The 121,896-nt window shown below is 46.1% G+C and overlaps 2 protein-coding genes across 4 annotated transcripts; both read left to right on the top strand.

Annotated features, from left to right (window-relative positions):
* The first annotated feature begins 23,943 nt into the window (after nt 1-23,943).
* Smarcal1 (SWI/SNF related, matrix associated, actin dependent regulator of chromatin, subfamily a like 1) lies at nt 23,944-86,323 on the top strand. Of its 3 annotated transcripts, XM_004662848.2 has the most exons (18): nt 23,944-24,110; nt 25,267-25,303; nt 27,245-27,741; nt 28,577-28,627; nt 34,151-34,357; nt 37,849-37,899; nt 43,066-43,252; nt 47,393-47,543; nt 49,562-49,720; nt 53,277-53,342; nt 59,491-59,631; nt 62,675-62,890; nt 71,883-71,953; nt 76,415-76,517; nt 78,940-79,122; nt 80,576-80,676; nt 81,986-82,082; nt 86,013-86,323. In XM_004662848.2, exons 3-18 carry the CDS (start codon nt 27,303-27,305, stop codon nt 86,250-86,252), a joined length of 2,463 nt encoding a protein of 820 aa, XP_004662905.2. In that variant the 5' UTR covers nt 23,944-24,110; nt 25,267-25,303; nt 27,245-27,302; the 3' UTR covers nt 86,253-86,323. The 3 variants fall into 3 exon arrangements, with proteins under 3 accessions (XP_004662905.2, XP_045004165.1, XP_045004166.1); XM_045148230.1 differs by lacking the exon at nt 81,986-82,082; XM_045148231.1 differs by lacking the exons at nt 23,944-24,110; nt 25,267-25,303 and having other exon boundaries at nt 27,500-27,629.
* Nucleotides 86,324-96,862: 10,539 nt separating this feature from the next.
* On the top strand, nt 96,863-99,218 carry Rpl37a (ribosomal protein L37a). The gene is made up of 4 exons (XM_045147493.1): nt 96,863-96,963; nt 97,282-97,410; nt 97,918-98,000; nt 99,097-99,218. Exons 1-4 carry the CDS (start codon nt 96,961-96,963, stop codon nt 99,158-99,160), a joined length of 279 nt encoding a protein of 92 aa, XP_045003428.1. The 5' UTR covers nt 96,863-96,960; the 3' UTR covers nt 99,161-99,218.
* Nucleotides 99,219-121,896: the final 22,678 nt, after the last annotated feature.

The following is a 121,896-nucleotide window of genomic DNA, read 5'->3' as shown; positions in this document are numbered from 1 at the left end:
AACCGCCGGGGCTGGAGAGATGGCTTAGCAGTTAAGCGCTTGCCTGTGAAGCCTAAGGACCCCGGTTCGAGGCTCGGTTCCCCAGGTCCCACGTTAGCTAGATGCACAAGGGGGTGCATGCGCCTGGAGTTCGTTTGCAGAGGCTGCAAGCCCTGGCGTGTCCATTCTCTCTCTCTCCCTCTATCTGTCTTTCTCTCTGTGTCTGTCTCTCTCAAATAAATTTAAAAAAAAAAAAAAAACTGCCGGGCATGGTGGAAGCAGAAGCATCTTCCATGACTTAACTGAGATGTTGTTGCAGTCCGGTTCACATTGCTGGTAGAAATCACCCAATCAAGAGCAGCTTCTGGGAAAAAGAGTTTTATTTTGGCTTACAGGCTTGAGGGGAAGCTCCACGATGGCAGGGGAAAATGATGGCATGAGCAGGGGGTGGACATCACCCCCTGGCCAACATAAGGTGGACCATAGCAGGAGAGTGTGCCAAACACTGGCATGGGAAACTGGCTTCAATACCCATAAGCTGGCCCCCAACAATACACTCCCTCCAGGAGGCGTTAATTCCCAAATCTCCATCAGCTGGGAAGCTAGCATTCAGAACACCCAAGTTTATGGGGGGCACCTGAATCAAACCACCAAAGATGTCATTCTCCACACCTAATGCTTTGCAATATTTTATTGATGACACAAATCAGTCCTATTCAGTATAAATAAGAATGTGAATACCAACTAGGGAGATGGCTCTGTGGTTAAAGGCGCTTGTTTACCAGCCTGTCAACCCAAGTTCCATACGCCCCATCACACACTGAAGGCCAGATGCAAAGTGATGCATGTATCTTGGATCCCAGTGAGTCTGTAGCAATGGGAGGCAGAGCCCGAACCCCAAAGTTCATGAACCATCTAGTCTGTCACATTCAGTGGCAAGATAGCAAGGGAGACTCTATCTCAGAGAACGTGGAAGGAGAGGACAGACACCTCTCAGCTGTCTACATACACACCCCACCCCCTGCACACACCTTTTTTTGTTTTTAAAAGTGTGAATATCAAGCAGCATACATTGTTGGGGAGCCTTCGGAGTATGGCTATCACAGTTATCCTGTTTAAATGATAAGTTTCATGTTAGACAAGATGGACAATTTGGCCAAGCTCAACTGTTTCTCCCTTTGTAGGGTTTATCTACATACAACGATTGCAGTCCTTTCATGTTGCTGGACAAATACCCAACCAGAAGCAGCCTATGGGAGGAAGAGGTTTATTTCAGGTTTATTACAGATTCTAAGGGAAGCTCCATCAATGCTGGAAGAAGCCGGCTGCCTTCCACAGGTCAAAGCAGAGAGCTGACACCAAAAAAAAAAATCAACAGCCAGAGCTCAAGCTGCACTTTTCACACCTTAGGGTGGGTCTCAAGATCTGCTCCCAAACACACCTTAAGGCCGGACTCCCAAGCCCTGCCCCAGGGACACCACCATCAGCTGGGTTGCTGGAGACTCAGGTTACAAAGCCAGTGTGAGTCTATGGGGCCCTACGTTCAAACCACCATAACAACCCAGTTCAGAAACTTAACGTTTCTCCAGTTTTTTACTTACAAGAATCCTAAGCAATGGTTTTTAGTCAGTTCACTCCCAGAAAAAGAGAATCTTATTGCAGTTATTTAGTTATAAGTAATAAACACTGATTGTAGTTGTCTTGAACTCAAAAACATGGAATTTGCCAGAAGGATTCCATGATGTGTCACAGAAATCATGAGGAAAAGCCTACAGTGGGTCCTGACTGGCCACCCAAGAAATATTTTTTAAAATGCCCAAGACAGATTATACTTACATGTTCTCTCTTGCGATTTTATTATGAGACTGATTTACTGTTCGTGTTAATGTGCACAAGTTTGACTGAAAGTTTCTAAGTAAATCGTTTCATTCAATTCTTTACAGAGCTGTTCACCATTCTGGAAAATCACATTGCTGACAGCCACCTTGCTCATGGTAATTGAGTCTCCAATATGCCTGCATTAGTTCTCATTCATAGCTGTCACATTCACGGTGATTTTACTTTTAGGAAACAGTGTCTGACTGTTTCATTATGTTGTCCTATGTGGCCCTCAGTAGGTTGTTACCTATTGAAATGCAGCCTGAAGTTGGAGTCCCTAGACCTTTCTAACTGTCACTCCTGGACTCATCCCCAGGTGGACCTCCCTTAGGGTAATGTCCTAAAATCAAGGTTTGCTGGAAGTGGGCTCAAGAGGTGGATGGTCTCTCTGAGCTTCCCTGCATTTGGGGGAAGGGAGTAAAGCAATGCCTCGGTGGGTCACAAAAGGAGGACCAGGTGTGACTCACAGGGACAAAATGTACAGAACCCTCTCTCAGGCATTATACTGCAGCCACCATCATCCATGGCTGGCTTCCCACATGTAGGCCTCAGATTCAACTTCCATTTCCTGAGCTTCTTACTAAGCCAGCTTTTGGAGAGAAATTATCGCCTCCATATTATAAGCTTTAAAAAAAAACAAAAACAGGGGGCTGGAGAGATGGCTTAGCAGTTAAGGTGCATGCCTGCAAAGCCTAAGGACTCTGGTTCGATTTTCCAGGTCCCACGTAAGCCAGATGCACAAGGTGGTGCATGTGTCTAGAGTTTGTTTGCAGTGGATGGAGGCCCTGGCGTGCTCATTCTCACTTTCTCTCTGTCCCTCTCTGTCTCTCAAATAAATAAATAAAAATAAAACTTAAAAAAATACCCCAAACAGGGCTGGAGAGATGGCTTAGCGGTTAAGCGCTTGCCTGTGAAGCCTAAGGACCCCGGTTCGAGGCTCGGTTCCCCAGGTCCCACGTTAGCCAGATGCACAAGGGGGCGCACGCGTCTGGAGTTCGTTTGCAGAGGCTGGAAGCCCTGGCGCGCCCATTCTCTCTCCCTCCCTCTACCTGTCTTTCTCTCTGTGTCTGTCGCTCTCAAATAAATAAATAAAAAATTAAAAAAAAAAATACCCCAAACAAAACAGTCTCTGCTTCTATGGCATGGAAGGCCACCAGGGAATCTTCCTCAGTGCTTCCACCCAGGGCGGGATGGTCCTTGCCAAGTCCAGGCATGGCTCACATCGCCTGTTCCCACTCTCTGTGTCATGTTTTATGCCTGGAAAGGCTTGGGAAAGAAGGGGAGGCGCAGAAAGAGCTCTGGCCAGATGGCAGGGTAATAAATGACTCTGATTTAATAATTGTGTTGCTCTCCTTTTAATTAAAAGGCTTTTCTCTAAATTACTTGTGGATCATGCAAACAACACATGCTGGTTAGGTGAAGATTGGGACCCAGGGACATCTAGACCGAGAGGAGGAGTTGGATAAAGAGGGGCCACATGGTCAGAAGATGCCCGCCCTACACGTGCCACGGTGGGCCTGGCTTCAGGGGCTCCTTCCTCTGCATGGCTGGGATGAACTCAATCCTATGACAGAGCCTTTGGGAACTGATCTTTCCATGGAGCCTTCAGCCACTGCAAACAAACTCCAGATGCATGCGCCCCCTTGTGCATCTGGGTAATGTGGATCCTGGGGAATCGAGCTTCGAACCAGGGTCCTTAGGCTTCACAGGCAAGCACTTAACTGCTAAGCCATCTCTCCAGCCCACTTTTTTCATTTCTGCGATAAAGATATCATGTTCATTTGACCTAATATGTGGCTTTGCACTCAGTTCCCCTAAAGCCCCCTCTGGACTTTGCATAGGTAATGTAACTTCTATGCTTGTTATACAAGGCAGTGATGGGAGATGAGCGTGGTGAGCCATTGTTCCAAGCCTTGTATTGTCAATGCCTGCAGGTGTCATCAGGTGACACTATTTGATAAGCTCCCTGTTTCTTCTTAACAACTGCAATTTTTCAGCGCCTGGGACTAAAATCTGCTTTGCAGAAATGATCATACTGAGGCATGTTTCAGTCTCAGATGTAATTAGGACTGTTATTGATAAAGTGCTAGGTAAAGATTTCCACTTGGAGGTGATTCCTGAGGGACTCGCTGTGTGGAGAGAGCTGCACTGAGATGCCCAATCCCATTGAAGCACAAAAACGCCCCACCAAGGGAATGACAGTTCCTCTTCACTTGTTCAGGCTTGTTGAAAGGATAGCAAAGATCATGTCATAGAGGAAAAGATCCTGCCAATGTAACAATCTCTGAAAAATAATAAGCTGTTGGGCTGGGGTGTGTAGCTCAGGAGTAGAGCGCTTGCCTAGGATATGTGAGCATCTTGAGTCAACCTCTCTGTTTTGTTTGTTTGTTTGGTACTTGTTTTCCACCTACAGGCTTCAGTTCAATTTCCAAGCCACCCCAATAAATCAAGTACAAAAAGTGATGCAAGAATCTGGTGTTTGGGACTGGAGGAATAGATTAATGGTTAAGGCATTTGCCTGCAAAACTAATGGACCCAGGTTTGATTCCCCAGGACCCACATAAGCCAGATACACAAGGTGGCATATATGTCTGGATTTCGTTTGCAGTGGCTGGAGGCTGTGATGCACCTCTCTCTCTCTCTCTCTCTCTCAAATAAATAAAGTATATTTTCTTTAAAAAAAGAATCTGGTGTTCCTTTGCAGTGACAAAAGACCATGACTCCCTGCCTTGCACACACATACACACACACACACAGAGAGAGAGAGAGAGAGAGAGAGAGAGATAAATGAATAAACACATTTTTTAAAAAGAAGGAAAATAGGGTTTTATTTAAATGTGCATAAAATACAATCTGGAAAATATTCACAAAATAGATGATATTGTTGCTTTTGTTAAGGGATGGTATCTGGAGATGTGGATAGAAAGGATAGAATCAAGTTTTAGAGTCACTAAAACTCATACAACTAGGAAACATTTTTAAAAATAAATACTGCCAGGCATGGTGGCACACGCCTTTAATCCCAGCACTTGGGAGGCAGAGGTAGAAGGATTGCTGTGAGTTCAAGACCACCCTGAGACTACATACTGAATTACAGGTCAGTTTGGGCTAGAGTGAGACCCTACCTTGAAAAAATGAAAACAAAAACAAAGCTGGGCATGGTGGTGCACACCTTTAATCGCAGCAGTCTGGAGGCAGAGCTAGGAAGAATGCTGTGAGTTCAAGACCAGTCCGAGACTACATAGTGAATTCCAGATAAGCCTGGCTAGAGCAAGACCCTCCCTCAGAAAATAAATTAAATAAATAAATAAATGCCAAAATATGAATACAAAATTAGGTATAGGACCTTAAAAAGATACACGACTGTGAGTCTCTGAAGCTACAGGTTTATAATGGCTTTATGTTGTAAAACTGCCCAGCAGGAAGGAGACCTCTCACTGATATCCTTTGGCATAGGTATGGAGTTTGACTCATGTAAACCTGTTCAAAAAGATATACATTTTAAGTTAATATGTTTGAAGGCCAAACATAGGCCTTTTGGCTATTTTCAAAAGCAAATAGCTAAGTCCTTTCACTTGTCACAAGTAGAAAACAATGAGCCTGCAACAGTCAGAGAGGGCACTGAGAAAGAACTTTAGAATTGCCCATTGAAATACAAGCCCAGCAGTGAGGAGTGAGGATTTCCCATACCCCAGAAGTAGAGGATTGTGCCGGAAGTCTAAAAAGCTTTGGATGGATACTTACCTGTCTACATATCATTTGCTATTAAGAAAAAGGCCTGCTCTCTCAGAAGCTTCCAAAAGAAAAACAAAATCAAAATTCAAATAATATTGGACTGATTGCTAAGATGGAGGTGATTTCCTGGAAGCCGGTGCAAAGGACCAAGGAGGTGAGCAGACTGGACGCTAATGCTCTTTCCCAAATGGAGCTGAGGGCTGCGGTTTTGTATTACTGCATCCAGGAGTAGGAGGTCCCTTCCTGTAAGCTACCTAGAAAGCATTCTGCTCTCAGCTGCTCTATTAGGATAATTTACATTAATGATGAATGGAACGGCTCTGCTCCCCATTTTAGTCTGAGAGTGGCTCCGTCCAGTGCAGACGGGAGAAATTCTATTTGCCACAGAAAGGCAGCGTGGCATCCTCACCACCCAATTGTCACCTGCAGGAGTCTCACAGTCAGCAGGAGCACACAGTAGTTAGCGATGGCCTCCACGCACCTTCCTCCCATGGGCAGGACAAATCTGAACTTGCAGAGTCTGAAGTGGGCGCTGGAAAGAATCTTCTGACACGAAGAAACATGAGATGTTGGAGTAAGGAGAGAAGGACTCGCCTTTCCCCCAGATCCGCAGAATCCCGCTCTTTGGAGCTGATTTGGAGATTGTCCGAGTGGCGGGAGGGATAGGATGGAGATTCCCAAGCTTGCTGAAACTGCTCCTGCTCTGGAAACTTCTCAATCACCGAAAGGCCTGTTGCTTGTTTGTAGCTTGTATTTCAGTGAGGGTTGGCTCTCTCCTTTTTCTGATGAAGACCACTCAATGAAAGGGGAAGGCGACTGGTGCTACAGAAGTGAAAATGTTCCAGAAATGCTGGTGTCGTCCCTAGGCAACGCTAAGTGTTTCACTTGTATTTCTACTAAGAATTGAACTCAAAACCAAGAACAATTCAGCACACACAGTAAACGATTAAAAAAAAAGCTATTAGGGATTGGAGAGATGGCTTAGTGGTTAAGTGCTTGCCTGTGAAGCCTAAGGACCCCAGTTCGAGGCTCGATTCCCCAGGACCCACAATAGCCAAGTGCACAAGGGGGCGCACGCGTCTGGTGTTCGTTTGCAGTGACTGGAGGCCCTGGTGCGCCCATTCTCTCTCTCTCTCTTTCTCTGCCTCTTTCTCTGTCTGTCGCTCTCAAATAAAGAAATAAAAATAAACAAAAAATTGGGCTGGAGAGATGGCTTAGCGGTTAAGCGCTTGCCTGTGAAGCCTAAGGACCCCGGTTCGAGGCTCGGTTCCCCAGGTCCCACGTTAGCCAGATGCACAAGGGGGTGCACGTGTCTGGAGTTCGTTTGCAGAGGCTGGAAGCCCTGGCGCGCCCATTCTCTCTCTCTCCCTCTATCTGTCTTTCTCTCTGTGTCTGTTGCTCTCAAATAAATAAATAAATAATTTAAAAATTAAAAATTTAAAAAAATATGCTACGTTCCCACAAGATGTAGGGAAGACAAGATAGAGAAGCATAAAAAAGCAATCAACGAGGACTGTGGTGAATCTCAGTGGCACAAGGTGCTTGTTCTGCAAGCCTCTGGACCAGATTTGGATTGTTAGCACCCAAATAAAGCCGGACACAAAATGGAACATATGTCTGGTGGAGTCAGGAGAATCCCCAAGACGGTAGGCCAGCTAGTCTGGCCTTGTCAGTAGGAGAATATCCTGTTTCAAACAAGATGGAAGAAAGTGCGCACACCTCGAGGTTGTCCTCTAACCTTCCCATGTATGCTGTGCACACATGCACCCGTACACACACACGCACACACGCACGCGCACGCACACACACACACACAAATTAGAAACATATATTAAAAGGTAAATAAATGCAATGCAAAAAGACACAGACATAAGAAGAGACACAGCATAAACAGAGGACCAAGAAGAGCCAGGCGTGGTGGCTTACACCTTTCATCCCGTCACTTGGGCGGGGGAGGTAGAAGGATTGCTGTGAGTTGAAGGCCAGTCTGGAACCATAAGTAAATAAGTGAGAGAGAGAACAAGAACCAAGAAGAAAGGGGCATACACAGAGGCACCAGAGGGATAGAGGGACACAGGCCAGCATTCATGAGATGTTATCTGCCCCCTTGTGGTCTTCAGGAATATTGCAACCGGCCAATGATCTAATGTAAAAAAAATTCACTTCTGTAGATACAAACGGAATAGCATAATTTAACCAATTTCTCATAGGAATAACAAATAAACTTTATATCAAACGATGGTGGCACACTTCTGTCATAGGATCCCCAGAGCAGCACACTGGATCAGCAATAGGAACTGGGGCATCTAAGGTCTAATTTAGGCTCCAGTATTATCTATATCCTCCAACATGCTACTTGGCTCCATTTTGCCTTCATTTCCCCAGTACTCATGAAAAAACATAATTTTCCTAATTCATATTTCTGTAAAGAAGTTTTCTATTATCAGAAAGAAATATTGCTCACAAGAAAGTACAGTCCTAAACGTTTTAAATCGACTTCACATCCACCCCAGTGGGGAGGGCTGTGTTATGTGCTAGATTCGCATGTTCGTGTGAGTTTTCTGAGATGGCCCTTTAGTACTTGAGTGTCCTCCTGATACAAATTACATATGGTCAGTCCAGTCCAAAACTGAGGCTGAAATGTTATTCCCATTATGAGGTAAGAGGTAAGGCTCTCCCCTACTGAGTGGGTTGAGACTAGAGAGATGGCTCAGCAGTTAAGATGCTTGCCTAAAAAACAACCCATGTTTGATTCCCCAGTACCACCCACATAAAGCCAGATGCACAAAGTGGTGCATGTATCTGGAGTTCAATTCTCTCTCGGCTCGCAAATAAATCAATAAAACTGTTTGTAGCCTGGGGAATATGCCAGCCAGAAAACATCAGACATAGTTCCTTGAACCTGCACTGCAACTGTAAGCCATAATAAGCCTTTTATTTTTATTTTTATTTTTTTTGAGGTAGGGTCTCGGTCCAGCCCAGGCTGACCTGGAATTCACGATGTAGTCTCAGGGTAGCCTTGAACTCATGGTGATCCTCCTACCTCTGCCTCCTGAGTGTTGAGATTAAAGGCGTGCGCCACCACACCCAGCTCTCTTTTCTTGATAACTTGTCTTTATACCAATCTGTGGTTTTGTGTTCATCCAGTCTTCCAATCTGACCATCTAGCCCTGTCTCTGCCACTTCTTCCCTGGACTCTGGCTTCTGATGGAGGTTTTCCTGTGGGCATTTGCCTCTCTGGCAGACCTTGTCCAGTCCACAGCAAGAGCAACCTTCAGCAGAAACACAATGGATCACCCCTTCCTGGTAGGAATCCTCTCGCTGGCTTCCTACTCAAGACAAAATCTAGATTTCCTTTCATGACCTAGAAATATCCATATTATGTTCCTCTGCCAACTCCCCGGTGCCTACACTCCTCCCACATCACCACCAACCGTGCCAACTCTCCTCAAAGCTCCCCAAAAGTGCCCGGCTCCCGCCCACCTGCTGTGGTGGGCCTGTGTTGTGGAATGCTGCACTCTGAGCATAGCTTTGCTATTACCATCTTCATCGGCGCTGCTGTGGTTACTCTCAAGATCAGACCTGTGGGTATTTCTTCATAGGAGCAAGGTGAGGGGGGGATGGGAAAGGCCCATTAGACGGCATCTAAGATTACAGCCATTCCTTCCCTCTTGTGCCCGCCCTCAGCTGGATGTGATCTGCCTCTGCGGCATATGGTGTCTGGCGGTGCCGGAGTACATAGGAAGTAGAAGATTGACGGAAAGCAGAATTCCATCTACGAAGCTTTGGGGAGGAGGTGTCACTTATACTGGGGGGTGGGATTCTGGTGAGGTACCTCTTTTGGGGTCACCCATGTTCCTATAAGCAAACCCCCACCCGTGCTCCTGCAGGTAAGCCGCCCAAACTCATTGGCTTACCAAGATGGACTTAGAATCATTTTTCTGGTGTGACATTGGTGCCCTGTCTGGGCAAAGAGATGCTTGTCTGCTCGGGGAAAGTGACGTGACAGCCGGCCTCTGTCTCTGGGATGGCGTGGCTGCCTGTGCTTTTCCCTCAGGCCTCGGTTCGATGCCATCTTTTCTGTCCACTCTGACCTAGCTCCCTCATCAGCCTCTGCTTGGCCCCTCACTCCATTTCCCACTTGATTTCTCTGTCTCCTCAACTCAGCTGGAAGCTCTACGCCAAAGGGGCGGCACCCTCACATTCTTACTGCACCCCATGTCTTTGCTCATTAGGTGGCCTATATCAGGTGCTTGAATTTTCCCTAAGTGAAGGCATGAATGGATGGATGAAAGAAAAAAAAAAAGTGAAATTTGCAAATATGGGAGGAACAGGAAAGAGCGATATTTTACAAGTTGAAGAGAGGGGGATGCTTTTGGCAAAGCAAATATGAAGTTGTCCTGGCAGAAAACGTGCCAGCTTTGAGAGGGAGGCTTGTGAAGTAATCGCAGCCTGGAAGCCCAAACAGCCAGAGAAACGGAGACGCTTGGCGAAGTGGCACGCGGGTCCCTGAAGGCACACTGCAGAAATTCCACCGCGGGTTCTGCTATGTCGCTCTATCCAGGGTCCGGGGAAGGGGGCTGGCGGAGGCAGCGAGGGCGGGGAGAAGAACCGAGCTACTCAGCCTCAGAGCTATTAAGCCAATCCGCGCAGAACAACTGCTAAGGAAGGTGAATTTCTTGCCACATAAACCTTCACATTGTTCCCCTGCTCTTTGGCTATACAAATGCCTTTGACTGGCAGCACCCAGGAAAGGAAGAGCTTTCTGCAGCCACCCAAAGCCTGGGGCCCGCTCCAGCTCCTATCACGGGGCTCTGGGTGTAATTAAGTGGAGTGGTGGCGTGCTCTTGACGTGGCTGTGAAAAATCCTGTCCAAAGGCTGTCAAGTCCCGTCCTAGGGCATCAGCCAACGAGGGAGAGGGAAGCCCAGCGTTTACCTTCATGGTGGCAGCTGTCCCAGGGGAGACGTGGATCTGCTCTAGGTGTCCAGACACAGGCCATTAGGCAAGGGCAGGCATGCAGTAACCATCCGTACATCTCATTAAGGCCTAGAAAGAGCCTGGCTGAGGCACTGAGGTTTCCCCTTCCCACTGCTTTGTGCTGGCCTGCCTAATCAGGCCTAGCTGACTGCTCTGGGCTTCTGCTGCTTTACCTCCTCAGGTAAAGGCCCCTCCTGCGTGTCACTTTATGGATCAAGAAAAGAAAATGAGGGCTGGAGAGATGGCTTAGCGGTTAAGCGCTTGCCTGTGAAGCCTAAGGACCCAGGTTCGAGGCTCGGTTCCCCAGGTCCCACGTTAGCCAGATGCACAAGGGGGCGCACGCGTCTGGAGTTTGTTTGCAGAGCCTGGAAGCCCTGGCGCGCCCATTCTCTCTCTCTCTCCCTCTATCTGTCTTTCTCTCTATGTCTGTCGCTCTCAAATAAATAAATAAATAAATTTTTAAAAAAGAAAATTAGAGAGACCCTAGGAATGTATTAGTAATACCCTAGTATACTTTGAGGCTCCACAGAGTACACATGGTGGAAAATTAACAGTTAATGTTTGATCATATTTGTAATCAAAGTGAGAATGATCCCCAAAGCATGACACAGATAGAGAGCAAGCAGAAAAAAGCAATCCAGATCAAGTTAAGTACTCTCCCCTTAGAAGCCAGACTGATCCCAGTCAGGCTGGTCCCAGTAGGATGGTAAGGGGAGGCCGACTTCTGTGGGTGTTCAGGCCAGGTCATAAAGAAGGAGGAGTACCCCAACGCCCTTTAAATGGATTGGCCATCCAATCAGGGTGAGCTACATCTGAGACTCGGTGTGGAAGCAAAGACCTGATTGGCTCATGGACCCAGGGAGGTGGAGCACGGGCCAAACTATGATTGGCGGAAGCTGTGCCCATCACAGCCGACTAGAAATGGTACAGCAGGGCAGAATCATAACAGAACTTTGAAAACCCTGCCGCTGGGGCTGGAGGGATGACTTAGCAGTTAAGGCACTTGCCTGCAAAGCCCAAGGACCCACGTTCAATTCCCCACGACCCACGATAGCCAGATGCACAAGGGGGCACGTGCATCTATCTGGGCTTTGCAGTGGCTCATCCATTCTCTCCCCACTCCCCCACCTTTTTCTCTGTAAATAAATAACCCTACTCCTGCTTACCTAGTTCTGCCCGCCTGGCCCCTCCTAAGGGTCCACGGCCTCCCCAAAATAGCCCCACCTGCTGAGGACAAGTGTTGAAATCATGAGCCTGTTGAGCCTGTTTCAGGTTTAAACTATAACAGTGTCAGGGCCACTTTGAAAACTGGGTGGCAGGAATTAAAGAATAGCATACCTTCAAAATGCCACTGGGCTGTACAATTTTCTCTGCCTCTACCGTCACCGTAGCACATCCCTCAAAAGGAGGTAGTCAGGCTGGAGATGTGGCTCAACGGTTAAGGCACTTGCCTACAAAGCCTAAGGACCTGAGTTCAATTCCCCTGGACCCAAGTAAAGCCAGATGCACAGGGTGGCACGTGTCTGAAGTTTGTTTGCAGTGGCTAGAGTCCCTGGCATGCCCATTCCCCCCCCCCCACACACACACACCTGCTCCCTTTTCTCTCACACACATAAATAAATAAATAAAATATTTTTTTAAATGAAGAAGGTCTGGCTGTTTGCCCTTGTATGTGGTTTTCCCTACTTATTCAGCAGGTAAGGCCCCTGGATCAACACCTCCCAAGACTGCATAAGATGGGAAGGGACGGGCTGAAGAGACAGCTTAGCGGTTAAGGCACTTGCCTGTGAAGCCTAAGGACCCAGGTTCGATTCTCCAGGTCCCACATAAGCCAGATGCACAATGGTGGCACATGTATCTGGAGTTTGTCTGCAGTGGCTAGAGGCCCTGGCATGGCCATTCTCTCTCCCTCTCTCTGTCTCTAATAAATGTAACTAAAAGCTTTTTTAAAATGGGGAGGGATGGTTACTCCCAAGAGAGATTTAAAAAGATTAAAAAAAAAAACAAAAAACAGATATCCTTCCACCTAAGAAATTAGTGGTCGAAAAATCATGTTTTCTCTCTGGAGCGGCACCTGGACTGCTAAGCTACGCTGCGCCCTCCGTAAGGTGGTGGTGCTTGAAGCGAGTCCTGCAGTGAAGCTGCTGCGGCAGAGGTCTGCACAGCTCACAGGTTGCTGCTGCCACCGGAACTGACCCTACATTTATGTCTGTATTTGGAGATACGCTCCACAGGGAGGCAATTAAAAGCTGAGGCTGTGGGCTGGAGAGATGGCTTAGCGGTTAAGCGCTTGCCTGTGAAGCCTAAGGACCCTGGTTCGAGGCTCGGTTCCCCAGGTCCCACGTTAGCCAGATGCACAAGGGGGCGCACGCGTCTGGAGTTCGTTTGCAGAGGCTGGAGGCCCTGGCGCGCCCATTCTCTCTCTCTCCCTCTATCTGTCTTTCTCTCTGTGTCTGTCGCTCTCAAATAAATAAAAAATTAAAAAAAAAAAAAAGCTGAGGCTGTAAGAGTAGGGCACGGATATGATGGTATTAGATGAGATGCCAGAATGGGTGTCTCATAGGCATGACAGGATCACACTCAATGGCAGAATGCTTGCCTAGTATGTGCAAGAGCCTGCATTCTGTTCCTAGCACTGCTAAAAACTAAATAAATAAAACTAAGATGCCTGCTAGCTTTAAAATTCAATGTATCCAGGGTCAAGGAGCTGGCTCAGTGGTTAAAGGAATGTGGTGGTTTGATTCAGGTGTTGCCCATAAACTTAGGTGTTCTGAATGCTAGGTTCCCAGCTGATGGAGATTTGGGAATTAGTGCCTCCTGCAGGCAGTGTATTGTTGGTGGCGGGCTTGTGGGTATTACAGCCAGTGTCCCCACGCCAGTGTTTGGCACACTCTCCTGTTGCTATGGTCCACTTTATATTGGCCAGAGGGTGATGTCCACCCTCTGCGCATGCCATCATTTTCCCTGCCATCATGGAGCTTCCCCCTGGAGCCTGAAAGCCAAAATAAACGTCTTTTTCTCACAAGCTGTTGTTGGTTGGGTGATTTCTGCCAGCATTGCGAACTTGACTGCAACAAGGTGCTTGCAAGGCCTGTCAGCCCAGGTTCAATTCCCCAGCATCCATGTAAAGCCTGATGCAAAATAGTGCATGTATCGGTGATTCCAATGTACCTATAATAGAAGGCAGAGCCAGGACAATCTGAAACTCGTGGGCCATGATATTCAGTGCCCCCCCCCAAACACACACACACTTTCAAAAAATCAATATGTCTAAGCCAGGCATGGTAGCACACATCTTTAATCCCACCACTCAGGAGGCAGAGATAGGAGGATCACCGTCAATTCGAGGCCACCCTGAGACTACATAGTGAGTTCCAGGTCAGCCTGAACTAGAGTGGAACCCTACCTCAAAAAAAAAAAAAAAAAAAAGAAGAAGAAGAAGAAGAAAGAAAAATCGATGTGTCCATCTATCTGAATCACCTATTTACTATTTACCCCATTTGTTAACTGCTTGGCTCAGTCTTGAGACACTGTTAATAGGAATGAACTAATTTTGTGGTTTCAGATAAGACACAGAAATCCAGTTAAATTTGAACTTTAAAATATTTGTTAATTTTTATTTTAATTATTTGAGAGAGAATGGGTGCACCAGGACCTCCAGCCACTGCAAATGAACTCCAGACGTGTGTACCACCTTGTGCATCAGGCTTACGTAGGTCCTAGGGAATCTAACCTGGGTCCTCTGACTTTGCAGGCAAGTGCCTTAACCACTAAGCCATCTCTCCAGCCCAAATTTGAACTTCAAATGAACAATGAACCTTTTTTTTTTTTTTTAGCCCAGATATGACCTATGTGATATGTGGGGCAAATAACTGGGAACATTTGGCATTTCTAGCCATTCATCATCCATTATCCAAATTTTGCAGCCCTCTGTAAGAATACAGTGCATTTGGTTTCTCTCTGGTTTCCCTCACAACAGTGCATATTACATTTTGGGACGTATAGACTGAACATTAGTGAGGGTATGTGCGTGTGCGTTTGAGTGTGCATGTGAGTGTGTGTGTGAGTGTGCATGTGTGTATATGTGGAGCTGCGTCTGAGTACATGCATGTGGAGGCCAGAGGTTGACACTGGGAACCTTCCTAAATCACTCTTCACATCATCATCATCATCATTATTATTATTATTATTATTATTATTATTGAGACAATGTCTCTCACTGAATCCAGAGTTCACTAATTCAGCCAGATAAGCTAGCTTGCAAACCTCAGGGATCCTCCAGCCTCCACCTCCTATGGGACTAAAGGCTTCTGCTACCATATCTCACTTTTGTGTGGATTTTAGGGATCTGAAACCAGGTCTTCAAGCTTGCACAGCAAGCATTTTACTGACGGAGCCACGTCCCCAGCTCTGGATTTGTTTGAGGGAGGAAAAACAACTTTTTTCTTTACCAAACAATGGTATTGGGCTGGAGAAATGGCTTAGCGGTTAAGGCGTTTGCCTGCAAAGCCAAAGGACCCAGGTTCTATTCCCCAGGACCCATGTAAATCAGATGGAGTTTGTTTGCAGGGACTGGAGGCCCTGGTGCACCCATTCTCTATCTTCCTCTCTCTATCTCTCTCAAATAAATAAATATTTAAAAAACAATGGTATTTATAGCCAGTAAAACTTTACTTATAAAAAGCCAGTGAGGGCTGGAGAGATGGCTTAGCGGTTAAGCGCTTGCCTGTGAAGCCTAAGGACCCCAGTTCGAGGCTCGGTTCCCCAGGTCCCACGTTAGCCAGATGCACAAGGGGGGCGCACGCGTCTGGAGTTCGTTTGCAGAGGCTGGAAGCCCTGGCGCGCCCATTCTCTCTCTCTCCCTCTATCTGTCTTTCTCAGACTTCTGGTTAAGATGGCAGTGTAGGTACCACGCCAAAGCAGCCTAGGGGGGAAAAAGACCAAAAAAACTCAGCAAAATACACACTTTTACTAAAAAGTGAGGTGTATAGGAAATTGAGGCGGCAGCGGAGAAGTAGAAGAGTTATAGAGCATCCAGAGCCCGCACAGGCGGGAAAAGCGGCTCCGGCAGCTCGGCCAACCGCCGCAACCGCGGCGCACCAGAAAGCCGCCAGACTTGGCTCGAGCCGCAGGAAAAGCCAGGTGCGGGATTTTCCCCTCACACCGCACTCTCCGCAACTCGGGAAACGTGAGGGAGAGCGGCAGCGAGCAGCGGAGGAGCAGACTGCGAGGTAGAAGAACATGTGGAGCAGCGAGACAACCAGAGCAGCCGCGGCTCCCTCCCCCCCCCACCGCCTGAACCCAGCTCCAGCGAACACAGCAGCGGCCGGGACCCGGCCACGCCAACTTGGGCTGACGGCGGGACCCAAGCAGGAGCAGAGTTTGGCAGCAACTTCAGCGGCTCCAGCACCGGTACCAGCGGCCCCAGCAGCAGCGGACCCAGGAGCGGCAGTGGCGGCAGATCCCGCAGCAGCGGCTTCAGGGGGAGCAGCGGCAGTGGACACGGCAGCGGCAGCTTCAGCAGCGGTGGTGGCTCCAGCAGTGGCAGCTACAGCAGCAGCAGAGGCAGCAGCAGCGGCTCAGTTTGCCCCGTAGGAAAAGCAAGTGCCCAGCTCCAGAAATCAGAACAGCAGCCCGACGACCCAGGCAGCAACTTGACTGAGACCAAAATCACCCAAAGTAACTGGGATTGCACCAGGGAAGGGTCTCACTTGGTCACAAGCTGACTTGGATCCCTCAACAGACCAGAAATCTAAACCTCTTTGTTGATAGAGGATCTGGTCATTATAATAACTACTCTTGCATACATACTCGGGGCTGTTTTTGATTGAATGTGTACAGTGTTTAGTTAAATTTTAGAATCTACCTGTATTTTATTCCACTCAGCCTGCTTGAATACTCCTATAGCAGGGAAACTCAACCCCTAAGAACATCTTTGTAGATACTCTGAGAGTCTTAAGAGCCACACCTAACACCTTAAGGTCCTACCCTGAAAATATATTACATCAAATCAATTGATACAGCTAAGAATACACAGCTAGCTAGAAAATCCAAGCATTAACTTAATCCAAGATGCAAAAATATATACATTATAACACAAGAAACACTAAAAAGCAAGACGATATAAATCCACCTAAAAGTATTAAGGCATCAGAAATGTCCTCCAGTGAGAAAGAGTTAGAGGAAATGCCTGAGAAAGAGTTCAAAAAAATAATTATAACTATGTTCAAAGAGGTCAAAGAACACATGAAAACAATCAAAGAAGAAATCAAAGAGGAAATCAAAGGAATCAAAGAAGAGGCAGGACACCAATTTAATGAAATAAAGAAGGCAATACAAGACATAAATAGGGAAATAGAAATAATAAAGAAAAACCAGTCAGAATTACTAGCAATGAAGAACACAGTTAATGAAATAAAAAACTCCGTAGAAAATCTCACCAGTAGGATGGATGAGGGAGAGGACAGAATATCTAAGCTAGAAGACCAGGTGGCAGACCTGATGCAGTCCAACAAAGTGAAAGACAAACTTATAGAAAAGTATGAGTGGGAATTTCAAGATATTTGGGACACTATGAAAAGATCCAATATAAGAATTCAGGGCATAGTAGAAGGAGAAGAACTCCACTCCAGAGGCATAGTAGGCATCTTCAACAAAATCATAGAGGAAAATTTCCCCCAAATTGGGAAAGAGGTGCCAATACAGATACAGGAAGCCTTTAGAACCCCAGCCAGACAAAACCCAGAAAGAACCTCTCCTCGCCATATTATAATCAAACTTCCAAACACACACACCAAAGAAAAAATATTGAAAGCAGTTAGAGAGAAAAATCAAGTTACCTACAAAAGCAAGCCCATCAGGATTACAGCAGATTATTCAACACAAACTTTTAAAGCCAGAAGGGCTTGGAGTGATATATTCCAAGTTCTATCTGTCTTTCTCTCTGTGTCTGTCGCTCTCAAATAAATAAATTTAAAACATCTAAAAAAAAAATTTAAAAAAAGCCAGTGAAACATCCTAAACTACAAAAACAACTCCAAAGATTTTGCGTTTATTTCCTTATCTAATTATTGTTTAGGATGTGAATGTTTGTGAATGCATGTCTGTGTGAAGTGTGTGCATATATGTGGTCATGCATACGGAGGCTAAAGGCTGATGTCATTTATTTTATTTCTTGAAGCAAGGTCTTACTCTAGTCCAGACTAACCTGGAATTCTCTCTGTAGTCTCACGCTGGCCTTGAACTCACAGTGATCCTCCTATCTCAGCATCCCGAATGCTGGTATTTAAGGCATGTGCCACCATGCCCTGCTGAGGCTGGTGTTAGATGTCTCTTCAATTACTCTCCATATTATTTTTTGAAATGGGGTCTCTTACTGAACCCATCGCTCACCAATTTGACTACACTAGATAGCCAGTAAGCCCTGGGAGCCCCTTCTCCATCTTGCCAGCACTGGATTACAGGACCATACCACAGCCTCCAGCACTTTTACATGGGTTCTGGGGCTCAGCCTTAGGTCCTCCATCCTCATGCTTGCAAGGCCAGCACTTGATTGCCTGAGCAATTTCCTCAATTCCTCTTTCATTTTAAACACAGGACTCATGTAACTCAGATTGTCTTGAACTCAGTATGTAGCCAAGGGTGTCCTTGATCCTCCTGCCTCCACCTCCCAAGTGGTAGGATTACAGATGTGTGCCCCACACTCTGCTGGATTTTATATTTAATAATAAAAATTCAGCTTTACCAATTATTCATCGTATCATCCTTTTATTTGTTCCTCAGGCAAGCAGATAAAGCTTCAAGCCAGTTTGAATCGGTCTAGCTGACTGGTGTCTGGGCTCTTTGGCAGTTTTTTTTTTTTTTTAGTCAAATGCTTGGGTAACTTCTTCACTTTGTTGCTTTAGTTGCCAAGAAGCTCAGAACCCAACTTCTACAGCCCTCCTCTCCTCTGCTTCCGTTCCTTGCTCTTATGTTTCTCTCCAGGCTGTCAAATGTTCTTTATTGAGTGAAAGAATTTTCATTATAAATTATCATGAGAATTTCTGAAATACAGAAGATATGTCTTTCTTTTTATGAGACAAAAAAGAGAGGGGGGTGGGGGATTGGTATGCCAGGGCCTTAGCCACTGCAAAAGCTCTCCACATGCGTGTGCCACCGTGTGTGAAAGTGCCACTGGGCACAAGCATCACCTGGTGCATCTGGCTTACGTGGGTTCTGGGGAGTCAAACTCGGGTCCTTGGGCTTTATAGGCAAGTGCCTTAACCATTAAGCCATCTCTCCAGCCCAGAAGATATTTTTAAACAGGTTGACTGTAGCAGTTTATGTCCGCTATGTCAGCACTCGTGAGACTGAGGCAGGAGTGCCAAGTGTTTGAAGCCAGCATGAGCAACACAGCCAGGGTTATAAAGCAAGACTGTAAAAAAAATTCCTTTAGGGCTGGAGAGATTGTTTAGTGGTTAAGGCACATGCCTGCAAAGCCTTAAGATCCAGATTCGAGTCTTTAGATCCCACATAAGCCAGATGCACATGGTGGTGCCCATTCTCTCTCTCTCTCTCTCTCTCTCTCTCTCTCTCTCTCTCTCTCTCTGTCTGTCTCAAATAAATAAATAAAAATATATCTTTAAAAAAGTGTTGGCCACCACTTAAAAAAAAATCCTTTAGGGATGGAAAGATGGTTCAGCAATTAAAGGTAGTTGCTTGCAAAGCCTGATGACCCGGATCCCATTCCCAGTACCCACATAAAGCCAGATACACAAAAATGGCACATGCAACTGGAGTTCATTGAAGGCCATAGTATGCCATTCTCTTTGTCTCAAATAAACAAAATACTTTTATAAGTCTATCTTTATTTGCATAAATAATATATAAGCAAAGCAATTTGATTTTTAAAATCAAAGTTCTTTTAGTTATAATGGACATTTTATAATAAAATTGTAGTAAAATACTGACATTTGATAGTTTAAACAAAGTATTATTCATATAAAAATCATATTATAGCATGTAAAATTTAATTAGAAAATTCATGGTTCACAAAAGCACATATGCTGTGTCAACAGCTTGAGAACATTGTCAATCAGAAGACAGAAGAGTAAAAATAATTTTTTTTAATATTTTTGTTTATTTTTATTTATTTATTTGAGAGTGACAGAGAGAGAAAGAGGCAGAGAGAGAGAGAGAGAATGGGCACGCCAGGGCCTCCAGCCACTGCAGATGAACTCCAGATGCATGCACCCCCTTGTGCATCTGGCTAATGTGGGTCCTGGGGAACTGAGCCTTGAACCAGGGTCCTTTGGCTTCACAGGCAAGTGCTTAACCACTAAGCCATCTCTCCAGGCCAAAAAAAATTTTTTTTAAAGAATCCTTGGGTTAGAGATATAGTTCAACGGTGAAGTGCTTGCCTAGCATATGGGAGGCCTTGGGTTCAATCCTTACAACCACAACCACAAACAAACAAACAAACCCTTCCATATACGGTTTCTACTGAGAAAGCAAAAGCTAAGAATAGGATCTGGTTAACTCACTCTGTGAGGATAATTTTGATACTGACTTCTTTCTTATTTCAATTCCATATTCTGGAAATTTTAGAATGTAGAGCTCAAAAGGTCATTGCATCTTTTAGAACAATTCGACTTACCAAATTTGGATTTCTGAGAGAACAATCCATTAATTAATAGGATTCCTGGGATCCAAGCTTAGGAGTGTTATCTAAGTGCTCTCTGATTGCATCAAAGGGCTCCATATTATTTTATAGGGGGACAACAGAGGCCAGGAGAGAGACGTGACTGTTAATGAATTCGTGATAGGCATGAGTGATTCTGTTGGGCACAGGAAGGGCAGGACAAGTGTTCATTAACTAGTAGCTATTCACACTATGAAGCAGGAAATGGGTGCTGGTGAAGGACTCGGGAACCAGATGGACGCCATGACAGTCTTCAGAGTCCTCAGTAGGCCTAAGTTTCTGTTTGCCGGCAAAGTCTAAGTTTTTATCTTCCGGTAAGGGTGGGGTTAACACTTACTAGAAACTGATTACACCATACATTCCTGTAGTCATAGATAAGTTCAATTCCCCTAGCCCCAGCCCGCCAACTTTGCCCGCCAATATCCTAAGCCAATCAGAAGAGTACAAGTGCAGTTACTGTTTAAATCAACCAATCATGTACCATCCCTTCTTCTTTGTTCAAATCCCTATAAAAACCCTGCCCTCCACTACTCGGGGCTCTTGTAGGGATCCACTGCGTTGGTGAAGTCAAGAGACCGAGCTTAAGCCCCAAATAAAGCTCCTTGCCCTTGCATAGTGTTTCGTTCTCCTTGGTGGTCACTGGGGGCGCCGAGAACTGGACATAGCAGCTGGGTGTAGAAAAACCAAGGATCTAAGTTTTACCTCAAATAGCAGCAACAGCCCCCTTCCATTGGTTCTGACAGTTCACTAAGCATTTCCCCCTTTATTATTTTGTTCCAATTCTAACAATGAGGAGAGATAACACAGTGGTGTTCGTTGTTTTCTGTCTTTACAGATAGCAAAATGAAGGCACCAGGGAGGGAAGACCATGTGAGGAGATACAAGAAAGAAACTTGCCCTCTCAAGTGCTGGGATTAAAGGCATGCGCCACCATGCCTGAATTTCAAGGGAAATTTTTTTTTTCCCTCCTCCACTTTCCTTTTCCTTCCCCTTCCCCCTTCTTGCTCCTCCTATCAAACCAAACATAAATCACGTACCTCCTTTTTACTTAATGTCTTTTGTTATTTTTCCAGCTTCTTATGTAAAGCTCTACTTCTTATTTTTTTTAAATTTTTTAAATTCATTTTTATTTATTTATTTGAGAGTGACAGAGAGAGAAAGAGGCAGATAGAGAGAGAGAGAGAATGTACATGCCAGGGCTTCCAGCCACTGCAAATGAACTCCAGATGCATGTGCCTCCTTGTGCATCTGGCCAACATGGGTCCTGGGGAATCGAGCCTCGAACCGGGGTCCTTAGGCTTCACAGGCAAGCGCTTAACCGCTAAGCCACCTCTCCAGCCCTCTACTTCTTTATAAAAGAAAATCAGCGATGTTCACAGGCGCACCAATGCTAAAAGAATGCTATACTTACCTCCACTGCGTCACAGGAGTTGTTGGCGAGGTCAGAGTGTCAGCGCTCAGAAATGGAGTCCACTTGAGGCAGGACAGAGACAGGGAACATTACAGAGCCATGGGAAGGGAAAGGAGGGCCTCACTCCTCTGGCCAGGTGAGAGGCAAGAATTCCATCACAGCCATTTCTTAGGAAGGTTGCAGATGTAGAGATAACATTCCTTTCGTATTATAAACATTTTCTGTTAAAGTAGCGGTGAACCGGGCTGCAAGCCTGAATGTACCTGACTTTGGGTAGGGCCTCATGCCTTTTCACAGATGTTTTCTGAGTATCTCAAACTAGACCATTAACTTTGTTTGCAGCAAAGCTCTCCTGCCTTCCAGGATCCCTGGGGTCTAGACTTTACCTTATCAATTGCCATCCTGTCAGGTGCCCCTCAGGAACCACTCAGTCATCTACCTCATTTGGGTTCCTTAGGAGCCTTTTGCTGGTAATAGCATTAGGAACCCATCCAAACAGTATATATGATTATTGTAGAGACAATTAAGTAGCACCCTTTCTATCTGAGGTGCCTCTCTTTCCCTTAACTCTCTTGCTTAAAATATATATTAAAATTTCTTAATAATGGGCTGGAAGGATGGCTTAGTGGTGAAGGCGTTTGCCTGCAAAGCCAAAGGACCCAGGTTCCATTGCCCAGGACCCATGTTAGCCAGATGCACAAGAAGGCACACGTATCTGGAGTTTGTTTGCAATAGCTGGAGGCCCTGGCGTGCCCATTCTCTCGCTCCTTCTTTCTCTATAAAATAAGTAAATAAATAAAAATAAAATGTTTACAATTTTCTTAATAAATCTGTACTCTGCTTCATATTAGCTGAATTTTTCTTTCCCGAGGTAGAGTTTTGCTCTAGCCCAGGCTGACTTGGAATTTACTATGCAGTCTCAGGGTAGCCTAGAACTCACAGTAATCCTCCTACCTCTGCATCCCAAGTGCTGGGATTAAAGATGTGCTACCACACCCAGCTCATCCTGAAATTCTTGATTGGGTCAAAGCCAAGGATCGGATTTGAGGTCCCTAAAAGATTGAGGTAACTCCTCAGGCTGCTGCTGTGTCCCTGTCCCTAGCTATAAAATGGAGAATAAGAATTGTTTTCTAGCTGGTCATAACTGTGCAGCCCTGTAAGCCCAGCACGTTGGAGGCCAAGAGGTAGGAAGATCAGGAGCTCACGGTCCTCCTACATAGGGAGCTAGCCTGGGCCAATGAGACCCTGTCTCAAATTCCGAACAAACAAAAGCACATGTTCCCTAGGTTGTAAAGATCAGATATTAGGTTTGTATTAATGCTCATCACAATGACTGGTGGCAATGATGAGGCCTGTCACAGTAATAAAGACCATCTTTTGGTTCAAGATGGGGGTTGGTGCAGTGCGTGGGTCTTCAGCTGCAGTTATTAGCAAGGGATGTTCCCGAAAAACCTATTGTTAAGAACTACCCAAGAAAAAGCCAGGCATGGTGGCCCACGACTTTAATCCCAGCACTTGGGAGGCAGAGGTAGGAGGATTGCTGTGAGTTCAAGGCCACCCTGAGACTCCATAGTGAATTCCAGGTCAGACTGGGCTAGAGTGAGTCCCTACCTCATACAAACAAACAAACAAACAAAAAAAAAAAACTACCCAAGCAGAGGCTGGAGAGACAGATCAGTGGTTAAAAGAGCTTGTTGGATTCCCTAGTACCCGTGTAAAGCACGAAGTGGCGCATGCGTGTGGAGGTTGGAAGCCCCGACCGCCCTTACTCGCTCTCCATCTGCTTTTTGTGTGTCCCTCTCTCAAATAAACAAATTATATATATATACACATATATATGTAAATTATATATTATATAATTATATATTATATGCAATATATTATATATAATAAATATAATATATATTATATATATATAACATATATTATATATATAATTTTAAAGGAACTACAAAATCATCCTAGCTGTCCGTGATTCCTGTTGGACAGAGGTCCAACACCAAAACTCTAGTTTTAGAACCCTCAGCACAAGAGAAAGTTTAATTAAGTCTGCGAGGAGAACGGAGATGCTCAGCTCCCAGGATGCACCACCACCTCCGCTCCGCTCCGACGCTGAGCCCACTTGAATTCTCTCCTGGCTCTTCGCTGAAACTACAAGTCCCAGCAGGCTTTGCAGCCGGCGGTTGTCGCTCTAAGTATAAGACGGAAATAAAAAAAAAACACCTAAACGGCCCGCGTTGGCGCATTGGCCCCTGGGAAGTGTAGTTTAGCTGAGACCGGTCTCTCCCGGCCAGGCCGCTGCCGTAAGGGGTTGAAGAGTCCCAGCGCCGGAGTTCCCGTCGCCCTTCAGGGTCCCGCCAGGTGGATTAACGTGGCTGGGGAGGGCTGAGGGTTCGCGCCCGCGCGTGGGGTCTTCAGGGAAGGCGCGTCGCCTTGCAGGCCTCATCAGGTGAGAAAGTGGATTTGGGAGGAAGGAGGCAGGCGAAACCACATGCAAGCCTGGAGAGGGACGGGGAAGAAGGGAGAGTCCAAGTGGAAGTTACGGGGACCCAGTGGGGCGTGGCCCGCGAACCGGCGTGGATCCCAGAGCCCAGCACACCAAACAGGGTGCGGTGGCTCTGCGGTTTAGGGCCGATCCGTGGGACTTCTCCCCGATGGCCTCGCCTCCCACTCGGCTCACCGAGCCTGGCCGGCAAGTTAGGTAGAGTGTCAGCCTGGAAGGCTGAGTGCGTCTGCTTGCAGTCTCCTGCTTGCAGTCTCCTGCGGCAGGCTGGTCACGCCTCCCAGGGTAGATCCCAGGTATATGGAGGTGCTCCAAAAGGACCCCTGGCAGGGAAGGAAATCTTTGACCCCACCAGTCCTCTCAAGAGTCCTGACGGTGCAGCTGGAGTGCCTCTATGTTATCATCATAAGGATTACGTGGCATACTTTAAAAAAAGAAAAACTATTTATTTATTTTAGAGAAAGAGGCAGAGAGAGACAGAGAGAGAGACACAGAGAGAGACAGAATGGGTGCACCAGCCACGGCAAACGAACTCCAGATGCATGTACCACCTTGTGCATCTGGCTTACGTGGGTCCTGGGTAATCAAACCTGGATCCTTTGGCTTCGCAGGCAAGCACCTTAACCACTAAGCCATCTCACAAGCCCAATGTGGTGTACATTTGATGAAGGCTTAGCCAGAGAAATTGGTGCCCCACCTCTTGGTTCTAGAATGTTGTAAAAATGGTCCATCAGAAAAATATCTGGGAAAGTTTAAATCAATACAAAATAAAGCTTATTGTTTTGTATTAAATACCTATATCTCCCAATGATGTGATGGAAAAGTCTTAGAACTGTACCACATTGCAAATGAACAGTAGTTATTTATGTCTGGGGAGATGACATCTGTATTTTTACCCTTTACTTCTTTATGTAGCATCTGGAATGTACAATGAGCATTACTCCTCCATCCCTTTTCCAAGAGCCACCTGGCAGTTGCATTTTGTAAGTCAGATAGGCACTAAGGTCACATGCAGACTAACAAACCTGGAATGAAATCAAAGGAAGAATTGAATGTGCAGTCTGTGTAAGGCTAATAATTATTTTTCTCACTCTTCTTCCAGGTTGGAAACAAGCTATTCCAGAAACAATCAGGCCATGGTATGTGGTTAGTTGGTCTATTTCTGTCTAATCCATTGTCTTTTCTAGTTATAATGTCACTTTCCTCTTTTTCAGATGCATTGAGGTTACACACTAAATTTTTTTTTTTTTTTTTTTTGATCTGATAACTTGTCTTGGCTGGAGGATGGGAAGGAGAGAAATATTCCAGTTGAAATGGCATTTTAGATTTTGCTTTATGCTTTAAAAAAACAAACAACCACCACCAAAAAAACAAAAAAACAAAAAAAACAGGCTCAGGGCTGGAGGGATGGCTTAGTGGTTAAGGTATTTGCCTGCAAAGTAAAGGACCCAGCTTCAATTCTCCAGGACCTATGTTAACCGGATGCACAAGGTGGTGCACTCAGGTGGCTGAAGGCCCTGGCATGTCCATTCTCTCCCTCTCTCTCCCTCTTTCTCTGTCAAATAAATAATATTTTAAAAAATCAGAATCACTGTTTTAGCATATTCCACTTGCTATCCCTGTGCCCATTTGAGGGACACAGCCCTGCAGTTATAGAAGCTAACTCTTGGATTTGATTGCCCAGGAGTGGGCTAGCTGCATCTAGGAGCCTAGCCTGAGGGAAAAGAAACTGATCCTTGGAGTCATTGAAGCCAAGGGTAAACCCACTGCTTCTTCCATCGCCACTGCCCTGATGTTTCTGTGGCTGCAGCTTCTGCTCACGACCACTCATCGTTGTTTTTATTGAGCAGCCAAAGAACAGTAACATATGAACAGGTTGAGCATTGCAAGGCAATGGGACTTTTGACTTTGAATTCCGTAAACATTTGTTAAAAGAAGAGACTTGGGGTATCACCTGCTGGACTCCGCTGATCCAGAAAACACACACGCACGCGCGCACACACACACACACACACACTGTTCACAAATGTAGTTACACTAAGTCACATGTTGTTAACAGATCTGTGGCAGTTCTGTGGGAAATTCATTACTGACTGCATCCTCTTCAATGCTGTGGCTAGCACTTTTCACACACGTGTGTTTATTTTTTATTTTTATTTTTTAATTTATTTGAGAGCGAGAGACACAGAGAGAAAGACAGATAGAGGGAGAGAGAGAGAATGGGCGCGCCAGGGCTTCCAGCCTCTGCAAACGAACTCCAGACGCGTGCGCCCCTTGTGCATCTGGCTAACGTGGGACCTGGGGAACCGAGCCTCGAACCGGGGTCCTTAGGCTTCACCGGCAAGCGCTTAACCGCTAAGCCATCTCTCCAGCCCACGCGTGTTTATTTAACCAGGCCCCTGAGGAAAGTGGGCAAAGAGCACAGCGTTAAGCTCCATTGGCATCTCTAAACACGCTTTGTCAGTATTGGTCACCTGTGCTGCCCAGGCCGAAGGTACGCCAAGGCAGAGGAAACCTAGTCACATTGCTTTAAGCAGGTGGATTAGATGGTGGAAAGATGAACTTCAGGGCAAGTTACAGGTCAGGAACTTAGCAGAAAAAGCATCTCATCAGTATTTTCAGAAAAGTTTTTTGGTAAGGTCTGTAAGAAATACTCCCACAGTTCTTTCCCACATTTCATTCCTATAGTCCATTCCACATCCCTCTATGTGCACATTTTAAATTTATTTTTATTTTTTATTTTTTTAGAAAGAGAATCGGTGAGCCAGGGCCTCAGCCATTTCAATTGAACTCCAGGTGCTTGCGCCACCTAGTGGGCATGTGTGACCTTGCACTTGCCTCACCTTTGTGTATCTGGTTTACATGGGATCTGGACATGGGTCCTTAGGCTTCACAGGAAATCACCTTAACTACTAAGCCATCTCTCCAGCCCTACATGTGGATTTTTTTAAAAAAATATAAAATAAATTTTAGTATGCCCTTAAGTTGTTGCCCTGCATTTCCTGTGACTAATGCTTGTTAAAAATCAAAGTAGGAGATGGTGAATTTGATGTTTATTTCAGTCTGTTCACCTTTCACAGCTGTTGCCAACTTCCTAACTAAAGGCTGACGTTCCTGCACAAACCTTTCCCTGGTAAAATGTCTTTGCCGCTTACAGAAGAGCAGAGGAGAAAGATTGAAGAGAATCGACAAAAGGCTCTGGCTCGTAGAGCAGAGAAGTTTCTGGCAGACGAGCCTCACAGCACCGTTGCTAACGTAACTCGTGGACCTTTGACCGAAGCAAAGAGTTCCCAGGACAAACCAGCTTCTTCCTCTGGACAACCTCCAAGGAGTCCTGAGTCAAAGGACAAGACAGAGAAACCCTCCACCTCGGGGCAGAGCATTTCTCACATCCATGGCTCAGGGGGTGTGACACCTAAGACAGAAGGAAGACTCCCACAGAAACTGGGGACCTCTCTCCCCAAAGTAAGCTGTCAGAAGGGGAAGTGCATAAGGAATGGGGATCGTTTCCAGGTAAAGATTGGCTACAATGAAGAGCTCATTGCGGTGTTTAAGAGCCTGCCCAGCCGAAGTTACGGTAATGAAGCTTTTGTTCTGCGGATGTTTTTATTTTCTACTTTTGGAGTCTTCTGATCTCAAGATTTCTCATACATATTAAAAGAAAACACTAGCCGGACGTGGTGGCGCACGCCTTTCATCCCAGCACTCGGGAGGCAGAGGTAGGAGGATCGCTGTGAGTTCAAGGCCACCCTGAGACTCCATAGTGAGTTCCAGGTCAGCCTGGGCTAGAGTGAGACCCTACCTCGAAAAATAAAAAAATAATACAAAAAAGAAAACACTAACCCATTCTGTCTATCTATGTATTAATTTTTTTCTATATAACTGATGTTTTCCTTTATAATAGTGCCTCAAACAGCTACCAAACTTAGGAGCTACCGCATGACCACAGGGAGAGCATTTGCTGAGAGTCCATGTGTTTTGTATGTGTTGTGGCATTGGAGCCTAAAAACAGTGGCTTGAAATATGTAGACGAGTTTTCAACTTTTTAAGCAATGGAATTGGCTCACCATAGTTAAGTAACATGCTTGGGTTGGTCGGGGTGGACGGGAAAGCTGGACGTGGCTAGCCCTGCCATTCCTCAGAGGCACTGCATCCCATCACCCAGAGCCTGAGGGCTGCCTCACCCTGCTTAGGTAAGGCCCATAGCTTCCCAGGGCCCGAGTTGATATCTACCGTGTGAGACCAAAGGACAGTCTGTACTTGCTGTCTGACTTCAACAGGGATTCTGTGAATCAGTGGGAGTTTTCTAGTCGACTGTTTTGAATTTGGCATCTATCCAGTCATTCAGGAAGTAAGCTTTTATTGTTGCCTTTGTACAAATTAAGACTCCTCAGCCTTCTGTTTTATTTCAGACCCTTCCACCAAGATGTGGGACTTCAGCATGACTGACTACAGTGCCTTGAGTAAGTAGACACATTCCCGTCCCCCGTGAAGAGACTGCCGTGAAACATGTCTCTGTAATAGCAGAGCTGGCGTCTGTGGCCTTATAGGTATGGAAACATTCAGGATGCCATCTCCGAGCCACCCAGTGTCATGAGGCAGCTTGTGCAGAGGCCCTCGGTTAGTTTAGCAGGAGCTAGCAGCTAATGCTTTCTCCTATGCAACTGGGCTATTCTCAGCCCCTGGGTTATATTAATACTTTTATTTCTGTTTTTAAATTTTACTCAAAGTTTTTTTTTTTTTAATTATTTTATTTATTTGAGAGCGACAGACACAGAGAGAAAGACAGATAGAGGGAGAGAGTGAGAATGGGCGCGCCAGGGCTTCCAGCCTCTGCAAACGAACTCCAGACGCGTGCGCCCCCTTGTGCATCTGGCTAACGTGGGACCTGGGGAACCGAGCCTCGAACTGGGGTCCTTAGGCTTCACAGGCAAGCGCTTAACCGCTAAGCCATCTCTCCAGCCCTCAAAGTTTTTATTAAGGAATGTATTCTAAGCCAGGCGTGGTGGCACATGCCTTTAATCCCAGCATTCAGGAGGCAGAGGTAGGAGGATATCCATGAGTTCGAGGCCACCCTGAGACTACATAGTGAATTTCAGGTCAGCCTGGGCTAGAGTGAGACCTTACCTCAAAAAAAAAAAAAGTATTCTACTTCAAATTATTTTCTCATGATGCTAATTATGATCTGATTGAAAGCGGATGCACTGCTCCAACAGTTCTTAAATATTTATACCATAATGTTGAGCTGACTATATAAGTTTTAGCATGCAAAGACTTGGGTGTCATTTGTAGCTTTCTTTCAAACAAAATTTGTTTTTGTTTCCTCCCCTTCTTATGCCCTCCCCTTACCATAGCCTCCGTTCTGCTTTCATGTCCCATGCGTCCTTTGCCCCTCATCTCTACACCTCTTGTTCCTCTCTTGTGGTCAGGGATCTAGTTTCATAGCCCGTCGTCACTTCCTCATCCCTGTATTTACATACATACAAACATTAATAACTATAACAACTATTGAGCCCTAGAGAGGATAAGTGACTGCCACAGGGCCACACAGCCCGCAAGTTAGACAGGTGGGATTCAAACCACAGTGTTGCATTTTCCTCCTCAGCTGAGCCAGCTCCAGGAGTGCCAGGCAGCTGTGCCAGGCTTTGCTCCTGGGACATCGCAATTGAGCAGATAGTACACTGTGTGGCTAGTGAACTTTAGAGCGCAGGAAAGGGTCGTCCATGCAGGCTCAGCCTGTGCCCAAACTGGTCTTTATCAGCCCTGGGTAGGTAACTATCTTCTGAGATTTTTAAAAATATATTTTTTATTTTTATTTATTTATTTATTTGACAGAGAAGGGGTGGGGGAAAGAGAGAGAGAATGAGTGAGTGCACCAGGGCCTCCAGCAACTTCAAAAGAACTCCAGACGCATGCACGCCCCTGTGCATCTTGACTAACGTGGGTCCTGGGGAATTGAACCTGGGTCCTTTGGCTTTGTAAGCAAATGCTTTAACCACTAAGCCATCCCTCCAGCCCTCTGCTGAGCTTTTTTGTTGACTGGTGTGCATCAGCGCTTTTTCCCCTTGTCTTGGTGTGTGGATCCTACACCTCTGTCAAGGAGATGGCCTTGGGTTTTCTCATTTCCCATTCTGCTCATCCGTCCCGGCAGCCATGTCCACACCTGCTTCTGTCAAAATGAGTGAAGATGCAGATACATAGCAGGTGTGGTGGCGCACGCCTTTAATCCCAGCACTCGGGAGGCAGAGGTAGGAGTATCGCCATGAGTTCGAGGCCACCCTGAGACTCCATAGTGAATTCCAGGTCAGCCTGGGCTAGAGTGAGACCCTACCTCGAAAAACCAAAAAAAAAAAAAAAAAAATGCAGATACATGCCCTGGTCACTGCTCTGAAGATGTGGGGTATGACGTCAATTCTCTGGGCACCATACAGCTCCCAGGCTGGCAGTGGCCAGCGCATGCAGAACTTCCTGCTTCTGTTCTTGGTCTTTGCTTCGTGAATATGCAGCACTGGGGGTTCTTGCTCCTTGATGTGCCCGCACATCACTGTCCCGGGCTGTCAAGGCCCAGGGTGGGGCATGCGCAACAAACACAGTCGCTCAGTCACGGAGGAAAGAAGTCCAAGGTCAAAGCGCGGGCAGGCGCTTGCGGGTGGTAACCTTCTCTCTGAGGCCTCCCATGTCTTCCTCTGAAGCACACGAGTCTCTAGTATCTCTGATTTCATAAAGTCACCTGCCATCTGGGCTTGGGGCCTGCCTTGATGAAATTTAACTTGAAATGTGCTGTCTTACAGTCACATTCTCAAGTACTGGGAGTTACAACTACCACATCGGACGTTTGGAGGGACATAATTCAGCCCATGACGTCGCTGGCAACCTTTGTGGGAAGCTTGGTTTTAATCCAGCCATTCAGTGTTGGAAAGAGGAGGTCCAGTGTGGTGGGTTTAGATCGAAGGGTTCGACACCTGGTTGTCATTGCTGTGTTGGAACCCGTGATGTCTAGGGAAGCGGTTTTGTTTACAGTGTCTTATCTTCACTCCTGATTTCCGAGCACAGTGCTTGGTGACCTTAGATGGATTATGCTTTTGAAGATTTATTAGGTTTTCTCTTAGGTGTGATGACTTTTTATAATGCTCTATTTTTTTTTTTTCAACACAGTGCTTCAGTGCTTATTGGACACAGAATTCTCCATGTGGCTTTTTTTTTTTTTTTTTTTTTTTTTTTTTGCTGAAGTTTACTAAAGTATTTGGGTCTTCTGTGCACCTTGAAATTTCCTAAAGCAATTTGGGATCTGTGAGTTTGTCCTTGCTTACTTACTTGTTTGTTTACTTGTTTTTTTGTTTTTTCTTTTGAGGTAGGGTCTCTCTCTAGCCCAGGCTAACATGAAAGTGGCTGTAGTTCCCGGCTAGCCTTGAATACTCACAGCCATCCTCCTGCCTCTGCCTCCTGATTGCTGGGATTAAAGGCATGCGCCACGCCAGGCTATCTATCTATTCATGTGTGTAGCGTGTGTGGTGGAAGGTATGGATGTGTGCGGTGCAAATGTGCGTACCCCATGCACATGTATGCAGAGGCCAAAGACGATTGCCGGGTGTGCTTTATCCTTCTTGCTTCCTTGAGGTGGAGGCTCTCACTGAATCCAGAGCTGATGGGTTTTTGTTTGTTTTTTCTCCAGTCAGATTTGCTGATCTACAAACCCCAGCTATTCTTTGGGCTTTGCTCCTCACAAGACTAGGTTTACAAGGGTGCACAGCCATATGCAGCTGCTCACGTGGGTGCTGGGGAATCATCCGCAGAACAGATCAGACTTGCACCACAAGTGCTCTTAGCTGCTGAGCCGTCACCCCACCTCCATCCGTGCATGTTGTTTTGTTTTCAAGCCAGGGTCTCACACTAGCTTAGGCTGACCCAGAACTTACTCTGCAGCTCAGGCTGGCCCAGCTGGCCTTGAACTCATGGATATCCTCCTACCTCGGCTTCCCAAGGGTTAGGATTAAACACGTACGCTACTGTGCCTGGCTGCGTCCTTGTATTGTCACATTTTATATAGGCTCATCATTTTTGTGTTTTTTTTCATGCTTTTTAAAAAAACAATAATAATAATAATAGATTATACTTTTTTCTTCTAGTTCTGGGGATTAAATCAACCCAGGGCCTTGCACATTCTAGGTAAGCACTTTTCCACTAAGCTACAGTCTCAGACTAGTTATGTATATTTTATTTATTTATTTTCAATGAGAGAGACACACAGACAGACACAGAGAGAGAGTGGGTGCACCAGGGCCTCTAGCCACTACAAATGAACTCCAGATGCATGTACCACTTTGTGCATCTGACATTACATGGATACTGGGGAATTGAACCTGGGTCATTAGGCTTTTTAGGCAAGTGCCTTAACTTCTGGGCTATCTCTCCAGCCACATATATATATGTATATTTATCAGTATACCATATAAAGATCATCTGTGTCACATATATAATTTGTATCTTGCTGTTTTGATTCACTGTTTTAGCATAAACTTTATTGGTTTTGAGGTAGGATCTCACTCTAGCCCAGGCTGACCTAGAACTCACTTTGTCTCCCAGGCTGGCCTTTAACTCACAGTGATCTTCCTACCACTGCGTTCTGAGTGCTGGGATTAAAAGAATGGGCCACCATGCCTGGCTAATATTTTTTATTTTAATAAATATTAGCAGTTAATTCTGAGTAATGAAAATGTGGATGGCTGTTATTATAATGGACCATCATGACTCTCAAAAATGAATTTATGGGTCGGGCATGGTGGCGCATACCTTTAATCCCAGCACTCGGGAGGCAGAGGTAGAAGGATCTCCGTGAGTTTGAGGTCACCATGAGAATACATAGTGAGTTCCAGGTCAGCCTGGATTATTGTGAGACCCTACCTCGTAAAAACAACAACAACAAAAAATGAATTTATGTTATTTAATTCACATAGTTTAGTTTTCATAATTGTGCCTTTTACTGAAAGAAAAAAATGAATGTCTGCATAACATTCCATTGTGTGAACATGCTAAAGTTGGCTTAGGTCTTTTTCTTACTGCTTAATTTGCTTCCAGCTTTCTGGTTGTGAGCTGTAAGGAACACCTGTGCACAAGTTTACGTATAGAATCACTAAGTTTTTCCAAAAGGTCTTATCCCCAACTAGTATAAATGTCTGTCTGGATTTTTGTCCTGCAACTTTTTGAAAGTAAAAAAAATAGCTTTTCATTTCTGACATATTTCCCTAGATATTTCCTATGATTTTAATTGGCTGCATCTGTCCTTTTTGTGTGTGTTCTTACTAATATTTTAAGCATGAGCTTTACATTTCTTGAAGTACCTTTACTTGGAAGTTTTGCCTTTCTAATAAGTGTGTGGGTGCTTGTTTGCTTGTTCGTTGACAGTTTAGTTGTATGTAGTCACATCCATAACATGCAGCAGTGGTGGCTAAAATAATGTGGGAAACCATGTGTTTTGTGGCTTGTCAGTCCTATTTCCCATCCTCTCATTCTCTGAGCCATTGGCAGAGAAGCGGCCTGGACGTAGGTGAGATGGGGGTTTGTGTTGTGTTGACTTTCAGCAGTGTTTCCAACAATTACCTAGGAAGTTCATGAACCAAGGTCAGCTTAATCTTTCTTTTCCATTTCTAAAAGCTCATTTTTAATTAGGAAGACTTAAGGAACAGAGAACTTGACATCTATTTGTGGATATAGGGGTCTTACTATGTTGTCCAAGTTAGCTTCCAGTTCCTGGGATTAAGCCATCCTGCCTTGGTCTCCCGAGTAACTGGGACCACAGGGGCATGCCCCCTCCCAGCACACCCAGGAAATGTAGAAGTGCCCCAGCCCCAGCCACAGGACATTTGCACCGCGCAACCCCCTTTGTTGTCTGACTCTTCTGACTTTGTCTTGATTTTGCCGTCCTGAGCGTTCCAGAGTCATTCACCTTGTCACTGCCATCGTTCTGCTCTTTCCTCTTCTTTTCGCAGTGAAAGCGACCCAGCGCCTCTCCACAGTCTCTCTGGAGCCATTGGAAGGCGTCAGCGGCGGGGGACAGGCCAGCCTTCCTGTCGCGCCGTCCCTGGCCTTTGTCAAAGGCAGATGCATACTCATCTCGCGTGCTCGCTTCGAGGTTGACATCGGCTACTCACAGGAGCTGATCGAGCTGTTTAAACAGATGGATTCCAGGATGTACGGCAAGTATTGGGTCTGTGATTCCCAGGACGCCTTCTGCGGTCTGGGATCTCTGCAGTGTTTCTGTCTTTGAGTGTTCACAGCGGACTTGCTTGCTGGAGCTTTCCAGCCTGCTGCTGGTACTGTAGAGCAATGTCACCTTAGCTGTCCCAGGGAGCCAACATATCCTGGGGGTGTTTCCTCCCTGAAGCCTCACCAAGAGAAACCTACAGCTTTCCCTGCCACCTGGTCAGGAAGGAAAAGCCGCTTCAGCTATTTGAAACCATCTGTTTTTATTTTACCCTTAGCCAAACAGAGCACACTATTTGCTATAGATATAAATGCCTTTTTGTACCCTCACAGCAGTGTATTGCAAACTTGAGTGTGCAGGGGAAACACCTGGGTGGGGAGGGGGCTGGTGGCTGGGCCCCAGTTTCCAATGTCGTAGCCCCGAGGCAGGGCAGAAAAAGAAAGTGTTTTCCACGAGCGGCTGCTGCAGCGCCACCGTTGTTTGGTCTCAGAGCTCGCCTGGGCCTGCACCCGGGCCGCTCCCCGGCTTCATTGGTGCCCGGCTGCGTCCTCCCCCTGCCCCCCAGATGCTGGGCAGAGGCCTGGGTGCTGGTATTTTTAAGTCTTCATCTGAGCCCAATAATTATCCAGCATTTAAAACCACTGGCCAGGGCTGGAGGGATGGCTTAGTGGTTAAGGCATTTGCCTGCAAAGCCAAAGGACTCAGGTTCGATTCCCCAGGGCCCACGTAAGCCAGATGCACAAGGGGGTGCATGTGTCTGGAGTTCGTTTGCAGTGGCTGGAGGCCCTGGCTTGCCCATATTCTCTCTCTCTCTCTCTTTTTCTCTTTCCCTCTCTCTCTCTGTCAAATAAATAAAAATTAAACTAACAGCAGTCCTCCTGCCTCAGCCTCATGAATGCTGGGATTACAGTATTTTTTACAAAACCACTGGCCAAAGAAAAGCAGTTTTGCTTTATTCTTCTGGGAGGTTCTTTCAGAGCTGCCTGGTCAGAACAGAGGCACAGTCCCCTGGAATCTGGACTCCATGATGGCTGCGCAAAAACGATGTGAAAGTCAGGCCTGGTGGCCTAACGGCTGTAATTGCAGCATGTGGAATGCTAGCGCGAGAGAACTGTCAGTTTGAGGCCAGTCTGGGTTACCTAGTGTATTCTAGGCTGGCTTGGGTTATAGTCGACATTATACTCTCATGAATCGTATGTTTTCATTCTATTTTCTTTTAGCAAATCAGTAAGTGACTCCTTGCCTTCCACTTCATGAGGCAGGATCTCTTGTTCAGTGCTCCACTTGCAAGCTTCCAGGAAGCTTTTGGCTTTTTTGGTGGGGCCTGGGGACCTGAACTCAGGTACTCAGAGTTGTGTGGCAGGAGCTTTTTCTCACTGAGCCATCTCCCCAGCTCGGTGGTTTCCCATTCTTAAAAGGGTTTTAGTCTTTTCCTTAGGCAGGTAAGCCAACCTGTAAAATAGCACGCCTCCGTGACCTTCATGCAGGCAAGGCCACAGAAGATGCCACCACAGTCACCTGTTCTGAGAGCGTTCATCCTGACCTGGGCTGCTCCGGGCAGAGGGTACTGCCCCTGAATCATTGTCCCTTAGCCAGGTGAGCCCCACCTGAGGAGCACAGGCGGCTGAGCAGGGGTGGGTGAGGTGGACAAGGCCATCTGGTCATGAGAGGTGCTGCTCACACGAGGTCCCCTCAGATGTTCGGCTCCATCCTGGGAGGGCCCTTGAAAGGCAGGCATCATGGTTTGTGTCTGTTGCCAGCCTTGTCAATCACACTGCTGACCTGCTCTGCTGTTGGTGGAGAGAATATGGCCAAGAGTCGCCATCAGACTGTGCCCACCCCCTCGCTTCCAGAAAACCTGACCCGATCCTTGCCATAGCTGTTACTCAGGGACCACCTGCCGCCGTCAGAACAAGCTGTGCCCGAGAAGAGGCTTCCTGGCTTAGGTGTAAAATTGTCTGTGTCCGGTCCTCCCATCAGTGACACCCCAAACTTTGCCACCTTTTTCTGGAATTCACCCACTATGGCCATGGTGGGTTTTTTTTTTTGTTTTTTTGTTTTTTTTTTTTGACTACTGTGCTTTCAGAATAACCTCGTGGCAAAGAATTGATCTTTGTGATGCAGAAAGCATTTACCACATCCAAGCTCTCTTGATTGTCTCATAGGGCAGATGACTAGAAAAACCCTAGCTATCTGCCGGTGGCTAGTAGAGACTCACTCTTCCCAGTTAATGCTGCATGTCATTTTTGCTACTCTACACTAGTTAGCAGATGACGTGATAATAACAGCAGCAGTAATTCATAAGAACCACTTTTTCTAAAATGCTCATTGTCAACCAGGCATGGTGGTGCATGCCTTTAATCCCAGCACTTGGGAGGCAGAGGTAGGATGAGTTTGAGGCTACCCTGGGACTATAGGTCAGCCTGAGCTAGAGTGAAACCCTACCTCAAAAAAAAAAAATAAATAAATAAATAAATAAAAATAAAATAAGATTGCTCATTGCTTCCCAGACGTTCCGTGACAACCATCTTACATTTAAATGTCATGCAATCTTCACAATAACCCTATTCTCTTCATTTTCAAAATGTGGAAGCTGGTCTGGGGAAATGGCTTAGTGGTTGAGGTGTTTGCCTATGAAGCTTAAGGATCCAGGTTTGATTCCCCAGGACCCACATAAGCCAGATGCACAAGGGGGTGCATGCATCTGAAGTTCGTTTGTAGTGGCTAGAGGCCCTGGCATGCCCATTCTGTCTTTCTCCCTGCCTCTTCCTCTCTCTCTCTCTCAAATAAATAAATAAATAAAATATTATTTAAAAAATGTGGAAGCTGAGGCATAGAGATGTTATATAACTTGCCCATTGTAATAGCTAATAAGAAATAAGGGTACAATGTAAACAGAGGCAGCTTAGCCACCCTGGCCACACACAGCTCATTTTCCGTAGGTCAAATAGAGCAGATGACAGCATCACAAAGTCACAGGTGAGATGGCATAGCAGCCTCCTTTGGCACAGTGCCTGCTGTGAAGTGTGTGCTGAGTAGAAGCTACACTTGTCCCTGCCACAGATGCCCAGGACTCTTCTGACCTGGGCGTCCATGCTGATTTTCCCATAGTGGCTGTTACCGACATCTCCACCCTAGTCATCTCTGCATCCCCAGTACCAAGCTCAGGGCTACCACGTCCGTCACTGGAGCTTGCAGGGGGGTTACAAAGTAGGGGAGCAGCCGGGTGTGGTGGCACACGCCTTTAATCCCAGCACTTGGGAGGCAAAGGTAGGAGGATCACCGTGAGTTCAAGGCCACCCTGAGACTACAGAGTTAATTCCAGGTCAGCCTGGACCAGAGTGAGACCCTACCTCGAAAAACCAAAAAAAAAAAGGAAAGAAAAGAAAAGAAAAACAAAGTAGGGGAGCAAACAGGGGTTTGATGACTTGGCAGTAGGGTGTCGGCAGCAGCTGTTCACTCATCTCGTTGTTCTCCTTGCAGATGTCAAGACCAGGAAGTGGAACTTTCTCCTGGAAGAGCACAAGAAACTAAGTGAGAGGCTCACCTTGCTGTTTGCTTATCATGCCATTATTAAGGTTTTGCTTGTTTGTTTGTTTGTTTGCTTGTTTGTTTGTTTGAGATAGGGTCTCACTGTAGCCAAGGCTAACCTGATACTCTGCAGTCCCCAGGCTGGCCTTGAACTCATGGCGATCCTCCCAAGTGTTGGGATGAAAGGCGCTCACTACCAAGCCAGACCCATTGTTATGTTCTAATTGTATGCCTTAGCGTCAGCCTTTTAGAAGAGAGGTCCCTACCACCTCTGCTGCGGACATTTCAGATGTTGTGAGGATGGGGCGGGCAGCCTGGTCCAGGCCTGCTGCCGACCCCAGCGAGGTTGTACCAGCCTTGCAGAGGCAGGGCTCTTCATCTGTGAAGGTGAGGTGGTGCTATTAAAACTCCCAGGCCCTGGCAAACCTTTCTGCCATCCTAGACAGTTAGGAGTGAGGGGCTGGGCTTGGGAATTGAGAGTCATGCGGGGATTGCCTAGCTGAGATGGACGATACCTTGAGTGACCTGCAAGAACAGCTCTGTCTGCCTTTAGAACTCACCCACGAAGAAGAATGTCATGGGCTGAGTCATGGTTCTGTTTTGCTGTGTGCAGACATCCAGGCTGGGGAACTGAAGCCTCTTAACAGGCACTTAGAGAGTGAACAGGAGAAAGGGATGTGTAAACAGGTATTGTAACCACAGAGGGAGAAGCCAGTTTGGTGACTCTGGACAGCCGTGCACTGGGCTCACTGGGCCTCCCAGGTGGTGGGAGGAACGCCATGCATTATTGCCATTCAGCAGGAGAGATCAGGCCGGGCCCTGGGAGTGAGGAACCACTGGCCACTTGCCCATCAGCTTGGGGCTTTGGGCAGGAGATAGAGCTTGGTTCCTTCCCTGTACCTTCTCTTCTGTGACTCACACAGTGCCATATCTGGAAGATTATTCAATATTTTGTCTGTTTAAGAGGGAGAGCTTTAATCCCTACCCACCTTACCGACACCCTCATTTTAAACATAAAGGGAAATTCTTTTGTTTCCCAGAGCATGGATTTGCTCTAAACTGAAAGGTAGGGTCTGAATGTGAGGGATGTTGTTTAGTTGTGGGGAAAAGCTGAAGCAGAGAGAATGGACAGTGCCGCTCTGAAGCTCTCATATGATTAAGAAGGAAGTGATTGGCCAAAGCTGAATTTATTTATTTGTTTAAGTGTTTCAAGGTAGGGTCTCGCTCTAGCCCAGGCTGACCTGGAATTCACTCTGTAGTCTCAGGGTGGCCTCGAACTCGTGGCGATCCTCCTACCTCTGCCTCCCGAGTGCTGGGATGAAAGGCGTGCACCACCACTCCCAGCCAAAGCTGAATTTGTGATGAGAGATACGAGTTAGTTCTTTCATCTCTTTGTCTTAACTGAGAAAGACAAACATGCAATACAGTCTTTAACTTATACCGGGTGTGATGGCGCATGCTTTTCATCCCAGCACTCGGGAGGCAGAGGTAGGAAGATCGCCACGAGTTCGAGGCCACCCTGAGACTACAGAGTGAATTCCAGGTCAGCCTGGGCTAGAGCGAGACCCTACTTTAAAAAATGAAAAAAAGAAGAAACAAATCTTTGACTTAGGGGGTGACGCGAGGCAGGGTACTCATACTGCATGAGTGGAAGAATGTGGTACTGAACACTGGGAGTCATGACTCCTCGCATTATACAGTGCTTTCTAGTTTTTTATGGGAGATAGAATTCCTAAAGTACCTCATGAGGCCATCAAGTTCTTTGCCCAGAAGAATGCACACAGTGAGTGAACTTGAAAGTTTATACCGGACATTAGTAATTCCTTGGGTCTCAAGTTAGGAAGTCTACATTTAGAGGTTCACGTGCTTTCTCCTCATTATGTTGTCTTAGTAGGGAAACATTTGCTTCTCCCCTTTTGGGAGCATTTTAGGGCCACAGTGAAGTCAGGGACAGTAAGTCTGAGCCATCGTGAACTCCGGAAGCCAGCTCTGTGCACTGAGAGGCCAGAGGGAAAGGCGCTGCAGGGTACAGCCCAGTTCTCAGCTGAGTTCTGATCCATCATTAGTGCTGTGGGCCTGGAGAATTCACATTTTCTTCTCAACCCTGAGGTCTCCCTCCTCATGTGTGAAATTAGATTATTGACCCTGAGCTAACGAGCACATATCTGTGAAACTAATTAAGAAATGGTGTTAAGTCGTGAGCACATCATCAATGACAGGTAAGAGTCACTTTCTGTCATGAAGCAAATCTGAGCGCTTTCTCCCCTCTTTCTAAGTGAGTTGAGGCCTTCTGCCCACAGTGAATTTGGCATGAGGCCTTGTGTTTTCTCCCTGGTTGTCACAGTCCAGAAGCATGTTCAACGAGCTCGTCTTGTCAACTGCTATTTGAAAACATTAGCTTCCCTCAGCTGTGTGGCTAGTAGCATTTTGCCAAATAGCATTCTGTAAAAATGACTTCTACATGACTCATGAAGCCAGACAGCACATGCCTGGCATCCCCCAGCACCAGGGAAAGGACACTGAGACACAGCGTTAACATGGAATGATGGCATTCTTTGAAACAAACCCAGTGGGATTTTGGAGACAAGTAGCTGTAGGAGATGTTGGGATTTTTTTTCTCGCTTTTGAATGGTTGACAGAACATGGTGCTTCTAAAGGGGTGCGTTTCCTACCAGCCAACTCAGCAGCCCAGTTCTCACGGGGTCTTTGAGTTCTGGCAATTGTGAGGATTAAGATGAAAATGGTTTCTGCAAGTACACGAGGTGTGCATTCTCCTGAAGTGTGGAGAAATCAGCACGTTCCGATTTAATTTGGAGGAATAAAGTGCATTTCTGCATCAATACAGCCAGCCTGCTTTCTGTTAAACCCATCAGCCTTACCTCATTTGCTGTCATGGTGCATGGAAACCTTCCAGAAATAACTGGCACTGACATTTAGGGAAGAACAAAAAGTAGATTTAAAATATTGTAAATTCAAAGCAACTGAAGGTAGCAGAGGAAGTTGAAGGTATATAGTTCAGTCCTCCATGTTGAAGGTAGTCATAGAGGATGACTCAGTCCTCCATGTTGAAGGTAGTCATAGAGGATGACTCAGTCCTCCATGTTGAAGGTAGTCATAGAGGATGGCTCAGTCCTCCATGTTGAAGGTAGTCATAGAGGATGGCTCAGTCCTCCATGTTGAAGGTAGTCATAGAGGACGGCTCAGTCCTCCATGTTGAAGGTAGTCATAGAGGACGACTCAGTCCTCCATGTTGAAGGTACTGGTAGAGGATGGCTCAGTCCTCCATGTTGAAGGTAGTCATAGAGGATGGCTCAGTCCTCCATGTTGAAGGTAGTCATAGAGGACGACTCAGTCCTCCATGTTGAAGGTAGTCATAGAGGACGGCTCAGTCCTCCATGTTGAAGGTAGTCATAGAGGACGGCTCAGTCCTCCATGTTGAAGGTAGTCATAGAGGACGGCTCAGTCCTCCATGTTGAAGGTAGTCATAGAGGACGGCTCAGTCCTCCATGTTGAAGGTAGTCATAGAGGACGGCTCAGTCCTCCATGTTGAAGGTAGTCATAGAGGACGGCTCAGTCCTCCATGTTGAAGGTAGTCATAGAGGACGGCTCAGTCCTCCATGTTGAAGGTAGTCATAGAGGACGGCTCAGTCCTCCATGTTGAAGGTAGTCATAGAGGACGGCTCAGTCCTCCATGTTGAAGGTAGTCATAAAGGATGGCTCAGTCCTCCATGTTGAAGGTAGTAGCAGAGGATGGCTCAGTCCTCCATGTTGAAGGTATAGCAGCAGAGGATGCTCATTTCTCCATGTTAATACCAGCATTTGTCCTCTGAATTGGCTAATGGTTGTGGCCAAGAACTCTTGGAATGCCTTGTGAAGGTAGTAAGAAAATTTCTGATCTCATATGCCTGTGTGGAACGGAGAATGGAGAACATTAGGCTTTCAAGTCATATTGGATAGAAATGAAACATAGCCAGTTCCTCTGTGATTTCCTTACTGGGTTACAGTGACTCTTAGCGTGCCCTTGGGAAAATAAAGGAAAAACAAGCAATTGAAGATCTGTAAATTATAGTTTTTCTTCTATTTAGATATTTCAGAGAAAAATGATAAAGGGAGCCTTTTGGAGTCTGCAGTCCACAGGACAGCTGTCTGTGGTCATTTAAGGCCAATTCTCCTTCCACACATCTCTGAGTATGCCATCTTTCCCCTGTATATATATTTAAATATTTGGCTTATTTGTTTCTGTATTGACTAAAGGTATGGATAACCCCCCCCCTTTAATTTTAAAATCAGATTAAATTCCCCCCCTCTCCACACACACTCTTGTGGGAAAGTAGCTTTGGATAAATCTGTCAACTTGCAAACTGAGGACATGGCAGTGTTCCTGTAAAACCATCTGTGATGCTTTGGTAGTGTCATGTATGTCTCCATAGACTCCGGTGTTTCATTAAAATTAAACTTGTAACTTGGGTCTCCAGCCATCCGGCTAGGGGAGGTGTCACTGGGCGCTGATCCTGGAGGGTAGCCCTAAGGTGTTTTCGGGGGTGGTTGGGTCTGGATTCCAGCCCAAAGGTGTGCAGACAGTGGTTTGTGCTCACGTGTGGTGCTGGCTGCTGGGTGGTTGTTTTCTGCTTGCATCTACGAAATCGGTTAAACAGTCAATCATAAAAACACACGAGAGCTGAAGAGGTGGCTTAGCAGTTAAGGTGCTTGCCTGCGAAGCCTAAGGACTCAGGTTTGATTCCCTAGGGCCCACTTAAGCCAGATGTACTAGGTGGCATGCATCTAGCGTTTGATTGCAGTGGTTGGATGCCCTAGTGTGCCCATTCTGTCTCTCTGTCTGCCCCTTCTTCTCTCTCTCTCTCAAATAAATACTTTTTTAAAACTACAAAATTCTCTGTAGCATTTGTATAGTCTGCCAGGTGTCTTTTGCACTACTGAGTGTCCTCTTGTTTGAAGACTTAAGAACCAGAAAACATCAGTTTTGTGTGTCCCAGTGCTTGGCTAGGATGTGGGTTACCCCTCCCTGGCACATACTGAGTCGGCCTTTCTGATGAGGCCGCGTGTGGCAGAATGCCACTCGTGAACTTTATGCACTGAAGCTTTTTCTCCTTCCTCAGATCTTTTGCGCCTGCGTGCCTTGGTTCATATGCCTCTGTTCTTTCTTCCCAGTTGCAAAAGTATCCTCCCTCAAGCAAGTTCAGCTAGAACCTCTGCCCAAGACTCTCACCCTGGCATTCGCATCTCAACTGGAGAAAACATCGCCCCATCTCAAAGCAGATATCCCAGAAGCTGACCTTTCTGGAGTGGATGCCAAGCTTGTGTCTACCCTGATGCCTTTTCAGAGAGCTGGAGTTAAGTAGGTTCTTGGTCGTCCCCTCATTCTCCTTTCCTCAGACGTCACCATTCAGCACAAGCTGGGTTCAACTGCTTATTTAGTTATTATTTTTAGTAGTTATTTACTTGAGCGTGAGAGAGAGAAAGATAGGGCACACCAGGGCCTCCTGCTGCTGCAGACAGCTCCACACACATGTGCCACTTTGTGTGTCTGCTTTTACATGAGTACTGGGGAATCAGACGCGGACCATTAGGCTTTGCAAGCAAGAGCCTTTAACCACTGAGCCATCTGTCCAGCTCCTCAACTGCTCATTTTATGAACACACATCTTGTGTGGAGAGGTGGAGGTAGCTCAGCCAGGTATGCTGAGACCAAAATCTCTTGTAACCATGGATTTTAAATTCCATGGGTGGGCTGGAGAGATGGCTTAGCAGTTAAGCACTTGCCTGTGAAGCCTAAGGACCCCGGTTCGAGGCTCGGTTCCCCAGGTCCCACGTTAGCCAGATGCACAAGGGGGCGCATGCGTCTGGAGTTCGTTTGCAGAGGCTGGAATCCCTGGCGCGCCCATTCTCTCTCTCTCCCTCTATCTGTCTTTCTCTCTGTGTCTGTCGCTCTCAAATAAATAAATAAAAAATTAAATTCCATGGGTTCCCCAGGAGCCTGGATGGCAGGCATGCAGGAACTCAGTTCACACTAGCTTAGGGAAAGCAATTTCTCACTGCCAGGATGGACGATGCCATCTTTCTGACAGGTTTTCTTAGTTCACACCCTCTCAGCCAGGTGCTCCTGTGTGGGGGAGCTCAGGAAGCCCGGGGCTCCGGCTTGTGCTCCGTTAGCTGCAGCTCAGCCAAAGCACCGCTTTCCTGAAGGACAGGAGGCAGCAGTGGCTCGAGTCTGCTGCTTGTGATGTGCCTGGGAGGCTTGAGCGCTTGCTGGTTGGTTTGACCCACAGCTGGGTCCATCCTTGAGAGAGAGGGCTGTGCTTGTCCCACCTGAATTATGAACGTGAACAGAGTCTTAAGGCCTCATCGAAAGAATACTTATCCAGAATTTCTTGGGAGAAGCAAAATGCCTTCTGGGAACACATGAATCGGAAGAGAGGAAATACGTCTCTTCTTTTTCTGCCTGTGCGCGCGTGTGTGTACAGAGGAATGAACGCCGCCTGCCTAACGTCACCGCTGCAGAAGCAGAATAGGAGCTTCCGCCGACCTATGGACCATGCGCTTCGGAGAAGCCCCAGAGTCTCTCGGGTGGAGCCTTTTGTTTGTGTTCATCTGCTCCTTGTTGGGTAGTTCCCAGCAGGGGAAAGGGAAAGAACAGGAAGTCCTAGAGTCTCACTTGGCTCTCAGAATGACCAGATGGACCCAAGTATGTGGAAGGTCTAAGTAGCAGAGCTGAGGAGGCCAAGGGGGAAAGAAAGCGCAGAGACAACACGGCGCTTGACCGGCGTAGCTTTCGTTGTGAGCTGCTTGTCTTACCCGGTCAGCGATGTTGCAAACCAGAAAGGGTGGTTAAAAAAAAGCGAATCTTGGGGCTGGAGAGATGGCTCCGTGGTCATGAGCTCTTCCTCCACAAGCACGGGGGCCCAGGAGGTCCGAGAGACTGCCCAAGTTCAGTGCCCGGGACCCACGTAAACACCTGGGTGTGGCCTGTAACTCCAGCCCCGTCGGGGAGGAGACACCTGAGCATCATCCTCTGGGATCAGTACAAGATTCTGGCTCAAATAAGAACCGGCCGAAGCGAGGTGGAGTGGGACATCCGAGGAGCACACCCCACCACAGGCAAGGGCACGGGGGTGCCAAGTGGACACGCACACACACACACACACACACACACACAGGATCTTTTTCACATCCATCATCCTCCCATCCATTTGTCTGTACTGTAGGCTGCTCAGAACTGCTCTAGGAAATCCCCCAGAGATACAGGCAGACACAGACACGGAGGCAGGAGGAGATGGTGGGCCTGCTCTGGAGAAGGGGTGGCACCCTGCTGGGCTCCTGTCCTTCCTGAATGATGGCTGTCCTGGCCCAGGCACGTGCTACAGGAAGGGATACCCCCTCCCTCCCTCCCTTCTTCCCTTCCTCTCTCTCTCCCTTTCTCCCTCCCTTCTTCCCTCCCTCTCTCCCTCCCTCCCTTCCTTCTCCCCTTCCTCCCTCCTTTTCTTCCTCTCTCCCTCTCTCCCTCCCTCCCTCCCTTCTCCCCTTCCTCCCTCCTTTTCTCCCTCTCTCCCTCCCTTCCTCCCTCTCCCTCCCTCCCTCCCTCCCATGGCTGCTGGGAGGATAGGAAGTGCCATGACACGTTGCCCTGTATTGCTAGGCCTTGGTGTGTTTGCCACTGGTACCCAAAGATCATCTGCTCAGTTTTCCATCTTGGAAACAATGTTTCCAGAAAGGTCAGGATTCTTGTAAGGTCATACAATGCTGATTAGAAGAGATTATTTTCAGTCAGGTGTGGCACACGCCTTTAATCCCAGTACTGGGGAAGCAGAGGAAGCAGTATTGCCATGAGTCCAAGACCACCCTGAGACTAGTGAATTCCAGGTCAACCTGGGCTGGAGTAAAACCTTACCTTGACAAACAAAAACAAAACAAGAGATTATTTTCTCTGCTTTTAATATGTAAGAAGGAAAGAAAAAGGGTTATTTCAATGGCTTGTTGCAAGTTTCTGAGCTAGTCATCAGTTTTTTAGGAGTTAGGATGAAAGAGGACTGGGGTTTGGAGCAGGGGACGAAATGTCTGGTACTTGGGATCCTTTTAGCCTTTCACTGATTCATCCTGTGATACAAGCAAGTCCTGATTACTTCTCTCCTTTTGTGGGATAAAGTTACAAGATATACTTTCTCAGTGTCTATGAAGGTGCCAAGAACCATGTTAAGTGCTTCATATATTATCTACAACTAGTCTGAGGGGTGGGTACTTACTGTTCCCATCTGAGTGGCCAGTCTGGCTCAAGAGCAGCACACTTGACCCTTATCCATAGGCTATAAGCAAGACCTGTTGCATTAGGAGCTCCAGGCTGCCAGTCCAGAGAAAACTCTGGGAAGCCAAGGAGGCTGAGACAAAAGACACTTGGAAGCTTAGGGTTCTCTGTGATTCTTGGGTGCTATGTGTCTTACCTCGTCACAGATTTTGCAAACCAGAAAGTGTGGTTTAAAAAAAAAAAAGAGGGCTGGAGAGATGGCTTAATGGTTAAGTGCTTGCCTATGAAGCCTAAGGACCCCAGTTTGAGGCTCAATTCCCCAGGACCCACGTTCGCCAGATGCACAAGGGGGCACACGTGTCTGGAGTTCATTTGCAGTGGCTGGAAGTCCTGGCGTGTCCATTCTCTCTCTCTCTTTCTCTGCCTCTTTCTCTCTCTCTGTCACTCTGAAATAAATAAAAATAAACAAAAAAAATTTAAAAAAAAGAATCCTGGGCTGGAGAGATGGCTTAGTGGTTAAGACGCTTGCCTGCAAAGCCAAAGGACCCAGGTTTGATTCCCCAGGACTTACATAAGCCAGATGCACAAGGTGGTGCATACTTCTGGAGCTTGTTTGCAGTAGGTGCATGTGCTGGCACGCCCATCCTCTCCCTCTCTCTGCCTTCCTCTCTGTCAAATAAAAAACTTTTAAAGTATTAAAAAATGAGTCTTACCACACCCACCCATGTACCTGCCCTCTCCTGTCCGTCCCCTTCTCCAGCGGTACTGGTCAGCGCAGCTCTGCCCTACACCCCTGTGTGCACAGAACGGGCGCCGACCCTTAGTTGTCTTCTTTCGAACTCCGCTAATGCTTCTCTCCTGCCCTCCTCCCGGGGCGGGTTTCTCAATGGCATCATAGCCCTGCTCCTGGACGGCGCATCATGCCTTGCAGTTCCCTGGCCCGGCTGCCCTGCTCCGTTCGGGCTGACTCCTCTCCCTCGGCCCCGGTCTAGTCCTTTGCATTCTCCTGTTACTGGTGATTCGCCTATCTCCATTTTCCCTGTGTGTGTTTTTCCTCTCTTTTCTCTTTTTTTCTAGGTCCTAACTGGCCCCTGCCCTGTCCTGTGTGTGTAGAGTCTTGCTGCGAGCAGGGCCCGGGCACCGAGCCGTGCCCCTCGGATCTGTGTGGTGGTAGGGTACTTCAGCTGGCCTGGACTGGCGCGTGGGCTGGAATGCTCACCTTGCTTTTGTCTGCTTGCAGTTTTGCTGTGGCTAAAAGAGGCCGCCTGCTGCTGGCTGATGACATGGGCCTGGGGAAGACCATCCAGGCCATCTGTATAGCTGCCTTTTACCGGAAGGAGTGGCCCCTCCTGGTGGTTGTGCCGTCCTCCGTGCGCTTCACCTGGGAGCAGGTTAGTTCTGTGCACTGCAGTCATTTGGGAAGGTCTTCCTCGGGGTCGGGGTATCAGAATCGTAGTGTGGAAACGAGTCCACCTTCTCAGGCCGGGTGTGGGGGCGCATACCTTTAATCCCAGCACTCGGGAGGCAGAGGTAGGATCACTGTGAGTTCGAGACCACCCTGAGACTACTTAGTGAATTCCAAGTCAGCCTGAGCGAGATTGAGACCTTGCCTCAAAAAAACAAAACAAAACAAACAAACAAACAAAAACCACAAAAAGGCCTGACTCAGGTGAATACAAGGAGGGAGATGAGCTGGCCCCTAACACAGGATGAGAGCTTTCTGAATTTGCCTCAGAAGAAACCATTTAGAGCAGGAAGCCAGAGAGTCTCCAGCTAGGGACCTGTGCCAGTACCTCAGCAGACACGGCCAGTGCCTCTGTGCCCTTGTGAATAGCGCTCTTCATGTGTACCTCTCTTAATTCCTGGAGTATTTTCACTTGCTTTATCTCCTTGAATCCTATGGCAGAGCACCCAGTGACCTCTCAAGGGTGAGCAAACCGAATCTCCAGGAGGCTAAGTAAGCCTCACATTGTGCTAAGGGGAGCACAGCAGGATTTGGAGGCACCCCTCCTGCCTTCTGGGCTCCATGATTTGCTCTCTGTAGAGGGCAGTGTCGTGGTGGTCACTGTCCCCAAAATGACGTATGGGCAGAGGCCTTGGTGTGGTCTTTGAGTAACGAAAGCCCATGCCTCTGAAGCCCAGTGCTGTGGGTACAGCTCTGCCTGCGCTGGTCAGTCTGACGCCGGGACCTGCTGCTGTAACCAGAGAAGAGGAAACGCAAAATATGTGCTTGGAAAGAGTCTCTCACTCTTCCCTAGTCCTTGTGGTCTAGACTGTCAGTGCCTGTAGAAAGTGGTCATTCAGTATGTATTGTGTGCTTTAGAGTCCTTTGCCACCCTTAGAAATGCCAGGAAGAGGTTGGGCATGGTGGCACGTGCCTTTATTCCCAGAACTGGGGAGGCTGAGATTGGAGGATCTCCCTGAGTTTGAGGCCACCAGGCAATAAACCAAAGAACTGACAGGAAGTGTTAGGCGGCTACCGTGTGGACAAGACCAGAGAAAAGACCATAGCAGACCCACCCAGGTTCCAATGTGGAGGCACCTGGTAGCCTTCCGAAGGCTTCAGGTTACCTAGTTTATCTAGAAATGGCAGGATTCCTGGGAGAGTGGATATTTGTAAAAAAACATGCTTTTATCATCAAAAAAGAAACCAACCAAACAAAGCAGTTTTTCTGCAGTGTACAGGCTCTTAATAGGTCTTTTGTAAAATTCTTCTTTATTTTTATTTTTACTTATCTGCAAGCATAGAGAGGTACAGCAAAGAGACAGACATAGAGAATGGACACATCAGGGCCTCCGGCTACTGCAAACAAACTCTAGGTGCATGCACCACTTTGTACATCTAGCTTTACGTGAATACTGGGGAATTGAACCCAGGTCATCAGGCTTTATAGGCAAATGCCTTCACTACTGAGCCATCTCTCCATCCCTGTAGAATTCTTCATACAAGGAATCATGCTCTTCCTTAGCAGAAATTTGTCATCTGGTTAGACACCACAGTGGCTCAGAGGCCCTCAGGCACCAGAGTCTGTCGGAGAACAGCAAGTGATGTGGTGGACTAAGGCAGATAGAGATGACAGGGTCTGGTCAGATGCACACAGGATGAGAGCTTTCTGAATTTGCCTCAGAAGAAACCATTTAGAGCAGAAAGCCAGAGAGTCTCCAGCTATATTTTGCATTTCCTCTTCTCTGGTTACAGCAGCAGGTCCTGGCATCAGACTGCCCAGCGCAGGCAGAGCTGTACCCACAGCACTGGGCTCCATGGACTAAGGCAGGTAGAGATGACAGGGTCTGGAAGGAAAGAGACCAAGTTGGTCTTCAGGGAACATTAACTTGGTCCCCATTGAAAGCTCTGTGGTAGGTCAGCTGTTGGCCCTCACTTAGTTTTGCTTTCTTCTGTCTCCTGCAGGCCTTTCTTCAATGGTTACCATCTGTGAGCCCGGAGGACATCAATGTGGTGGTGACCGGAAAGGGCCGTCTGACGGCTGGCTTGGTCAACATTGTCAGTTTTGACCTTCTTACCAAGTTGCAAAAACAGCTGAAAACGCCCTTCAAAGTTGTCATCATCGTAAGTGACTTGTAGAGTCATGAAGTACTTTGTCTCTTCGGAAATCCTAAGGAGCTCGGAACACTTAGGGACCTGCCATCTCATCCAGCCTCATGGGAAATAGAAGTTGTTGCCTTATTTTGTAGGGAACTGACAGTTTCTTCATCTCAAATAGTGCTTCTGAGCCCTGGCTGTGCACTAGCGTTTCCTGAGGAGCTTTCTAAATTGGTGAGATGGCTCTCCTGAAGTGGGAGGCCAGGCTAGCCATGGGCTCTGGGGTCTACAGCCTAGTCAGCGAGGTAATGTGCCCACATTGGTGCCACCTTGTCCGAGTGGCTCAGACATACAGTTTAGTAGTTGGTAAATCTCTTCCATCAATGTGAAGAGAGTCCCACCCCTACAGAAAGAGCAGTAGGTTTTATTCAAGTTTTTTTTTTTTTTTTTTTTCCTAAAGTAGGGTCTCACTCTAGCTCAGGCTGACCTGGAATTCACTCTGTAGTCTCAGAGTGGCCTCGAACTCTCGGCGATCCTCCTACCTCTGCCTCCCGAGTGCTGGGATTAAAGGCGTGCACCACCTCGCCTGGCTTCAAGTTGGTTTTTTTTTTAAAGAAGTTTTCACTGAAGCCCTGGTCCCAGATTTGATAACGTGTCTTTTGATAACCAGCGTTTCTTTTCATTCCTCACACATCCCCTGGGGAATGTCTGGGCAACCTTGGTGCCCAGCCAGCTGTCAGTGCTGAATGCGTTGATATAGTTCCCAAACAGAAACCTGGTGAGAGTTTAGAGCTTCAACACAATTGCAGACCCCAGGAGATCTTTAGCATGTTCTGGACATGAGAACCATGTTCTTAGCGTATGTAAACAAGTGTATGTATTCTGTCAAAGCTGCGTGGGTAATGAGTCTTTGGGGAAGTCATTTTGGGTTTGGCACAGATTCAAGTGTGGCTTTGAAAAGATGTCAGCATTTGAGAGAAATGAAACATTTAAAAGAAATATCCCAGGATGGCTGTGATGGCTGGGGTGTGGGGAAGGTACCACCTTTCTTTCTTGATCATCACCTGGTATTAGGGGACTCCCCCCCACCACCACAGCCATGGAGTTCCTCAGTGCCCTGAGTAGTATTGCCCTTTGTGAGGGGTCCGCTTCATAGCTGGCATCAGATGGGTCGATCTGCCCCTAGACACAAAGCTAGTGCTTTGGAACTGATGACCGAAGCTTGGTAGATCTGACTTTGGAATTCATGTTTCTGAGTCTGGCTCGTCATTCAGTCTGCCTTGATGTTTTGGGCAAGCCGCTTACCATCTGCATTGATTTGTTCTTTGGGAGTAAAACACCCTACCCGCTCCTTAAGCAGCAGATTGTGTTCGGGTGTGTGTTTGTGCGTGAGCAGGTCCGTGAAGACAGCCTTGAGTGTCAGCCTCAGAAACGCTGTCCTCCTCCTTTTCATTTTATTTATTTTTTCTTTTTGGTTTTTCAAGGTAGGGTTTCGCTCTAGCCCAGGCTCACCTGGAATTCACTATTGTAGTCTCAGGGTGGCCTCGAACTCACGGTGATCCTCCTACCTCTGCCTCCTGAGTGCTGGGATCAAAGACGTGCGCCACCGGCCCGGTGTCCTCCTCCTTTTGAAACAGAGTCTCCCATTGGTCTGGTGCTCACCAACTAGGCCAGAGTGGCTGGCCAGTGAGCTCCAGGGATTTCCTCTGTCTCTGCCTCCCTGGTACTGGGACTATAGGCACATGCCACCATGCCCAGCATTTGATGTGGGTTCCGTGGATCAAACTCAGGTCCTCAGGCTTGCAAGGCAAGGACTTTGCCGAATGAGCTGTCTTCTGACCCCCTCCCACTGCCCTTTCTTCAGAATCCGCTGTAGGAAGAAGCAAAGTGACAGCTCTGAGACGCTGCACTTGGAAGAAGCGTCAGCCCCAAGCCGCTTCTCGTGACTGCTTCCGGGCCCCGCAGTTTCACCCGTGGTTCTCGGGGCTACCTGTTTAACACAGAGCAGCCAGAACAAGTATTGTACCCATTTTACACATGGAGAGACCAGTGTGCACCACAGAGAGGCCAGTTAGTGGCTCAGAGTCACAGCAAGCATCAGGAATGTGCCGACTTAAAAAAAAATCTCCCTCCCGGGTACTGACGATGTCTTCATTACCCATGCGGCTTTAGAAAATACGACCAATTCTGTAGAGCTACAAATAATCCAACTCCATGTTTTCAACGTGACAGTCTCTGGAGGACAGGAATCACACCATCCTCTTCTCATGTCTCAGTTCCCACAGTGCTTTGTACACAGTGCCGTGGTGACACTGCCAACTGTCTGATCAGCTGTCAGGGAGCCTGGCATCGCCGCACGGCAGATCCAGCGGGCGGTGCCAGGCCCCATAGCCTCACACCATTGCACAGGTCACAGTGGGTCTTCTACACACCTGACGCTTGAGCCACACAGATGTGAGGTGCCTCCCACAAGGTGGTTGCCTGGTTCCTCTGGTGAGGCCGCTGCCCTCTCCTTGCTGGAACAAAACATCTGGCCAGAAGCTGCGTGTGGAAGGAAAGGGTTTCTTCCCAGCTTGTAATTTCAAGGGGAAGTTTCATCATAGCAGGAAAAACAGACAGCCAAGCATCACATCTCCACAGCTGCATGGAGGAAGTAGAGTTAAGTAGTCAGTCAGCAAGCTAGGCTCTGGCATCCCAAGGCCACCCCCGGCAACACGGCCCCCTCCAGCCACGTGTACCAGCTGGTGGTTAAGTGTGAGGCTTAATCACAAATACACAAGGCTCTGGGGACATTTTACGTTTAAGCCACCACACCCAGGGAGCCTGTAGACATAATGGGCTAGGGATGCACTACCCCTATTTAAAAACATTTATTTTTATCTCTTTATTTGAGAAAAGGGGGAGGGAGAAAGAGAAGCAGGAAGAGAAAGAGAGAGCGAGAGAGAGAATGGGTGTGCCAGGGCCTCCAGCCATTGCAAATGAACTCTAGACACAGGCACCACCTTGTGCATCTGGCTTATGTGGGTCCTGGGGAATTAAACCTGGGTCCTTTGGCCTTGCAGACAAGTGTCTTAATGACTAAGCCCACCCCATTTTTAAAACTTTTTTTTTTTCATTTTATTTTTATGTGCAAGCAGAGAGAGATAGAGAAGAGAGCCAAAGAGGGGAAAAAGAGAGGTTGGGAGAGAGAATAGGCACACCAGGGCCTCTAGCCACTTCCAACAAACTCCAGACGCTTGCGCCACTTTGGGCATCTGGCTTTCCATGGGGATTGGGGAACTGAACCTGGGTTCTTAGGCTTTGTAGGCAAGTGTCTTAACCGCTGAGCCGTCTTACCAGCCCTAACCCCATTTTTGTAGGAGGAAAACTGTCCTTAGAGAGATGAAGCAGTTTGTCCTGAGTGTAGTAAGGAAGTAGCCCCGGAGCCCTGGGTCCTTCCTGGGGCCCATGGCTCCACCCCTTGAATGAGAACTTGTTAAGGCAGGTGTCCACAGGGCCAATGCCAGGTCATGCCCAAGCTGCACGTGGGCTTTCTGTGTACCAAGGACTGGCTCGTGTTCACCTGTGTTTCCCTTTCTTTCAGGATGAATCTCATTTCCTCAAGAATATCAAGACTGCCCGCTGTCGAGCAGCTGTGCCCATTTTAAAGGTGAGTGAAGCTAAGGAGGGACTTGGGGCCTTGTGCCCACCAGTCCTTAGAGCCACAGTATCTGCTTGCACAGGCTGGGCATCCTGGGCAAGCAGTTCCATGCCAGGCCTGTGAGCTGTTGGGGGTACGTAGGGTTGACTTTGGGCATCTCTTCTTGGGGCTGTGCTGGTTAAGAACCTGCAAGAACCCCACTGTTCATGTGTAGGTCACAGGCTGGGATGGAACTAGACTCCAGAACCCTCCTCCGGCTTCCAGCCTGGACAGGAGAGGGTCTGACCCAGCTTGCCCACTAACTAGCTCAGGAGAAACGGCGTCACTTACAGTGGCAGAGCTGTCCGTGCTCGGAACCAAGGGAGATGAGTTACCCAGACTTAGAACCAGGCCAAGAAAGAATCATCAGAAAGAATCGCTGGCCAAGCCGAGACATGCTGAACCCTTTTCTGCACTGTCTGGGGCTTGTGGTGACCCGCGGGACCAGCCATGTTCACTCATTCCCACATGTTCTCCCCTTGTCCCCGTCCCCGTCATACAGGCCGGCCTGAGTTTTGTCCTCAGAGCAGGCAGCAGTGGGCAGGTGGAGCAAAGTCAGGTCTTTCTCCACACATATTCTCCCTCTCTCTCTCTCTCTCTCTCTCTCTCTCTCTCTCTCTCTCTTTTTCCAAGGTAAGGTCTCATTCTAGCTCAGGCTGACCTGGAATTAGTCTCAGGTTGACCTCGAACTCATGGTGGTCCTCCTACCTCTGCCTCCTGAGTGCTGGGATTAAAGGCGTGCGCCACCACACCTGGCGTTTTCCACACATATTCTCATGCGCAGTTTAAGCATGCTATCCATGTGTGTGTCCTGGCCCCTGCCCCATCTTGCACAAAGGGTGGTCCCCAAATTAAATTGTTTTTCCCTAACGGTAAGAAGTGAGGGAGGGGCTGGAGAGGTGGCTTAGCAGTTAAGGCATTTGCCTGCAAAGCCAAAGGATCCCGGTTCGACTCTCCAGGGCCCACATAAGCCAGCTGTACAAGGGGGCGCATGTGTCTGGAGTTTGTTTGCAGTGGCTGGAGGCCCTGGCATGCCCATTCTCTCTCTCTTCCTCTTTCTCTCTCTCAAATAAATAAATAAAATCTATTAGAAAGAAAAGTGGGGGAGTACCAAAATAGTGTTTTCTCATGGCAAGTCAGCATCCTCTCAGATGGCTTGGAGAAGCCACTAGGTTGGAGTGGACCGAGCCAACACAGGCATGCGCGTGTCTGGTTACACAGCCTTTGTGTCGCGTGCAGGCTCTGAAGTCGCACTGTCTAGTGCTTGAAGAAACTTGCTTTTGCCTGAACTCTGCCAAATGTTGACAGTTTAGCACCTGAAAATTAATTTCCCTACCTTCCTGCAAAATAGACATCAGTGCCTACTCATTTCAAGTTTTGCTTTTTTAAAAAGTATTTTATTCATTTTAATTTATTTGTGAGCGACAGACAGAGAGAGAAAGAGGCAGAGAGAGAGAATGGGCGCGCCAGGGCTTCCAGCCACTGCAAATGAACTCCAGACTCGTGCGCCCCCTTGTGCAGCTGGCTAACGTGGGCCCTGGGGAACCGAGCCTCGAACCGGGGTCCTTAGGCTTCACAGGCAAGTGCTTAACCACTGAGCCATCTCTCCAGCCCAAGGTTTGCTTTTTAAAGGAATAACAAGGCAGTGTTATGTTATGTGCTCCAAAGTGAAATCACTAGTCTTCAGTCAGCTTAAGCTTAACTAAGTATGTACATGTCCATAGTCATTTATGGGCACATCAATGAAATGTTATTGCTTGGGTGGTGACCCATCCTTAGGGAGGCTTTAATATGTTTTTCTTTGCAAAATTTTTTTAACAACTTCCATTATTATAAAAAGTATCCCATGACAATACACACCCTCCCCCCAATATGGTTTTCTAAGAAAAAAAATTAATAGGTGGCCATGGGTCTATGGTTCCAATATTACAGTCACAGGCATGTGCCCCTATGCCCAGGCTTACAATCACTGTTTTATGGCCACCATTTGTTCCTGAATCATAGGCCCCGAAAAATCATTCCAAGTCATTCCAGACGTTGCCGCCTCACAGTCTGTCATATGAGTCCATCAAAAAATATACATTCTCTGTTCTCTTTGATGAGTTCGTACCCAAATTGAAACTCTTGCTTTTTGTAGCTCTGCAGTGACCATCTTTTTCATAGCATACAGAAGTGGGAAGTAGAAAGCCAGTTCCTCTGCATCTGAAATAAGTGATTTTTTTTTTTTTTTTTTTTTTGCCTTTCTTGGGACAGAGGGGAGAAGGGTGACCTGTGGTAGGATCTGCTCATACGCCGGTATACCAAGGCTCTGAAAGTTCCTGTGTCCACCATTCTGATTTATTTCCTCAAGTGTATTACAGAGCCAGACTTGAAGGGAAATTACTGGAGTCTAATAGTTAAGAGAAAATAGATTGTCTTTTTAGAGAAAAATCCACCTTTGTCTTGAATTTTAGCATGCCTGCTATCTTAATACCTGTACACAAATGGTTTGCTTACCTTCAAGCGCAGAATGGCATAGCTTCAATGAGCTGATTATACCATTTGCTGTATTCTCATTACAGGATTTGGTATTTTGAATCCATATACGTACAGTCACATTCCTCTTTCTGTCTGTTCTCGGCCTTTCATGCTGCATCAGAATCGTTCTAACAACAGATCAGTGATACTGGTTTAGCTGGAGAGCACTGAATTATGCAGATCAGCTTAGTAAGGTCAGTACCCCAAGGACCTTTTGGAATACAGCCAAGGACTTAAAAGGAACCATTTACATGAAGTATGCTGAGCTAGCCATAGACCCAGAAAGGCCATTGACAAGGTATCACTGGCTGGTACTGGGGACAGCCTTTGCCCACCAATGGTCATAATTATATGGTCTTGATTGTTGTGGAGAGGATTGCTTCAGGCATATGAAGACCAGAACATCACTCTTCCTTCATGCCCATCCCTGGAGTTTTACTGCATAGCGAACTTTTCCTCCATTCTCAGGCTTTTTATTCATGTACAGGAAATGACTTGTGTTTCTTCTTGGGTAAATAAGCTGTGGTCCTGCTTTTGTTCATCTGGATACTTCTGGTCATTTGCCCCCCATCCTTGATTTTGAATGCTATGTTTGAAGATTCTAGAATGGCTTCTGTACTAGTTAATACTCTAGTGTCCTGCTGCATCCAGATTCATGGGGTTTAGAAATGTTGAGTTTGTATAGATGTGGCCTTCTCTTTGATGAGACCTGCCTTCTGCTTGTCTTATTTCTAAATGGTATATATTGAATACACTTTGAGTGTCTGGAATAATGCAGGGGGAACATGATTTTATTTATTTATTTATTTATTTTATTTATTTATTTTTTGGTTTTTCGAGGTAGGGTCTCACTCTAGCTCAGGCTGACCTGGAATTCACTCTGTAGTCTTGGGGTGGCCTCGAACTCTCGGCGATCCTCCTACCTCTGCCTCCCGAGTGCTGGGATTAAAGGCGTGCACCGCCACCATGATTTTATTCTTGATCTAGGGAAGGTATGATGGTTACTATTGTCAATTAGATGGGATTTAGAATCACCTTGGAAATAAATTTCTGGGCATATCTGTGAGGCATTTTCTAGATTGGCTTATTTGAAGTAGGAAGACCCAGCCTAACTGTGGGAGGTGCCATTCCATGGGCTGAGGTTCTGCGAGCCAGCTGAGCAGTGATTCGTCTCCCTCTGCTTCATGATTATGGACATGACGCGACCAGCTCTGCTTCCCTCTTCTGCCATCATGCCCTCCCCGCAGTGAGGGACTGGAAACCCCAGCCCCAAGTGGAAATAAAACTGGTCCTTCCCTTCAGTTGCGTTTGATCAGGCATTTGTTCGCTGTAGTGAGAAAGTGAATAGTGCAGAGGGCCTTGGGGAACTACACCGTGGCCAGTCAGAATAATTCAGTAAATCATGGTGCTGGCTCAGTTGGAAAGAGAGATTACAACAGAAAGTTATGAAGCATTTCTGAAGCGCTGCTTCTGTGAACTTAAAGCAACTCGAGTTCTTCTGTCTGTACTGACATCCTCTGGGCTCGTACGCTAAAGCCTCTGTGTAGATTGTCGACTTTGAACAATACCTGGGACTCTCCTTGGTAAATGACTTCTAACAACTGGTCCTGCTGTCCTGCAGGACTTTCTGAGGAAACTAAGTGCATCTTGGAAGGTCATCTGTCGCCAATAGTTTCTGGAGCCACAATGTCTTTACAACACCAAACAAAAACCATTTTTTATTATTCCAATAAAATGTTCAATTAAGCATTATGTCATCTTATACATTTTTATTTTCCTAGGTTAGAGATAGAGCACATTAATCATTTTCAGCTGGGCACAGACTAAAGGATTTGTAGGTGACCGTGGTGACAAGGCAGACATGTTAGGGCTGAGCAGGGAGCAGGTTAAATCATCCCATTACAGAAAAGCTGCTCCTCCACTTTCTTTCCAAAGCTGGCTCTCCAGTCTGGGGCATGAGCATCACCACCCTCCGACGATGCCATAGAAGACCCAGAGCTCACTTCTGGCACCTGGTCCATGAGCTGGTTTTGCCCAGTCTCCATCCCCATGCCAACACAGAGACATGGGAGTAGATTCAGGGTGATAGACAGGTTTTCTCTTACTGATGAAACTTTCCTATTTTGTCCCTTTCATTGAACTGGACACTTTAGAGCTAAGCAGAGACATGCAACAGACATCATTCAGGAAGCCCATTGTTATTTTAATGAGTTTGCATTAAACCATGCAGGAAATTAGAAGGCCCAAGTAATTGAACTGTGCAGAATTACAGCTGGAGAAATTCTGCCATCATAATGGAATTAGGTATTGGCAGGGGCTGAGAGGGCACGGTGTATTTTGAGAATTGTATGTATTATATATTTATGAGGAATCATCTTTCTTCCCACTGCCATGCCTTTATTTATTTATTTTTTTTTTTGAGGCGGTGTATCCATTTGAAAACCTAATTTCCTCCCGTAGGAGATTTACTTCATGATTGTCTTGTGTTACTGTCACTAATTCAAGGCTACCGTGGTTAACAAGCTGTTTCTAGACAACTGAGCGTCATAGTGAGGTCTCTTCCCAGCACTGAAATCATTGTCACCTCCAGTAATTGTGGCGACTTCATGTTCCATTGCAGTGTGAAGTGTCTCCTCTTGGTCTCACCCTCTTTCTTACCGCACTAAGAACGGTGATCTCGGTCTGGTCACCTCGGGCCAGGTCTCTCGGATTTCCATCTAGCCCACTGCTGAGCGGGCTGTTGCCGACACACGCACTGAACTTTGCCAGTGGATCTGGGCCACAGCATTTGAGCATCTTAGAAACTGCAAAGTGAACTCAAAGTCTTGAAACACAGTGAAGTTAGTTAAGACTTCGTTCCTAAAAGAAAAACTCACTGGAGGGTTCTACACGGGCAATCCCTTAAACTTCTTCCTGGTCCCAGTAGGGTCACTAAGTTCAGCTAGGACGTCAGAAATGCATTAATTAATTAATTAATTAATTAAATGCATTAAGGAGGTTAAGACCTGTGGCTTTGGACCCTTTGAGTTTCCTTTGGAACACTAATGAGCTTTCTCTGAATTTTTCTCAGCACACAGCAATTGTTTATCCGTTACACTGTGCCTGGCTACAGAATGTGAAAGGAACATGCCAGTCCTGATCTCAACAAGCTTGCATTCCAGGGGGGAGACAGACAAGGGAATTCAGGATGATGTGTTAAGTGTTCTTACAACAACCAGGAAAGACCTCAGGAACAGCAGTTGACATCTTAATTGGCAATGCCAGTCAGTTGTCCCAATGTGTGTGGTCTTTTTTTTTTTTTTTTTTTTTTTTCCCTTCTGGTTATAGTGCCCTTGTTTAGAGATCACACGGTACTGGGGTGACGCTGGTCTTCACTACCTTTGGAGTCTCCATCTAACGTCTCCCTGAGATCTGAGGTGTTTAACCTGGAGAAGGGCCATAGCGAGAGAGACTCCAGGAAGGATGGTGCCGCATCCCAGGGGCCTTTGCTGTTCATGTGGCATCCGGCTCCTACCTCACTGGAGCGTTTCGGATATTCCCCATGAGAGAACCCCTCATAAGCCTCGGTGGTCCCCGTCACCTGTGACTTTTTGCCTTGTAGGTTGCCAAGAGGGTGATCTTGCTGTCGGGCACACCAGCCATGTCACGGCCTGCAGAGCTCTACACGCAGATCATCGCGGTCAAGCCAACGTTCTTCCCCCAGTTTCATACCTTTGGACTTCGCTACTGTGATGCCAAACGGGTATGTATTCTCTCCCTCCTAACCCCACCTCCCGCACCCCTCACCCTGCTGCGGACACTTTCTCTTTGCTTGTGATCTGAGCCAAGAAATGGGGGCCAGAGAACTGGACTGAGATTTAGTTCTGATGTGCCCCTAACCTTGACCCTGGAGGATTTCTCAATAGCAAAGTGGACTTGGTCCATCCAAGTCTTAATGCTTATGATGATTACAGGCACAAATTTTTTGGAAAGAGGCCATTCCTCTTAAAGCTCGTGCACCAGACTGGTGCCGGGCTGTGTCAGAGGTTGGCTGTGAAGAAGGCACTGGGGTGAGCTAGAGAGGAGCCCCAGGCTCAGGCAATCAAGCAGATGAGGCAGTGAGCCTGTTTGTCCTGGAAGGAACGCCCCAGAGCCTTAGACCAGGCAGAGTAGAGCAAGATTCCAAGCCGCCTGCGGAGGGCTCACCTCCACGAGCCTTTGCTCACAAGCTTTCAACTTCTAGGGAATCATTGCCTGCTCAGTAGCCAGAAACTTCTGGCCCCAAACTTAATTCTGTGCACATACAACTCTAGCGTGCTTTCTTTGTTGCTCTAGTTCTCCAGAGATCGCGAGGGAAGCCCTGTGAGCAGGATGTAGCGCAATCAGTATTGCCACTAGTGAGGTTCGTGAAACCTCACTCATTCCGACCTTAGGAGCTTGTTTTCTAATCCAATCACAGATATACTGAGCCCCTGCTTCATCAAAGACACTGATAATTTGGACACAGGCTGCAGTTACAGCCATCTGTGAGGGAAAATCTCTGCTATGTGAGTTCTTGATTGGTCACCATATATATATATATATATATATATATATATACATACATACATATATATATATATATACATACATATATATATATATATATATATATATATATATATATATATATTTGCTGTTTGTTTTGTTTTTCGAGGTAGCATCTCACTGTACCCCAGGCTGACCTGGAATTCACTAAGTAATCTCAGGGTGGCCTTGAACTCACAGCAGTCCTCCTACCTGTGCCTCCCAAGTACTAGGATTAAAAGTGTGCACTGCCACACTTGGCCACATGTTTAAAGTATAAAATAGTTTAAACCCTCAGTTATTTAATTTTTTTCCATCAAATGCAAAGTACTTATAATGTAAATTGTAGCGTTTTGCAAAGTTAATGGCAGACTGCTTTTAAGCTGACTGTTGAGACAATTTCTCAACTGTTAGAATGTACTTAAAAGCCATACACTTCATTAACAGTCTGTGACTCACCTCCTGATGGGATCGAGATTAGATTAATTGCATGTAGCCTTCACATGTGTTTTGAACCTGGGTCCTATTTGCAAATGATGTGCTTTCTGAACAGGATTCCTGCCTTTAACTGGGACTCCAGATAACTTTTGTTGGACGGAACTAAAGGTGGAACTTATCATCTTGCCCCTAGATTGTCCTGTGTTCTCAGCATCAAGCTGTCCCTTCCAGTCTCTCACACCACAAGACATTTTTCCTCTCTCTCTTCCACTCACCTTGACAAACCACAGACATAGACACTATAGACACTGTGTTTTCCTCACAACCTTCCTTCCATGTAGCCTGGTGCTTGGGGCCAGGTATGCTTTCAGAAAATCCTTGTTGGGTTATGAGTGTTCCAAAGTCCAGTTTAACCTAAAGGCTAAGAGGTAACATTAAACTGAGGAGCATAATACCCACATTAATTATGATATCTACTTGTTCCCAGCATGTTTTTAAATGTAGCCCAAAAGGCAGGTGGCTTTTTCCCTGCCCAGCTTCACATTAAGAGACACCGTGCGGAAAGCATTCTGTGTCGAGCTTATTTGCTGTGCAGGACTGGAGATCTGCTGAGAACGTCCTGTAGATTTATCTTAAAGAGAAAAAGGAAAGAAAAGGAGAAGAAACAGTACTGGGTCATTTCCCTCTCCACCTTTGGCTTTCTTTCTTTCTTTGTTTTTTTCAAGGTAGGGTCTCACTCTAGCCCTAGCCCAGGCTGACCTGGAACTCGCTCTGCGGTTCCACAGCAAGTCCTCCCTCTGCCTCCAGAGTGCTGGGATTAAAGGCTTTGCCCATCTCTTTCTATTCTCAATTTAGCGGAGAGCTTTGGCGCATCTACCCTGTCTCCGACATTCAGCTAGGTCCTCTGGTCCTGGTTCTGTGAAGTGAGCAAAACCAGCCCCTTGGCCCTCAGGCAGCTCGCGGTCCAGGGGAGGCTGAAGCAGGAGGGCATGGCCGCTGGGAAGGGCCTGGCCGCACACACGCCTGCTCCCAGTGAGGTCGTTGCTGAGATGAAGGATGGGACATGGACTGATTGACCGACTGTGGGGCTGGGGGTCAAGCCCAGGGCCTCACCTGTGCTGGACGAATTTTTATCAGGCCGAGTTTTTATCTTAATTACTAGCATCTTCTCTAGCTATGTGACAGGGAATAGGTGTTTGAGCTCACTGCTCCCCAGGAGCTACCGATTGAGGGAACTGCAGTTGTGGGGAGCCTGGGTGTTCTGCCAGAGCGTCCCTGCTTTCAGCTAGCCTGGAGAAAGCCCGTGGTCTGGGCTCCTGCCGCCCACCCAACACTTCACCCAGAGCAGTGCCTTGGTAGCCTCTGCTGCTCTGCCCTGAGCTTCGCTGGGTGATCCATACTGAGAAGCAACAGCTGTTTAGAGCCCGCTAAAAGTAATGGTGCTACTGACGTGACTTACTGCACTGTACAATGGGCTCCAGCATAAGCCTTGGAGAAGACTCATTTCTGTGTTTATGGTTTGGGAAACATCTGAAAAGCTGAGCTTTTTCTTTTTTTTTAGTATACATTAATCACTTGATGTTCCACATTAGCATATGGAAATGTGAGTCCAGATTGTGGAATGCTACATGTGGTGTTTTTTTTTTTTTGTTGTTCTCATGCTTTTCCCATTTCTTTCCTCATTTGTCTTAACTGGGGTTCATTCATCCTTACAAACCCCCTTGAAGTTCTCCAAATGAAGCCAGGCAGTGAGGAGAGCAAAGCTGTCCAAGCCCGTGGTCTAACCCCTCGCCTCTCCTCAGATGACGTGGGGCTGGGATTACTCGGGCTCCTCCAACCTGGGGGAGCTGAAGCTCCTGCTGGAAGAGGCCGTGATGCTGCGACGCCTCAAGTCCGACGTCCTGTCCCAGCTGCCCGCCAAGCAGCGCAAGATGGTGGTGGTCGCCCCGGGTCGAATCAACGCCAGGGCCAGGGCTGCCCTGGATGCCGCAGCCAAGGAAATGACCAGTGACAAAACTGTGAGTGGGGGACTGGAGGTGGACTGGGCAACAGACCTGTCCTTAGGTGTCCTTTCCGGAAGGGGTTCTGTGCACAGGCTCCTGAACCTGACTCACCATCATCTTTTCCGTGGCCTGGGCAAGAATAGTTGGCCCGCTTGATTCCTTCCCTGACCTAATCGATTTTGAAATTGGCCGCTTCATTTGTGTTCTTATATTTGTGTGGGTTGCTATTGCAGGATGGGCATAACAATAAGTCCTGGGCCGTGGCAGGGTGGGGATGTGTACTCTGCACCCCTCAGAGAATGTTGAAGTTTGTTTAGATTATGTTCTGTGTATCTGGGGACAGTTGTTTGACCATTGCTATACACACGTTGGATACATACGGTCACTGTAACCACACCAGGCTGTTTGCATTACTCAGAATGACAAGTGGACGTGCATGCACTGAAGCACAGTTTTCAAGCCCTCTTCATCTCTGAGCCTGTGTTAGGGCCAGTTTTGGTTGCTAGGAAGCTGGCATCTGCGTCTTCAGAGAGGGAAAGCGAGGCTCACAGAGATTGTCTGGGGTCTCCTGGCTGCTTGCTGATGGATCTGAGGCTAGCTCCAGCTCTGCGTCCCCTGTAATTCAGAGCTCTTCCCACCATGCTGGCTGGCTTTATCTTTTCAAAACACTTCTTTCTCATACTTAACCTCTAGTGCTAAAAAGTGCTGTAAAGAAATCTATACCAGTTCTATTTCTGTCTTTTGGGACAAAACCTTATAATTTTCATTGGCAAGAACATAACAACCATTGGGCCTGAAATTACCCACAGCTGAGATCTTAGCCTCCCAGGAGATTACAGAATAAACTAAAATGACAGGAGACAAAATGTATGATGTTTGCTGTGTCATTTTTACAATGCAATGAGCAATCCTGGCTAGAAACTTTTGAGGAATGGGGTAGAATAGAGGATGCCCTGGTAAATTTTCACACTGTTTAATTTATTTTGAATTGCATACAATAACCTAGATGGTCTCAGAAAGGGGTAATATAAGCCAGGCGTGGTGGCACATGCCTTTAGTCCCGGCACATGGGAGGCAGAGGTAGGAGAATCGCCATGAATTCGAGGCCACCCTGAGAGACTCCATAGTGAATTCCAGGTCAGCCTGGGCTAGAGTGAGACCCTACCTCAAAAAAACAAAAAAAAAAGGGGGGGGGTAGTATAATCTCTTTGCTATACTATAGTTTTCAGCATTGATGTGGACATACTGAGTACTATTATTTTGTTGTTGTGGGCTATTTTTTTTAACTTATTTATTTGGGAGAGGCAGAGAAAGAAAGAAAGTCAGATAGAGAGAAAGAGAATGGGCACACCAGGGCCTTTAGCCACTGCACACGAGCTCCAGATGCATGCACTGCCTTGTGCATCTGAGTGGCATGTGGGTACTGGGTAATTGAACCCAGGTCCTTAGCACCTTAACCACTAAGCCAGCTCTCCAACCTGATTTTGGTTTTGAGACAAGTTTGCTGACAGGCAGAAGTCCAGCTTGTGATCCTCCTGCACCTGCTTCTCGCATGCATGAATGATTATAGATATGCATCGCTGTGTCAAGCCAGCACACTTTCCTTAGGTTTTATTTTGGCAGAACCTGGGTGCTGTGTCATTAAAACTCAGTTGTGGAAAAAAATCTCAATCTTGGTGGTTATTAAAGTTTTCTTGGGCTGGAGAGATGGCTTAGCAGTTAAGTGCTTGCCTGTGAAGCCTAAGGACCCCGGTTCGAGGCTCGGTTCCCCAGGTCCCACGTTAGCCAGATGCACAAGGGGGCGCACGCATCTGGAGTTTGTTTGCAGAGGCTGGAAGCCCTGGTGCGCCCATTCTCTCTCTCTCCCTCTATCTGTCTTTCTCTCTGTGTCTGTCACTCTCAAATAAATAAATAAATAAATAATTAAAAAAAAAAAACATTAAAGTTTTCTTCCTTCCTTCCTTCCTCTTTCCTCCCTTCCCCTTCTCTGTTTCTTTCTTTCTTTCTCTCTCCTCTCTTTCTCTCTCTCTCTGTCTTACCTCTATTCCTCCCTCCCTCCCTTCCTCCTTTATTGGTGCTGAGGGTGGGTCCCAGAGCCTTGTACATGCTGACCACGTGCTCTACCACTGAGTTATACCCCCTGCTTATAACCCTTTCTTAAAATCTTTAATATTGGCTGACTTTTGTTTACTCGTGAATACCACCAATAAACAAAGACAGCCACTATATTAATGGGGAGAATTTTGGACATGAAGTACTTTTAAATGCAAAGATCTATATAAAATACTGGGCTTTTATTTTTTTGTTTTTGTTTTTACTGGTAAAGTTGTTTGATTTGTGATGGAAGTAGCCTGACAGGGATTCTTGCCTGTACCCGGTCTGTCTCCTGAACCAGCTTGAGAATTACCCCCTGTGGACACAGCCAGAAAGTATTGTTGAGCATTTGAACTGAGAGGAAAGTCACATTCACGGGCTAAGCAGCAGTCGTGAATTGAGCCATACAGCCAACAGGAAAGAGAACAAGAAATTGAAGCATCATGAATTTTATCCTCAGTGCGGCAAGTTGTAAAGCCCTCTACCAACTCATATAATACTTGAAGCTCGAAGAGTAATTCCAAAAGTGATTTCAGAAGTAGCTTGAAAGTTTGATTTCATGTCAAACTAATAAAATTAAATTTAAGATAAACCATGAAAATTATTAATGTTAGGTATTTCATAATTTTTTGGTAGCTGTATAAATCTCTCACTGGCGGGGCAATTTGTTGATTGTTTTATATGTAGGAAAGGGAGCCTTGGTGCTGGGAAAGCGCATAGGGATCAGCCCTGTTGCCTAGAGCTCCCCCTGCTGGGTGGTAACCAGCATGGTCTTAGAAGTGTCCTGAGTCTTCACTCCGTTGCGGGCAAATACAGCCTAGGCTGCAAGAAGTCTTGAACCTAGGCTGCAGTAGAAGTCTTGAACCTAGGCTGCAAGAAGTCTTGAACCTAGGCTGCAGTAGAAGTCTTGAACCTAGGCTGCAGTAGAAGTCTTGAACCTAGGCTGCAGTAGAAGTCTCGAAGACTCTGGCTCAGGCCAACACTTGAGGCTCCTCTGCTTCCCTGGAGTCTCCCGTGAGTTGCATCTTTATCCCTAAGTGATAGAAATAAAGTTGGCACAGATTACCTGCCTAAAGCCAGAAGCAGCCTTCTAGATAAGAAGTCCTTGAAAAGCTGACGTCTGTCTGTGTTACTAATGTAAATTCAGCTTTGTCGTCCATGTGAGAAACGGGAGAGGGCTTGTGGGCCTTAGGTCCCGCACCGTCACAGTCTGCCCACTTCTGCCACTGCCTGCACTTCTAAGCTGAGGTCCAGCGCGGGCTGGGCATGGGCAAGGGTCCCGCTCACAGCGCTTCTGAGCCCTGACCAGCCGTGAAATCCCCAGGTGAACGGTTGAAAGAGGGCACCAGGCTGTCACGGTTTTAGTTAAATAAGTAGGCCTTATGTTCTACAGAAAGTGCCCTCACCCCGAGTTTTCACAGTTAGGTTTTTTTCTCCAAGTTGTCCAGTAGTTTTGTAGATCATGGTGGCCCCACCAGACACTGCGAACCTGCCTGTTAGGAACTGAGTGTTTTTAATTTTATTATTTTTTATTTTATATTCTTTAGTTGCACACATGCATGGATGAGAGTTTGATTATGGAGACACCAGTACCTCCTGCCTCTGCCAGTGAACTCCAGGTGCAGGTGCCACTTTGTGCATCTGGCTTTACATGGGTACTGGGGAACTGAACCCCTGGCCAGCCCTGTTTTTTTGTTGTTGTTGTTTTATTTTTATTTTTTTATTTTTGAAGCTGGTTCTCACTATAGCCCAGGCTGACTTGGAACTCACTCTGTAGCTCAGGTGGATTCAAACTCACAGTGGTTCTCCTGCCTCAGCCTCCTGAGTGCTAGGTTTATAGGTGTGAGGTACCATGTCCAGCTCAAGAACTGTTTGTTCTTTCACACTATTCCATCTAGAAGAAGACATTTAAATTTTTTTTTTAATTTATTTGAGAGAATGAGGCAGACAGAGGAAGAGAACTCCAGACACATGCACCACTTTGTGCATCTGGCTTACATGGGTCCTAGGTAATTGAACCTGGGTCCTTTGGCTTTGCAGGCAAACACCTTAACTGCTAAGCCATCTCTCTAGCCCAGAAGAAGACATTAAAAAAAAAAAAATAGAAGCCAAGGTGAAGCAGCCAATTTGTAAAATACAATTTTATAATGAAAGCTATTCTCTCTCTCTCTCTCTCTCTCTCTCTCTCTCTCTCTTTTTTTTCTGAAATACTAGACATCTCAAAAGCTATGGAAAGTTGACTGTAATCATCTTTGGTCTAAGGCCAGCTTTTGATCAGCAAGGCAGAAGCAGGAAGATGGAGGGGTCCTTGCAGACTCCTAACCACAGTGCCAATTTCCCCTCAACATTTGACAAGCCATTGAGATTTCCAACCTGGAAAATAAATTGAAATCTCCAGTGGATTTATCATAATAAAAGTTGAGACACAGGAACAAAGCACGCAGGCTATTTAACATGTCCTCGCTGGGGGAAAAATAACCATGGATCTGGTGATGTCTACTCAGTTAGGGGAAGATTTTATTCTTTTTAAAGTTAAAACTATTGATTTCTTCACCATCAAAAATACTCAGGGTTGGGCTGGAGAGATAGCTTAGTGGATAAGCACTCGCCTGTGAAGCCTAAGGACACCGGTTCGAAACTCTATTCCCCAGGACTCATGTTAGCCAGATTCACAAGGGGGCGCATGCGTCTGGAGTTTGTCTGCAGTGCCTGGAGGCCCTGGTGTACCTGTTCTCTCTCTCTGTGTCTCTTTCTCTCTGTAGCTCTCAAATACATAAATAAAAATAAACAACAACAACAAAATACCCAGGGTAGCCTGGTGTGGTGGTGCACGCCTTTAACCCCAGCACTCGGGAAGCAGAGGTAGGAAGATCGCTGTGAGTTCAAAGTCACCCTGAGACTACATAGTGAATTCTAGGTCAGCCTGGACCAGAGTGAGTCCCTGCCCTGAAAAACAAACAAACAAATAGCCCAGGGCTAGGGATGTGTGTGAGTCTGGAGTTCATTTGCAGTGGCTGGAGGCCCTTGCCCATTCATTCATTTTTTCTCTCTCTCTCTCTCTCTCTCTCTCTCTCTGCCTCTTTCTCTCTCTTGCTCTCAAATAAATAAAAAATAAACAAAAAAATTTTTTAAAAAATACCCCAGGGCTGGGGATATGGGTCGGTGCTTGAGTACTTACCTGGGTTTGATCCCATTTTACAACAACAACAACAAAAAAAAGGAGGGGCTGGAGAGATGGCTTAGCGGTTAAGCGCTTGCCTGTGAAGCCTATGGACCCCGGTTCAAGGCTCGGTTCCCCAGGTCCCACGTTAGCCAGATGCACAAGGGGGCGCACGCGTCTGGAGTTCGTTTGCAGTGGCTGGAAGCCCTGGCACGCCCATTCTCTCTCTCTCCCTCTATCTGTCTTTCTTTCTGTGTCTGTTGCTCTCAAATAAATAAATAAAAAATGAACAAAAAATTATTAAAAAAAAAAGGAGGAAGGAGGAAGAAAGGAAGAGGAGGAAGAATAAACAGCAGGAATCAGTAGTACAATGGACATCTACTATATGAAATCTAAAAAATAAGAGTACTCGTAATAAGTATCATTTCTATCTGTTGTTTTTTTTTTTGTTTGTTATTGTTTGTTTGTTTGTTTTTCAAGGTAGGGTCTCACTCTAGCCCAGGCTGACCTGGAATTCACTGTGGAGTTTCAGGATGGCCTCGAACTCACAGCAATCCTTCTACCTCTCCTACCTCCAGTGCTGGGATTAAAGGCATGCGCCACCACGCCTGGCTTCAGTAACATTTTTATTTGTTTAATTTTATTTTTGGTTTTTCAAGGTAGGGTTTCACTCTGGCCCAGGCTGACCTGGAATTCACTATGTAGTCTCAGGGTGGCCTCCAGTTCAGTAATGTTTTTTAAACACTGGCTCCATGCTGAGTGTGGTGCTTTGAGGTATCAGTCCCTGAATTCTTACCCTTGGGTTCTGAGTCTAGGTGGGGCCCCAGAGGCGCACTTGGGTGCCCAAGTCTAGGTCTGTTGAGTGGAAGTTACCAACTGAAATCACCGGAGTGCCTTGCCCAATTTTCTCATCCGTGCAAGTGGAGATAACAGTACCTTTATCACTTACATAGTCTTAGAACACTATAAGAAATAATGCTTGTTATTTTTTTGGACTGTGCTATAAAAGTAATTACCTTTGGTATTACTTAATTTTGGCATGTACTATTTGCATGTTTTTTTTCTATAATGCGTATATTTTGCTTACAATATATTTATATATGCCTATGTATATGTGGGCATCTCTATATAAAATATAGTTACATATAAGTACTTCTGTGTAAAATATTTATATCTAGCTATATAAAATAGGCACAGATAAAATATATGATGTGAACAATATATGGGTATTTTGGGAGGGGGATTGTTTGTCTTTCAAGGTAAGGTCTTGCTGTAGCCCAGGAATTCACTATGTAGTCTATGTGGCCTCAAACTCATAGCGCTCCTCCAACCTCTGCCTCCGAGGTACTAGGATTAAAGGCGTATACCACCATACCCAGCTATGTGTGTGTGTGTATAAATTTTTTTGTTGTTTTTTTGTTTTTTAGAGGTAGAGTCTCACTAGCTCAGGCTGACCTGGAATTCACTATGTAGTTTTCAGGGTGGCATCGAACTCACGGCGATCCTCCTACCTCTGCCTCCCGACTGCTGGGATGAAAGGTGTGTGCCACCATGCCCAGCAATATATGTATTTTTGAAAATAATTTTATGATTAATTTGCAAGGACAGAGAGAATGCATGCACCAGGGTCTCTTGTCACTATAAGTGAATTCTAGATGCATGCGCCACTTTGTGCATCTGGCTTTACATGGGTCCCGGGGAATTGAACCCAGGCAAGTGCCTTTTTTTTGTTGTTGTTTATTTTTATGTATTTATTTGATAGCGACAGAGAGAGAAAGAGGCAGAGAGAGAGAATGGGCGCGCCAGGGCTTCCAGCCACTGCAAACGAACTCCAGACGCGTGCGCCCCCTTGTGCATCTGGCTAACGTGGGTCCTGGGGAACCGAGCCTCGAACCGGGGTCCTTAGGCTTCACAGGCAAGCGCTTAACCGCTAAGCCATCTCTCCAGCCCGGCAAGTGCCTTTAACTGCCAAGCCATCTCTGTAGCCCTGAAGTATTCCTTTAAAACAGCATTTGACGACTGTCTAGTCTCCTCTCACATGTCAGTATTAGTATTTTGCTGGCCATTTTTGCGTTCACCTTCATTTACAATTCTGAGTCACACTGTACTGTAACCAAAGCTTGTGTGTGCATCTGTGCACACCTAAGTCTATCACGATGATACGTTTTAGTTGTTTATTTTTAACTATTTACTTATTTGTATGTATGTGCGCGTGTGTGTGTATGCATGCGCTTGAGTACGCCAGAGTCTCTTATTGCCACCAATGAATGCCTGGCTTTATGTGGGTGGCTGGGGACTTGAACCTTCAGCCATAGGCCATATAAGCAAGTGCCTTTAACCGCTGTGCCGTCTCTCCAGCCCCATGGGAATACATTGTAAATAGTAAAGTTGCTGGAACGTAGGGTTTGGGCCTATTTTTTTAAAGAAAGGCATTTGGTGTGTATTGCCACTGAAGGGTCAGCCCAGGAAGCCATCCCACTGGGCAGCGGAGATGTTTGTTTTCACGCCTGCAGCTGCTGGAGATGCTCCACGGTTTCACCCTCTCATTGTGCGTTTTCCCCTCTTCCTGTCTTGCCAGGAAATAGTGCATGAGAGCAGGTGAGACAGGTGGACGGTCTGAAGAGAAGGGAAGGCTGAGGACGGGGTAGTCTGATTGAGGGAGGCTCCGGGTATATGTAAGCCTACGCTGTCCCTTGGACACATCCACCTAGGGATTGTAGAAGTCAGAGGGCCTAACCTGCTGTAAGGAACCCTTGGGAATCTGGGGTGGACTTCATGAAGTCTATGAGCTAGCCAGCACCAGGTGAAAGGGAGTGTGTGTTGGGGGTGGGGTAGAGAGGCAGAGCTGTGCAGGCCTCAAACTGGGCCTGTATCCTAGAAAGAAGTTAAGATACTGTGAGTGTCATCAGTGTTATCTCCTGTTATTATTAAAGTAGCTAAATTACTTAGCATTCTTTCTTTTTGTTTTGTTTTCTGAGACTGTCTTTTGCTTCCACCATGCCTCCCTAACATTGTTTACATTTAGATGCAACCTGAAAACATGGTCTCTTCTCCTGGGAATTAATTCCTTTGTATGAGACAGGCCAGACACATGAATGATGGTTTTGAAATACACTAGAATACATTAGGTTAGATGGAATCAACTCAGTAAGTTTGGACACAGGTGAACTTGGTCAATTGAGCATGGAACTTGGCAAAAGAAACAGAAGGAATGAGGCTCGGAATTTAGCTCAGTGAGTGTGCTTGCCCAGCAAACACAAGACCTTGGGTTCGATCCCCAGCACCGGAACAAAACAAGGACAAGGAGGAGGCAGCCAGATAGGGTAGTGTACATGTGTAACTTCGGCACTTGGGAGGCTGGCTAGGGGGTGGAAGACCAGCCTGGGCTGCACAGAGAGACTTTGACTTGGGAAGTGAGGAAGGCAAGGAAGGAAAGGAAAGAAGGAAGTTAAGTTTTGCCAGGCTACAGTAGAAAGGTATGCTTGGCCAAGACCATAGTTCAGTGGGTCACATGGGTGTGTGCATGTAGTCAGCCCCGTCACCTGACAATTTTCCCATCTCATCCCTAGAATAGTGCTCATTCAGTGACAGGGCCAGGCAGTTCCCACGATGTGACCAAAGCCCAAGTAGATCAGTTACTGCCAGCTCTGGTGACTGGCCACTGAGATGGGAAAGCTCAGCAGCCTGTCTGCTGGGCGAGGTTGTCCCAGAGCTCTGGGGGTGGGCTTTAATGTGTGTCGTCTTTTCCAACAGAAACAACAGCAGAAAGAGGCCCTCATTGTTTTCTTCAACAGGACAGCTGAAGCTAAAATCCCATGCGTCATGTGAGTCACTACCCGTCGTTCTCTCTCTCTCTTTCACCTTATAAAGAAAATGTTGGGCTGGACAGATGGCCTAGCAGTTAAGGCATTTGCCAGCAAAACCAAAAGGACCCCGGTTCAACTCCCCAGGACCCATATAAGCCAGATGCTCAAGGGGGTGCATGCATCTGGAGTTTGTTTGCAGTGGTTGGAAGCCTTGGTATGCCCATTCTTATTCTCTCTCTCTCTCTCATAAATAAATAAAATATATTTAAAAAGAAAATTTTTTTTTTTGATGAGAGAAAAGCATTTATCTTGGCTTACAGTCCGAAGGGGAAGCTCCACGACGGCAGGGGTGCATGGCGTAAGCAGAGGCTGGACGTCACCTCTGCCACAGCAGGTGGAAACAGCAGCAGGAGAGTGAGCTGAGCTCTGGCAAGGGGGAGCAGGCTATAACAACCCTAAGGTCACCCCCCGTAGCACTCCTCCTCCAGCAACACTCCACTTCCCAAACTGTCGCCATCTGGATGCCAAGCATTCAGAACATAGGAGTTTATGGGGGTCATGTGATTCTAAAAAGAAAATTTTAATGTAAGTTGGGTGTTGTGGCTCATACCTTTAATCCCAGCCCTCAGCCTGAGCTAGAGTGATAGCTTTCCTCAAAAAAAAAAAAAAAAAAGTTTTTTTGCTTTGGCACTTAAGGCTTTTGCTTACAAAGCCCAAGGACCCAGGTTTGACTCCCCAGAGCCCACATAAGCCAGATGCAGATGGTGGCGCATATGTCATTTGCAGTGACTAGAGGCTCAGTCTCTCTCTCTCCCTCTAATAAATAAATAAAGAAAATATTTTTAAATGGTTTTTAGAAAAATATCATTACTACTTTTGTCTTCCAGAATGGTTTTATTGGTAAGAATTTATCAGAGACCAGATTTATGGCTACCTTGACAATAAGCCTTGGTCATCGTGACTCCATTGTCACCTACCAGCTGTAAGTTGCTGGGTAGCTGATATCACTACCAGCTTGTACTTGGGGTCTCTGAGAGCCTGCCCAACAATCAAGTGTCCTGGGGAAGCCCAGCAGGCTTGGCCCACACACAACAAGGGAGGATGTTCTTCTGACCAGAACTGGGATCACTTGCCTTTGCCTTTCATAAAAAGAAAGAGAAAGAGAGGAAGGGAAGGAAGGAAGGAAAAGAGGAAAGAAGGAAAGGGGAAAATCCACCTCATAGAGATACTCTTGTGTTCTCCAAAGACACGAGTCTTCAGCCATCATTTACTTAAATAAAAAGACAGGTCCAAGTTCTTTCAACAAAAAGGGATACCTGGCCATTGCCACACATAATTGTGTTTCTGCCTATAAATTAAAACCGAAGTAATAGTTTCTACTCTAAGAATTATTCACTGACTGAAAAAAAGAAACCTCAATTCTTTGTCTTTCTTAAAGACAGAAAAGATAAATCCAATTTCTGATTTCACTGCAGTTGGAACTAGAGGTAATCCTAACACCGTGCATTGTGCCTAATTTTTTTTTAAAAAAGTTTTATTTTATTTATTTATTTGACAGAGAAAGGGGGGGAGAGAGAGAATGGGGCGCACCAGGGCCTCCAGCCACTGTAAACAAACTCCAGATGCATGTGCCACCTTGTGCATCTGGCTAGTGTGGGTCCTGGGGAATCGAACCTGGGTCCTTTGGCTTTGCAGGCAAACACCTTCATCACTAAGCCATCCCTTCAGCCCTGTGCCTAATGTTTTAATTGCTTGATTGTCATGTGTGGTTCTAGTGGAATAATGACCAAAGTGACTCCATCACAACAAAGGCAGATTTCACATGGGTTGAGTGGGGCCATGTGGCTGTGGCCCTGAGATCTGTGGATACAGTGAGAAGGGTCATTCGCTTAGCCCCGCCCTTGCCTGTGAGGAGAGAGTTGCTGCCCCGCCCCCGCTCAATTCATGTACCCATGGAGACCACTGACGTCATATTGTTTTCCTACATCCTCTGCCCACTGTGCCCTGCATCTGTGACATTGTCATGGGAAACTTGAACACCAGGTGTGCCTCTGTGGCCTGGAAACTTCTCTCCGAAATCAAGGTGAATTGTTTCTGCCAACACACACACACACACACATATGTTACTGAGTAACAGGTGGCAAGGGGTTGAGTTTGTTGCCTCATTCCCTCAGCCCATGACAAAAGTCAGGGTGTGTGGCATGCCTCTCTCTTCAGGTATCAGGCTTACAAACGCCCATTTCCCTTAGAATTTAAAATATAACCTATGACCACTAGACTATTCTATTTTATTTTTAGATTTTTCTATTTTTTTTAAGTATTTATTTATTTGTAAGCAGAGAGAGAGTGACAGACAGACAGAGAGAATGGGTGCACCAGGGTCTCCAGCCACTGCAAACAAATACCAGATGCATGTGCCACTTTGTACAGCTGGCTTTATGTGGGTCCTGGGGAATTGAACCCAAACTGTCAGGCTTTGCAAGCACAAGCACCTTAACTGCTGAGCCACCTCTCCAGCTCTGTTTTATTTTATTTTTGCAGTGTTAGAGATCGAACCGAGGGTGTAATATTCCCAACCTCTACCCATCTCACCACCTCATAAATAAATCTGGGTTATACTGTATGCATTCTATCTTAAAATTCTATGACAATTTGTATAACACTTTAGATTCCAAACAAATTTTTACCTCAATTCATTTTATATTTATAGCCTCTTGGTGAAATCCATGGGTTGACTACATTGCCTCATTTTTAAAATGTAGATACTGAGTAAATCTGCTAGAAATCTCTGGATCTCCCTGACACATATTTAGTGAGTGGAAATTGGATCATAAATCTTAAAACCCCAATTTCCTTTGTAGCTGTTTTTCTTCCTTTTTTTTTTTAATTTTGCTGTTGCTTGCTTTCAGTTTAATGCACATCTTTTAGTGTAACAGACAACATTACTATAGTAGACAAATATTTCTACTCTGGTAACAAAAAGAAAGACTCAAAATGGCTAGAACAGTTAAGCTCTCTTAGATGTACAGGGCAAAGGCTCACTAGGAAGACTGGGCTCAAGAGTTTTTATGAGCTCACCAGTGAGTGTTGCGACTCTGTGATTTTTCAATGGTATGGCAGTAAACTCTTTTGCTTATATCATGGTAAATTTTATGTCTCTGAAAATAATTAAAGTATATTCTCCCAGTGTAATGGTTACAAACTGAGCTCTAACCTGGTACCTTGGTGAGTTGTAATGTTGTTGGAAAATAATTCTTAGATGTTTAGAGGCAGCCCGTACCTTTCCAACCCTTCCTGGCATAGGGTACTGAGATCTATGCTTTAAAGAAGTCATTGGCTACTCTGTCTCACCATGCCTTTGTCTAGGGATGACCTCAGGCTGGGTGAGGGTTTTGTGCTGAGGAAGTGAGCGGTAGTTACCTGCGCAGGCTCACCTCTACTTCGGGTGGTGCATCTCCACAAACTGCGAATCCAGGGGGCGGGGGGGGGGGGGGAATAGAAAGGGTGTGCTGACTTGGTGACGCCCTACCCCAAAAGTCCCTGGGAGTGGTAACCTGCCTTTAAGACCCAGGGCTTGTAGTTAGGAATTATGAAGTTAAAAACTATGAAGGATGGAGGAAAGAAATAAACTAAAAGGGAGGCATGCAAATGGGATCCTCTCTGCCATATTCCTTTGCCTGGGTAAACAACTCCGTCACCACTGAATTAGCTGTGGGCCTTGTCATCTGAGGTCTAAGGGGATGGGAACTGGAGGGCATCTCCTCAACGTTTCTTCTGTATCATTACTTGTTTCCTAATGCTGAGCTTCTAGAAATGTGTATATGGTCGAGTCCCCTAACTAATCCCAGCCTAGATGTACAGTGACTAACCTCACTTTGTAATGAAAACAGAATATGGTGATAGTAGCAACTATAGTTACTATATCCTTAGATAATCCAGTTGATAAGAATGTTTAGGGCTGGAGGGATGGCTTAGCGGTTAAGGCATTTGCCTGCAAAGCCAAAAGACCCTGGTTCGATTCCCCAGGACCCACATTAGCCAGATGCACAAGGGGGCGCATGTATCTGGAGTTTGTTTGCAATGGCTGGAAGCCCTGGAGTGCCCATTGTCTCTCTCTCTTTCTCTGTCAAATAAATAAATGAATGAATAATAAAATATTTTTTAAAAGAGTTTTTTTTTAAAAAAGAATGTCTAAATCACATACTGGAGACACATAAAGCATAAGAATACTTTTTTTGTTTTTACATGGGAAATAACTAAAAGGGATAGAACTCCTTCTGTATGTGTCAGAAGACAGTTTCCCCAACTGCTTCCCATTTTCATGTAACCTGGTGTGAGAGCAAAGGAGAAAGTCAGCACTCAGAGGAGGAGGAGAGTGGGCTGGAAAGGGAGATACTTGAAGATATGAAGTCACATTTTGATCACTAACCCGCAGTGCATGAGTATATGCTTAATCTGTTTTGTTGTCGTCAAATCCAGTGAATATATCTTGGACCTTCTGGAAAGTGGAAGAGAGAAGTTTCTAGTGTTTGCTCACCATAAGGTGGTTCTTGATGCAGTGACAAAGGAACTGGAAAGGAAGGTAAGCTCTCTGTGAAGCTCTCGGCTAGTATTGTCCACACGTCAGGTGGTTCTGAGCAAGGTGAGGTCGGTACTAAGCGATGAAGTGGGGTGATGCTTTCTAGAAACACTGCTGAAGACCTGAAGAAGAGTTCTTTTTTAAAAAATAGTTTATTTTTATTTATTTACTTGACAGAGAAAGAGGGGGAAAGAGAGAGAGACAGAGAGAGAAATGGGCACAGCAGGGCTTCCAACTACTGCAAACGAACTCCAGACGCTTGTGCCCCCTTGTGCATCTGGCTAACGTGGGTCCTGGGGAATCGAACCTAGGTCCTTTGGCTTTGCAGGCAAATGCCTTAACCACTAAGCCATCCCTCCAGCCATGAAGAAGAGTTCTCTTTTTTTGTTGTTATTTATTTTTATTTATTTGAAAGTGACAAAGAGGCAGATAGAAAGAAAGAGAGAGAAGGGGTGTGCCAGGGCCTCCAGCCACTACATACAAACTCCAGACACATGCACCCCCTTGTGCATCTGGCTAACGTGGGTCCTGGGGAGTCAAGCCTCGAACCATGGTCCTTAGGCTTCACAGGCAAGCACTTAACCACTAAGCCATCTCTCCAGCCCTGAAGAACAGTTCTTGACCCACAGTGAGCTCAAAATATTGGCCCAGGGTTGGTGGGGGGGGGCATGGCTCAGCAGATAAAGTGTTTGCCACTCAAGCCGGAGTATATGAATTGTACCCCCAGATCCCACATAAAAAGCCCAGAAACTGTGGCAGGCTTCTGTAACCCCAACATGATGATGCAGAGGCGAGATGGGAGAATTTCCAGTAAGCTGTGGTGAGCGCAGCAGAGAACGGCAGAACAAGAAGCCCTGCCTCAAATGAGGTGGACAGGCGTGGGCCAACCCAAAAGTTGTCCTCTGACCTCCACGTGTGGGCCATGGTGTGCTCACACTCATGAACATGCACACACAAGTGGGTCATAACAAATGCCTCAATGTTTCCCGAATGTGGCATTCTGCTTCATCCTGGCTCAAGTAGACATCTAGAAGCCTTGCTTTAGGAATGTCTCCAGGGGCCTCTCCCATTCTCTCCGTCATAATATGAAAGCATTTAAGTGGCTGCCGTCTTTTATTCCTTCCTTTGGTTCCTCCTCATTGCTACCCAATTGCACATGGTGGACTTCAGTACAGAGCTTTATGGCCGTAGTGAAAGTGAGCAAGAAATAACGAAGGATTCATAGGGATGTGCCTTAAAGCTAAACACCTTGTATTTTCACTTTTACTTAAGCTTAGGATAATGTTTTCTTTCTTCTTCCTTTGTTGTTTACACTTATGTAATGTTTAAAGAGTAATAAAAACACCTGTGTATCTCCCACCCAGACTGAGGAAATGAAAAGTCTCACTGTATTTATTTCAAGGATTAATTTTTTTTAAACATATTTAAGAGTGAGAAAGAGGCAGACAGAGAAGGAGAGAATGGGTGTGCCAGAGCCTCCAGCCACTGCAAACTAACTCCAGATGTATGTGCCCCCTTGTACATCTGGCTTACATGGGTCCTGAAGAATAGAATGGGGATCCTTTGGCTTTGCAGGCAAACACCTTAACCGCTAAGCCATCTCTCCAGCCCTCAAGGATTAGTTTTTAAATAATAAAAGACTGAGACTTCTTCAACCCCTCAAAGTTTAATTTTAAGGGCTGGGGATGTAGTTCAGTTGGTTGAGTGCTTACCCAGCATGTCTGAGACCCTGGGTTTCATCCCCAGAATTGTACACATGGGTCTGGAAGTGGCTGCTTGTACTCCAGCACTTTGGAGGAGAAGGGGGAGGACCAGGTGTTCCTTCTAATGCATAGGAGTTCAAGGCCACAGCCAGCCTAGGATCCAGTCTCTGTCTCCAGAACAAACAAAACGCTTAATTTAAAAAGAAAACAGGAGCCGGGCGTGGTGGCGCACGCCTTTAATCCCAGCACTCGGGAGGCAGAGGTAGGAGGATTGCCATGAGTTCAAGGCCACCCTGAGACTCCGTAGTGAATTCCAGGTCAGCCTGGGCTAGAGTGAGACCCTACCTCAAAAAAAAAAGAAAAGAAAACAGGGACTAGAGAGAATGGCTCAGCAGTTAAGGCACTTGCTGCAAAGCCTAAGGACCCAGGCTCAATTACCTGGTACCCACATAAAGCTAGATACACAAATTGGTGAAGGCATCTGGAGTTTGCAGTGGCTGGAGGTCCTGGAGTGCCAATTCTCTCTGTCTGTCTCTGTTCTCTCTGCTTGCCAATAAATAAATAATTTTTTTAAAAAGAAGAGAAAGCAAGCAGGGGTAAGGAATGCCCTGGAGGCAGAGTTGAACAGTAGGGTGGCTCTGCTTTGGGGCCACGGCTGGTGGGCGTGGTGGGCAGCTCCCGGCGGCTCTTGCATCACGCCTCGGTTTCTCCCTCGTCCCCAGCGCGTTCAGCACATCCGCATCGATGGCTCCACCCCCTCAGCAGACCGAGAGGAGCTCTGCCAGCGGTTCCAGCTGTCTGAAGGGCACACCGTGGCAGTGCTGTCCATCACGGCTGCCAACATGGGCCTCACCTTCTCCTCAGCCGACCTGGTGGTGTTCGCAGAGCTGTTTTGGAACCCTGGGGTAAGGGAGAGAGTAGACCGCAATCCCGCTAGGCGTGCTTACGGTGGAGAGTTCGGGGCCACGGTTAACAGACGTGTCCTCAGCGTGATTAGTGCTGGTTTTGGTGTCTGTTCTGGTCTCCTCCTTAACTGTGTTTGTACTTGGCGGTTTTCACTCCTTTTCAACACTACATCTGTCGGCTAGTTCTTAGGTCTTCACAGCAGGACCGTGAGGAGCTTGATGTGAGATTATTAACTCCATTTTATTTGTAAATTTTTTAAAATATTTTTTGTTCATTTTTTATTTATTTATTTGAGAGCGACAGACACACAGAGAAAGACAGATAGAGGGAGAGAGAGAGAATGGGCGCGCCAGGGCTTCCAGCCTCTGCAAACGAACTCCAGACGCGTGCGTCCCCTTGTGCATCTGGCTAACGTGGGACCTGGGGAACCGAGCCTCGAACCGGGGTCCTTAGGCTTCACAGGCGAGCGCTTAACCGCCAAGCCATCTCTCCAGCCCTTAACTCCATTTTATAAGCGGAGGAGGAGTCATAGTTATAGGGAGCTGATCTCCTTTGTGGAAACTGGGCACAGAGAGCCCGGTCTGCCTGTGTAGACCTTCGGGGCCGCACGCCCAGGCTCCTTTCGTGAACTGTCCCCACGAGCTACTTTAGCCAAAGGGGCCTCCTGCAGAGCGACCCCACTGGGGGTTTCCTCCCAACCTTACTGATAACGAGGGGTGTAAGAGCAGATCAGAGACAGGTGCTTAGTGAACTCATTACAATGTCCCCAAACTTAAGAAGAAAATAATTTCCCTCTGAGGTCCTGGCAGATCCCTTGTAGAATTCAGGGTCAAGGCCCCTCATAAAACACGACTGTAGACAGACTTTCATTCTTGAAGTCGGGACTGACCACCATATGAAAACACTGCCCTTACCCCCCACTCATTATACAGGGCCCTTCTCATGGGTGTGAGATCTCCAGCTACTTACAGGGTAACAATGCATTGCACAGAGGTATGTAACAGATACCGGGTCCCCAGCCAGGGCTGTGTGTGGTTCTAACAAGAGCTACATTGTTGGGGCTGGAGAGATGGCTTAGCAGTTAAGCACTTGCCTGTGAAGCCTAAGGACCCCGGTTTGAGGCTCAGTTCCCCAGGACCCACGTTAGCCAGATGCACAAGTGGGTGCATGCGTCTGGAGTTCCTTTGCAGTGGCTGGAGGCCCTGGTGCACCCATTCTCTCTATCTGTTTCTTGTTTTCTCTGTCTGTCTGTCACTCTCAAATATATAAACAAAAAAATAAAGAAATAAAGAATTAGATTGTTGAGACATTGAAACACTGTGAGGATGAAAGCGCTTGGTAAGGCCCCTTTGGATAAAGTAGCTCAGGGGGATGGTTCACAAGAGGCCACCTGCTTTGGTGGCTGGGCTGCTTAACGCCTTTCTCTAACTGTTTTGTTCCCTGGCCACACAGGTGCTGATCCAGGCAGAGGACCGGGTGCACCGCATCGGACAGACAGGCTCTGTGGGAATTCATTACCTGGTGGCGAAAGGCACAGCGGATGACTACCTTTGGTATGTGTGGCCGGGTGGCCTGGGTAAAGAGCTGAGTTGGGATGGGCAGAGGGTGTTCCCTTTGCTCCTTCCGTTCTTGTGTTTTTGCCCTCGGGGCCCTATACAGAGAGCCACTGGTGATGCTTCCCTCTTTCATCACGACCATGCCTCGTCCTAGTCACTATTGCTCTCTGGGGAAGTGACTTTCCCCACTGCTCTGAGAAAAAGAGGGGACCTTAGAATTAAGGTGGAATTTAGCTTGTAAAACAGTGTTCCCAGACAGGTTTTCTTGCCTCTTTTCTAATGTACGGTGTTACAGCCACCTCCTGCTTGCGAGGCTTACTGCTGGACATGATGAAGAAAATGGCTCATCCTGGGCCATGTGGTATTGCATGATGGAATCAGTGTGTGTGTGTGTGTGTGTGTGTGTGTGTGTGTGTGTGTGTTACACTAAGGATGAAACAAGGGCCTCACCTATGTTAGGCAAGTGTTGTACCACTAAACTACTAAGCTATATCCCAAGCCCTTTTTATTTTTATATTGTCTTAATATCTCACTAAGTTGCCCAGGCTGGCCTTGAACTCATGTTGTAACCCAGACAGGCCTGAAACCTGGAGTCCTACCACCTCAGATTTCCAAGGAGCTAGAGTTACAGGCCGGGTGAGTATCACATTTTCAACTCTGGCAAGCTGGTGTGTATGACCTAAGCAGAAACCCCTCCATACTCTTTCTCGATCCCGTTTCCTCCTTCCTGGTATCAAGTTTCTTGATTATCTAATCATTGTCCACTACTCATCTGTGTCCAGCCTTGTGACCCCTGGTGTGCACATGGGTGACCTTGCTTCCTTGTCCTTCAGGGGATTTGTTCATGGGGCAGCTCATAACACTGCCAGGTTCAAATTTTTTTTTTTTTTTTTTTTTTGAGATAGGGTCTCACTCTGGCCCAGGCTGACCTGGAATTCACTATGTAGTCTCAGCATGGCTTTGAACTCACAGTGATCTTCCTACCTCTGCCTCCCTAGTGCTAGGATTAAAGGCATGTGCCACCACACCTGGCCAGGTTCAAATTTTTATTGTAATGAGGTAGGATTTATTTTGTGCACATCTTCTATTAGAATTGTGAATCTGGTATTGTGAACCCAAGTTGGATGAGTTTTGATTGAAACAGGGCAAATATTTCAGAATGGATGCTTGCGCACTGAGAGATGCAGAGATGTCGAATAGCCACCACCTTCTAGTCCCATAAGAATGAGGTGGCCTCATCTTAACAAATGTGCAGGTTCCAGGCAGTTGAATTTGTAATTCACCATAGCTCCTCTCTCCCACCCAGGCCCATGATTCAAGAGAAGATTAAAATTCTGGGGGAAGCCGGGCTGTCTGAGACCAATTTCTCAGAAATGACAGAAGCCACTGATTACCTCTACAAGGTATGCCAATGCCTGGCTCCTTGTCCTTGGAGCAGAAGGAGGCAGCAAGCTGGCTGCTAAGCTCTCCATCCCAAGGGACAAGGTTCTAATTGCTTCTGGGGCCACCTGCAGCCCTGGAGCTGAATCAGAAGGGTCGACAGTCATTCTCAGTCTGTCCATAAGTGAGGGCCGTAACCTTAACTCCTGTTCCTTCCCACGTGCCCTAGCAGGTGTCCAGCTTGAGGCTTGTGGCTACATGTGGAGAATGTGGCTCAACCCCAAATCAAAAACTGATGTAGAGCCGGGTGTGGTGGCGCACGCCTTTAATCCCAGCACTCGGGAAGCAGAGGTAGAAGGATCGCCATGAGTTCGAGGCCACCCTGAGACTCCATAGTAAATTCCAGGTCAGCCTGGACTAGAGTGAGACCCTACTTTGAAAAATGAAAAAAAAAAAAAAAAAAGCTGACGTAAAACATTATGTGACATTTTTTAAATTTTTATTTATTTATTTATTTGAGAGCGACAGACACAGAGAGAAAGACAGATAGAGGGAGAGAGAGAGAATGGGCGTGCCAGGGCTTCCAGCCTCTGCAAACGAACTCCAGACGCGTGCGCCCCCTTGTGCATCTGGCTAACGTGGGACCTGGGGAACCAAGCCTTGAACCGGGGTCCTTAGGCTTCACAGGCAAGCGCTTAACCGCTAAGCCATCTCTCCAGCCCTGAGATTTTTGATAACTTAATATGCACAGTGCTTGAGCATGAACTTTGAGGTGACAACATCCTGTCAGGATGTCAAAAGGACGTAGTCACAGGCCTAGACAGTCTTCCAAACTAAGGCTGCCAGTGGCTGCCTCATCCATCAGAAGCAGAAAAAAGCTCCTGTGACAAGTATTGGATTGTCACTAAAAGTACCCCAGCAATGCCAGTCGTAGAGGGGGAACCACGGGACTGTCCCCACCATAGAATGGCCGGCATTAAAAGTAGGGCATGGCTTCCGAGAACAGCTTCTTGTCATTTGGTTTAATGCTCAGTGCTTCGCCATGATATAGAGGGGTAAACTGAGATCAGAGAAATAAGACTTTCATGAAGTCACAGAGGATGGGAACCCAGCCCAAGATAGATAGGTCTTCCCACATTGGCCCAGTATTCTTTCACCAGCTTTCATTATAAAGCAGCAAAAATAAGAGACCAGGGAATATCTTCCCATGACCAGGTATACTCCAGCCCTATGGCTGTCAAAGCCTGTTGTTCCTTTGTTTCTGTGAGACACCAAGAGCAAGGAGCTCAATGACTGCCAATGGCGTTCTGCTTCCCCAGCTCCGGTGGTCAAGCGCCAACCTCCCATGTGGGATTCTCCCTTACCGGGAGAACTGAGTGTGGCTGGGCCTCGTGAAGGGAGGTGACCTCATGGGGCAGCTCATCTAAGAACCAAGGTGTCTCCTGTCTGTGGGACTGCTAAGCTTCAGAAGTCTGAGTTAAAACAACGAAGTCTTATAGGCAACAAAAACTTAGGAGTTTGAGGATCTGATCACTCATTATTTTCAGAAAAAAAAGTTTTTGTAACTTTTGAGATAGACTCTTCCCCAAAGCCCAGGCTGGTCTTGAATGTAAGATCCTCCTGCCTCAGCCTCCTGAGTGCTGGGATTAGAAGCATGTATCATCACACCTTGGGATAGCATATTTTCTTAAGTTGACGATAAATTACCCTTTTAGACAAAAACAGTTACTAATCCAACTTTCTTTTAAATTTTTAAAAATTTATTTATTTATTTATTTGAGAGAGGAGCAGCTATAAAGAAAGAGAGAATGGGCACTCCAGGGCCTCCTGTCACTGCAAATGAACTCCAGACACATGTGCCACTTTGTGCATCTGGCTTTTTGTGGGTACTGAGGGATTGAACCCCAGCCATCAGGCTTTGAAAGCAAGTGCCTTTATAAGCCAACTTTCAAACAGCCTTACCTCTAAGCTGTTGAAAGCACTCTGAATAACCTGGGTGGTACGCTAACAGAACCCGAGTTATCATATGTCCTTTGAAAAGAAAGAGCCTTGCTTCTAAAGGGTTCTCATTCCAACTTATTTTCTCAGTCTGACCTCTCCCTCAGGTCCTTTGAATTTATTAAGAATTTTCTGCCTAAAATACAAGTGCAAGATAATGTGAGATATATCAGTATTTATTTTGATTAAAATTGTACCAGCTTATTTATTTTTACTAAGATAGGGCTGAAAGTTTCATTAACAACTGGATAAAGAAAATGTCACCTTCTGTAGTGGAGACAAAGGTAAAAGGGGCTATGTGTCAGTAAGACAGCCTTCCTTGGAAAAGGGGAAATGAAATATTAATCTGATCTTGGAACTTGCTTCCAATTAATTATGCATGCTCCGAGTCTGTGAATAGTGTCACCATCATCATAATCAAACATGAAATAACAGGTATTTCTCCTGGACTGGACTGCCTTGCCCAGGGTAACATTTCCTGGACTTTGCACTTGTTGCCAAGAGGCTGATGAGTATGTCCTTCCAGAGGACAGGTATATCATGCTAGGTTCAGCCTTAATGGCCAGTAATATCACTATGTATTCCAAAAGGCTGAGATCCTGAAAGGTTAGGATGTGAGATGCAAGTTCAAGGAATAATCTGGAGTTATTACATGACACGCTGTCTTGATCAGCGTACAGGGATTCTGCTAAGATGTAGTGGCCGTTTAGGCTGAGACCTAATTATAAAAGACCACAAAGCCAAAAAAGCAACTTTAAACTTGATGAGATGGACACAAGAGAGCCTAGAGACACTACAAAGAAAATCTTGCTAAAGGATTGCCTGGGAGTAAAGTCAGGCTGTCCAAGCTGTCGTGGCTCGTGGAATAAAAAGCAGCCTGTAGCCGTCACAATCCTTGCGTATACCAGGTGACAGCTCAAGTGACTGGTCTTGATAGGAGAAGGGGATGGCAGCAGTAAACCTGTATGAAATGACAGGTGTGTTTGAGCCTGGTGGTTTCGGGCAGAGAAATGAGAAAAAATATTGATAGACTTTCAAAAATGGGCTTTTGTGGGAGAGAAGCTGTTTAGGGATGGGGGATGGAGAGAATATTTTGATTTTAAGTAGTTTAGTTTTATGGAACTTTGTGGATTTACACTAAGATACTTAAAAAATGTAGCTCTGAGCTAGTTGGGAAGAAGGGATTCAGTGGAAGGGGTCGAGAGCAGAGTGAGAGAAAGCAATGGGAAAGGATTCAAATCAAAATGTGTTGTCTACTTGTATAAATTGTCAAAATCTTGAAAAAGCACGTGGCCCTTGAGAGGGTCAGGATTAGGAGTGCGGACTTGGGAAAGCTCAGTGGAAGGGGAATAGTGAGCCCAACATACAACATACATCACGGCTCTCACTGCTGGGCCTGAGTCTCACACGATTCCGTTCCACGTCAGCTTTTTCAACAATGGACAGAGGTAATGGGGGAAGACGTTTTGACGATCTATAGCTTTGTATCCTCAGACACACGGAGAGATACCCACTGTGAAAATGAGGCATAATCGATCACAGAATACAAATTTTGGAGTCAAATGATAGTTTAGGTAATGTTTCTGTTTAGAAAGACTTAGAGAGGCCTAGGAACAAGTGATATTTCTGGAACCATTTTCATTGTAAAGTACTGATTGGGAAATGAAAAAGGAGAAAACATTTCCAACATCATCTGCAGTGTGAGAGTAGCTTTCTGCTCCCACAGCATTGCTTGTTCTTTCTTCCAGTGTGAGGGAAGGCACAGTAAGGCCTGATGTAAGGACGCTGGAAGGTGTCCAGGGGCACCTGTCCACTGGGACAGTCCACTCGCCATGGGCTCCCCAGTCAAGCCAGTGGATGTCAGTCACCTGCGAGCTCCCTCCAGCCACGGTGGAGGAGGGCCGGTGTTGAAACCCGCTTCTTCCTCTGACCTTTCCTTTTCTTCTCTGATGAAGGACCCGACGCAGAAAACAATCTATGACCTGTTTCAGAGGTCCTTTGAAGAGGATGGAAGTGACATGGAGCTCCTGGAGGCTGCAGAGACCTTTGACCCAGGAAGTGCTTCAGGAACCTCTGGAAGTAGTTTCCAGGATTTGGGAGGCAACCTGGATGAAAATTCCTTGACCGACAGTCCACCAAACAAAAGGAGATTTGAATTTTTTGATGACTGGGACAGCTTTACGTCTCCTTTCTAGAAGGGGCCAATTTTTTAATGCATAAAAAAAAAATCATGGTATTCACTAAAATAAAATATTTTGTTTAGAAAGCCTGTGTTCCTTTGTCATGCAGCAGTACCTGGATCTGTCCCCACGCCCAGTGGTACCACCATGTCCATTCCCCTGTCACTTTTGCTTGGGGGCTTAATTAACTGTTGCTCTTTTGGTTTAGAAAAGGAGACAGTGTCTCAAAACAGTGATATTTCACTTTACTTAAGTAATCAGGTTTTTCTCACCCCAATATCTAGACTTTAAAAATGTTACCAATGTCAGGTGTGGTGGCACGCCTTTAATTCCAGCACCTGGGGACAGAGGCAGGAGGATCGCTGTGAGTTCAAGGACACCCTGAGACTACATAGTGAATTCCAGGTCAGCCTGGGCTAGAGGGAGACCCTACCTTGAAAAAAACAAGAAAATGTTAACAATTATAGATATTAATAGTACACCAAATATTTGCCAGGCACTGTCCTGGGTAACTCACTGAGCAAAAGAAAAGGTATGTGCCTTTGTGGGGTTTATGCAACAGGAAAAGCAGTAGTAGTTAGTCCTTTGTCTTTCCTGATAAAATTGTATATATGGATACTGAAATTTATCTTTCTGCAATTTTCATGTGTCACAAATTATTTTCATTTTTTTAAAACCACTTTAAGTGTGAAAGCCATCCTTAGTGTACTGGCTGTGAAGAAATAGGCCCTTGTGAGTTGGGGATATAGCTCAGTGATCAAAGGCACTTTATTACAAACCCTGATGGCCTGAGTTTGATTCCCCAGTACCCACATAAAGCCAGATGCACAAAGTGGCATATGTATCTGGAGTTTGCAGCAGTAGGGGCCCCTGGCATACTCAATCTCAATCTCTCTCTCTTTCTTTCTGTAACTCTCTCAAATAAATATTTTTTAAACAAGAAATTAAGCTGGAGAGATGGCTAAGCAGTTAAGGTGTGTGCCTGCAAAGCCTAAGGACCCAGGTTCAATTCCCCAGTACCCACGTAAGCCAGATATACATGGTGGCTGTTGCAGTCAGGATCACATTGCTGGTAGAAATCACCCAACCAAGAGCAACTTGTGGGTGGAAAAGGTTTATTTTGACTAACAGTCTGGAGGGGGAAGCTCCATGATGGCAGAGAAGATGATGGCATGAGCAGAGGGTGGACATCACCTCCTGGCCAATGTAAGGTGGACAATAGCCACAGGAGAGTGTGCCAAACACTGGCAAGGGGAAACTGACTATAACACCCATAAGCCCACCTCCAACAATACACTGCCTCCAAGAGGCTTTAATTTCCAATTGCCATCACCTGGGGAACCTAGCATTCAGAACACCTAAGTTGATGGGGGACACCTGAATCAAACCACTCCAGTGGCACATGAATCTGGAATTCTTTTGCAGTGGCTAGAGGCCCTGGTACACCTATTCTCTCTCTCTCTTTTTTCTCTCTCTCAAATAAATAAATAAAAATAAAATATTAAGCTAGGCATGGTACCATACACCTTACTCCCAGCACTCAGGAGGCAGAGGTAGGAGGATTGCCATGAGTTTGAGGCCACCCTGAGACTCCATAGTGAATTCTAGGTCAGCCTGTAATAGAGCAAGACCCTACCTTGAAAAAAGAAAATAAATAAAATATTAAAAAAGAAATAGGCCATTGTATAGACCAACATGATCCATAGTAGTAAAATGCAAACCATATATTGTGATTTTAACTTTATTATTTCCTTTTTAAAAATTTATTTGCACATGTGTGTGTGCATATGTGTGCCAGAGTCTCTTGCCTTTCTAAAGGAATGCCCAACCAGCCTTACCGAGTGGTTGGGGAATTGACCCTGGGCACACAGGCTTTGCAAGCAAGCAACTTTAAATGCTGGTTTAGCCCCTAATTTTAAATTTTCTAATAGAGCATTTTTAAAAATGAAATTAGAATTTAAAAATGAAATTGATCCTGGGTGTGGTGGTGCACACCTTTAATCCCAGCACTCGGGAGACAGAGGCAGGAGGATCACCATGAGTTCAAGGCTAGCCAAGGACTATGGAATGAATTCTAGGTCAGCCTGAGCTACAATGAGACCTTACCTTGGGGATAAAAAATGAAATTAACAACATATTTCACTGAATATATTCAATCTATTATTTTAACATCATGAGCTTTTATTTATTTATTTCATAGAGAAAGAGACAGATAGAACCACTAGGGCCTTCAGCCACTGCAGAAGAACTCCGGACGCATGTGCCACCTTGTGCATCTGGCTTATGTGGGTCCTGGGGAATCAAATCCAGATTCTCTGGCTTTGCAGGCAAACTGCCAAGCCATCTCTCCAGCATCCCCCTTTTTTTGAGTTGGGGTTTCATCATGTAACCCAGGCTGGCCCCAAACTGTTGTATACCTAAGGATGTCCTTGAATTTCTGATCCTCCTGCAGGCATGTACCATCAAACCTGGTTTATACAATGCTGGGAATCAAACCTAGGGCTTGCCCAGTGACTACTAGGCCAAAAAATTTTGTTTGCTAAAGCTTTGAAATTCAGCCCATGTATGATGTAACACACCATGTTTTAAGTACCATATGTGGTTTGTGGCTCCTCCATGGGACAGCTCAGCTATAAGGATGAAATCAGTGAATAGAATGTAAGAGAAAAAATACACATAATTATCCTGAAGAGACCAGTAAAGCCAGGTGATGTAGAGTTCCCAGTTCATGGTAAGAAGTGTGGGTTTTGTTTTTTAGTATGATAAAACCCGTCAAGGGCTGGAGAGATGGCTTAGCAGTTAAGGCACTTACCTGCAAAGCCAAAGGACCCAGGTTCGATTCTCCAGGAGCCACGTAGACCGGATGCACAAGGTGGTGCATGCATCTGGAGTTTATTTGCAGTGGCTAGATACCTTCTTTATCTGTCTCTCACACACTCTCTCTCAAAATAAAAAATTTAAAAAATGACTCATCAAATGCCTCTGAGCAGGATATGAAGTGATCTGGTTATAAGTTTATTTATTCATTTATTTAGAGAGAAAAAGAAGAGGCAGATAGAGAGTGGGTGCTCCAGGGCCTCTAGCCACTGCAAACCAACTCCAAATGTAGGTGCCCACCTTGTGCATCCGGCCTACGTGGCTTCTGGGGAATCAAACCTGGGTCCTTAGGCTTTGCAGGCAGGCACCGTAATCACTAGCTCATCTTCCCAGCACTGATTGTAATTCAAAAGGTAATAATTTCACACCACTGTACAGAAAGCAGACCAGGAAGGATACATAGGAAATGATTAGGTAGGAAGCTATTGAACTACAGCCCTCTTAGGGTTGATGGGGTGTGGATAGCTAAAGGAGGTGAAAAGGGGTCATATTCAGGGTGTATTTTGAAGGAGAGCTGAAATGATTTGCAGATAGATTGACCAGGGGGCATTTGAGAAAGAGAGGCTGGGATCTAGGTTTTTGTATGAGCAAAAGTGGTGGAAGCTCTTCAGGGGGAGGGGAGATTTGGAGGAGGGTGAGATGAGAGAGGGCTGTGGTGGTAATGTACTTGCTGAGTCTGAAGTGACTGGTAGAGTCAGTGGCCAGAATCCAGACACCCTACCATGCTCATTCCTGAAGGCAATGGTCACTCCCTTAGGGGAAGGTCGGAAATGAAAGGTTAAGGCCCAGGAAGTAGAAAGGTTTTTGTATCATATATCTTGAGAGAAGTTCTGGAAGGAACATTTTCTCATCACCCAACTCCAGACTCACCCACTTCCTCCGCTGTGTGTTTACACCGCATGGTTTGAGGAATGTTGAGGAAATCGCACTCATTAGCCATAGACTTCTCCAGGAGCACTCCTTGCAGGAGAGATGTTGCTGCAGCTCTTCTGTGGGCTCAGAATTTCTTCAAATTTCTTAGAGTCTCATTCCCTATTCTTCTATCAAAGTTTCTGTTACTCCAAGGATGTGTTTAGGGTCCAGTGGATATGCTTCAGAAAGAAAAGTGAATTATGCCAGGTTTGGTGGCACATGCATTTAATCGCAGCACTAGGGAGGCTGCAGTACAAGGATCGCTGTGAGTTTGAGGCCAGCCTGAGGCTACATAGTGAATTCCAGGTCAGCCTGGGCTAGAGCGAGATCCTGCCTAGAACTTCCTCCTCCCCAAAATTGAATTATGTAAATGATTTTGGAGACAGGTATACCAGGAGAGCCACTGTCCATTGTTAATTGTGAAATCCTTCCCGTATTCACTTCAGGGGCTGCTGCATAGAGCAGTCCTTATCATTCTGCAAGGTGTTGGGATCAATGGCTGTGATCACAGGATTTGTCCTAGTACCTTGCTCATATTTGAAACCATGTTCCACTGTGGTTATCATTAATATGGCCTGTGAAGTTTTAATTGGAGACCCCTAGTTGGACCTCAATTTTAAAAGCTGGAGAAAAACTTGTTGAGCTGCCCCTGAGCTCTTCTAAAACAAACCTAATTTGTACCATGTAGTTTATATGTTTTAGGTTAGACCATTCCAAATGTACCTCTGAAATTTATTGAGAGCCATCCAGCTATTTGGGTAGAATTCAGCACAAGCCATTGAAAGTTATATAGAGTTTTGTAAAGGGGTTTCCATGCTAACTCTTTTTCCTCCTACATTGTGGAGCTCAGTCCAGTTCACCAGAACCATGCTTTCTGGAAATACCAATGTGAATGAAGAAGATCTGGGCCTTTGCATTCCATTCCTAAGTTGTCATCAATTGTAGTTCTGGCTGACCTTGAACTGACAATCTCTCAGTTGAGCCTTGGGTTGTTTTTTTTTTTTTTAATCTACCTGGCCACTTTCAAAATATTTCTATTTACTTATTTGCAAGAGGAGAGGGAGGGTGAGAGAGAGAAAGAGAGGGAAAGAGAGAATGGGCACACCAGGGCTTCTTGCTACTACAAGCAAACTCCAGATTCATACACCACTTTGTGACGGAACTGGGGAATTGAACCCCGGCTGGCCAGCATTGCATGCAAGCACCTTTAATCACCTTCTAGCTCTACTTGGCTGCTTTCAAGTTGGTTTACCTTTCACAATGATTAGCTGCTGCCATCCTGCCAGATGCATTGAATTTGAAAATGCTCTGGGAAGTGCCATTAACAAAAATGAGGATGATTTTAAAATCAAGTTGAGTAGAGAAGGGAAAAAGAAAAGAACATGTTTGTCTGAATCACTTCAGACGCCCTCGTACTCAGTGCCCAGGACTAGCTGTGGAGGCCTCTCAGGACTCTGGACAATTCTGTGTAGGTTTTCACTTTGGTAATGATATTTCTCTGAAGAACAGTGGATGCCTGAGCCTCTGGGATGAACCTTTTGTGTCTCTGGCATGAGATGAACTGGGTATGATGCATGTGCCTCAGATTCCTTTCAAGAATAATGCTGCATATGACCCCAAGAGAATTGGTTGGTGCAGCAGCTAAAAGAACTTCTCTGCGGAGTTGACTTCTGTTTCTTTTTCTAGAAATGCAAAGTGCACTTGGCGTGCTCCTGAGGAGCAGAAGTGACTCAGAAGACGTTTTTACAGGGATTCATGGCACACAATGTGGTGAGCATCTTCGATGCCCAATGGTCCTCTAATGGGGGGTGGAAATTGAGACTTTATGATAGGCACAATTTTCTGAAGCCACTTCGAGCTGATTTCATGAGAGTGCTATTTGTGTATCCTCAAGCTTGCTATTTAAAGAGATTTGTTCAGTTTTGATGAAATTGCTCTGAACATGAGCAATTTCCTCCTATTATGGACTGTCTCATTTTCAGTTACTGTTGGGGTCTTACTCATGCATTCCCTCCCCTCCTGCTCCGCAACGCCTGCCCCAAGGCCAAGGCAGGAGGCCATTCCAGGGGAGACAGTGAATTTGCTAAATGGTGATCCGGATCAGACTAAGCCAGGAGCCAGCGACTTCTCCCTTGGCCCCTGACATTCTTCCACTCTAAGTGTGCAAAAGGGATGCTGAGCCTGCCGTGCCACAGAGATGCCCTGGTCACATTCCATACTCACGGGGCCTCAGGTGACGGTCAACGTGATTGTTGTAGCATCATTGAGCCCGGGGTAAAGAAATTAGGGAGGAAAGAGATGGGCATCCTTTAAGGAGGACAGAAAGCAGATCTGCCAGAGTCTCGGGAGCATGACCTAAAGAAGGTAGGATGGAAAGGACATCCAACGCTCTAGGTGGGAATCAGTAGCAGCAGAACCTTGTCAGCACAACTCACCACTTCAGAGAGCTGCCCGATGGGCACTTCAGGAATCTGATTTCATCCTCCCAAGACCTTTATAAGGTACATGGTATTCTGTATAGCTGAGGGAATATATCTGGAGAATGGGTCTTTATAATACAGAGAATGTAAGTCTTGAAGCCACTTACTGGCTATGTAACTTCAGGGAAGTCATTTGACCTTTCTGGGGCTCAAACACTATGTCTTTTTTTTTTTTTTTTTTTGAGGTAGGGTCTCGCTCTAGTCCAGGCTGACCTGGAACTCACCATGTAGTCTCAGGGTGGCCTTGAACTCACAATGGTCCTCCTACCTCTGCCCCCCTAGTGCTGGGATTAAAGGCGTGTGCCACCACACCCGGCGACTTTTCTTCACTTCTGGAATAAGTGAATTGACATTGGAAAGCAGGGAAACACAAGCTTGTAAAATCCTTTTAAGGCCACCACCTTGATTCCATACAAGGGAACAATTCCTATTCAACAAACATTGATTACCCCTGATTTGCCAGATTCTGTGCTAGGGTGGTGATGCAGGGACCAATGGACCAGGTCTTCTCTAATTATGGTTCTCTCAGGTAGTGGTTTGAAATGTACTTTTTAAAAAATTTATTGGAGGGCTGGAGAGATGGCCTAGTGGTTAAGCGCTTGCCTGTGAAGCCTAAGGAATACAGTTCGAGGCTCGGTTCCCCAGGACCCACGTTAGCCAGATGCACAAGGGGGTGCACACATCTGGAGTTCGTTTGCAGAGGCTGAAAGCCCTGGCGCATCCATTCTCTCTCTCCCTCTATCTGTCTTTCTCCCTGTGTCTGTTGCTCTCAAATAAATAAATAAATAAATGAACAAAAAATATTTTAAAAAATTTATTTGAGAGAAACAGAAAGAGACAGAGAGAGAGAGATAGAGAGAGAGAGAATGGGTGCGCCAGGGCCTCCAGCCACTGCAAACGAACTCCAGATGTGTGCACCCCCTTGTGCATCTGGCTAACGTGGGTCCTGGGGAATCGAGCCTCGAACTGGGGTCCTTAGGCTTCAAGGCAAGTGCTTAACCACTAAGCCATCTCTCCAGCCCTGAAATACACTTTTTTAGAAAATATATTTTATCTTATTTGCAAGGAGAGAAAGAGAGAGAATGGGCACACCAGGGCCTCTAGCCACTGCAAATTCCAGATACACTTTGTGCTGGCTTTATGTGGGTACTGGGAAATTGGAACCTGAGTCCTTAGGCTTTTGCAGGCAAGTGCCTTAACTGCTGAGCCACCTCTTCAGCCCTCTTAGTTTTGGATCTTTCTGACAGTGTAGAACAGTACTGGTCCAGAATTAATTTGTCTAGCAGGGCATGGTGGCTCATACCTTTCATCCCAGCACTTGGGAAACAGCAGTAGAAAGAGCTCCATGATTTCAAGGCCATCCTGAGAATACATATTGAATTCCAGGTCAGCCTGGGCTACAGTGAGACCCTACCTCAACCCCTCCCCTCCCCAAAAATGAATTAGTCTGATGTTTCTCTTGTAATTAGCCTGGTGTCATGGATTGATTGAGGGTTGGGAAATCATCACAAAGGTAAGAACGATGTTCACACGTCACAGCAAGAGTACACACTACCAACATGTGGATGTTGGCCTTGATCACCAGGCTGAGGTGGCGCTGGTCGGTATTCTCTGCTGTAAAGTCTTCCCCTTTCTGTGCCGTCCTCTTTGAGTCACTGAACAGCCCACACTCAGCAACCGAGGACTTATACTTTCACCTGTGGGGGCAGAGTGCTCGTGTCCACAGAAATCATTTGAGATGGTTCTATGAGAAACTTTCCTTGCCAGGCGTGGTGGTGCACACCTTCAGTGCCAACATTTGGGAGGCAGATTGTAGGAGGATTGTAGTGAGTTGGAGGCCAACCTGAGACTACATAGTGAATTCAGCTGAGCTTGAGCTTGGGCTAGAGTGAGACCCTACCTCGCACCCTTCCCCCAAAGAAATTTCTTTTCCCAGTTATTTTTCAATTATTTCTGTTACTATGGGTTCATCCATATTACTTTTAGTTTTGCATGATAGTTTAATATTACTGTGTATGCTGCTGAACTTTTTCTGGGTTTGGCCACTAGGGGGCTCTTTCTGTGGGATTCTGTGTTTCTGTGATATTCCTCCATCATTTTAGGATTTTCTGGGTTTGGAGACATTTTTCTATTTTCTGGCACTACTCATCTTCCCTGTTTCCTGTCACAGTGCTAGAATTCATTGCTTCTTCAAAGAGCCCTGAGTTTTCTTTTCCTCATTGGAGAATGATATTAGAAACCAAGATCTGGTTGGTGGGTGTTCTTATTGCCACTGGGATTGTTGGAATTCTCTTTTTTTGAGGCAGTGTCTCATGGATTCTAGGTTGGCCTCAAATACATTCTTCAGCTGAGGATGACCTTGAACTCCTGGTCCTCCTGCCTCCAAGCCTAAGTACTGGGATTATAGACCTACACCACTATGCTGTTTTGTTGGGGTATTTAAAAATAGTAATTTCTTTAATTATAGAAGAAATCCATGCTTGTGATTTAAAAAAATTAGAATATAGGGGTCTTGAGAAATGGCTTAGCAGCTTGAGGGCAAAGCCTTAAGATCCAGGTTTGATTCCCTGGTACCCACATAAAACCAGATGCACAAATGGCTGTCTGCCAACTGTTTGCAATCTAATTGTGTGGACATATGAACACATACAAAATTATTTGAGACAATTAATGTGCCATTTTAAAATATATTTTATTTGAGAGAGAGAGAGGCAGACAGAAAAAGGCAGATAGAGGGAATGGGTATGGGTATGCCAGGGCCTTTAGCCACTGCAAACAAACTCCAGACACCTGCACCACTTAGAGCATTGGTTTTATGTGGGCACTGAGGAATTGAATCTGGACCATCAATCAAGCTTTGCACGCAAATGCTTTAACTGCTGAGCCATCTCTCCACCAATGCTCCAGTTTACGAAGTGAAGCTACTTGTTTCAGAGTTCTGATTGAAAACTTAGCCAGACAATGCAATCATGCCCCACAACATTCAGTTTTTTCTTCTTCCTTAAATTGTATATTCTCTCTTGCACTCTTTTTTTTTTTTTTTTTGAAGTAGGGTCTCACTCTAGCCCAGGCTGACCTAGAATTCACTATGGAGTCTCAGGGTGGCCTCGAATTCAGGGTGCTCCTCCTACCTCTGCCTCCTGAGTGCTGGATTAAAGGCGTGCGCCACCACGCCCGGCTTCTTTCTTGCATTCTTACTGCAGTAGTTATCTGAGCATCTCTCCTGAAAAAAGGCAGCAAAACGTAGGGGTATGTTCTACATAAATAAATATTATTATTTGTTTACTTCCTTCTTGGCTCTGCCCATTGACTGCTTGGATAGAGCTGAAGAAAGATTGTGGTTACAGTGTAGGATGTAAGTAAGTGTAATACGTAAGTGTTAAAGGTTTGAACTAGGAACTTCATGACAGCCCAGGATGGATCCAGGAGAATGGTTTCTGAAATGAAACCACTTAGGCTGCAGACAGAACAAAGGGGCCCAACAGAGGACAAAATGCCAATAATTAACATTTCCCAGCCTTTCAACCAGACTTTTCGCAAAGAATTTAAGGGTCTCCTGTTTTTGGCTCACGTGGGCCATTTTCTTAGGTCTAGAGCTCTGGTCAATGAAATTTCAAAACTCGTTAATGTGTTAACTTGTCCTGAGAGCGGATCCTTGAATTTTGTTCACCACTATAGCCAGTATCCTGCACAGACAGGGCTTGGCGTCTTTCGACAAAGTAGATGTCGTGAGGAAAACAAGGAGATTCAAAGTCACTAAGGTGCGCTTTAAACACTTCTCTAGGGCTGGAGGGTTGGCTTAGCGGTTAAGGTGTTTGCCTGCAAAGCTAAAGGACCCAGGTTCAATTCCCCACAACCTACATTAGCCAGATGCTCAAGGGGGCACACGCATCTGGAGTTCGTTTGCAGTGGCTGCTGGCCACACGTGGGAATCGAGCCTCGAACCGCTTAACCGCTAAGCCATCTCTCCAGCGACCCCCCCCACCCCCGTCAAATAAATAAAAACAAAATATAAATTTATAAACACTTCTCTAAGCCAATATGCCAGTACGCAAGTCACTTAAAACCCACTTCCTTGAGCAAGGATTGGAGAGAACCGCGTGTGCTTTGCAGGACTCTGGGGTAAGCGTAAGTCAACGCGGGCTGTGCACCAAGCTGGTGAATCCGCGCAGACCTGGCGGAGAGACTTCCGGCCACCTTGACCATCGATCCCCCAGCAACCTCAAGGAGGCCTCCGGACCATAGAGTTAAGCTCCTAGAGGGGCCGCCGGACCATAGAGTTCAGCTCCTAGCGGGGCCTCCAGACCATAGAGTTCAGCTCCTAGAGGGGCCGCCAGACCATAGAGTTCAGCTCCTAGCGGGGCCTCACGTCACGTCACGTCCGCGCTCCCGCCTAAAACCGCGCCTGCGCACTGCGCCTCCTCCTCTCTGTGGTCGGCCCAGCTCAAGGCGACATGGTAAGTGTCGCTCCCTCCGCGGCGCCTCTATCCCTCCGCATCCGCCCGTCTCCACGCGTTTTCGTCCTCACCCGACTCTCCCCGCGCGTTCTGCCCGCGTCCTCGCTGCTCTCGGGTCCCTCGCCGCGTCCGGAGGCCGCAGCCCGGGGCCGGCTTGGCGGGGCCTGGTGCGGCCGGGCCGCTCCCCGGGACGCTGCGCTTTGGCGTTGGGCTCGGGGAAAGCTGGGAAGGACGCCGCCGCGGTGCGGTGCGCGGGGGTGGCGGGACCGGCCTTCCTAACGAGGAACGTCCTCGCCCTGTCCCTTTGCTCGGTGTCAGGCCAAGCGCACCAAGAAGGTCGGCATCGTCGGTAAGTACGGGACCCGCTATGGGGCCTCCCTCCGGAAAATGGTGAAGAAAATTGAGATCAGCCAGCACGCCAAGTACACTTGCTCCTTCTGTGGCAAAGTAAGTTGTTCTCCGGGCTGGGGGGGTGGGGTGGGCGGGGAGCAGGATTTCGTGGGAAGTGAGGGTTATAATTATAAACGTGTGCTTGGGGAGTGCTGGGGAGTGTTTGTTGGTGTGCATTTACATGGGTACCGGGGAATCGAACCCCGGGTGGTCAGGTTTTGAAGCAAGCCCCTTTAAATTTGAGCCATCTCGCCAGCCCAGCATTCTTCATTTACGTGGAACCCCTGGGGGATAAATGATTTGGCAAAAGCACTGAAGCCCATACCAAGTCCCCTTGAAGAAAATGACTTTGTTTTTGGTGCTGGTTGCATACCAATTCCCCAAGGGGGGGGGGTCTGTTGCTAAATAACGTCCTACTAGAATTGGCAGTTTTGCTGAGTAAGTACTTGCTGATAATTTATATGGAAAAAAATCTGGCTTTTTGTGTGTAATTTAGACCCTAGGAAGCTGCTAAGGTTTACATATGTTTTATGTACTTAATGGTGAAAGTTGTTTTTTTTATAGACCAAGATGAAACGACGGGCTGTAGGCATCTGGCATTGCGGTTCCTGCATGAAAACGGTGGCCGGCGGGGCCTGGACCTACAAGTGAGTCCACTTTTCTTGGAGTATTGGGGAATCGACCACACATTACATTTTGGTGTCGGATGAACTAGTTTTTTTTTTCAATCTGGCAAAGTAAGGTGGCTTTTGGTTAATTTTTCTTGGACTCTTGAGAGTTAGTTTATTTTCAGTTATGCATAATAAAAAGGTTGGAATTTGATGTACTGGGAATTACATAGTCATTGGGGTCATTGTGAGCATTAGGTATTATGGAGGTTCATTATTTTAATATCTGAATCTGCTGAACTTTGACTTGTATTGGTTACTTTTACAACAGGCTTTAAAAAGAGGTTAGGTATGTGAAAACAATAGAGAAAGTTGGGGCCATTTGGACTGCCAGACTAATTTTTTTTTTTTTTTTTTTTTTTTTTGGTTTTTTGAGGTAGGGTCTCTGGCTCAGGCTGACCTGGAATTCACTATGTAGTCTCAGGGCGGCCTCGAACTCTCGGCGATCCTCCTTCCTCTGCCTCCCGAGTGCTGGGATTAAAGGCGTGCGCCACCACGCCCGGCTGACAGACTAATTTATGCATAAAGGATGGGTTTTTATAATACCTGAATTTTGTGGTAAAATTTCTCTCTCTTGGTTTTTCAAGGTAGGGTCTCACTCTGGCTCAGGCTCTGTATTCTCAGCATGGCCTCAAACTCAACGGCAATCCCCCTACCTCTGCCTCCCGAGTGCTGGGATTAAAGGTGTGCACCACCATGCCTGGCAAATTTATCTCTATTCAGTCTGTTCAAAAGTAAAGCATCTTGTTATTTTATTTCTCTAAATGAGTGAGTCTAAGCCACCCTTTCTCAGCTGTTCCTTTTTAAATGTTTACGAAATCAGATGCACCTGAACTTTTACTTCTGCCAGCACCTGAAGTCCTGAGTTGTAAAGGGTGTCATCGTGCCTGAGCAGTGGTCTTAACGTTAGTTTGCTCTTTGGTTAACCTCAGTGTTATTTTTGCTCCAGCAGACTGCCTCGTTGTCCTTTCCAGGTGGAAGCTAGACTTGGTTGTAAAAGAGCAACCGGTGGGTTACTTGCTGTCTGATATGTTGATGTGCTTACTTATGTTGACCATGTCATTTTTCTTAACAGCACAACTTCTGCTGTCACAGTCAAGTCTGCCATCAGAAGACTGAAGGAACTGAAGGACCAGTAGAACCCTGTCATTTGAGACATCCCTGGCCTGCAATAAATGGGTTAATTTATGTAACAAAGTCAACTTGTTTGTTGTTAATTATAACAGACATTTTGCTATGTGTTCTGTCTGTATTGCGCTTTTCAAGGTGGTGGTGTTGCTGGGGTGGGTCTTGGGTAGTCCAGAGTGGTCCACATTCCCTATGTAGCTGAGGCTGATCTGAAATTCACTGTAATCTCAGGCTGGCCTTGAACTCACGGCAGTCTTCTACCTGTGCCTCCCGAGTGTTGGTGTTAAAGGAGTGTAGCATCATGCCCAGTTTAGATTTTAGTTTGTTTTAAAAAAAAGTATTTCAGAAAATGTTCTTTTGGAGACATTGAAGGTAGACCATTTTGTACATGAGCTTGTCTTAGTGTTTTGACTGTACACCATCATCATATTCATAAAATGAAACAATTAGTCACAAGTTATGCAAATGAACCCTTTCTCAGTTTGCACATGTGAGTCAATTCGAGTTAATACAGAAAAGCTCAGTAGAAGGGAAACAGTAACAGGTCAGTAATAAAATCAAAGTTCCTTGGAGGAAATCAGTACTTGGGATTAGAGTTAGCTTTTCTTCAACACCTTTAGTCCGTTCACTTGTTCCTCGGCCAGTTTTGTTTGTCATGTCTCAGCTACTCTGGTATGAACTTGGGAGCTTCCAAATTCATTGATGTTTTGTGTATTCCAAAGGCCAGAATGGTTTTAAGAATACCTGGGCCTGGCGAGATGGCTTGGTGGTTAAGGCGTTTGCCTGTAAAGCCAAAGGACTTTTGATTCTGGGACCCATGTAAGCCAGATGCACAAGGGGGTGCGTGCATCTGGAGTTCCTTTGCAGTGGCTGGATGCCCTGGCGTGCCCATTCTCTCCCAAATAATAAAAAGCTTACAACTCAAACAGCAATTTTTAATCAATATTACAATCCAAAGAGAGACTAATGCATACTAAAGAGTAATAGGAAATTATTGTCTTTGTTTTCTTTAATTAAAATGCTTCTGATCAGTATAAATAGTGGATATGAGCTGAACTGTGTCCCTCTCCATATATTGAAGGACTTAATTCATGCATGTGATTATACTTGGAGATGAGCCTTTGAGGAGATAAGGTTTAGATGAGAGCAGATTAAAGCCCGAATGATGGGACTACTGCCCTCATCAGAGATACAGGAGAGCTCGCCCTGTCTCCTACCTCATACCTGTGAGGTATGTGAGGACGCATTAAAAGGTGGCTTTTGGTGCTGAGGAGAGGGCTCAGTGGTTAAAGGTACTTGAAAAGCCTGATGGCCTGGGTTTGATTCCCCAGAATCTACATAAATCCAGGTGTGCAAGTGGCACATGCATCTGGAATTTGCAGTGGCAGGAGGTCTTGGTGTGCCCATCCTCTCCATGCAAATAAATCCTTTAAAAATATCAGAATAATAAAACAGGCTTTCTGGGCTGGAGAAATGGCTTAGTGGTGAAGATGTTTGCCTGCAAAGCCAGGTTCAATTGTCCAGGGCCCACGCAAGGCAGATGCACAAGGGGTGCACGCGCCTGAAGTTTGAAGTGGCTGGAGGCCCTGACACAACCATTCTGAATCTCTGCCTCTTTTTCGCTCAACACATATATGTAAGGAGCCTTTCTATAAGCCATGATCTTGGAGTGTTCTGGTACTCAAGTTTTGCTTTAAAGGGTTGTCAAGAGAGACTACTGAGTCCTGGAGCCAAGAACTATAATTGAAGGTATTTTGGAAGAACCTATAAACAATTGGCTTCCCTTATCCTGAATCTCCTTCCCTTGACACAATTCACTGATTTTGTTCATTTCTCTCCCAGTTTCTTACCTGGTCCTTGAATATCACTCCTTTACCACCCAAACAGAACCAGCATGTTTTAATGCTGTCCTCATTAACAGACGACCACCAGCGAATGTTATGAATCCACTTTTTAAAATTAGCACATTTTTTTTTTAAATTTATTTATTTATTTGAGAGTGACAGACACAGAGAGACAGAGGGAGAGAGAATGGGCGCGCCAGGGCTTCCAGCCTCTGCAAACGAACTCCAGACGCGTGCGCCCCCTTGTGCATCTGGCTAACGTGGGACCTGGGGAACCGAGCCTCGAACCGGGGTCCTTAGGCTTCACAGGCAAGCGCTTAACCGCTAAGCCATCTCTCCAGCCCAACACATACATTTTTAATAACTATTTGAGAGGGAAAGAGGCAGAGAAAATGGGCGTGCCAGGGCTTCTAGCCACTAAAACTCCAGACACAACATATACCACCTTGTGCATCTGGCTTACATGGGTACTGGGGAATTGAACCCATGTCCTTTGTCTTTGAAGGCAAGTACCTTAACTGCTAGGCCATCTCTCCAGCCCAAAATAATATATTTTTATGGGAGAGTGAGCATGGGTGCACCATGCCCTGCCACTGCACACAAACTAGATGCATGAACCACTTTGTACATCTGGCTTTATACATGGGTATTAGGGAGTTGAACTCAGGCAGGCAGGCTTTACAGGTAAGTCCCTTTAGTGGTTGAGCCATCTCTCCAGACCAACTTTTTTTTTTTTTTAATTTATTTGAGAGCAACAGACAGAGAAAGACAGAGGGAGAGAGAGAATGGGTGCGCCAGGGCTTCCAGCCTCTGCAAACAAACTCCAGATGCATGCTCCCCCTTGTGCATCTGGCTAACATGGGACCTGGGGAACCAAGCCTTGAACCAGGGTCCTTAGGCTTCACAGGCAAGCGCTTAACCGCCAAGCCATCTCTCCAGCCCCAGACCAACTTTTTGAAAAGCTTTTAGTTAATTCTTATTTATTTGAGAGTGACGGAGAAAGAAAGGGAGAGAGAAAATGGGTGCACCAGGGCCTCCAGCCACTGCAAACGAACTCCAGACGTGTGTGCCCCTGGCTAACATGGGTCCCAGGGAACCGAGCTTTGAACCGGGGTCCTTAGGCTTCACAGGCAATCGCTTAACCTCTAAGCCATCTCCCCAGCCCCAGACCAACTTTTTAATTCTAGGTATCATTAAAAAAAATTAGGCTGGGTGTGATGGTGCACCCCTTTAATCTCAGCACTTGGGAGGCCGAGGTAGAATCTCTTGAATTCAAGGCCAACCTGAGACTACATAGTGAATTCTAGGTCAAAAAATAGAGCTGGAGAGATGTCTTAGTGCTTAAGTGCTTGCCTATGAAGCATAAGGACCCTGGTTCAAAGCTTGATTATCCAGGACCCATGTCAGCACAAGGGGGTGCATGTATCTGGAGTTTGTTTGCAGTGCCTGGAGTGTCCATTCTCTCTCTCTCTTCCTCTTTCTCTGTCGCTCTCAAGCAAATAATTAAAAAAATATTTAGGGTTGGAAAGATGGCTTAGTGGTTAAGGCCCTTGCCTGTGATGCCTAAGAACCCAGGTTCAATTCCCCAGTACTCATGTAAGCCAGGTGCAGAAGATGGTACATGCGTCTGGAGTTTATTTGCACTGGTTGGAGACCCTGGCATGATCATTCAATCTCTTTTCATATTTTCTTTTTATTAGCAACTTCCACGATTATAAAAAATATCCCATGGTAATGCCTCCCCCCCCCCATGTCCCCTTTGAAACTCCACTCTCCATCATATCCCCTCCTCCTCTCAATCAATCAGCCTCTTTTATTTTGGTGTCATGATCTTTTCCTCCTATTATGATGGTCTTGGGTAGGTAGTGTCAGGCACTGTGAGGTCATGGATATCCAGGCCATTTTGTGTCTGGGGGGAGCACGTTGTAAGAAGTCCTACCCTTCCTTTGTCTTTTAACATTCTTTCCGCCACCTCTTCTGCAATAGACCCTGAGCCTTGGATGATGTGATAGAGATACTGCAGTACTGAGCACTCCTGTCACTTCTTTCCAGTCATCCCAAGGTCACTGCCATCTGTAAAGAGAAGATTCTCTACCAAAAGTGAGAGTAGCATTAATACAAGGGTATGAACACTAAGAGAAGTGCATACTTGGTTTGATAAGCATGGTATATACATTTAGCCATCAATCTAAATATTTAACTTTTTTTAGGCTGGGTATGGTGGCGCACTCAGCACTTGAGAGGCAGAGGTAGGATTGCTATGAGTTTCGTGGGCAGCCTGGAACTACAGAGTGAGACCCTACCTCAAAAATTTTTTTTAATGTTATTTGAGAGAGAGGCAGATAGAATGGGTGCACCAGGGTCTCTAGCCACTGCAAATGGAACTCCAGACCCATGTGCATCTGGCTTATGTGGGTTGTTAGGCTTCGCAGGCTAGTGCCTTAAGTGCTAAGCCATCTTTCCAGTCTGGGGACACCAAATTCTTGAGGGACATTTTTGGTCCAAGTGAGAAGGAGCTGTCACTGAGTCCATAAACATGGAGCCCTCATGATCCAATCCCAGCTCTTCTAGTCCCATCGCAATGACAAACTTCACTATGAGTTTTGGAGCTGTGGTGGTTTCATGCAGGTGTCCCCCATAAACTTAGGTGTTCTGAATGCTAGGTTACCAGCTGATGGAGATTTGGGAATTAATGCCTCCTGGAGGGAGTGTATTGTTGGGGGCAGGCTCAAAGGCTTTATAGCCAGTTTCCCCATGCCAGTGTTTGACACACTCTCCTGTTGCTGTGGTCTACCTTATGTAGGCCAGGGGGTGATGTCCACCCTCTGCTCATGCCATCGTTTTCCCCTGCCATCGTGGAGCTTCCCCTCGAGCCTGTAAGCCAAAATAAATATTTTTCCCAGAAGCTGCTCTTGGTTGGGTGATTTCTACCAGCAAGGCAAACTGGACTGCAACAGTAAAGTGGTACTGAGGAGTGGGATTGCTGCTAGACATTTGAATGTGTGGCTTCAGCCTTTTTGGAGCTGATTTTCAAGAGGAAAGTGGAAGGAGTTGAAATCTTGGCCTAAGAGATGTCTTGCAGTGCTGTAAGTACAGCCTGATGGACTATTCTGGACAGAGCTGGAAGACCTGAAGGCAGTAAGAACTATGGACTGTGAGGTTTGGCTTATGAGGGTGAGAGAGAACTTTGCTTGGACTGGGCTAGCAGTTTGTGTGAGAAGCTTGCTCTTATGCCTGTGTCCTGAGAAGTTGTGCAGGGTTGCTTTGCGTAGAAATGGACTGGTGTGTGCAGAGGGATATGGCACAGAAAGAAAAATCTTTGGGTGAACTGTTGCCCATTCAGCTGCAACTAAGAGATCACAACCTTTGAGACTGGGCTAGCTGACTTGCGCTGGCGCAACAAGAAGAATGTAGACTTTTGAAGGGGCCTGAGTGCTCAAGGAGTGTCCTGTTCTTCAAAGTCTGCTTTATTCCCCCCGGGTTAACAAATTGGCACCCTACCTGGTATCGTGGAGTATAAGAAATGCTGGAAAGAGGGTCATTGAGTTTGCAACACGGTCTTGTGATTTGGAAATGGCCATGGGCAGTGTGAAGCGGGTTTGCTGGTTGCCTGCATAGAGACCCCATGGGGCCATGAGGATGAACCGTGGCTTGCAGTGGAGACCCAGTGGAGATGCCGGGACCATGAGATGGCTGCCAAGGAGCTGCCGGCCTTGATGAAGTTCCCAGGACTGTGAGTAGCCTAGCTGGAGGGGCGGAATTGGAATGCCAGAGACTTGTTGCTGGTTAGAATTATCGGACTTGAAGATTTGTCACTGGTTAGAGTTGCTGGACTTGAAGCTAGAGTTTGATGTTTTCCCTGGTTGTTTTAAATCTTGTATTGGTTGAATGTTTCTTTGCTATGCCCAATGCCATCTTTTGCAGTGTGAATATTTATTCTGTGCCATTATGGGTTTTTTGAGGTTATTTTTTGGTACTACGGCTCAGTTAAAAGATCTTGAACTATGGGGATGTATGAACATCATTGGAATTGATAAAAACTATGGGGACTTTAAAAGTCAGACTGAATGCATTGTATTTTACATCACGTATGGATATCAGTTTATGGGGGCCCGGGGCGGAATGTGGTGGTTTGATTCAGGTGTCCCCCATGAACTTAGGTGTTCTGAATGCTAGGTTCCCAGCTGATGGAGATTTGGGAATTAATGCCTCCTGGAGGCAGTGTATTGTTGGGGGCGGGCTTATGGTTATTAAAGCTAGTTTCCCCTTGCCAGTGTTTGGCATACCCTCCTGTTGCTGTGGTCCACTTTATGTGGCCAGGGGGTGATGTCCACCCTCTGCTCATGCCATCATTTCCCCCTGCCATCGTGGAGCTTCCTCTGGAGCCTGTTAAGCCAAAATAAATCTCTTTTTCCCAGAAGCTACTCTTGTTGGGTGATTTCTACCAGCAATGCGAACCAGACTGCAACAGGAGCACACAGACTTGAATCATACCACCACTGGAGATTTGGAGTCAAGTGACCTGTTAAGATCTATTAGTCATTTGAGAAGTAGCTATTGTTTACTGAACCCTTGCATAATACTTGAACATGGAGTTTCTGTGCAACTCAAGTTGCCCATTATTAAAGATGTTACCTAACCTATGAAATCATGAGATATGTTCAGCAGCATTCCATTGTGAAGTGGAAATACATTTAAAAAATTGGACCAGGAGCCATCCAGAAACAGTCAACTGCCCTGCTGTGTTAGATTTTCGTAGTATATATAAATCTGTTCTTCTTCTGCCTATTCTCTTTTAAATATATTTATTTATTTGGGAGAAATAGGCAGGGAGAGAGAAAATGGGTGGAACAGGGCCTCCAGCCACTGTAAATGAACTCCAGATGTGTGCACCCTAGGGAATCAAACCTGGGGCCTTTGGCTTTGCAGGCAAGTGCGTTAACCATTAAGCCATATCATCTTCAGTCTTGCCCATTCTCTCTTAATTCACATGTACTCTTGTGTAGATTTGCCTTTGACCACTAATGGGGGAGAGAGAGGGAGACCGAGGGAGAGGGGGAGGGAGGGAGGGAGGGGGAGGGAGAGAGAGGGAGGGAGCCCTTTAGAAATAGTCTGCATGCTGTGAGACAGAGAGAGAGAGAGGGAGAGAGAGAGAGAGAGAGAGAGAGAGAGAGCGCCCTTTAGAAATAGTCTGCATGCTGTGAGACAGCCCTCCACTGGTCAGAATTCACAGAAGCATCCACAGCATGGGAAAACACAAGGTAGAGGGTTATACTAACTTACAATGATGGCTGAAGGATTGGCCAGCCAATCAGACCTAGGAAGGCCAAATAAGAACGGAAAGCCCTGCACTTGGGAGGCAGAGGTGGTAGGATCACTGTGAGTTCAAGGCCACCCTGAGACTACATAATGAATTCCAGGTTAGCCTGGGCTAGAGAAATACCCTACCTAGAAAAACTTAGTTGTGGTAGTTTGAATAGATGGCCCCGAATATACTTAGTGGTTTTGTTAGCTTGTAGTTTGCATCTGCAGCCACCTGGCTGGAGGCAGTGTCACTGGGTGGATCTTAAGGTGTGGTGGTAGGTTAGAAATTTCAATCTAAAGATATGCTCTGTGCCCAGCTGGAGTTCCTGAAGTGTGCTGTGCTGTGTGGCTTTTGGCTTGTGTTTATCTCTTTGCTTGGACCTTTGAAGGCATGCCAGCTTCTTCTGCCATTATGGAACTTCCCCTGGATCTGTAAGCTTCAATAAATCCCTTCATAACTGCCAGGTCTGGAAGTTTATCTCAGAGAACCTGAAGCTATTTGCTACACTAATTAAAAAAGAAAAGTAAAACTGCATGCTTAGGGATGGCTATTTCCAGGATAACAACAGAGTCGTAAACAGTCCCATGTGAGTTCCCACCAGGAAGCCTCTGCTAAGGATGCCGTTAAATAGCTCGTTCTGAGGACGTCAGCTTTTACCCCTTGGTGCTTGTCCAGTCGGCCCATGTACAAAGCAAAACGTGACAGCAGAGAACCTGGCTATGAGCTCAAAAGGGGCCTTTGTCCTCAAGGCTGACTGGGGTATTGCCCCTGCAAAGTGCCAAAGTGTAGTAGGAGGCAGAGCCGAGCTACTAATAGGGCACCATTTCATAGGGGTGCCATCTAGCTAAGAGACGTCATGCCAAGGGCAGCAGCATGCGCTGGGAGACATGGGTACCGGCTTGTAGCTCGAGTACAGTACCTGCTTAGCCTACGCGATGCCCAAGTTTCAATCCTTAGCTCTGCCCCCTTCAAGTATTTTGTTTGAACTCTGTTAGGGACTTCCTTCCGTCCTTCCGTCTTCCCTCCCTCCCTCCTTCCTGGAGATGTACCTTTGAAAGGATGTTAGGATTTTTACTCTTGTTTTGCTTCCTGGTTGCATTAAAGGGACTGCCTTTGACCTGCCACACAGTACTGTGAGAACTCCCATGATGCACTCCTCGTCATAGGCCCAAAGCAAGGGGACCAACTGACCTTAGATTGAAACTAGGGGCTGAAATAAACCTTTTCCCTTAAGTTGAGTGTTCTCAGATATTTCATTATAGTAATGGGAAACTGTTGTCAACTATTGTCATATTGTGAATGATGGCATTTAGAATCACCATGGCAACGCACTTTGGGGTGTGTCTGTGAGGGTGTTTCCAGAAAGGTAGAACAGAGCAGGGAAGACTCATCCTGAATCTGGGCCACACCATTCCATGGACTGGGGTCCCAGACTAAATAATGAAAGCAAGATGAGGCCCAGCTTTCATTTCTCATGCTTTCTGACTGTGGATGCAGTGTGACCAACTGCCCCATGCTTTCACCATGACTTCCCCACTACGATGTAGGGTTCCCTCAAACTGTGAGCCCAAACCCCTACTTGCTCTTGTTAGTTTGTCACAGCTGTTAGAAAGTAATCCACACCCCAATGAACACAGTCCCTTCATGAAATCTCCTGTTACTCTTAGTATCCCATCTGTTTTCTGTCTGTTACAGTTTTGGTTTTATCGGGGAGAGGCTTCAAGGTAAGGTCTCACTCTGGCCCAGACCTGGAATTCACTCTGTAGTCTCAGGGTAGCCTTAAATTTACAGTCCTCTTAACCAGAGCCATCCAAGTGTTGGGATGATAGGTGCTTTTGCTAAAGGACTCCATTCCAAATAGTCACCCCTCTTCATACATGACTGCCTAACTTGCAGCTTCTCATAAAAAACATAATTGTTTCATCAATTCTGTAAGTTTGTATCATGTGATCATCTTTTCGTGACTAAGGGAAAATATTCTATTATTAGTAATCTCATTGTAAATAGATGGAATAGAAAAGACAAGTGCTCACAGGCAGAGATGTAGAGAAAAATAAATATTATAGACATTGGTGGTACTTGGTGGAATTGAACTCAGAAAACTCACATGCTAGGCAGGCATCACACCACTAAGGTGTATCCCTGGCTATCTTTTAAAAAAAATATTTTATTTTTATTTATTTATTTGAGGGGGGGAGAGAGAGAAACAGAGGAACAGACTGCCAGAGAGAGGGAGAATGGGCATGCCAGGGCTTTCAGCCCCTGCAGACGAACTCCAGATGCATGTGCCACTTTGGGTTCTGGGGAATCCAACTGAGGTCCTTTGGCTTTGCAGGCAAGCACCTTAACCACTAAGCCATCTCTTCAGGCCCCTGGCCCTCTTTTTACTTTTTATTTTGAAACAAGGTCTCGTGAAGTTTCCCAGGCTGGACTTGAACTCACTCTGTAGAGGCAAGACTTGAACTTGTTTTCCTTCCTTGTCCTCCTAAGTAGCTGAGATTATAAGCTTGCACCATCGGGCCCATCTTGATTCTAGAACTTTAAGGAGGAGAAGTAGAGGGCATAAGATGGGGAATGTATTTGGAGGGGAATCTGATGAGTTCAGCTCTAGAAGAGTCAAAACAGATTACTGTAAAATATCTGATCTGGAGCCAGGTGTGATGGCACATGCCTTTAATTCCATCACTTGGAAGGCAGAGGTAGAAGGATCACTGTGAGTTTGAGGCCAGCCTGGAATACAGAGTGAATTCCAGGTTAGCTTGGGCTAGACTGAGACCCTATGTTGAAACAAGCAAACAAAAAACAAAAAGCTGGAGAGATGGCTTAGCTGTTAAGTGGTTAAGCAGAGGGTGGACATCACCCTCTGACCCATGAAAGCTGGACAACAGGAAGGAACAGGAGAGTGTGCCAAATACTGGCATAGGAAACTGGCTATAACACCTGTAAGACCGCCCCCAACAATCCACTCCCTCCAAGAGGTGTTAATTCCCAAATCTCCATCAGCTGGGAACCTAGCATTCAGAATACCTAAGTTTATGGGGGACACCTGAATCAAACCACCACAATGTGTATAGCTGTAATAATTAAATCTGAGTAATTTGTATTTCCATTTCCTTAAATACTTCATATTTATTTGTGTTGATAATGTTCACACTATTTTTAAAAAATACTTATTTGCAAGGGGTGGGGAGAGAGAAGGATAGGTGCTTTGGGACCTCTAGCCACTGCAAACTCCAGATACATGCACCACTTTATGCATCTGGCTTCACGTGGGTACTGAGGAATTGAACCTGGGTCATTGGGCATTACAAGTGTCCATCTTTCCAGCCCCAACCTCTTCTCTTTCAATTCTTTATAAATTATGCAATAATTATGCCATAAACTGTTGTAAACTATAGTCAGTATGGTTTGGGGACACTTGACCATATTTCTTCTATAAAATAATTCTTGCATTATAATTTAGTATTTTTCAAACTAGAGTTCCATAGATGAATTTAACAGCAAATCAGATGCAACTTAAGAGAGAATTGAATAGAATGGAAAAATAGCTCAAAAGAAATCCAGAAAATGTAATCAGCTTAGGTAGATACTCACCAACTAATGAATGGATCATGAAGATGTGCTACATATACACAATGGAGTTTTATTCAGCTGGATGGAAAAATGAAATTTGAAAATTGCAGGAAAATTGATGGATCTGGAAAATATACATGAAGTGAAGTAACCCAGGATCACAAAGTCAAAAGCCTCATGCTATCTCTATGGACCTAGCTTCAAATTTTTAGATTTGTACATAAGTTGGAGTAAGGATAGGAGAGGCCAGGAAGTTAGAAAGGAGCCATGACGGAGGGAGTAGACAGGAAGGCTTCAAGGGGAGGGTAGCAGATACGTAAGTAGAGGGCAGAATATTGGAAGTGGAAAGGTCTTAGGTGGAGTCAGAGGAGGGTTAATCAAAACTAAAGTTATTATGAGTAATCTATTGGAAACCTACTTCTTTGTCAGCTAATTAAAATATATATAATTTTAACATCTGGGTGTGGTGGTGCATGTCTTTAATCTCAGCACTCAGGAGGTGGAGGTAGGAGGATCACAATGAGTTTGAGGCCAGCCTGGGACTACAGAGTGAGTTCCTGAGCTAGAATAAGACCCCACCTCAAAATAAAATAAATAAATAAATAAATAACAAAAAACAAAAACAAGAAATTAGGGCTGGAGAGATGGCTTAGCAGTTAAGGCACTTGCCTGCAAAGCCAAAGGAGCCAGGTTCGATTCCCCAGGACCCACATAAGCCAGATACACAAGGTGGTGCATGCATCTGGACGCCCTGGTGCGCTCGTTCTCTAGCTGCCTCTTTCTCTCTCAAATAAATAAATAAAAATAAAAAAAGAAATTAAATATATTTTTTAAAAGTTTTTAAAGAAAGAGTATCCTATGAGGGTAGATAATGCTGTGTTGTGACCTGCACAATATTGGGCCCATTAACATGTCATGGATAATGGAGAAGAACCAAAAAAAGAAAAAGCCATAGATTGTTACAGAAAAATCCCAGTGCCAGAGAAGTGGGAAACCTCCCAGTGAGCCCAGTGAGTTGTTGGACAGGAGACCTTCTGAGATTCCCCCAAACAATACAGACCATTGCCAAGGTTCTCTTTTTTTTCTCAATTTTTATTAATGTTTTCCATGATTATAAAAATATCACATGGTTATACCCTCCCTCCCCGCCCCTTTTCCCTTTGCAATTCCATTCTCCATCATATCCCCTCCCCGTCTCAATCAGTCTGTCTTTTTTTTGACGTCATGATCTTTTCCTCCTCTTATGATGGTCTTGTGTAGGTAGTGTCAGGCACTGCGAGGTCATGGATATCCAGGCCATTTTATGTCTGGAGGGAGCACGTTGTAAGGAGTCCTACCCTTCCTTTGGCTCTTACATTCTTTCTGCCACCTCTTCCACATTAGACCCTGAGCCTTGGAAGTTGTGATCAAGATGTTACTCAGTACTCCAGTCACTTCTTTCCAGCACTATGATACCTTTTGAGTTGTCCTAAGATCATTGCCATCTGAAAAGAGAAGATTCTCTACCCAAAGTGAGAGTAGCATTAATATAAAGGTATGAATATTAAGAGAAGTGCTTACTGGGCAGTTTGATAAGCATAGTATATACACTTATCCAGACATCAGCAGATGTTACACCCTTAGGGCTCATGACTACCCCTGTTTTAAGTTTTCAGTATCAGGGATGTCTTCCCTCCCATGGAGCAGGCCTCCAGTCCAGTTGGAGGGCAGTTGGTTTCCACCATGATAAATGTGCCACTATTGCACTGTTGGCTCATGTGGCCTCCAAGGTTCTTTATTATCCACCAGAGCCGGATGGTAAGAGCCTATTACTGAAGATACCACATGCTTCAGTTGCAGGACGAGAAATCAAGCCAGAACTGAACTGGAAGCCTTCTCCCTGATGGCTAGCTGTCATAGTACTGGAAAGTGCTGTGCAAGTTGCTGGGGGAGAGAAGTCATCAACAACCTTAACCAGCAGTCGATCCTTCAAGCTATACAATTGCCCCGCCAGGCAAGATGTGCCCAGTGGTGCAGTAGTGGCTAGTAAAGAAACAGACGTTTTGTTGTTGCTGTTTTTTTTTTTTTTTTTTTTTTTTTTTTCAAAGTAGAGTCTCACTCTAGTCCAGGCTGACCTGGAATTCACTATGTAGCCTCAGGGTGGCCTTGAACTTGTAGTGTTCCTCCTACCTCTGCCTCCTGAGTGCTGGGATTAAAGGCATGCACAACCATGCCTGGCTACCACGGATTTCTTAACAATGATGGTTTCTAGAAGGCAATAGCTTTGTATTTTCAAAGTCCTTCTCATTCTAAATTCAATGGTCCTATCTATAGAGTATAAAATATAGACAGTTGCCTCCAAAATATGAGAATATCACTAGTACACCCACACTTTCCACAGAAAATAAATAGTTCATGGAGGCCCTGGAAGATGCAGTCAGCAGTGAAAGTTAATCAAAGGGAAAATGCTTAAATAAATACTGACTAAATTCTAGCAATAACTGCGGAAGGGCACTAGGATGTTTTGAAACAGCAGTGTGTATCTAAATGTTACAAGATTCTTGTATTATTCAGGAAGATGTCAAACTACAAATTAAACATGTCATAATCTCCAGTAATTATTAATGGAAATTTTTTTTAAATTTATTTATTTGAGAGCGACAGACACACAGAGAAAGACAGATAGAGGGAGAGAGAGAGAATGGGCGCGCCAGGGCTTCCAGCCTCTGCAAACGAACTCCAGACGCGTGTGCCCCCTTGTGCATCTGGCTAACGTGGGACCTGCGGAACCGAGCCTCGAACCGGGGTCCTTAGGCTTCACAGGCAAGCGCTTAACCGCTAAGCCATCTCTCCAGCCCTAATGGAAAATTTGAGAGTGAAAAGCACTCAATCACAAGAAGATCGACAGAGGATTTGGATGTCATAGTTCAGTGGTAGAGTGCCTGCCTAGCATGGGCAAGGCCTTGGGTTCAATCCCAGGCACTTCCCCTTCCTCTGGAAATAATGAGGGAGGAAAGAATTTATGGCACAAGCAGTCCATAGTAAACTGGTGGAGTAGGGGCTGCAGAGATGGCTCAGTGGGTGAAGCACTGGCTGTGCAAATGTGGTGACCTGAGTTCACATCCCCGGAACCCACATAAAGCCAGACCCAATAGAAGACTCTAATTGCAGCTCTGCTACAGTGAGATGGGAAGAGCAGATAGGAGAATCCCTGAAGTTCAGGAGCCAGCTAGCCTGGTGCACACATCAGTGAATAACTGAATAAAGTGCAAAGCAAGGACTGACATCTGAAAGCCAGCTCTGACCATCAGCACACACACGCTGGCATGGTTGTGCTCACACTCACCCATGATACACACACACACACACACACACACACACACACACACACACACAAAGATAATGAAGATGGTGGATTAAACATACATATATGCATATTAATGTGTCATAATAACATGTAGATTAATTCAACAAAAAGACAAAAACAGGCAAATTGAATTATATATGCAAAAAGGATTGAATAAAAACTTGAAGGGGCCAGGTGTGGTGGTGCTTTCCTTTCATCCCAGCACTCAAGAGGCAGAGGTAGGAGGATCACCATGAGTTCAAGGCCACCCTGAGACTACATAGTGAATTCTAAGTCATCCTGGGCTCAAGCAAGACCCTAACTTGAAAAAAAAAACAAGCTAAAACAAACCAAACCCCACACATTTAAAGGGTAAGGGTCTGGATGTAAATAACAAAATAAAAAGGTCTACATAGTAAGGAACTGGATGTGAATACTAAAATATATACACACTGTTGCAGTCAGGTTCACATTGCTGGTAGAAATCACCCAACCAAGAGCAGCTTGTAGGGAAAAAGAGGTTTATTTCGGCATACAGGCTCAAGGGGAAGCTCCACGATGGCAGAGGAAAACTATGGCATGAGCAGAGGATGGACATCACACCTTGGTCAACATAAGGTGGACAACAGCAATGGGAGAGTGTGCCAAACACTGGCAAGGGAAACTGTCTGTAACACCCATAAGCCCACCCCCTACAATACACTTCCTCTAGGAGGCGCTAATTCCCAAATCTCCATCAGCTGGGAACCTAGCATTCAGAACACCAAAGTTTATGGGGGACACCTGAATCAAGCCACCACACACACCCAACATATAGTTACAGAGAGGTTGAAAGTAGAAGATGTGAAAGGTAATGCCTGCTACACAACAACCATACAGTACTTTTAGAGACAGGAACATTCATACTGTTAAAGAGAAAAGTATGTGCATAACTCAGTACTCAGGGACATGGATGAAGACAAAACTCTAAACAAGGAGGTATGGATGGCTCTAAGATTATTCTTTTTCTTTTTAAATTTTTATTAGCATTTTCCATGATTATAAAAAAATATCCCATGGTAATTCCCTCCCCCGCCCACTTTTCCCTTTGAAATTCCATTCTCCTTCATATTCTAATATTATTCTTGATTAAAAAATTGACAAACTTACAAAAATGCCCATAAGGGAAAATCATGAAGTACTGACAGGAATGATCCCCAAGAATAAGACACCCCAGAAAACTGGGAGAGCTATAAGCTAAAAACACATGTGAGTTAATTTCTAAATTCTAGACATTTATGTGAAAGAAAAATATAAAGAAACACTTCAGAACCTCTTCATGCTGCACTGCAATTCCTTGGTGCAGAACTAGAACCCATTTGTGCTGCTCTGGAACCCCTTGTGACGCTCTGGAACCTTCCATGCTGCTCTGGAACCCTTTGTGATTTGCTTCTACAGTGTCTCCTGAATTAGCATTAAATATTGATGCGTACCTATAAATTTCAGCAGGGGAAAGCAATATGTATTGCACACATATTAATGATTAAGTAATTAATTAATTTTGTTTACTGTATGGAAAATTACCTTACTAGCATTTCATTGGAAAGTCAAATGGGTTCTGTAGGTTTTGAAGATTTATATGGTGCACCTTGAAGTTGAAAGCTAATGGATTTACACAAATTCTTTGGCGTCTATTTGTAAGTCAAGAAAATACCTGCAGTTATAACTCATGCGTTCAAGAAAGCAGAAAAAGTTTGTGAATTGACTGCAGGTATCACAGGCAACACTAGGTGGTGCAATGTGAACATAAGACAGGGATGTGGCCTGAAGCATTAGAAGATTCACGGTGAGGGCATGTTCACAATGGTTAAGGGCATGTGTAAAATTACAGTTTAGTAAGCGCTAAGTTCTGTTTAGATTTCCATAATGTTGGAATGTGACCACCCTCCTCCCCACACAAAGAGGGGACCAGAGGAGTTAATAATTGAAAGCTTTCTACGATGAATGCTCCATTGATACTTAATTGAGATGAATTTTGCTGTCTTTTCTAGCACCTGTTAGAAAAAAGTGACAATATATTTCTTTAAAAATATTAAAAATTGTTTCAAATCATATTTTAAAAAACTCTTCTTCAGTGATAGAACCCCATAAAATATACATCATTGAATAAGATTTTATTTGTTGGGCTCAGCAGTTAAGAGCACTTTTTATGCCAGCATGAGGAGGCTAGAAAGATGTTTTGCATTCACATGCCCACATAAACAGCTGGGAGTGGCCACACACATCTGCCAACCCAGTATCTAAGGGAGAGGGACTGGAGAATCACCCAGGGGTGCACAGGAAAAATAAAGTGGCAAGCTCCAGGGTCCGAGAGGCTCCAGCTGAAGTCGAACGGGTAGGGGAGCCAGGGAGCCAGACACTAGAATCCTTCATGCTGCACTACAGCGCACACCCCCACACCCCACAGTACCCACACATGCAAAAAGCAAGATCTCACTTGTCACGTGTTTCTAAGGTGTGGAGGTATACCTCTCACCACATCCTCAGGATCGTCAAGAAGTTTTCCCCTTGGAAAGATGGGTACAGGAAGAAAAATTTAAATAGTCTGTTATAAACAGGTAATTGAGTACACGGAGCGGTGAAGACATGAGTCTGGCCCCTAAACATGGTCTAAGAATTTACACAGATACACAGAGGCACCCAGCTTCTGAGCATAGCTAGTGAGAGGCTCCGTGGAAGGATGACGTGAAGGGATCCAGTAGGAGAAGGGCTGTTCTCTTAGGCACTTGGTGGGGGAGGACTCTGATTTGTGGATGTGTGTGTACAGGTGTGTTCACACGTGTTTGTGCATGTACACACATGAAGTGTTCTTACTCGTGGAGCCCAAAGCCCAGCATTGGTCAGGTCTACATGTGGGTTTTCTTTTTTCTGGCACTCTTCTTTTCTTCCTCCCTTCATTTCCCTTCCTCCTTTCCTTCTTCTCTCCTTTCCTTCTTCCCTCTTTCCCTTTTTCCTTCCCTCCCTCCCTCCCTCCCTCCCTCCCTCCCTCCCTCCCTCCCTCCTTCCTTCCTTCCTTCCTTCCTTCCTTTATTTTTGTGCATAGCTTCTCTAGATAACCCAGGTTGGCCTGGAATTCTCTATTTTCCGTCTCGGCGCTCCACTGTCAGAGTACAGGCGGGCTCCACTATACTCTCCTAAGGTTTTTGCACAGCTCCTCCTTTTCCCTCCCTGCTCCCAGCAAGCAACTGTTCTTTTAACTTAATTCAAGGTTGCTCTGTTTGAGTATTCCTCTACTTCCCTGTCATGATTCGCTTTGGAGAGTGTTCGTGGTATTAAGTATGCATGCACCTTGCCTGATCCACACTGTATTCTAAGGATTTGAGCTATAACTATATACCATGTGTTTACATCCTCATAACAGCCAGCACTGGGAAGTTGTGGGACTACACTTTTCAAGGCTCTTCATGACTTCACTTCTGCTTACCTTGCCGATCCCGTAATAGATGTCTTGTTTTCTTTTCAAACCCCAGCCACGTGGGCCTCAAACGCTCTGTGCTTTACCACTGGAGCTGGTATTTCTCGTGCCTATTCTGCTGTCAGGGGTCTGGTCCTCCTTGACCCTCTTCTCCTCCTTGTACCAAATTCATGAGATTCATGTGACTTCCCAATCTAGGGGAGCTCAATGCTGTTTCTAAGATCTCACGTTTCAAAGAGGGCCACTAAATGATGGAAAGGATACACTCTGACCCAGAAATTTTGCCATCCAACTTCATCTCTGTCATTTACATGTCTGACCATCTGAAAAGTCAGAATGGCGTATGGTGCAGGGTTTTGAGCATGGGAAGGCCAGCCCAGGTATGTGACAAAGCCATCAAACTAAATGAACAACAGGATGAAGAGGAAACGAGGTGACCAAGAGGTAATGTTAACAAAATGCAAACAGGATGAACGGTTAACCTACGATCCTTCTGTGGGAGTCCTAGTTCGCAAAAGAGGAATTGCAGGCAGTGGACGGCAGAGGGAGCCATTGGCAAGTTTTTTTCTACCAAGGTAAGTCTCAATGGACTTGCAAGAATGAGACTGACTTTTTCCTGACCATCCCTGACTAAGAGCTTATTTCTCCCCATTCTTGTCTTTACTCAGTGCCCACATATTACTTCCCTGGCTCCTCACCAAGTCCAGTGAGGTTGCTGCTTTCTTCCTCATGAAATGAGGCCAGCCAGGCCCGGGACGGGATCACTGACGGGCCCAGTTCAGTTCCTCAGGCGGACAGTCGTTGCTTCAGTATCTCTATTTATAGGGTTTACAGGTTCCGAAGTGCAGCCTTCTCATGCCATAGTCCTTGTTCTGTGCTTCCACATAGTTTACGGTCCTTTCCCCGCTCTGCTGATGCCCATAGGGTTAAAAAGCCACTTTCTCAGTGATGCAGAAGGGTCGTTTTGGCAGGGAGAGTGACTCACTGGAGTTGCCCGCGCCTGGCAGCCTTGTGAGGGAGAAGTGTGGAGGCCAAGAGCCATGGTGGCACTCAGAGCGTTGGGTTTGGGCATGAAGGTCCTCCAGGACTTCCATTCATTCCTGTCTGCCACCCTCTATCCTTCCCTAAACACACCAGAGCTGTCCTCTCCTTGCAACATGTGACCTTCCCACCTGTGAAGGATGGCGAGGAAGGCTATGCTGTGATTGGGAACCCCAAAACCAAGGAGCTCCAACACAGAAATCTTTAGCTGCCACAAAAATAAAGGCTCCTGTCTTCTTTTTTTTTTCTTTTTCTGGGACCCCCACTGAGCAGCTCGGCATGAAACCAAGTCCTCAGGGGGTCTCTGCAAAGACGCGGTGACAAGTTGATTGATGGATTTCCACCCCCTTTGCCTGCCTTCTCCCCCACTCCTGCAGGCTCTGGCCCTGGTCCACTGTCCAGTTGCCCGAGAGGGTCTGCTTTTCTTTGTTGAGTCAGCACCAGTGAGTCATGGCCAAGATCAGCCGGGAGCCGGGGGGCTGGGGTGTGAGGGGGACTGCAGAGAGGGAGGAATCAGCTCCAAGGGAGACGTGGTGAGGAGCCTGCATGGAGGGCACTGGGATGTATGTAGGCAGAAAGCTGGCCAGAGGGATCCAGAGCTAATGGGACCTCTCTAACCTGGGATGTCAGTGGAGCCCTTTCTTGAAAACAAAGACCACTCAAATCACATTGAGCCCTAAAATTTCCCAGTCATGGCCCTTTCCCACTATTAGAGATGCCAAAATGGAACCAGGTCTCCGCTTTGCTAACGGAAGACAAGGAGAAAGCTCCTGAGGAGAATTTTCAGATCGTCCCAAGAGCAGTTCAGCCAGAGTGGCCTGTGCCCTTCACGGATCTCTTCCACTTCCGCACACGCAGCCCGCACCCCCGAGCAGTGGGGCGGGAAGATCACCGAGTGTGGCCGGAAGGCAGGGAGAGGGCCAGAAGTTAAGAGAAGTTAGCTTGACCGGCATCCCTTAGAGGAACAGTAATGATGCCAATGGCCAGGCAAGACAGCTAAGCCAGTGCTGTGCCCAAATCGTAGCTTACCCTGGAGTCAGGCAGCTGGGCCATAGCTGGAGAAGGGGTCGTCCAGCTCTGTCATTTTATCTTTTTCTTCCTTCCTTCTTCTTTCCCTCCTTCCTTTTCTCCCTCCTGATCTCCCTTCCTTCCTTTCTTTTTTCTTTTCAGACAGGATATCTCACTCTAGCCTAGAACTCATTCTGTAGCCCAGGATGGCCTCAAACTCATGGCAATCGGCTTACCTCTGTTTTCCAGGTGCTGGCATTAAAGTTATGAGCCACCATGCATGGCCCAGTTCTGTCATTTTAAAGAGGATATGGAGGTGCTGGGAAGAGTCAGAGCCTCTAATCTGGGGCGGGGGCCTCACTTCTGTCCAGGGCTGAGAGATCCTGGAACTCTTCTTTTTTATTTAAAGTTTATTTTATTTTATGTTTTTTTAATTGACAACTTTCATAATCATAAACCATATCCCATGGTAATTTCCTCCCTCCCCCCACTTTCCCCTTTGAAACTCCACTCTCCATCATATCCCCTCCCCCTCTCAATCAGTCTCTCTTTTATTTTGATTCATAATCTTTTCTTCCTATTATGATGCTCTTGTGTAGGGAGTGTCAGGCACTGTGAGGTCATGGATATCCAGGGCGTTTTGTGTCTGGAGGAGCACGTTATAAGGGGTCCTACCCTTCCTTTGGCTCTTACATTCTTTCTGCCATCTCTTCCACAATGGACCCTGAGCCTTGGAGGGTGTGATAGAGATATTTCAGTGCTGAATACTCCTTTATCACTTCTTCTCAGTACCATGTTGCCTTCTGAGTCATTCCAAGGTCACTGCCATCTGAAAAGAGAAGGTTCTCTACCAAAAGTGAGAGTAGCATTAATATATGGTTATGAACATTAAGAGAAGTGCTTACTGGGCAGTTTGGTGAGCATAGTATATACATTTAGCCAGACACCAGCAAACGTTACACCCCTAGGTCTCATGACTACCCCTGTTACAGGTTTTCAGTATCAGGGATGTATTTTCTCCCATGGAGCAGACCTCCAGTCCAATCAGAGGGCAGTTGGTTTCCCCCATAACAGACGTGCCACTATTGCACCTGTTGGCTCCTTTGGCTTGGCTGGCCAAATATAAGACTTACAGTGTTCACTGTTGAGTATCTTTTATTTTTATTAGAGAGATAGAATTGGTGTGCCAGGGCCTCAGCCACTGCAATCGAACTCCAGATGCTTGCACCACCTAGTGGGCATGTGTGACCTTGCATGTGCCTCACCTTTGTGTGACTTATGTCTTTGTGTGACTTATGTCTTTGTCTGACTTATGTGGGATCCTTAAGGCTTTGTAGGCAAGCACCTTAACCACTAAGCCATATCTCCAGCCCCCCCTTTTTGATTTCTATATCTTTTGAGGAGCGAGTTTCTTCTCAGATCAGTTGGACTTGAGTCTGTTTTCATTTCCAAAAAGTGAACTATCAAAAGAGGGCAATGGACAGTGGAAAATATCTTGGGCTTCTGCCAGGCAGAAGAGTGAAGCTGGCAGGTGGGATGGGGAGGGTCTCTGTGCAGGGTCTGACTGAGCACAGGGTATGGGAAGTGTGAATGGGCTCTGCTAGAGGCATTTTGTGCCAGGAGCAGGACATACATTTCTGGAACCTAGCTTGTCCCTTGCTCCTTTCTCAGTGGGTCGAGGAGCACCTGTTGTGAAGATTAAAGGGATAAAGTAAGCAAAGTTCTCGGGAGCAGGGGTCAGCAAACCTGGGACTAAAGATATACATTCAGGCTGTCCCTAATCCCCTGGCCTCCCTGACTTCTCTAGTAGGTGATTTTAAGACTTCTGTTTTTTTGTTTGGTTTTTTGAGGTAAGGTCTCACTCTAGCCCAGGCTGACCTGGAATCCATTCTGTATTCTCAGGGTGACCTCGAACTCATGGTGATCCTCCTGCCTCTGCCTCCCGAGTGCTGGGATTAATGGTGTGTGGCCCCCACGTCTGGCTTATTTTCAGACTTCTGGAAAGAGCAGGAGGGCTTTCTGCTTTGGTGGCACATTTCTCACACAGTGAAATGTGACTTTGGGGAGGAATGTAACTAGAGCAGCAGGCCTGACCTCAGCAGGGAGACCTGGCCTCCTCTGTGGATCTAGGCAGTCACTTTCTTTCTCTGGGCCTTTTCCAGATACTCAGAGCACAGCCCACATGACTTCCTCACCGGTACTAGCAGGGCAGGAGTGATCATGGCTCTTTAAAGTTTGAAGACTGGAGGCAATGGGACCACATTGTAGTGTCTCACAGTCTTAGCATATTACAGGTAGACAAGTCTTAGAGATATCCTGGTACAACAGGGAGATGAAAAGGCAGGTTCTGGTGTTGACAGCCACTTAACTGTCCATCAACACTTCACAGCATCTAAGGCCAATCATGGTGGTAGACACCTTTAACGCCAGCACTCCAGAGGCTGAGAGGTAGAAGGATTGCTGTGAGTCTGAGGCCAATTTATACTATAGACTGAGTTCCAGATCAGCCTGGATTAGAGTAAGACCCTTCCTCAAAAAACCAAAACAACAATAACAACAAAACTAATTCATAGCATCTTAGATTATCCTTACTATTTGCAGTATCCTTGGGTAAGTTTCTGGGCTGGCCTGTTTCATAGGTTAGAGAATGAGGGTAAAAGTAATACCCACTTCAGTGAGGTTTTATAAGGATAAGAGGAAATGGTTTTTCTAAATTATTATAAGCATTTAATTGGGAATTTTAATTATTATTGCATTACTCTTTCCTTTACTTTATAAACATATACATATATGTTTTTCAAAGTCATCAAGTCAATCTAGTTGACTGTAAATAGTTTTTGTTCATTGTTTAAAAATAAGGGACCACATGGGCATCTGGACAAACCAGGAAAGGCCAGGTTGCATCTTATTTACAACTCCCAAATGTCCATTTCTTGCCCACATTCCATGTCCAGTGTGGTCAGACTATTATTACTGTGTTCATTGCAGGACCTCAGCAAATAACCTATACAACTGACCCTTAATAAGTGACTCAGATCACTGCTGCCCTTGCTTCATGGCCAGAGAAAGCCACATGGTCATGAGTTCAACAGTGTGGGTAAGCATGACTTTCCTGCGGAGATGTAACTAGATATTAGTGAAGATAATATAATTTATGACAGTCTGCTGCTTAAGCCAAGATGACATGACCAGTTGAA

The sequence above is a fragment of the Jaculus jaculus genome, chromosome 4 (assembly GCF_020740685.1).
Source record: "Jaculus jaculus isolate mJacJac1 chromosome 4, mJacJac1.mat.Y.cur, whole genome shotgun sequence".
Taxonomy (NCBI): domain Eukaryota; kingdom Metazoa; phylum Chordata; class Mammalia; order Rodentia; family Dipodidae; genus Jaculus; species Jaculus jaculus.
This window is presented reverse-complemented; position numbering and strand designations above follow the sequence as displayed.

Excerpts from the sequence above, each read along its gene's own strand:
- Smarcal1 (XM_004662848.2), top strand. The coding sequence starts at position 27,303 with ATGTCTTTGCCGCTTACAGAAGAGCAGAGGAGAAAGATTGAAGAGAAT. Across the intron at positions 47,544-49,561 it reads TGCGCTTCACCTGGGAGCAG|GCCTTTCTTCAATGGTTACC; the intron begins GTTAGTTCTGTG and ends TGTCTCCTGCAG. Across the intron at positions 80,677-81,985 it reads ACAGCGGATGACTACCTTTG|GCCCATGATTCAAGAGAAGA; the intron begins GTATGTGTGGCC and ends TCTCCCACCCAG.
- Rpl37a (XM_045147493.1), top strand. Across the intron at positions 97,411-97,917 it reads CTTGCTCCTTCTGTGGCAAA|ACCAAGATGAAACGACGGGC; the intron begins GTAAGTTGTTCT and ends TTTTTTTTATAG. Across the intron at positions 98,001-99,096 it reads GGCGGGGCCTGGACCTACAA|CACAACTTCTGCTGTCACAG; the intron begins GTGAGTCCACTT and ends TTTTCTTAACAG.